The 137,494-nt window shown below is 36.7% G+C and overlaps 3 protein-coding genes, 1 long non-coding RNA gene and 3 pseudogenes across 6 annotated transcripts; 5 read left to right on the top strand and 2 right to left on the bottom strand.

The window, feature by feature from the left end:
• The first annotated feature begins 524 nt into the window (after nucleotides 1-524).
• LOC113063109 (sodium-dependent multivitamin transporter-like) lies at nucleotides 525-8,675 on the top strand (annotated as a pseudogene).
• Nucleotides 8,676-11,179: 2,504 nt separating this feature from the next.
• Nucleotides 11,180-14,899, bottom strand: LOC113063108 (epoxide hydrolase 1-like). 2 transcript variants are annotated; one of them, XM_026233283.1, is made up of 10 exons: nucleotides 14,825-14,895; nucleotides 14,379-14,453; nucleotides 13,962-14,164; nucleotides 13,688-13,868; nucleotides 13,359-13,577; nucleotides 13,107-13,236; nucleotides 12,546-12,760; nucleotides 12,352-12,460; nucleotides 12,151-12,273; nucleotides 11,180-11,795 (listed from the first exon to the last, which is right to left on the bottom strand). In XM_026233283.1, the coding sequence occupies exons 3-10, from the start codon at nucleotides 14,151-14,153 to the stop codon at nucleotides 11,585-11,587; spliced, it is 1,380 nt and encodes a 459-aa protein (XP_026089068.1). In that variant the 5' UTR covers nucleotides 14,154-14,164; nucleotides 14,379-14,453; nucleotides 14,825-14,895; the 3' UTR covers nucleotides 11,180-11,584. The 2 variants fall into 2 exon arrangements, with proteins under 2 accessions (XP_026089068.1, XP_026089069.1); XM_026233284.1 differs by lacking the exon at nucleotides 14,379-14,453 and having other exon boundaries at nucleotides 14,825-14,899.
• Nucleotides 14,900-17,210: 2,311 nt separating this feature from the next.
• On the bottom strand, nucleotides 17,211-18,326 carry LOC113063107 (signal recognition particle 9 kDa protein-like). The gene is made up of 3 exons (XM_026233282.1): nucleotides 18,142-18,326; nucleotides 17,832-17,900; nucleotides 17,211-17,753 (listed from the first exon to the last, which is right to left on the bottom strand). The coding sequence occupies exons 1-3, from the start codon at nucleotides 18,211-18,213 to the stop codon at nucleotides 17,634-17,636; spliced, it is 261 nt and encodes an 86-aa protein (XP_026089067.1). The 5' UTR covers nucleotides 18,214-18,326; the 3' UTR covers nucleotides 17,211-17,633.
• A 32,063-nt stretch (nucleotides 18,327-50,389) lies between these two features.
• LOC113063106 (protein enabled homolog) lies at nucleotides 50,390-107,219 on the top strand (annotated as a pseudogene).
• Nucleotides 107,220-108,427: 1,208 nt separating this feature from the next.
• Nucleotides 108,428-118,742, top strand: LOC113063105 (lamin-B receptor-like). Its single transcript, XM_026233281.1, has 14 exons — nucleotides 108,428-108,566; nucleotides 112,012-112,186; nucleotides 112,483-112,665; nucleotides 112,861-112,938; nucleotides 113,577-113,757; nucleotides 113,982-114,178; nucleotides 115,568-115,622; nucleotides 115,788-115,982; nucleotides 116,295-116,398; nucleotides 116,610-116,735; nucleotides 116,825-116,993; nucleotides 117,128-117,208; nucleotides 117,290-117,412; nucleotides 117,490-118,742. Exons 2-14 carry the CDS (start codon nucleotides 112,022-112,024, stop codon nucleotides 117,648-117,650), a joined length of 1,818 nt encoding a protein of 605 aa, XP_026089066.1. The 5' UTR covers nucleotides 108,428-108,566; nucleotides 112,012-112,021; the 3' UTR covers nucleotides 117,651-118,742.
• Nucleotides 118,743-119,879: 1,137 nt separating this feature from the next.
• On the top strand, nucleotides 119,880-125,242 carry LOC113062744 (uncharacterized). 2 transcript variants are annotated; one of them, XR_003278581.1, is made up of 4 exons: nucleotides 119,880-120,075; nucleotides 120,261-120,397; nucleotides 123,408-124,016; nucleotides 124,871-125,242. It is a non-coding gene; the product is annotated as an uncharacterized LOC113062744 (long non-coding RNA). The 2 variants fall into 2 exon arrangements; XR_003278580.1 differs by lacking the exons at nucleotides 123,408-124,016; nucleotides 124,871-125,242 and adding an exon at nucleotides 122,201-122,447.
• Nucleotides 125,243-135,423: 10,181 nt separating this feature from the next.
• LOC113062688 (DNA replication licensing factor MCM3-like) overlaps nucleotides 135,424-137,494 on the top strand; it is a 9,062-nt pseudogene continuing 6,991 nt past the window's right edge.

Here is a 137,494-nt window from a genome sequence, read left to right as displayed (position 1 = left end):
AACTTTGCTGTTTGGGTTGGTAAGATCTTTTTAGTTTTTTTTTGTTCAGTGCATTCTTGCAATCTGTAAGGCAATCTAATGACCCCAGTTTTATCAATGTTCAAGTTCACTGCTCACGTTTACATAGAACCAAGTCTCTGCTCCACATTATTTATTTATTTTTGATAACCAATTACACGCGTATGGACGTCACCGTATGGAAGATCAAATTTGTTGCTACTTTGGTTTGATTGTGAGTCTTAAGTTATTTTATTTTTAGGTGTATAATAGTGCTAAATTTTGATTTAAAATATATGGACTTTTTGAGTTGTTTTGCACATATTGCACAATGCATTAGTGTATATGTTTCCTTACTGCTAGTTTTGAATCTTTTATTTTAATCTGTAAATTCTAACAATCAGAAATTATAATTAAGATATTCAGTTTGCATTTTTGCCTAATCAGTCTTTTAATTTTTTTTTTCATAGCACGTCACCTGCAGTCTTTCATGATTCACTCCACTGAGCCTTCACTTACCCTCACTGATAATCCAGGGGTCACATCACTCTGTGTGCTCCTCCCCATACCTCACGGCATTATGGGGGACGTAGTCCTAATGCACTTCAGCACAGTGGATTATGTGATTTTCGTCGTGCTGCTAGTAGCCTCTGCAGGAATCGGCCTTTACTATGCCTTCTCAGGGGGGTTGTCAGAGGACAACACAGGAGTTCCTGCTGGCTGACCGCAGCATGCGCTGCCTTCCAGTGTCCCTTTCGCTGTTGGCCACCTTTCAATCAGCAGTGGCCATCCTGGGTGCCCCATCTGAGATTTACACACATGGCACGCAGTACTGGTTCCTGGGTTGCTCCTATTTCCTTGGCCTGCTCATCCCTGCGCACATTTTCATACCTGTTTCTATCGGCTCCACCTCAGCAGCACATATCAGGTAGCACTTTAGAAATTTACTGTACAGGTGCATCTCAATAAATTACAGGGTTGTGGAAAAGGTCATTTCAGTAATTCAACTCAAATTGTGAAACTGGTGTATTAAATAAATTCAGTGCACACAGACAGAACTAGTTTAAAGTCTTTGGTTCTTTTAATTGTGATGATTTTGGCTCACATTTAACAAAAACCTATCAATTCACTCTCAACAAATTATGGAAAGAACATGGATATTAATTCTAAAAGAGTGGGAACCTTGTAAATGTCCCACATGGTATCATATTTATTTATTGAAAGTGCATTCTTTTTCCTCTTCCATAGTACTTGGAGCTTCGTTTTAGTAAAAGTGTTCGGATATGTGGCACTGTGACCTTCATCTTTCAGATGGTGAGTTGTGTTTAGCACCTGAATGTGTGCAATTGGATATTAAAACCAGTAGGAGTATAATCTAGTAATTAATATGAATTTTGTCTTTTACTCCTGTTTTGTTAGGCACAAAGACTGTTGTCAGTATAAAACCTGAACTTTCACTTAAAAACTTATTCTGACCTCCCCACTAACATGGACAATATTTTACTCAGTGTTGTTGATCTAAGTGCAATGATTCTCAGAACTATCAGTTACTTAGACAGGGGGAGTTTCAAAGAAAAAAGTTATTATGTGATAAAACAATCTAGTGTGGTTTCAGAAAAGTATTACAGCTGTTTCATTTGTCATATTCATATTTTTATTTAGGTGATCTATATGGGAGTTGTTCTGTATGCTCCAGCACTTGCACTTAATGCAGGTAATTAAGACTAGGCTACTGATGCATAACAAGACATGCATGTTGATGTATATCAGATCAGTAGTTTTTTTGTTTAGTTTTTTTTATGCTTTTCCTCTTGTAAATGTTTATTTGAATTTGTTTGTGATCACAGTAACCGGGTTTGACCTTTGGGGGGCTGTGCTGGCCATGGGATTGGTGTGCACGTTTTATACAGCTTTGGTAAGTTGGAGACATGCCTCAGTTTACACAAGCAGAAAAGAAAATTTATACTTTTCAGTTTGTAAAGGGAAAGGAATACTTTTAATCAGCAGGGATGCATTCAAATGATCATAAGGGTCAGAAAAGACATTTATGATGTTACAAAGATTTAATTTTAAGTTAATGTTATTTTTGAAATTTCTATTGATCATACATATATATATATATTATAGAATAATATAGAAACAAAATCATCATTAACATTAAAATATTAAGCAGCAGGCCTGTTTTCATGCTGATAATAATAAGAAATGTTTCTTGAGAACCAAATCAGTATATTAGAATGATTCCTGATGGATCATAATGAGTAATGAATGGAAAATTCGGCTTTATATAAATTACATTTTAAAATGTATAAAAAGTATAAAACAGTTATTCTAAATTGTAATACTATTTCACAACACTTTTTTTGATCAAATGAATGTAGCCTTGGTGTAGCCTTAGTTCTTCTTTTCTCTTTATCTCCAGGGTGGTCTGAAAGCGGTGATCTGGACAGATGTGTTCCAGACAATCGTGATGTTTGCGGGGCAGCTGGCAGTGATTATAGTGGGTACCCATCAGGCAGGTGGCATCGCTGAAGTATGGAAGAAAGCACAAAACGGCAGCCGTATCTCAGGCCTTGAGTGAGTGATGCGATTTTATATCATTTTGTTTCATTTATGTGTAAACTGTTCCATTACGATTATCTAACAAACACAGTTCCACTGTAACTGAAGCTCACATTCTTTGTTTTGTGGTCCCCATGGCAGCCTGAACCCTGACCCTTTGGAGAGGCACACATTCTGGACTCTGGGAGTCGGGGGGGTTTTCCTCATGCTAGCCCTGTATGGAGTGAATCAGGCTCAGGTCCAGAGATACCTTTGCTCCCGCACAGAAAAAGAGGCCATCATGTAAGAAAGAAGTTGTTTTATGCAACATTTTTACGCTTTCTGCTGTGTTACTTAACAAAATTGGTGTTTTTTGTTCTCCAGGTCCTGTTATGCAGTATTCCCATGCCAGCAGATTGTGCTCTCAATGGGCTGTTTAATGGGTTTGGTTATGTACGCCCGATATGGGGAGGAGAGCCCACTGGACAAGGGCTACGTCAAAAGTAACGACCAGGTCAGATACAAAAAACATTATTTTTTTGATAGAAATTAATACTTTAAATGAGCAATGATGTATTAGATTGATTAAAAGTGACATGAAGACACTGTTTCAAATGTTTCTTTTTGGCTTTTGTGTTGCATCACTGAATAATGAAAAAATTTATCATGGTTTCCTCAAAAATATTAAACTGTTTTCAACATTGATAATAATCAGAAATGTTTTTTGAGCACCAAATCGGCATATTAGAATGAATTCTGGAGGATCATGTGACATGACCATGCTGGAAATTCAACTTTGCTTCACAGGAATAAGTTATATTTTAAAATATATGAAAATATAAAAATTGTAGTAATATTTTACAATATTTTCAATGCAATGATTAAAAACCAGATATATATGATATGATTGTTTATTTTTATGCAACAGCCTATCGTTTTGAAAATCATTACATTTTGTTTTCTTGATAAGGTGTTATGGCCTTTATCATTATCTTCTGTACGTGTTAATCATTTCTTGTTATCGTTTGATCTCAAGGTCATCACACCATCGCTGAATTGATGTTAATTTGGCAGTTATTATGGGGAAGTCATGTTCCACCTTTCTCTCCTTCTGCAGATGGTGCTGTACTTTGTAATGGATGTGTTGCAAGATCTTCCTGGTTTGCCGGGACTTTTTGTTGCCTGCCTGTTCAGTGGCGCTCTTAGGTATTAACAAGATTTTGTGATGACAGCATATGTATGTATGTATGTATATATTTAGCTGTTAATTTTGATTTTTCTTTAAACGGGGTCCAATTTATTTTACAGCACTATCTCATCTGCCTTCAACTCCCTGGCAACAGTTACCATGGAGGACCTGATCAAACCTCACGTGTCACCCATGACAGAGGCGCGTGCCACCTTGTTATCGAAAATGTTGGGTAGGCTATTTTTCAATAACTGCCTGAAAGGCAGAGCTTATTATTTCATATATTAGTTTCTTTACGAGTTGTCCATTGGGATCATGGGGTAATAATTTTTTGTCATTATATTCCCCCACAGCACTTGGCTATGGTCTTGTGTGTCTGGCTATGGCATACATTGCCTCTTTAATGGGTTCTGTGCTGCAGGTGAGGACCATGATTATCTAATATGGAAATAAAAATAATAAAGTAAATGCAGACAAATTTGAGATGTAATTTAGTATGATGTATTCCTACAGTTAACAATAAACTATATTTATGTATATTTTCCTTAATGTTTAACATCTTTAGGCAGCACTCAGTATATTTGGGATGGTGGGGGACCTCTTCTTGGTCTTTTCTGTCTCGGGATGTTTTTCCCTTGGGCCAATTCCACTGTAAGTCAAACAAAGCATCCACATCTATACAAAACTGTTGAAAGGATTGGGGTCATATTTTTGGTTTGTTTCATAAGTCTCTTACAGTATGCTCACCAAGGCTGTGTTTAGTGGAACAAAATACAGTAAATATTAGAAATACTTACTTGTCTATTTTCATCTAATATATTTAAAAATGTAATTTATTCCTGTGATGGCAGAGCTGAATTCTCAGCAGTCATTATTTAAGTCTTCAGTGTCACATCTATTTTTATTTTATTTTTTATGTCTTGTCACTAATGCGTCCATTGGACTTTGGTAGATATTTTCTTGGTTTGATTTAATTTAATGGACTGGGTGTGTTTTCAGGGTGCTCTTGTTGGGCTGTTATCGGGGCTGGTCATGGCTTTCTGGATCGGTATCGGAAGCTTTCTTTCACGAATGTCTGCATCTGCACCACCTTTGATAAATGCCACCATCATACCTGATGTAGGAAACATGACCACAGCTATCATGACGACGCTCATCACATCTAAACCCAGGTACCCAGGTGCATATTTTTAAGATAGTAGAAATACCTGTTCTAAAATGCTTGATTACTTCAGACAAAGCAGAAATCCATTTGTTTAGCTTCTGTGACCAGTTGCATAAACTTCTTAGATCCTACAAATTAGTCATAACCATAAGGAAGTTGCATAAAAACAATGATTGGTCTAATTTGAGACTGAAAAGTAAGACAGTTCATAAAGGCTTTTCAACATGATAGATATATCACAGACTAAACTGGCCCATTTATTCTGTCGTCTTGTATTTTCAGGCCTTCTGGAGTTCAGGCTCTGTACTCTTTATCATACATGTGGTACAGTGCTCATAATTCTGCCACAGTTGTGGTGGTTGGACTACTGGTCAGCTTTCTCACGGGTAAAGTGTGTTTCCAAACCGATCAAACACTCTACGTTTAAAGTTTTGTTTGGATGCTGATAAAGCTACCTTTGTGAATATGGCTCATTTGTAGTTTAATCTGTGAAATGTTAAGATAAGAGTTTACTGCCCAAGTTAGATTGCACAAGGAAATCATCTTAGTTTTCCGGGAGATGTTTTCAAATTGCAGATCGCAAAGGGGCGCTAGCAGGTCTGAAAAAAGAAAAAAGATAAGTTGTTTTGGAAGAATAAAACTAAAATGCCATTCAAATAAATTGTTACTCATATATTATTGGGTAGATGCACTGTTAAACTAATATGAAGTAAATATATTCAAAATAATGTTTACATTTATTTTTGTTTTAATACAATGACATATAGAAGATAATCATGTAAAAGTGAATTGATCCACATAAAAATATATTATATATTTTAGTAACCGCTTTATATAAGGGCACCTTAAATCACTCAAAAGTTTGAAAATCCTTGGTGTATGTTATACAATGACATTTATTAGCAGTTTTGTTTTAGTATTATTAATATACTATTATAGTATGTATTATTTAAAAGGTTTTACTTTTTATTTAAAAACTAAAAATGTATCTAATATTTATAGTTACTATATATTCAGTTATTTAAATTGCCAGATGCTCATTTTAATAGTTTTAGAATTTACAATGTACAATAACAACATTGATTGTTAGTCTGCAACAATTTTTATCATAATAATTTTTTTCTGCTTTGTGTTCACTCAGGGCCTTCGAAGGAGAAAGATTTAAACCCAGGCACGATTTACCCTGTGCTTGGCAATTTGCTGTTCTTTCTGCCCCAACGCTACAAGGAGAAACTGTGCTGTGTTACCCCACTGGATGACAAGGTAACTCACTTAAATGCTCAGCTGAGCGTCACTTACGAATCAAAACCAAGTTTCAAATACAGCATTCTTCTATTTTGAATGGTTATGTACGTCTGTGTCTATGCTATAGTCTAAAGTCATGGACCAACAGCCTTACCAGATGGCCCAGAAAGAGAGCAATGGCATTGCTGGCACTAAAGAGGAAGACCAGCTCAGGGAAGAGGAAGGAGAACAGAAATCCGCCCAGCCTACTTGCAACCTGGCCCATACGTTGCAGGAAACAGCCTTGTGAAATGTCCCATACAGCGACAGTCCTAAAGGGTCTTAGTTTCCTACAGGACGTCGGTTATGATGCCAAAACAGCGTGCAAATTCACAATCTCACTGTTTTCCCCTCTTGAATTTGGTAAGAATCTTAAGTGCAGAAGTTTTATTGTGAGCCCTTTGCAATATTAGTACGCTGTGCCCTCAACTGCCAGTGATCTCGTTTATATGTGGTACCTTTTGATGTCAGTGGTCTGTCATAAAAATTAGATTACGTTTAGATCTTGAATGATTTGAGATGTATTGAGCGATACAAGTGATCACCTAAACTTAGTTTACATGTCCTAAACTGAATGTCAAGAATACTTGGTTGAATATTGCTGGTTCTTGATATACATACACCCACACATCAAAAAAATCATCCTGAACGTCAGGTTTATGGATGGTTTATCAGCAGAAAGTACTACATTTGCACAAATCTATAGTCGTTTAATGTCAGTGCCATTCGAGTTTTGGGGTTTTTCTCTCCCAGAGATTTAGTTTCGTCCAAAGTTCACTACATTTGCCTTTCCATTCTGTTGGCCTTGAAAGCACTACGGTCCATGTGTTTGTTCCCTAAACTGAGTTAAAAGTTTACAGTGAATGAAGAATTGCTAATACTGCAAATGTCAGTGTAGTAAACTTTTAGCTTGACATTCATGAAAGACCATTCGACTTGAAGAAGTCTCATGTTGCGATAGATACAGTGAATCTAATGCATGCTGAATCTCTAGTTCCCTCATTGAAGCCCATTGTTTGTGACAAGTGCCTCCTCATATGAATGTAGTTTTGTGACTGGATCATTGCTTTAGTTTGCCGTTTCTTCGCCTAGCCCAAATGCCCAAATGGTCCTGACCTTGATAGTATCTGGAAGTATCTAGAAGTATCTGGATACCTCACTATTGAATTCCCATGATGCTTTGCATTGTGAGAGCCTGGCTAATTATAATTTAGCATCTCAGAAAAAGTTTTAAATTTGCCTGTATTAAAGATTATTTTGGTATGGATGATTATTTACCAAATGGTCATGTTAGAAATGTTCTTGTAGACAAGTTCTAAGAATAGCCTAATCAAATATTTGATCTTAGATATAGAAGTAAAGATATGTGTTATTGTATCAAGACTAACCGCACAGAATTGAAACTTTAGTGTGTTACTGACCATAATTCTCAGTGTTAGCATATGGATTGATTTGGTTGCACTTGTTTTCTTGTGATTTGATATGTTTTTTTGATGTTGTAATGGGATTTTCTGTGCTTTGCTGTCTAGTCTAATTTCATACCTCAGTCTAAGCCAAACCATTTGTAGTTGCTGTAGGATTCCTAGGTCCTTGTATTGTGCCTATGACTGGAATGAAAGCTTTCTCTGAACCTGTCACAATCTCACAATCACAGGCAGTCAGTTATATTTTCAGGTTATGAACTCATACAGTTCAACAGTCTCTCATCCATCATCCATTTTTTTTTTTTTCGTTTGTTATTGTGGGTGTATCATCTTGGTCTGGTGACAGGTTTCAGTTTAACATTTGTCTCGAATGAATCATCCTATGTGGAATCATGTTTGTCCCATGTGCAAACATAAGTCATCGGTTCACACAGAGTGCATTTTTATATTCCACTGTGGTGTGTTTTTAAAATTATTTTCCAAAGTTAACGCACTGTTGCGCCACATCTCATTGATTTTTCAGCGTCCCACTCATGAGTGATGCATTTGCACAATTTAAAAATAATTTAAAATAGAAGCTTTATTTTAAATGCAAGAATCACAACTTTTATCGCCGTGCCACGTGTTCACTACTCATTCAGATCGATTTTGTAATGCTCTTTTTGTTTTTAAGCCACATTTTTTCCATCTGCACTTCTTTAGAATATCACGCAATGCACACTATAATTTTAGGACACTACTTCATGTTAAACAAGGTTTTTAAATGGATCTCGATGCACAATTACACATCCCACGTAAATTTCCCCAAGGGTTTTACGTTTAGTTGAGTGATGACCACTCTACATTTCATAGTAGCTTCACGCCTATATTGACAGCAATGAATTATGACATAAATCTTTAGCCTATCCAATGGTACCTAACAGTATTCGATTCAAAACTAGACAGGGAATAGTATTTGCTGTGAAATGACTGCAGTGGAGGAGATATGAGTTTAAAGAGGTCATATGATGCAATTTCAAGTTTTCCTTTCTCTTTGGAGTGTTAGGAGCTCTTGGTGCATAAAGAAGATCTGTAAAGTTGCAAAGATTTAAGTCTCAAATCCAAAGAGATTAGTACAGACAAAAAAAGTTTGGACCCACCTTCTCATTCAAAGAGTTTTCTTTATTTTCATGACTATGAAAATTGTAGATTCACAGTGAAGGCATCAAAACTATGAATTAACACATGTGGAATTATATATGGAATTATATACATAACAAAAAAGTGTGAAACAACTGAAAATAAGTCATATTCTAGGTTTTTCAAAGTAGCCACCTTTTACTTTGATTACTGCTTTGTACATTCTTCATACCTCAGTCTAAGCCAAACCATTTGTAGTTGCTGTAGGATTCCTAGGTCCTTGTATTGTGCCTATGACTGGAATGAAAGCTTTCTCTGAACCTGTCACAATCTCACAATCACAGGCAGTCAGTTATATTTTCTGGTTATGAACTCATACAGTTCAACAGTCTCTCATCCATAATCCATTTTTTTTTTTTGTTCGTTTGTTATTGTGGGTGTATCATCTTGGTCTGGTGACAGGTTTCAGTTTAACATTTGTCTCGAATGAATCTAACTATGTGGAATCATGTTTGTCCCATGTGCAAACATAAGTCATCGGTTCACACAGAGTGCATTTTTATATTCCACTGTGGTGTGTTTTTAAAATTATTTTCCAAAGTTAACAAAGAGTTAGTCAAAGAGTTTTCTTTATTTTCATGACTATGAAAATTGTAGATTCACACTGAAGGCATCAAAACTATGAATTAACACATGTGGAATTATATATGGAATTATATACATAACAAAAAAGTGTGAAACAACTGAAAATAAGTCATATTCTAGGTTTTTCAAAGTAGCCACCTTTTACTTTGATTACTGCTTTGCACACTCTTGGCATTCTCTTGATGAGCTTCAAGAGGTGGTCACCTGAAATGGTCTTCCAACAGTCTTGAAGGAGTTCCTTAGCACTTGTTGGCCCTTTTGCCTTCTGTCTGTGGTCCAGCTTACCCCTAAACCATCTGGATTGGGTTCAGGTCCGGTGACTGTGGGAGGCCATGTCATCACTCTCCTTCTTGGTCAAATAGCCCTTGATGCCTTCAGTGTGAATCTACAATTTTCATAGTCATGAAAATAAAGAAAACTCTTTGTGTCCAAACTTTTGGTCTGTACTGTATATCTATTTAGCCTACAAAAAAAATCTTATGCATTGCAATCCTTTAATTTTTAATATTTGGCATGTTTGTGTGCTGCTGTGCATCCCTGTGTTTAATAAGCAGCGTGTACGCTCTTTAAATAACAAAGAAAAAACATTGTCTATTTTCAGCTCCTTAAAAAAAAGCATTGTGCCTGAACACACCTCAGCAACATCATATGACCTCTTTAATGCTTCTTTAACATGCAGTGACTCTTTTTTTTTATTCATCCAGTTCAATCTATTAGAATGATGTTTACATTCAGGTATGAAAATAAGAAATGGTCTGAATATTAGTAACATTCCAATCAGAGGGTCCAACACTGATAATCTCTTTATTTTAAAATGTAAACATAGCTTGATTTCTCATCTGTCACTATATTCACTGTGTAAAATTTTTTTTTTTTACATTATTAGTGTCATGATGTACGTGTCAGACTGCATATAGACCTGCCATATGTCATACCTGAAATTACTTGAACTATGTGTGCAAAATGCTTTAAAACCCTCATTTTTTTATAGTACAGAGCATTTGCATTTATAGACTCCACTGATCATTTCATTTTGTCCTAAGAATGTCTTAATTCAGAAAGCATTTCCCCTGTGAGCAGTCAAAGGAGGAATAAATCACATGCACATTTTAAAACTGCCTACAACAAAACAAACTGTTAAGGCACAGGCAGGGATCGACCTATTATAAACTATGCTGTCCTACAATCTAAAACTGTGTAACCCTAAGAGAATTAACCTTGGGGGCCCATGTGGGGTGGGGGGAGGTTGGGGGACTATGTGAACTGTACTGTGAGAATAGTTTTTTATGACATTTTTTAAATACTCATTTTATATGATAAGCGCAACTCTCATAAGTGCAAAATAAATATTTCGATACATGATATTTATGTTTATATAAATATTATGAGAATATTTATTTTTTAATAGAAGTTTACCTATATTTTATTTTCCCAATTATGCATTCCAGAAAGCCATAAGCAATGGAGTCTGACCAGCTTCATTCCTTTGGTCGTGCCTTCACTTCTCTTTGTCTCTTTATTTGATTGGTCATGAAAGTTCTTGCCGAGAACTTTCCATTATGTGAAAAAGAGGCAAGTTGCATTGGCCAGCTATAGCGATGATACCTTTTATTTATGTAGATGAATGCAGAACAGAGGAATAGAAATACTTAGCCACTCTAGTGGGCATTACTTTGAATCACGAAAACTCATTTTTTCCTCTTGATGAAATGTTTGTAACGAAAGAGTGGTATACAATTTGTCTTGATAACAATAAAAATATCTTCCCGACTGTCTTTTGTCATTTGTCATTGCCACATATTATCATTCAATAACTACTTAAAAAAAGTGCTTTATTAAAGGATTGACTATCATTTCATACAGTTTAACACCAGCATTAAATTGGTTCCAGTGGTCCCATTCAAAAATGGTCAGAACACTTCAGCAACTCAGTGAAAAAAATCAATGAAATATGAAAAAAGCAAGCTCCTGTCATTATGTAATAATTTAAAATTACAATTAATCAAAGGCACATAGTACAAATAAAATATTGTGTTAATATATTCCTAGGATTAAACCATGCTATTACCCAAAAATTAATATAATAAATTTGTTTATAATAGTTTTAGCCATTGGTTGTGCTCCAAGGGTTGTTTTTTTACATCATGGTCATCTCTGTTTAGATGTATTCACAGATAGTTCCCTTAGCCCATGAAAATGAATAAAAGGACAGAGAACTTTTTATTTCTTCTTGCTCTTTTCCACAATCTTGACAAAGTTCTGAACATCCTCTGCCAGTAACTGCGGCTCCTCCATAGCAGCAAAATGCCCCCCGCGAGCCATCTGTGTGTAAGTCTTGAGCTTATAATATTTCTGTTCCACCCATGATTTAGGGGAGTGCTTCAGCTCATTGGGGAAACAGGCCACACCTGTTGGAACGTAAACTGGAAGCCTATTGGATAAAAAGAGACACTGCATACTAATGTTGCGATTCTGCATTGTAATTTGGGGTCAGTAAGATTTTTGTTTTTTTTTACTTTTTACTCCAGAAGTTAATGCATTTAATTGTTTTGCACTGCATTTAATTTACAATAATAAAATGTTTCCAATTTATTTTTTATCAAATAAATGCATCCGTAGGGAGTCAATAAAAAATGCCAATCTCAGACAGTATTGCACACATTTACACATAGCCCAAATTTTTAAGCCCAAATATCTCTAAATACTTGAGGGAACACAATATTGATAAGTACTGAACAGAAATTACAGCTTCCTGTAATCTAAATCAAAGCCTGCAGTTCTCTTACTTTGCATGGAGCTGATTCATGCCTTTGCTGAAGTTCTCCTTGTAGAAACGCATGGAGGATATAATGGACCTAGAGGTCCAGTAGATCATCACATTCGTCAGAAGATCATCAAGAGAAAACTTCCTGTTGGGAAATCACTATTTAACTGAAAACATACTTCAGCAATCTATAAGAAAGCTGAAATCAAATATGATCGACTACCTCTCCAGTCCACCATCATCAAGGTTCTTGAATTCAGGATCAGTCCAGGTTGAAAATTTCTCCAAAATGTAGGCAGCCAAACCAACGGGAGAGTCGTTCAATGCACGGCCTGTGCAATACAGTTAAGCTTCAAATCAAAGTCTGTTGTCTATTTAAAGATGCACACATTCTAAATATTTTAATAGGTCTCTCACCTGCAGTGTCAGGTTTAGTGGCCTGTATGTGCATGTATCCAGTCTCCCTTATTGAGTCTACTACAAGCTTTTCCATGATGGGGAAAAGTTGTTTCACATCATACTCGGTGAAGCCAAATAGTTTGGGAAATCGGCGACCAAAAAGTAAGGACATTATCATGAGAAGGGCTCCTTTTCCTGGAGGAGCGAAGTTAACGTGGAGGCCTTTCACAGCACTGAGGAAAACAAAGATGAACAACAAAAATCCTTCAGATCTTTTAATTACTTTTAATTCACATCGTCTTATCTGACTTTAATTTACTTCCATCTGAGGATTTCAATGTGATGAAATACTAGAATAAAGTGGTTCTCAACAAGGGGGCCCCAGTAACTCTTAAAATTATTTAAATAGTTATATAGTTAGAATTAATTTTATTTTGTAGAAAAGCTACAATGCCATTTTGCTCCAAATTGAATGCATCTAATATTGTAATTACTTCCCGACTTATAAACATGAACTTCCCAGGGGGATTTAAATGTTTTGGATAACGTGGGGTCGAGAAGCACTACTGTTATACATACTTGGGCTCCAGCTGGGCCATATTAGTGGTAATAAGTGAGCCCCAGTCTCCTCCCTGAACATAGTACTGGTCGAAACCAAGCCTCTTCATCAGTTTATTGAATATGTGTGCTGCACATAGACCGTCAAAACCTGTGCAAAATACAGGTTTTGATAATTTTTTTAAATGCAAAAAAAGGAAAATATTTAATCGACTATTCCACATTAGTTTTAAACAATAAAATATCTGTTAGGCTGGGTTGTTTGCCCTTTACCTTTTTTATGTGGGGCCTCTGAAAAACCATAACCAGGTATTGAGGGACAAATGATTTCGAAGGTAATGTCATCAGGACTGGATGGCTCCGTAAGCAGGGGGATGATGCCATAAAACTCATAGAAGGAGCCTGGCCATCCATGTACCATCATCAGAGGCACAGCACGGGTTCCCTCAGCCAGCCTCTTTGGTTTCACGTGAACATAGTGAATATCAATACCTTTATTTAGAGAGAGAACAACACAAAATTAATATGTGATGCAATGCTAAATAGCTCCAAAACATCAAAGCATTTGCCTTTACTACGGCTGTGTACCAGTCTTGACTCACCTTCGATTTTGGTTTTGAAATGAGGGTATTTGTTTAGTTTATCCACTTGTTTCCTCCAGCTGAAATCATTCCTCCAATAAGACACAACCTTCTCAAGGTATTTGGAGTTGAAGCCATAGTTAAACTGACTGTCTTCAAGAGAAGGAAAGGAGCGTGTCTGATCTAGCCTGAGGTTTAGATCCTAAGGATTATAAAGGAGATTTTGCTACAGACAAAACACACACCAAAATGTATTTCCAGTGAAACCTTATTCTGATGATGACATCAGGATTACCTCAATCTCTCCAGAAGTTGTCTCAACTTTGAAAGGGCGGATACTGTCATCCTCGGGTTCTTGGGGACAAGCTCCCACACCCCACCACCCATCTTGTGCTTCCAGGACAATCTTTGATTTCTTCTGGAATATCACAGCTACCAGAGCTACCACCGCTCCAAGTCCCAACGCCAGTGCCAACTCTGTGTACATGGTTTAGGGCCCTAGAATGTAACAACTTACATTTTTATCTACGTGGAGTAAACTGGAGTCTTGCGCAAGGTGGAAATTATGATAGTTAGCAACCTTTTATACAACCACTAAGCAACATGCTTTTAATGCATGCATGCATGCAGGAAAATGGAGCAAAGGTTTGTTGCACAACACTCCCAGCACTGAGTGTATGACAAAGCTCTTTTCCCAACACACACTACATACCCTGTAAACAGGAATGTCAGGATGTTCTTTTACAGATATATCATAACATCATCTGGCACATTAACGTTACTTTTCCTGCACACAAAAATGACATAAACAGTTTTTAAAATATTTAATCTAACAGGCTAAATCCTTTAAGTGGAGAGACAAATAATAAAAGACTAATAAGGAACTTTTTTTTTTTAAGGGGAAAAAAAAACCATTTATGAGCCACCAAGTAGCTAAAATAACATGCACAGAAGTTCATTCTTAATTGTATTTACCTTAATAAACTTATTATTGAACGTGGATGCTGCAAAACCAGTGATTTGATAATAATAATTACACATGTACAGATCGTGCTATAGCAACACTCTAACTGACTGATATGTTGTTGCTTCGGATTAATATTAATTAACAAACTATGTTAATTTTGCTAAAATTATTAAAAACGCCAAAACACTCACCTCTCAGCCTCAAACGTCACACCCGCTGACCGTTGGCTAAACGTCTTCTGTGGGTTCTTCTTCTTCTGTGTTTTTTTATTTGCAAACGAAGTACATTACCGCCATCTGAAGAACTGAATTGTGAACTCATTGGGATATAACCACTGATCTAATATATACATAGATCAGTGGCTATAACATTTCAGTCTACTCTTTGTGTGTGTGTAAACCCTTTCCTTCCATTATTAAATCCTGTTTACAAGCTGAGTTTCTTGGAGGATAATCATGACAGCCTTATGTATTACGTGCCAGGCAGACTCAATATTTTTTTAAGCTCAATCCATTATTCAATGCCTCTGTAGTTCTTTCCTTTTTTCAGATTATTTCCAATATATCAGGAGTATGTTTTACACCTTTCACTTCACCACAATGTATACATAATCCTGTCTGGTTTTTTTCCTATTAATCTTAAGCAACTATTTAACCTTGTGTGCCCTATCCTCAGTCTTTTGAAAATAGTTTCCTCCTGCCTCCTCATGTTACTGTACTTTTTAACAATCACTTCTTTCTGAATGCTACATAAAATGTCTTCCTTTCTCCTCCTGATCCCATGTATCCTGCCACATTTTATTAATATTGTCTTTAATGATAACTTTAATTTCTGATTTACTGAATGTTGTTTTTATATCTAGCTATATTTTCTGTCTTCAGGGCTTCTTTTGCCAATTTATCCACCTTTTAATTTCCATCAATATGCTACCAACATATTGATGGAACTCCTTAGTTAAACTGTGTGTAACCTTTTTGTTGAGTTAGTCTAAAAATTTGTTGATTTATTTAATCGAAAATATCTTTAGACACGGAATCTGAGCATATGACTCTCTTATGTGACCTGGGCCGTTTCCCAAAAGCTTCGTTAGCCTAAAAAGTTCATTAAAAATTACGGTCTGTTTCCCAAAAGCATCGTAACTTAAAGGGTAAGTTCACCCAATAATGCAAATCATGTCATTAGTAACTCACCCTCATGTCGTTCCAAACCAGTGAGAACTCCGTTTATCTTCGGAACACAGTTTAAGATATTTTAGATTTAGTCCGAGAGCTCTCAGTCCCTCCATTGAAACTGTGTGTACGGTACACTGTCCATGTCCAGAAAGGTAAGAAAAACATCATCAAAGTAGTCCATGTGTAGTGATATTGTTCACGAACGAATCATTTGATGTAAATGGATCTTTTTGAACCAGTTCACCGAATCAAACTGAATCATTTGAAACGGTTCGCATAAGCATTAATCCACAAATGACTTAAGCTGTTAACTTTTTTAATGTGTCTGACAATCCCTCTGAGTTCAAACAAACCAATATCCCGGAGTAAATCATTTACTCAAACAGTACACCGACTGAACTGCTGTGAAGAGAGAACTGAAGATGGACACCGTTTACATGCTTTTTAGTGAAAAATATATATTATGTCTTTTCCACAGATAAACAAAAGACCACTCATATTCTCCAACCTGATCTATCCCTTTCTGCATTCTTGACTCCAGTATACTAATGTTACGACCCATCACCCACAATGCTCCATCATCAGCATATAAAGGTTTACTCATTCTCTGCTCAACTCCGAAAAACACATCATCAATCATTAAACCATAAAGGGCTACATACACTCCCCTGAGGTGTACCGTTTTTTATTGAGTGTTTGATAATTCCACTCCTATTCAAACCTCAATATTTCTGTTTTAAAAAGTCTCTAATCCAATTGATCATTTTACCACCTATTCCCAATTTAGTTTAATGAAAAGCCCCTCCTTCCATAACATGTCAAAAAACTCACTATTTACTTGCACTTTGCGTATTTCATTCTCCAAGCAAATAATAGGATCCATGGTTGTTCATTCTTTACGAAAGCCGCTTTGATACTGGGAGAAAAGTACTCTTTTTTTTCATATACTAATCTTTTAGTTATCATTTCCTCCATGAGTCTATGTTTTAACATTTACCACAGAGCCTGTACCTCCTCACATGATTTTTGTTCTCCTGAGGAACCCAAGTTTCTATTTTAAACATGACCAGTAGTTTAAAGGGGATAAACTACTGGTAGGTCATCCTAAGCAGTTAGGCCAGATTTCCTGTAAACAATAAATTGCATCGATTAACCAAAAGAGAAGTTTAAATAATTCAAAAACGGCATTACAATTTTGAGAACTTGGAGTAGTTTTAATTTTAATAAAACTGACACCCTCCAGTCCACAGCTGTTCGCTCACCTTATAAAAATAGTTTTTTAGACCGAAGTGTATTGTCAAATATTGAAATAAACAGAATTATTGATAACAATTGCTTTTCAAATGATCTTTAAAGAAACTCATTATTTGTTAGTACACAGTAATGCTTGCAGAGTAAAATAAAATATGAAGAAAAAAAAACAATTTATTTAGGTTCATTGTACATCATGCATAGATAAACTTCAGGACTGGGATTTTATTCTAATCTATAAAATTAAGAAGGTCCTGCTTCAAACTGTAGTCTCTTGATGTTGTAGCAGTTAAAACATACTATTTCCAAATGTTAAATAATAGGCAGACCAAATGAAAACAGCTGTTTGATCATTATGACATAGTCCAACCTCCAAACAGGAACACAGAAATCAGCCTCTTGTAGGATGTTCTCACTGCTTGCTCTCCAAACGAGCAAAATCTTGAACATTCTCAGTAAACAGTCAATAAACATCAACCAAACTTCATCTCCATCCTCCTGCAGATCCATGTCTCTTCACTGCCAGTAGGACTGAGAAACAAACAACTGTCCAATCCCAACAGGTCCTTCGATATGTTCAGTCCGTCTCCATGGCCCCACTGTGGGACTCTTTGGAGACCATTAATCTCATCAGTTTCCCATGCAGTTTCTCGATCTTCTTTACATCTTGGGCTTGGTCGGTTTTGTACTGCAGACACTGAAAGAAAACAGTCAAAATCACATGACCTACACAAGACCACAAACAAAACTATATTTGCAGGAGCTTAAAACTTACCACAGCATCATCTGTGACTTTCAGACAGAGATTTCCATCACAGTGTCGATATTTCAGAACCACTCTGACCTGAATAAACAATATTAACAGTTACGTACATTTATAGTACACGTACAGCCTTTCTCTGCCTGACAGTTGATTTAGACGCATATATACTTAACATTACATATATTTTACGCACAGACCACATATCAAATTTACTCTAAATCACATTTACACAACTGTAATAAGTTGCTTTTGACTGTAAAACGTGAACATGAGCTGTGCTTGTAGCCAGTAGCCTCAAACTAAGAGGTTGTTTATCGGTTACCTTCATTGGATCCGTCAGGTAAAGCTTTTCTGCAGCTCGCGCAAACTCTTCCCACGTCTGATAATAAGGCATGATGTAATCAACCTTAAATAAAGGGTATCTTATTAAATAATTTAGCGTCGTATTAAAATACAGCTGGTTCAAGCAAAACCCAGGTGGCAGAAAATATGGCCACCTTCAGTCGTAGAAAACCCCACTCTGATTGGTCGGCAGCTGAACGGGCAAATAGAAACCATGCACACTGATGGGTGCACACTACGTAGTGTACGTGTCGGATTTGAAGATCGTGATTGGTTCATTCAGCAGAAAGACGGGCGGAGCTTAATGGCTGCGTTGTCACATGGTACTTGTTTAATTTCGCGGCGCTGGTCAGGGTGGATCAATCATAGTATTTGTGATGACTGTATTTAAAATCATTTTTATAGTAATTGCTAAATTGGAGTTCAGTAGTTATGTTAGTTACATGTCCCTTAGAATAACAGATAAACTATTACACGTGCTAGTTTCAAATGCATACGACTCAAAACGTCCTGTAAATTAAATGCGGCTCAGAAAATGATTCTCGGGGGATTTTGACCACCCATGCATGCGCCCTCTGCTGGTACACAACTTTGTGTCTCTGTCCTGTCCTATCCAAATAATAGCTACAAACTTTCCCGTAAACGGCCAATGAGCGACTGCTAAACTGACGTGTCATTTAAAAGAGTCCTAGAGGAATACTGTATAAATAATATTGTATAATATTTATGTAGTAGTAGTTGTATTGCAAAGCATTACGTAAGAAATTTTTTAATGGTGGTTAATGCTTTCTTTTTTATAACATGCTTGAAACGACACGTGCGTTCAAAGAGATGTTTATTGTAGCCTACTTAGAATGCATAAATTAAACACTGTATTAACGACTAAATATGGTCTAAATAGCAATGACATGACTGTGATACAGTTGTGGGACGGATAAAACTATACAGGGGTCCTGAGACTAAAGCACAAGAATGTTTTGTTCAAATATGTGCACAAACTGTATAATGAGTGCACCAGCAGATGGCAGTATACACTTTTTTAAAGTTGAATTTTACACAATTTTGAAATTGTATTACAAATAATATCCCTTTCATTTTGCCTTCAGTCATATACCCATGCTACATATACAGTGGGTAAAGAAAAGAACCAGGCACTTTTAAAATAGTCACATTTTGTTGCTTTGCAGCCTGAAATGAAGAATTAATTAATTCAGCTGTATTTACTCAGTGCAACTTATATCATCCAAGTGAAAGATATAACACCAACATGTCAGAAAAAAAACCCAACCCGGAATCAATGTGTTGGATAGAGGATCACCCACTTTTTTGTTGAACCACATTTTGCTTTAAATACAGCCTTTAGTCTGTTGGAAATGTCTCTAACTCTGCGCATTGCAATATTTGCCCTCTCTTCTTTGCAGAACTGCTCAAGTTCAGTTTAATTTGATGGTGACTGTTTGTGGACTGCCGTCTTTAAGTCATTCCACAGATATTCAATGAGGTTTAGGTCTGGGCTTCGACTTGGCCACGCAAGGACATTCAACTTTTTCTCCTTCAACCACTTGTGTGGTCAGTTTTGCTGTGTGCTTTGGGCCAATGTCATATTGGAAAGTAAACCGTCTTCCCATTGAGAACTTTCTGGCAGAATGAAGCATATTTTCCTCAATAATTTGATGGTATTTTGCTCCGTCCACTTTTACATTTTATTCTGACCAGTTCAATTCAATTCAATTCAATTCAATTCAAGTTTATCTGTATAGTGCTTTTTACAATACAAATCATTACAAAGCAACTTTACAGAAAATTAAGTTTCTACAATATGTAGTAGTAGCTTATAAGTGGTGACTGTCAGTTTGTGTGCATATGACAGGATTTTTCAGAAAAATTAATACAAGACGTAGTCAACCAGACGATGAACATTATTAACAGCAATTATTATATGATGCAGTCACACTTGCAGCAATATTTGTTAATTCTGTATGTTGTCATCATCTGAGATCGGATTTGATCAGATGCAACTGCAGACACAATTGAAGAGATGCATTATTCGAATGCTTGGCGAAAGATGTGTTTTTAATCTAGATTTAAACCGAGAGAGTGTGTCTGAACCCTGAACATTATCAGGAAGACTATTCCAGAGTTTGGGAGTCAAATGTGATGATAAACTGTAACGGATACGGAACTTAATAGGTAGCCAGTGCAGAGACTGTAAAATTGGGGTAATATGATGATATTTTCTTGAACTGGTTAGGACTCTAGCCGTTGCATTTTGGACTACCTGTAGCTTGTTTATTGAAGATGCAGGACAACCACCTAGAAGTGCATTACAATAGTCCAGTCTAGAGGTCATGAATGCATGAACTAGCTTTTCTGCATCAGAAAGAGGTAACATGTTTTGTAGCTTGGCAGTGTTTCAAAGATGGAAGAATGCAGTTTTTGTAAAATGGGAAATAGGGTTTTCAAAAGACAAGTTGCTGTCTAATATAACACCCAGATTTTTGACTGTAGAGGAAGTAACACTACATCCGTCTAGTTGGAAAATGAAATCTACAACATTCTGTGTACTGTTTTTTGGTCGAATAATTTATATGTCTGTCTTATCCGAATTTAATAGGAGAAAATTATTGGTCATCCAATCTTTTACTTTTTTAACACACTCTGTTAGCTTAGATAATTAAGAAGTTTCATCTGGTCTCGATGAGATATATAGCTGAGTATCATCAGCATAACAGTGGAAACTAATCCCTTATTTTCGAATAATATTACCAAGGGGCAACATGTATATTGAAAATAGAAGAGGACCTAGGACGGATCCTTGTGGCACTCCATATTTTACTGGTGATAAAGGAGATGACTCCCCATTTAAATAAACAAAATGGTAGCGATCGGACAGGTAGGATCTAAACCATCTTAGATCCTGCCCTTGAATACCTGTATAGTTTTGTAATCTATCTATGAGTATATCATGATCTATGGTGTCGAATGCAGCACTAAGATCAAGTAAAACTAGCAATGAGATGCAGCCTTGATGTGATGCAAGAAGCAAGTCATTCGTAATTTTAGCAAGTGCAGTTTCTGTGCTATGGTGGCACCTGAAACCTGATTGAAATTCTTCATACAGATCTTTTTTTTTTTTTTTTGCAGGATGGAGCTCAATTGAGCAGACACAACTTTTTCTAAAATTTTAGACATAAATGGAACCCTTAAAAATAAAATTGTAACCCTCACAGACAAGCCACATTTGAGGAGAATTTGTGATATTGTTGTCTCATGCACACAATGACCATTCTTTGTCATAAATTACTTCAACTCTTGGTCACCTCTCTGGCACTTTCATCCAGTTTGGAGTAATGTCCTGATCCAGGGAGGGCCTGTGTTGTACCAAATACTTTCCACTTCTTAATAATTGACTTCTCTTTGCTTTTAGGCATTGATAAAACCTTAGATTTTTTTTTTTTTTTTTTAAGCCGGCTTGTGCTTTTCCACCACATTATTTTGGAGATCTTTTGACAGTGCCTTGCCACCCATAACTGATTGTTTGTTTCAGTTGCACTATCAATTGAAATGCTCCAGGAAAGCTCTTTTCATGCTGAGCTTATCAAAATGACCACTGATGATTACAGTTGAAAGCCACTGAGTCTTCTAACATTTTTTTTAATTTTTTTTTTATTTTCACTTGGATGTTATTATGAGTAAATACAACTGGATTAAAAAAAAATTGGTGTCCTTCTTTCATTTCAGGCTGCAAAGCCTTCAAACTGAGCTTATTTTAAAGGGGGTGATTCTTTTCTATACCCACTATATAAATAAATAAAGTTCATATTTATCCATATATATCCATATAAATACCACAGTTCAGAATCAGAGATGCATGAGTGACAATGATAGTTGATCTAGCTAACTGAGATGTGGGGGTTTAACCCTGCTCAAGTCACACGGTTCGAACACCATTGGTTCTTTTTATGAACATGTGACTGCAGATCATAGTCAGATGACATACGCTTGTCAAGCATCTTAACATGGTGATAAAGCTTGAATGAATATTATCAAATGCGCTATCAAATATAGTCTTTGATTATTATTATTATGTATTATTTTTGCTGGAAAAACTATGCATTGGTATTTATAATAATAAATAGTCAATAATACCACTGCTGACTGCTAATTTGCATAATTGTAGGGCTGGTAAGTGATAAAAAATTGTAATCTAATTAATTACATAATGTGGTGATTAATTAATTGAATTAATCGCACATCAAATTTGTAGAAATTACTTCCAAAAGATAATTTAAAGTCATTGTTTGTAAAGCATCAAACAAGCATTACAAAAAGTAGGTTCAGCAAAAATTATTTTGTTTGATAAAACTGATTACATACAGCCTTTGGACCATGTGAGTAAATTATGACCGAATTAACATTTTTGGTGAACTATAACTTTAATTAATTATTTTGTTAATTACTATTACTATGAAAATATGAAATTATTTCTTTAATGAAATGATACTCTAAATAATAAACTAAAACTGCCAGTAGATGGTGGTAAATGTCTTAATGATTAAGTCATGAGTCATTTATTCATTAATTTGATTCTTTCAAATAGCTGATTCATTCAGGAGTGAAGTAAATGGTTCTTTATGAATGGTTCATTGAATCATTAGGCTTGTTGGACTTGAAGCGGATTATCACCATCAGACCGATCTGTGTGTGACATCAAAGAACTGCAAGATCTTAGAGAGCAGACTCTTGAGCTTTTGAATTGTTCTCGCTGTACTTTAATGTCATACACCGATCGGTCTGTGCAGCCACGTCAAAGCAAACACGACTATGGGCAGTGGTTCAACGCGCCAAATGGTTCACCAAATTAGTTTAAAACGTAGATTAAGAAATGAAATGCCGTTGTGGGTTGCTCAGAGAAGAACAGTTCTGCTTTGTCTTTATCTTCTTGGTTGGCCAAACTGAGCAAAACAGACAACATTGTGTCTAAAATAACACAATATAGTAATTTCTTAATAAACTGTTGTATAAGATGATTGTTAGCCTACATTTGTATTATTGTGATATTGCACTTAGCCTACTTCTTGTGTGATATTTCTTAACTATGTGATGTAAATAAGAAACACAATCTCAAACGGGCGTTTTGCCCCATATCTTGAATGTTAGGGCCATTTTCTAGGCTCCATCAAGCAGTTAAGTTGTTGCCCTGCCCCATATTAGTCATCAATCGACTGTATGAAATGGCAGATGATCCACATAGGTCTGGGGCGGGGCAAGTGCGTCAAATGCGTTAATAATTTTAACGTGTTACTGTTCTCCATAATTAATTAAAATTAATTATTAAATTAATTATTAAATTAATTAAATTACAAGCCCTAGTAAATGTATTCATTAATTTCCGTTTAACTTATCAATAATTTGTGTGTTATACAAATATTACAAATCTGTCTAAGATTGTATGTGCCGTCTAAATACCATAGACAGTAAAAGAAAAATACTAAATACTAACGAACTACCATATGGGGCGTGGCCTGTACGTCTCTTGCGTGTTGACGTATCCAAGTAAAGCGCTGCGTCGCTGCTGTGGCTGTAGAAGGGGATTCCAGCGGCACGTTGCTACTATTAGAAGATCAGGCGCTTGCAAGACCAAACAGAAAATTGCGTTCTCACTTACATTTTTTGTGTGCTGCAGCATCCACATAAGCGGTGCAATGCGGTAGATCATGTAGACCAATTTTTTTTTTTGTTATTTACTTTCATTTTTATTATTATTATTATTTTATTTTTACTTTGCGGGATACAAACTCTGGTCCTGCGGCTTTCCATTCATATCTTTTGTAATCAAGTGCTTACTTTGTCAACTCTGAAATTATATAACAACGAACATACAGCGTGGAAATCACCATGAGGTAAGAAAAAAAATCTAGTTTGATCTCAACCCACAGGTATTTAAGATTGATATATATATGTATATATATATATATATATAGAGAGAGAGAGAGAGAGAGAGAGAGAAAGAAAGAAAGAGCTGAACATTTTGTACGCGTTCTATTTGCGCACTGCCTATAAATAATTCATAAACAAACAGTTGTTTTAAATGCATTCCATTTATGATATAGATTGTCCTCGCATTAGTCTTGGAATTGATAGTATTGTTAAAATGAACAGCTAAATTGGTCAGTTAGTAAAATCAGGTTGAGCTCTGCTCATACTTGGATTTTTCTTCATATGGGATGTGAGAAAAAGAGATGCATAGGCTATGCATATACACATGTGCATTTCTGTTTGAACAATCATGGAAATAGGCAGTTGTTGCAATGCAGCAATACACTAAAACTCGAGAGATGTTTAGAATGCACCATATAAGTTTAGCTCAGTTTGTGTCAAAACTTTGACACTTCTGTTTATGTTATAAAGACAATGAGCATAACAGTTCTTTAATACACTGGGTTCATGTTATATGATGATGGCAGTTCTACATTGTGTTGTAGGTGAGTTTCAAGTGTCTGGTGATCTTATGAGAGCATGTGTTAAAATGTTCAAACCTTGCTTTGGTTATCAGAATAATTAAGTATTTCCTCCCACACTCCCACTGAAGACACATGAAGGAAGAGCGAGCTGTTGGCAGCCTTCAGCAAAAATGAGCTGCCCTAAAAGCAGACGTGTATGATGTGACATAACCTTCCCCTTAGGTTTAGATTAATCTCTTCTGTATTATCTGGCCTGTCTTCCCACAAACTGTGGTGTTGCATAGTAAATCACCTCTTGTGGAGGGTGATTGAGCGGAGGCTAATGTTCAGATTTGCTAGCAATAACAGGTGTGGTTTGTGAATTTTAGACCCAGGGTGTTCCCTTTTACTCATCACGAGCAAGTTGGGAAGTGTCCAGCCTTTAACTGTGTGACACGACCATAGGTTTATTATGTGTCTGCAACCTCTCTGAGAATCAAGTCGATTGCTCGACTTGGATTTTGTTTTCTAACAGTTTTTTTTTCCTGCTATACCAGTCAAAAATGTGTACACACTTGACTACATTTGTTTCTTGTGATCTTAAAAAATGCTTCATTTCTTTACGAATAATGAGTAGTGTGTCTGAACTTGTGACTGGTGTGAATATGAGGTTAGTAACTTAATAAACTTACTTAAGATTTCCAAAATTCCAGGAAGGCCAGGTCAGTAACACTGTTCTCCGGTTCATAGATCATGAAAGTAACTTTCAAGTTGCAGATAGCCTGGCTGAATGGACTTGAATAATGTGGGTCATGTGTTTTCACCTGAACTTTTATTCTTGAGCACTTTTGTATCTTTTCAGACTGTTTAAGCGAATTTAAATCTGGCTGCTCTGAGCTTTTGGCCCAATCAAGGCTTTGTAGAGGGGAAAGTGTCTGTGTAAATTCATCAGTATGCTCTTGCTGTATCTATCTGCCATTAGAAAGGACTCAAGCCCCCTCACAATATTCATGCCTAATCAGAACAGAATAATACCGTATGTGAGCACAGTTATATTGAAGGGGCCATTTAAACTTTTCTCTTCCTTTTCTTCTTATGTAATTACTCTCTTTGGTAGAGATAGGGGTGGGGGCAGATGAGATAGACACACTATCTCTCTATTGCACCCTGTCACCCATTATATTTTCCATTTCATCTCTCATTTAGATACAGAGCTCTCTGTGAAGGTTCTTTATCCTTGACGTCAGTGACTCATTCTGTTGCACTCCTCGCTTACCACAGGCCCCACTTTGTTTCCAGAGGAATTTAGATAAAGCAAAAGCAATCAAGAATGCATTTAATCATAGTGGATTACTGCTGATTTGTACTTTTGTTTAAAGCAAATTCATAATGTCAATGAATATCTATGCCTGGATTGTACCAAAACAGGTTTGGACTGACATTATTTTGCTACTTGTAAGTTGTAGCTAATGGACTGAATTTCGTTAAATGCAGTGTTGTACTGTGTGATTCCTAATACACAGTGACAGAAAGAATGTATTGCATTATAACATACTTGCTTAGATTACATTTTGTAAAGCAACAAAAAGTTTTTTCCCCATTATTATTCAGGTAACATGTAACCGCATTTGCAAGCAATGTAAATAATTCATGACTGTATAATTATCCCTAACACTCATTGTTAATCAATGAGAAATTGAAGCACAACTTTTAGCTCACAGTCACCTTGAATCTTCAGTTATTTTCAAGGGCTGTTGTAGTTGAAGCTTGAATTTGGGTAGACAGATGAGCATTGAATCAGGTGGTGTAGGATAATTGTCTTCAGTTGACCGGCATTTTAGGAACAAGATTTTGGATCTAGCTTAGATCTGTTGAAAAAATGATCACACCTGCTATCATGGCTCTCTGCAGTTTGGATTTTAATGAATGGATTTAGTGGCAAGCATCGAGTAGAGTGATTCTGATTACCTATTATGCCCACACTGTTTCCCAGATGCTTTATGGCCACTTAGCTTTCCAGAGTGGGCTTGTCATGAATGGGTTTGATAGTGTCTTAGATACATTTGAATAAGGCCTTATTGTCAGGTAGCAGAGCACAGCACTTTTTCTTCTCTAAAGCATGTTTCATATTGCAAATGCAGTTAGTTCATACGTGAAGTGAAAAAAAATTCTGGGTTTTTATATTGGGTTTAACTTAGGGGTGCACGATAAATATTGGCCGATAATTAATGTGCATCTTGTCAGTAAAGCCGGTTATTTGATAATGAACATGGATTTGCGCAGCTTGCCGTTTAACGACGGCTCTGTGTAGTAACAGCTGCTCTATGTGAAATCACGCACCTGATGGAATTTACCGCTGATTAGAAAACCTTCTTTACTGATGAGATGTGTATTAATTATAGGCCGATATTTATCATGCACCCCTAATATATGGATAATTTGACTTGGCAGTTGAGAATCATTACAAACTTAAAAAAATAAAACCTTAAAAAAATATATAAAACCGTCTGATTTGTTGAAATATTGCAAAACCTTATAGACTTTGTCAATGAATAATAATAAAAAAATAATTAATTGACTTGTAAATGAGTCACTGATTTACAGTACTGTGCAAAAGTCTTATGCCACTAGTATTTTCACCAACAAAAATGGATTTACGTCAGTTATTTCTATGTTTTGCTGTAGTGTGTGTGGTAAATATCGGTTTACATTTCCAAACATTACTTTTAGCATTAAATGTAGTCTGACAACAGCTTAATAAGCGCGTCAAAAATAATGCCATAAATAGATTTGATTAATTTACTTCTATTAACTTAACTAAATTAAATCAACATTTGGTGTGACCACACTATGCGTTAAGAAAACTTTTGTCCTAGGTGCACTTGCGCAAGTGTTTTGGAGACATTGCCACAGTTCTTCTGGATTTAGTCTCTCTCCGTTTGTTCTGTTTCTTCATATTATTCCAGACAGACTGATGATGATGAGATCAGATCTCTGTGTGGAGCACTGGCTGTTTTCAGAGAGCTTGTGCAAACAAAAATCTCACTGGATTATTACAATTAATGGCAAAAATAATGTTTGGAAATGTAAACTGCTATTTACTACTGACACACTACAGCAAAACATAGAAATAACTGACTTAAAACCATTTTTTGTTGGTGAAAATACTAGTGGCCTAAGACTTTTGCCCAGTACTGTATTTGCGTCATTGTTTCTTCATGATGGCCTAAATTGCAGTACATTGTTCTTAGGTTTATGAATTCTCAAAGTGTTTTCTGCTAAGTTTGAAAGCACATAGCATGGTAAAAATAAGCTCAGCAACGAAACTCTTCTTGCACACTGCTGGTGTGGTCATTGTGAACTACAGTACCTATTATTGTGGGAACCAAAATAAATATGTGCTGCTTCTGCGTGTGGCATGTACCCATCCTAAGTTCCTCTTCAATGTGAACCTGGCTGACTCTGCACCGTGTGGGTCTCTGAGTGTTGAGAGGTAGCAGGAACTATCTATCTCCCATATGCTTAGTTTTACTTTGTTTCCTTACTTTGTTATCTTTGTTTTGCATTCTGTAGTGCTCACAGTGAGCACCTGTTCATTGTCCATGTAAGCAGAGACCATTGAGCTATTATTTTGGGTTTTTCATTGGAAACCATGTTAATTTTGTTGACTAATAAAAACAAGACAAAAATGTTAGGGAGGGATGATTTGGGAAGAGATCCAATCAGAATGAATCTCCTGCATGATTGGGAGGTTTAGATGCACACATTTGAACAAACTGATCTATCAGACGGTACATAAGCTAGCATAATCGTGCTGCACTTCTCATAAAACGTTCAAAAATGTCAACATCTGAGTGGATACACATGAATCTTGCACACCGAAAAGCGCTTCTCAGGCTGTGCACGATTACGGAATTCTAAATCCAAACTAAATCCAAATTTGTTGTCAAAATTAACACTGATTGGAAAAAGGCTTTACTTTTTGCCCATAGCTTTTTGTCCACAGCGCAAAAGCCTGCCCATGAAAATGATTTTCTTATAGTGCCTTAGATGCCTTCATCTTAATCAATGCTTGTCATCAATTGATTAAGAATGATTTTCTCTTCTGTCTACTTCAAAGATGTTATCTACGGATCTCGGAAGGCTAATAGTGATGCATCTTTGGACTGAAAGAGACAATGTCTTTTTTTCTAAAGGAAATACATAATCTAACATTCCCCTTTACCTAGCTGCATATGCTTCGTCAATCATGATGTGTTCTCTCAATGAGGACTGGTCACGAATGTGCATTTTTTTTGTTCTTGGTACCCTTTCTTTTCTAAATTAACAATATAAGTTAGGTCTAATGGAATATTAAGTCAGTCTCATTTTAGTACATTGTTTTTGTATTATACATTTCAATTGACATTGTATTTTCCTATTAAATTTCTAAAAATCCCACTTTGGAAAACTACTTATGGGAACACATGACCAGTGCTTGTGACTCAGGAACATGGGAGTAGATGGCAATGTTCGGTTTTGCACACGCCAAGTGCAGTTAGATAGATTAACAAGAAAATAGCAGCATGTTGGGGAGGCATAACTTGTTAGTTAGATTTGCTTATTCGTGATCCTTTTCTCCAAACATAATGCAGTATGCATTGATGCCTTGGGGTCCATCTGTACTTCCTATGAAAGGAACAATGCTACAGTTTTCCACCTCTTGATGGTTATATTGCAATCATTCAGCATCCATTAACCAACAGCTCTGGTTGGAAAATTATGTTTGGCCTCTTGAGTTTTTTGCCTTCAGGCAATGAAATGATGTGTGAAAATGGAACTAAAAAATGTACTCAACCCTCAATCATTATGAAGTTCACACCTTCACTTAACTGTACCCTAGGAAAACATGGACAGACTTTAAGTAGCAGTACCTGCATCTAGCACAGACTGTTTGCACTCAACTAACTCAACTCATTCCATTTAAGAATCTCTGAGCCAGTTTTAAGGCCTTTTCACTTCAAACAGATACAGCATCTGAATTAAAGATGAGATGTTTTTTGTGTGTGGGTGCATTCGGTTTAGAAATCTGGCCAGCATCCCTTGGTCTTGTTTTCAAGATGGCATGCTACACAGCACGACAGCAAGTGATGGATTCCTTACTGTCGTCCTTTCTACCCCCGTCCCTCTGTGTTTGTGAAGCTGTTCCTGTACCTGGAACCACTGTTCGGCAGGCCCTCTCCCTTAAGGCTGCTGTCTCTATAAAAGGACACTTTTTCGATATGAAGTTTGGGTTTGTAAGAAGCTTAAGGGGCAGCGTGTGGTGGTTGCATTTCACCATGCGGAGGAGGACATGGATAATTACTCCAATGTGTACGTAGAGTGTTAAAACAGCTGTGAATGTTATCACAACACAGAATTCTGATGAGTTTGCACAGTTGTACAGCAATCTCAAAGAAGACTTGGATAAGGACTCATCTTTATCAGCAAATATAATCCTTGCTTTGGCACCCATTAAGTTTTTCAAAATCCCTCAGAACATGGTTGTGGAATTTGACAGTCAGATGTTTCTTAATACTCCCCATCGTCCATGGCAAAACAAATAACTGAAACTGACGTTACGTTCACGTCTCGTGTCACACCATAAGCTCACATCCTCATTTCCTACAAATGTTATGGACTTCATCAATTATTGGTTGTGATGAAAATAACCTTAAAGTAAAATAACTGTGGCAATGTTGCAGTGTTTGCCTTGTGTTGCTTACCCGATTTTACTACAAGCATGTTTTCTTGAAAATGGAAAATGTAAACAGTTAGTTACCACACAACATCTAACTAGGATGCTTTGGCAGCAATGAATTTGTTGATGCACTGTGTAATAATATTAACAAAAGCATCCAAAGCTTCTCAGTTGATTAGAAGCTTTGAAGGTTGAGAGGCAATTGATCTGCATTCCTTCGCCAGTCCCCCGATACCCTACATAATGTAGTACACTGCTATTGTGAATAAAACATCTCCCTTTTATGTGTGCTACAATAGAGCTCAACCCTGAAGCTGGAGTGTTGGACACTGGCTGTAAAACCTTCTCTGGCTTTTGTGGCTGTTTAACAAAACATTCCTGAGCCTGGTGTTGAGGAGCCAACAAACTGAACCTCTGGATTCTAAAGAGTGTTTATCAAAAAAAAAAAAAAAAAAACCTGCTTGAGAGTTTGGCCAAATTTGGCGATGAGATACTGTTATATCCCACTTTGGCAGAAATTGTCTACTTGAATAAGCACAAGAGTCCTCTTTCTTTATAGTCAACTCTAATACTTGCTTTTTTCCATGCACTTTTTTCTTTCATAGTTTCATAATTGTGAGCTTGTCTCATGTTAAGTCTTTCTTTAATCCTCCTTTGTGCTCTTTTTATCAATATCGGATTGAATGTAAAGGATACGCCTGCATTCCCTATTTAATGTCACCGCTGAGAAGCTTCTTGTGATCTTTCAGTCTGTATGCCATACAGCGGCTCCATGTCATCCCTTGTGCTGCGTAAAAGATCTGTGATCACAGCCCTAATCCAGCTGCATGATTGAACCCTGCAGCCCATCTGCCTTCTGCCCACCTCAAGCTGTGCCATTCACAGCACACAAGCCAAGAGAAATCCCTGAAACAAAAAAACAGCATCACCAATGTCCTAAATGGAATCATTGTGCTAATGGCACTGACTGCTTATGAAAGCAATGAATCAAATATCGTTTTTCAGTGAAAGTTGGATCTTCTTCAAGGTGCCTCAAGTTCAGAAGTGATGCCATGAGATTTTTTGGGGTAAATTATTTTTGGAATTATTATCTTTATTATTGGTGTTTCTCAATATTTATCTTATCACTGTGACATTGTTAAAGTGTTGAGTAGAAGGTTTGACCTTTATGGTGTGAGATCTCTTTTTCCATGATATTTAGACCTTTATCTGTAGGAATGACTTGTTTTTGCTGTACTCCAGAACTGTATTTTGAGATTTTGTCCATTTCGTCACTTTTCTGCAAAGTTTCTCTTGCAAGGAAGGACATAGTGTATTAAAGGCAGGGTAGGTGATTTGGATTAAAAAAAACATTTGTTATGCTGGTTGTATCTCTCTTCACATCCCGATAGCAATCAATAAGTTAAGTGGTCTAAATGTATTAATATGTGTTTATATCATCTGTGGAAAGCGTAGGACCATAAAATATTAAATGTGTATCATTCTTGTCAATGAATCGTTTTATCTAAGTTTCAACAGAATGAGTTGAACTTTTGTTGCTCTGTCTGAGGAGTAGCTTCAATGTTGATTTTTAACAGTCAGTGTGAAGAATTTCTGCATGCATTAGTTCTCTACATTAATAAACACACATCATTCACCATGAGGCTGACCAGTGGGCAAAAACAAGCACATGTCAGCCCTGGGCTTAAAGACTCTTATTGCAACAGATGTTGTGAATGAGAAAAGGAAGACTTTTTACGTCTTCTCTGTGGTTCAATAAAGCATCTTTTTTCTAATGCAGAATTTCACAAACTCTCCCTTTTCAAACCCCTTTTACCCCTATCAGTCTATAGTTGGGGATCTCACAGTGTGCATGTACTGAACAGGTGGTCTCTATGTTGACCCATCTGTCCGAGAGAGAGCAGCTGTCCTGCAAACGTTGTCTTTATTACCCCTGAGTGTTTTTCTTCTAGATGTTTTCCTGTAGTCTGTGGGTTTGGGTGTTTGCTGAGGTTAGTGGGACATACTCTCCACCTGCATTATCTACTATTTATCTAGACTAATGGGTGGTGTTGGCGCAGTGGATAAGACACATGCCTTTGGTGTGAGAGACCAGGGTTCGAATCTACTGTGAGACACCAATGTGTCCCTGAGCAAGACACTTAACCCCTAGTTGCTCCAGAGGCATGCGACCTCTGACATGTATAGCAATTGTAAGTTGCTTTGGATAAAAAGCGTCAGCTAAATGAATAAATGTAAATGTAAATCTTCAGGGTGCACCCCTTCCTTTTCTAGGTGCACCATTCTGAGGATAAAAAGAGAAAGGGCAGCTTGCTATATATTTTATAAATTAGGTGAATCTTAAATTAAAAAAATTTAATTGAGTTTTTTTTCCACAATATCCTGCAATTCCATTACCATAATGCAAAAAGAAATAAAATAATAATAATAAATACGACAAATACATTTTTATCTACTCATACTACAAAAATATTTGAAAATAATTCTACTCTATTATTCACTACTGTTAACTATAATAATTCATTAGTATTTGTAATTTATGCAGATTAGTATTAGTAATAATAGGAATTAACCAAAATTGGGGTGCAAAATACAAGTCATTTTTTGAATGCCTTTTTAGTAGCGGCAATTTTTGTAGTATATATATATATATATATATATATATATATATGAAAGCTTTAACAGTCCTTAAAAAAAGCCTAATTTTCTCAAATTTAATAATCTCCTTAATGGTTCACCAACATTGACATTGAAGGTTGTAAAACAGCTGAACATACTTCAGCTGTCTTTTTTCTGTCTGTCTTTGTGTCAATCCCAAACACATTCGCACCAGTGGGTGAAACAGGTGAGTCTCAGTCAGCATCAGACAGCCGGGCCTTCCCTTTCATTAGGCCATCAACAGCAGAACCTTCTCACACCTGTTAGCCCTCCCAGAGAGGGTTAATAAAGACTAACAAGAGTCATGGACAGATGCATAGCATGATCCAGAGTATTTACCAGTACATGCTAGTTGTTATTTGTCAGACATCCAGTATTCTGTCTTCACGATGCATTTGCTTTCACTTGATCAGATTTCCACTGGTTCAGTTAAGATAGTCATTACAACTACCGTCACACATCTACATGTGCTGCTGGTCCTCTGGGCTGTTTAGAGGACAGTGCAGTTTCCCTTCTTCTGTTGGCCAGTGGCGGCACATTAAAAATTTGTAGTTTCATTGTGGCATCCAGTCTGACTGTGTTGTGCTGTCAGAATATTAACTTCTCTATTCCTTCTTCTCTTCACCCCCTGTCCTCCCACCGCCCATGTGCTGAAAGAGCCTCTGGAGCGTTTTCGTGGCACGTGGCCAGCCCTGGAGTGAATATGTGAAGAATTTATCTGCTTCTCTCTCTCTTTTCTCATTTGATCAATGTTCTCTCCGCTTTCCGCGAGGGAATACAGTGCTCAGCGCAGAGCGAAGGAAGAGCGCTAGACCCACAGCTAATCAGCTCATAATTAATAGAAAGAAATTAGGGTTTAAGATGAATGAGATGGTGATAGGGTTCCTCACGTGGTCTTGACACGTTCCGCTAATCAAAAGTGCTGTTTTTTTTTTCCATGTTCTTTTGGTTTCTTTTATGATTTTAAAATACTAATAACAATACTAATAATAATACAGGTTGTTATTCATTTATGCAACAATATATATTATAAAACAAAGCAATATGTATTTTTATTAAAAATCTTAAGAAATGTAAAATCCAGTTTTTTTTTTTTTTTTTTTTTTTTTTTGAATGCTCTGAAGTGATTAGTGGAGATTAATTAAATTTCTTTGTTGGTCTATAGTTAGGTTGGATAATCTAGGGCACTGAGAGATAAAGTTAACATCAGTGTTTCTGTCTTGAAGGGAACAGATTTCTATTTCCAGTCACACATGTAACAATAAAACCCTCTGAGAAACCTGTAAAGGAGTGAGATGGTGTGATTTTGAACTCGATTACTATTGAAATCAATTACACACTCCATACGGTCAGAGAGAAAAAGGCAAATGGTTCCACTGAGGAATTGTTCATTTCAGATGGTTTGAAAATGCTCCGGCTGCAGTCTTGCTGAAAAACCCCCCGAGCAGACTCTTTGGCGGACGTGAGAGTCTGGGATGACTTTTAGAGCCATGCTGCACACAGCGTGATTAACTACAGCTTGCCCGTTAAAGCCGTAGAGCTGTTGAATGACTGGATACACTATTTTTTTTTTTCTTCTGAAACTCTACATAGAACACTATGATGTAACTTCATAATGCTTCATTTATGAAGATACATTTCCTCATATTACTGAATATTCATTAAATAAATACCAGAGGATGAATGGATCAATTGCAATATTAATATAAATTGTAAAGATAAGTCTTTAGACTTATCATATATATATATTTTTTTTTACTATCATCCCTATGTACCAGACATGGACAATTGACCTGTATGTAGCACTAAACCGAGGGAGACTATTAGGTCTTGAGTGAATACTGTTTTCAGCTGTCCCAGGATGGCAGCGTGTGCTAGCATAGGACCAGGCTGGAGTCACATGGCCGTGTCTCGTAATTAATGTCCTGCAGCCAGTTGGGATTTAATTAAGACAACTGCTGCCAGATCAGTTAGCATTATTGTCAAATGTGCCTTGGATCACACTCTGTCTTGTTTTAGTATGATCTGAATGATATTTGTTTGCCCTCTTGAGTGGGATCTGGATACACACATCAACAAAGAGTCTATATTCTACACATTTGTAGCTGCTTATTTTTTATCTGAAGTCACTTGTAAAGTTAGTCAAGGTTTCTTGCACCACAAGCAGTTTTGTGTAAGCTTTGTGTAAGCTTTCTGACAATTAAACTGTTGTTCATTGCAGTTTTGGGGATCACTAGACTTCCAAAACATTCCTCACGCACAACTTTTGAAAGCTGGTGTAGTACGTATACGATTTCTGTTATGACCGGCTAAACTCAGTATTCTGATGTTGTTCACACTCTTTAATCATAACTGAATCAAGTCTACATGTCAAGTTTGTTATTTTTTCTCTCAGTTTGTTGGATTCTGTGTGGTTGAAGTGTCCTGTGCTGCTTTTGTACTCCGCATCAGTTTTTGCGCCCCATGACTGATAGCCTGAAGAGATGGAAAGTATGCAGTGAATTTTTTTTTTTTTTCTTTTTTTCCTCCACTTTGGAGTAGCCTCAGTTGATGAGCTCAACAATCCATATCACTTAAAGTTCCAGCTCTGAGTGGAATGTAGAGAACCACATGCATCCAGATCTCTGACTGCAGAGTTATTCTCTGAGTGAAAAATGGAGAGCAGGGGGTTAACTTAAGGCAGCTTAAAAGGGAGCATGACTCATCACACACTGATTGCCATGTTTGGCACCCGGAGCAGCTCGCTCTCACCTCCATGTGGACTTGATTACCTCAGTGAAAACGGGAGAGAAAGATTCAAACACATCCCTGGACTCGGAGGGGTATTAATGAGAACATTATTTCAGGACAGGTTGCTTCAGAGTTTATTTTTAGGGAGATGACCGCTCTGATTTTGTTATAGTTGTGACTTAAACATGCAAAAAAAAAAAAAGAAACGATCAAGATTTTTTTTTATTGTTATTATTTATTAAAGTTTTCTGTTTTGATTTTGAAAAGGTACTTTCAAGTTAATTAGAAAAGCAGGTAGGTAGTTGGTTTTATCTGTTAGATATTTATTTAGATTAATGTATTTTATCATAATAAATTAGGTACATAACACATAAGCTAGATACAGTCAACACTATGGTACAGTGCTATGCCATACCATTAACATGATTACAGAATTCAGTTGCACATGCCAGATGCACTTTTGTGTTATGGCTCATTATCATACATCAGGCAATCTACTGCTTAGTCTCATTATATTTTATTTATTTACACAAGTGATACTGTTTACAACCGTTTGTAATCGATTGCAAAATCTGTTTTTGCTAAATTCTCAAACTATAAACTACCTCTCAGTATGTTTACTGGTCAGTGACTACTCATGTACACCATTTAGTTCAAACCAACAGTGAAGTTTGCTGTCTGTATTGGTTTCATGTGTGTTTAAAAGGAGTATTCATGTTGGATGATGATTATGTGTTAGAAAGTAGGATAAATGATTCCCATCTCATGGATATCAGTGTGTATTCCTCTGTATTTTTATATAATAATGTTTCAAGGAGTTCTAATCCTGGAGACCTGTAAAGTGCCAAAGAATCCACTGCACACAGTCAGTGCAATGTATAAGTTTTATGGTCCAGAACAATCAATATTCTAATGTGTACTTGATCAATGGATCTGGTTTCCTGAGTTTACCGAATAACTATATCTCCCCGAAGCTCAACCCAGTAGGCTCTTGGTCTTTGTTACAGAGACACCTAATTTAACATTTGATTGTTATGAATAATCTTCAGAAGAATCCACAAAATAAACAAGAAGATTCTGAGTGACCTCAGAATGACCTATAAATATTGTTTTAAAATAAAAAAAATAAAGCGGCACAAACATAAGAGGGGATCGTAGTTGCAGTGTTTCTTTAAACGGCACAAACAAGCACAAATCTAGCACAAACGAAAGACACTGGTTTGGTGCGATTTAAATGAGGTGGGGTGGAGAGTGGCGTCACTGAATTATATTTATTATTTCTAAAGGAGGGGATATAGATAGAATGTAAACGTTTAAGCACAAACAAACGACACAGTTTAAATGCAATTTAGACCAAATGGGGCGGAGAGTGACGTCACAGCTCCAGAATTAAAATTGCTATATCTGCGAAGGGAAAATAGATAGACTGTTTGTTTTAACGGCACAAATGAATGACACCGGCTTGGAGCGATTTGACTGACATGCGGTGAAGAGTGACATAACGCAACCAAAAAAATTATGTTCAATATCTCAACAACAAAACCAGGACAAACTTTAATTTTTACAGAACAAACGAATGGCATAGTTTTGGAGATTATTTCCTTTTATGGGGTGCCAACTTCACGGAGGTCTATTACTGGGATGAAAAATTACTTGGACCTTGATTTAGGATTTTGTCATACGTCCACTCTTACCATCTGTTATTGACCCAGCTGTTAGGCCTCATCTTTTTCCATGACTTTTCTCTCCTCTGTCCGAACATTTCCTACATGATATTAAAAGATTTAAGGATTATGGGCTTAGCGTCACTGAAGCGCTAAATCCTGCTTTTGCCAGTTGAAATCTGTTAGTAAGCTGAGTGACAGAGCACCGAGAGCGACCTGGGTTTTTTTAGTTGACCAGGTCAAGAGCAGAGGCTTCTCGGCAAAAGAAAAACATATGATTTTGTTTCCATGTCATAAGGCTATCCTGTTGATCCAGATATTCTTTGCTTGATTTCAAAATAAGTTAATTCATTAGGTATCATGAACTAACAATGAACTTTTCAGCATTTATGTGTACACAATAATGTTTATTTTTAAATACCCAAATGTTTGTTGTTAAAGAGATTGTTCACTCTAAAATGAAAATTGTCTCACCTTTTTTGCTCACCCTTGTGTCATTCCAAATTGGAATTAATTACTTTTTTCTTTAGAGCAAAAGAAGATATTCTGAGATCATTAGTAACCAAAACTGTTGGGTTAAAAAAATTTATCTAATTAATTTGAGGCTTTGTAATTAATTAATCGCATTTTAATCGCAGATAAATATTTGACCTGAGAACAGTGAGAAGTAATTTTTTTTCACATGGATTTATAGTATACCATTGAATAATGACTGAATACATAAGCTTAAGCAACAAAATATTGTTTATTTTTGTTCAACCAAGTCTAGCAGACCAGTGCATTTTTGCCATGAAGTGTAGCAATAGCATATTCAGAAACAATTTAGAAATAGTACTGTTCAGAAATTCAGGAAGCCTACTGGTGCTGGAACCTTCTGTAAAGTGTTTTTTTTAAGTAAAACACAATACTGTCAATTACATTCAGAACATTGGAAACACCGACTATTAGAAAACATCTCTCTGTTGCTTCAGAGGTCATAACATACTAAGCCCAACTCTCAATAACCTTGGCCAAAACAATAAAGAGTTCAACATAAACTGTTGCACCAACAAAATAATACATAGTTCAACATAAAGTGTAAAGTCCACGCTAGCTGCTATATGTGTTGCGTTGAGGTGATACTTGAGGCTCGATGTGCTGCTGCGGTGATATGCGAACGCTAGTTGGTGCTTCAGTATAATCGGCCCGCCGAAACGCATCCAGTGAGAAACGTTCCGCGGTGCAAAAATAAGTTATTAAAAATGCGGGAATTTTTTTTTCTGTAATTAATTAATCTTAGTTAACGCGTTAAAGTCCCGGCCCTAGTTAAAAGTGTTAATTATGCAAAATAGGACATGTACGCAAGATGAAAAATGCTGTAAAAGTATTGTTCAGTATTTCATAATGATGCATGAACCAATGATATCAAATTAAACCTTATTGTAACTGTAAGAAATTATTTGATTATCTAATGCATAAGGAAAATATCTCTGATCATGATGTAAGTTTGTTAACAGAGAATGTTTTATTTTCCATTAGAATATTGACCGGATTCCATGTAACAGCAGCTCTCTGTGCTTTATGATACAGAAAGGAAAGTGCATGTGAAAGCGGTGTCCATCGTTGTATAGAGTTCAGAATCCTGATGGCCAGAGGCTGCTGTAGTATTTCCTGAGAAACTGAGTGTAGAGATGAATAGTCAGCACTTTGTCAACAACTAGACACAAGTTTGGCAGCTGATACAAGAAGGCCACAGTCTAACGTGTATGTTTCTGCTCAGCAGATGAAAATTACACACTATTTGTTTTCTATCTGGGACCAAATTGTTTATGTTCAAAAATAGTGCACTGATATGTTTTATTTATTTATTTTCATACAAAGCTGCGCCAGTAAAACCTAGTGGTGTCACCATTGGTTGTTTGCTTGTCACATTATTCAGAGCAACGGTTACACTTGGTGAGACATGTTTGGCAACATTTACAAGCACAAAGACAAAAACTGCATTTTACAAATGGTCTTTACTTTCACGTTGTTGTAGCAACACCCTGTCACTAACAAACAACTTCTTGCCACAGAGGGTTTTATTTGAGAATTCAGATCAAACTTTGCCAGACTGCATGCTTGAATCATTGTTTTGCTCCTCAGTTCCTCAATAATGACATACAGGCCCTTGCTGTGGTTGGGTATGGGATTTCTCCCAAGCTTTACTTGCTATGTGAAAAGCCACAAAAATCTCTCAACTCTTCCAAACCAGAGGTGGAGAAACTAACTTTGGCTTCTGACTTTAAATGTTTCGACCAAATCCCAGATAGTCTGAGAAAAGACTATTTGTTTCCTTTCAAGTCTATCAGTCCCATCTCTTCAGATGGATGGACGGGGCCAAGTCACCATGGAGTCCGCTTTTTCAGGGATCTTTTTAATAGTGGCCCTCTGTTTGGATCCCAACTCATTCAGACTTGTAGTTTGGTTTCAGTGGCCTGTGCGTTCTCTTTCGAGGATTGGATTTCACCACAGAGCTCCTCTCCATGGTTACTTTAGAAAAGCCTCCACAGGCTGAAGGACTAACCCTTTGCCTGCCATTTACATCACTACCACATATACTGAAGTTATTTACTTAACGGTTGTGGGCATATTTAGCCTCTTGTTTATTAATTGATAATGTCTTTTAAATTCCCACTCAGTTCCCGAATTTGAATTGAGGTAGAATATAAGAAGCAGAATTGTAAAAACTTACTGGAAAAAAACGATATATATGAAAAATGCCAAATATTGACCGATATATCGGTCGATATATATATTGGTCGACCACGAGGGACCGATAAATAGAAAGGACAGATGGAACAATAGATTGGACAGAACATTAGATAGCTACGAATGGATGGAATGACCGATAAATGGAACAGACGAACAGAATGATAGAATGAACAAACAAAAGACAGACTGACAGAAATTGTATTTAATCAATTAATCTTTCTGGACCAGTGTGGAAGAATATTTATTTCCCTGAATGTATTACATTGTATTACATTCCAGCGAATTCCTTTTTCTGTCAGTCCAGTTGAACTTCCTGTGCAGAGTGGCCATTTAAACTCAAATTCAATCTTATTAGGGAGCCAATTCTTAATTCGTCATTCATGCTTGTTCGACTTAGTATATCAACCCATCTGAGTTTGCTTTAATAGACCTTAAATTAACTTTTCATGCTCTACCGGTCCAATTGGGAACAAATGAGAGACATGGGCCAAAAGAGAAAAAAAAAAAAACATCAGTGAGCTCATGCCACTCTTCAATCAGCAGGTTTATTTTGGGAAGGCATTTGAGGAGGCATTCTTTAGGGGACTGCCCAGCTTGCCTGATTTAGCCCTGAGGGAGGGGTCCTAACGGCGAAGCTTGTCCCAGCCTCGTCTCTGAGTCCCACAGACCTGTCAGCTACGAGGACACCTCAGACTCAGAGGAATCTTTGGAGGAGAACAGGAGTAGACAGGAGTAGGAAGACTCCTTGCGGGTGGAGGTTCGGAACACGCAGAAATGACACGTGACGTGTAAGTCTCCAAGAAAGTGGTCGATTGAGGCCCTCAAGATCTAGTGGACATGTAGAGCATTTATTTTAAATGAATTCTGGATATATCTGTAACATGATCATATGGAATAGTAAACATGCTTGATGTATTTACTGATAACTAATCTTGGTGTTCTCTGAAGTCTGGGTAAAAATAGATACTGTACCCTCTGGCTTGTGCTGCTTAGGTTATAACTTGAGGTAAAAGTGACTTGAGGTTATCGCAACAGCAAGTCAGTATTAGACTCAACCACCTTATGTTAAAGTTAGGATGAATGGAGGGACCAGCCTAATTATTCTGAGCCCAGAGATGGGTGTGGAGCACCAAAATAGAGAACATTTATCAATTTGTTCCAAAGTTACAGTAGCTTATACAGTATGGACAATATAATACTTGGATCAATGACATGACACTATAAATAAATTAGATATCATTAATTAACAATTATTATTATTCTTTATCATCATCATCACCCTTTTATTAGTAATTTTTATTTATTAATCTGATTTTCAGTAGTGGAATCTTTTATAGTTGGCCAAATGAAAGTCATTATGGTGTAATAAGGCACATTATATTTTTATAGTACAGATCTTTCTTGCTGGTAATGTGTTTGTCCTTACATGTGCAATGAATCAATGAATTCTAATAGTCTTGGTGGCGTAGTTTCTCCCCACACAGCCAGCTGGGTTTTGATGTTTTTGCTGAACTGTACTCCTGTGTTCAGCAATAAATTAGCAACTCACCAGCATGTGCATGTGCCCTTAACAGATGGGGAGTGATGTGGCGTTTTTTTTTTCTTTCTTTCTTTTCCTCAGTGACTATGTAAATTTGCTCAGCTGTGTAGTCAGAGACAGGTTTTTCTGTATACAGCTCGAAAGAGTATTCAGGATCACAGTATTGTGTGATTTGGAGGTTTTTCCTTGGCACTGTTGCCTTTTTGTCACTTGGGTTACTAAGCCACTTTTTTCTGTAAAGCTGTTTTGAAGTATAATGTGCATTGTGAAAAGCACTTTGCAAATACAACTTGTTTTCAACTTGATATTTGACAGTCATCTCTGTCAAAGTGGTTTCTCACAGGTATTGCATTTACAAGTGTTTAAAATCGCCCTGATGCTTTTGTTTGGTGTGTAATGTAGCTGCAAAAATAATTTTAATTTTTCCCTTCCACATTTTTGTTTAAGCTTCCATAGTACTTTGATTTCCTTGTTTTACCTATAGACCATCTATTGTGTGCTTAAATGTTTTGAAATTGTGTGCTATCTTTGGTAGTTTATTTCTTGGCCTTGTGATATTATATAATAGGATTCAGCTGCATTTATTTATATATGCTAACAAGGATCTAAATATAAAATCAGTTGGTTTACGGTTTAACACACTGATGCAGCAGGCATCTGGCATATGCAGTCATTATAGTTTGCAGAGCTGATTGAAGTGATTGTTGAATAAGTCACCTGGACCCGCCGTATGTGTTTGTTTGGGAGATTGATGCTCCGAATGCGTCTGTGTGTCTGTGCTGCAGTAAATCATTAGCAATTCCATGTCTGTCCTCCATGGTCTAATCCAGTCTCTTTCTACCCCTCAGCATAGCTGGCATCCCAGTGCAGTCGTCTGTAAGCTTAAAATCTCAACTCGTGACCTCTTGCTATTTAAGGGATAGGTCATGAAATTTTCATTTTTGGGTTTAAGTCGCAAATACTGTGTCTCTGTACACAAAACCCTAGTGTTTAGGGAAGAACGAGTGAATTTGTTCAGTGCCGCAGTACTTCCCTCCATTTGTTATTCTGAGGAGGATGTGTGGTACTGATCTGGGGATTTTTCTGTCTGTCTGCTTCTGAGAGTGCAGAGAAAACAGGAGCCCTGTGGCCTTCTGCTGTTCTTTTTGCACATTTGAAGGGCACAGTATTTATTCATTCCTCCTCTTTTTTTGAAACGAAAGTGAAAATTAAGAACTGGTTATTTAGGGCTCTATGAAATCAGTTGTATTTTTTTTGGATTCCGTTTTTTTCTGTTTTAATTTTTCTCAATTCCTTTTTAATGGTTAAATTAAATTGTGTTAATCAATAAGCATGTAAATTAATTAACCAATTAATAGAGGTCGACCGATATTGGATTTTGCCGATATCGATAGCTAGGTTGGACCACACTGGCCGATACCGATTAATTAACCGATAGTTTTTAAAATGGATACTGAAAAAAAATAATAATAAAAACTTAATGTGCTTTATTTACAAAAAGAAGTGGTAGTAATAATAATAATAATAATAATAATAATAATAATAGTAATGTTGAAATTACCACACTCTAATAGGGCCCAATGAAATCTGTTTGAAATTTGATTTTTTTTTTTCTAAATTCCATTTTATTTATTTCAAAATTCTGTTTTTTCCATTTTAATTTTTCTCCACTCTTTTTAATAATTAAATTAAAGTTTATTGATCATAAAGTAAGTCTAATTAAATAAAATCATGAAACTTACACATTTTAAAATCAGTTATAAAAGTCTAACAAAAATTACATGATTAGGGCCCTAGGAAATGTTTTATTTTTTTCTCACCATATTTTTTTTATTGTCACCAAATTCTGTTTTAGCATGTCTAATTATATGAATGCATAAAATTAGGGCCGGGACTCGATTAAAAAAATTAATCTAATTAATTAGAGGCATTGTAATTAATTAATCGAAATTAAGCGCATTTTAATCGCATGTAAATATTTGACCTGAGAACAGTGAGAAATAAACAATTTTTTCACATGGATTTATATTATACCATTGAATAATGACTGAATACATAAGCTTAAGCAACAAAATATTGTTTATTTTTGTTCAACCAAGTCTAGCAGACCAGTTCAATTTTTGCCATTAAGTGTAGCAATAGCATATTTAGAAACGATTTAGAAATGGGACATTTCAGAAATGCAGGTAGCTTATAGGTGCTGGAACCTTCTGTAAAGAGTTTTTTAAGTAAAACACAATACTGTCAATTACATTCAGAACATTGGAAACCATGACTATTAGAAAACCTCTCTCTGTTGCTTCAGAGGTCATAACATACTAAGTCCAACTCTCAATAACCTTGGCCAAAACAATAAAGAGTTCAACATAAACTGCCAGTTGCACCAACAAAATAATACATAGTTCAACATAAAGTGTAAAGTTCACGCTAGCTGCTATATGTTTTTCGTTGAGGTGATACTTGAGACTCGATGTGCTGCTGCGGTGATATGCGAACGCTAGTTTGTGCTCCAGTATAATCAGTCCGCCGAAACTCATCCAGTGAGAAACGTTCCACAGTGCAAAAATAAGTTATTAAAAATGCGGGAATTTTTTTCTGTGATTAATTAATCTCAATTAACGCGTTAAAGTCACGGCCCTACATAAAATAAATTAATTTCTTTCTTTTTTTCTTAAAGAAGCTAAATGATTTTCCCCCTCAAATTCTGTGTGTATTTACATTTTTATCGTTATCAAATCAAGGCATGAAACATAAATTTTATTTGTCTTTTTAATAGGGCTTGGGCGTCGTGACGTCATTACTTGGCGTGGCCACCACGTTGACAGCCTCCTTTACTGCTACTCGGGCTACTGCGCAATGTTTAGACATTCTCCCTCTCATCCGTGTGTCTTAATTTGATTAATTAAAAATCTATTTCAACCATGGTAAACCGTTGCTGTATTGTGGGGTGTAAATAGCGCAACATATAATCGCCATGGGGAAAACAAAATGAGAATGGATTAACTTTACACCGCTTTCCTGCTTGGAGGCGTGACGGAGACCATAACATCTGAATATTAATTTATAGCTTAAGTCAACATTGAAAATAAGGGAAATGTCTTGGGTTACTCATCCAAAATACAGGAAATTTCAACATTCATTTTTGTTGCTATCCCTCTGCTGACATAAAAAAAAATTCGAACTACAAAACTGCTGCATTAACTAACGTTAAGCGATTTGTGAAGCTAGGTCTAACGTGACTTTAGTTACAGATTGGTGTGAAATCGTGCTCTCACAACAACCACGCTATCTTAAAAAGCCCAACATCATGCTAAGGTTGCTTTCAAGTAAGCAAAACGATGCTTTGAAAACCGCTGTTTCGCTGGAAGGGCAAGGAGTAGCAACAGGACAACAGCACAGAGACTTGACAGGTCCGATCGAAGAGCTAACGGGATATTTTACAGGAAAATACCCATCCATTTGTGAACTGTACATGAGACTTCAATGACTTGTAGCTTCAGAATTATTCTGAAGTGTAGGCGCTCACAAAACAAACAAGGTAGCCGAAGATATCTATTATGCAAAAGTGTGGCAGCAAGTCTCCGTCGGTACTCCACTATTTGTTGGGAATTTCATATGGATCTAAACCGTTAATAGTGCCGATTTAGCGTATCCCTATAAATCCCACAACCTTTTCACGATTTTACCATCTTTTCTCTTTCTCCTAACTCTGCTTCTTCTCATTCGACTTGATGTATGTTTACATTTGCGAGGCTGCCAGCAGGACCGCCATGTCCCAGAATGCAACGCGGCGCCCAAGCCCTATTACTTAAAATTAAGCAAACTTTTTTTTGCAAACAAGGGGGTCTACTATTAAAATTAAAACATGGAAGAAATGTTGTGTGATTATTCCTTAAAAAATAATGTTTGTTTCGTAGTAGTAGTAGTAGTAGTAGTAGTAGTAGTAGTAGTAGTAGTAGTAGTAGGCTATGTACATTCTACTGAACAATAGACTTCAAAACTGGACTTTTATTTTGATGGGTTTCAAAATAAATGAATACCTTTACAATTCTGTGCATGTTATATGATGCTTTTGCTCAAATAAAATGGTCTTATGCTCACGAAGTGACTCTCAGAGCAGTTCTGAAGATGTTGTTCATGTGTTTTCATCCTCATTTAGTGAGACGGCAGACGCTGAAATCATCGCGAATGTCACACGTGCTTCTGTGTATGTAATAAAGGAAACAGCACTTCTGCGCCATTCATTAACACAGACACGCTTAACATGCAGGATTCTTATTTAAATAGACTTTTCCGGCTTAATATGTACAGATATTAGTCCATATCGCGATTTGATGTAAGTGCAATGACCTCCTTTTGATTAATTAATTAAAAATTTGACAAATTCCATGACATTGCGTGTTAAACTTTAAATTCCGTTTTTATGACTGGATTCCGCGATTCCGTCTGCGTTTTCTGCATCGCGGAAATCATAGGGCCCTAGTTATTATATAGAACCAGTTCTACTTAAAATTGCTGAAATTGAAATCAGATTTGTTAAAAACATCATGATCCTTTTCTTTAGTGAAAGTATGCACAACGTAATGATGAATCAGTATGACATCTTGACTTTTTATCAAGCTGTTTAGTAGTGATCATATATGGTAATCTGTTGGTGAGCTCTTAACCTTTAGTAAGCTTTTCCCTATAAGTGTTGGTGTGAGAGCTCTGCTGTCAGCACTATTCTGAGCTCCGTTTAGTCTAAGGCTGGATGAGTCCTATCCTCACTACTTGAGATGATTCATGGCCTTTCTACTGCTAGGGGGAAATACTGTTGAATTGACTTCATAGGAATTCAAGTTATAACTCAAATTCAAAAAAAGTATTGTGTAAAGCAATCATCAAAACCATGAATAAGCTGCAAGATTAAATGAATGCTTCATGCCTATTGTAGCATTGCGTAAAGATTTTTTCATGTGACATTGAGATGGTTTGAGTGCTCTTTGATGTCCTGCTTGGAGCCAGACCCTAGCAGTCAGTCAGTCTGTCTATCTCTGCTGTCACATGTATTAGAATATAGCTGCATCCTGGCAGGTTGTTGCTAGGGGCAGGATAGAGTGCTTGCATATGTTTAGGCATTCACATGGTTTTGCATTTCAGATTTGAGCAGCTAAAGATTTGGATCACCGTTAAAAAAGTAGTTTGCACAGTTTTAAAAATGTATTGATTCTAATATTTATTTTTAATTACTACATTAATACCCAGTGCATTTTTTATATTTGTTATATTAGATTTTTTAAATACATTTTTACTCTGTCCAGATTTCCAATGGTTTTATTATTATTAATTAACTAATAATTTCTATATTTTTTTTATTGCCACAGTATGAATTGCTATAAAACTATTGATTTGGTCCCGTTTTTCGCGTTTTTTTTTTGAAGCTTTGATTGTGTTTACAGTGTGCAATATAACATGTGTTCATGTTTCGCGTGTAAAAAAACACAGTATTTTTTACAAAATTCACTGTATGTCATCTGTATGCCATTATTATATTATAAACCAACACACTATTATTTTGGAGCCTTATTTTATGTGTCCATCTTTAAGTAATAAAGAGAACTTATGGCACTTTTCCACTCCATGGTATGACTCGTCTCGGCACGGCTCGGCTAGCGTTTCCACTCCAGTTTCGTATTGCTTTAGAGTAGGCGGAATTATTCATGTCTCTGTGGGGCCGAGAGCCATGGGAATGGAGCGAGGCTGGTGGAGTCAATGAGAATGAGCGACACCTGCCCCACTCACCGGTATCGAGTCCCGCGGAGGAGCTCCGGAAGGATAAAAGGAGGAACGACATTGAAGGATGAGGGAGGACCAGGCCTGGGTTTTATTTTGTGTTTTGGTTTGTGCGAGGGGCTGTTGCGCTGTTTATTTATTTTTTATTAAAGTTTCATTTAAATGTCCATCGGTTCCTGCCTCCTCCTTTCCGACTCACAAACGTTTTTAACTTTGTTACAATATCATTATAGTTGTGCCACCTCTACTGCCACGACGCCTGAAAAACGTTTTTATTCCACATTGCCCCATTAAGCTCTCACTGGATCCACTGGTCGGCTAGCAATGAGAGGAACTTCTGTAATTCCTCAACAGAGACAACAAAACCATTTTTTGTTGTTAAAACAGGGCGCACTCGTTAAAAACGGTTGCGTTCGATCCTTTGCTGACTGTGCTGATTTAAATCTAGCAGTTCTGTTGTGTTTGTGTCACAAGTTCAGTGATGCAGGTAGTGAAGATTATCTATGTGCTTATCTGATTAACCACTGTGACTTTCTATGGAGAAAAGAGGACACTCATATAGTGTCAAAGTATTTTTCGGAAAGGGATAAGCCCAGACTTGGTTCTATGACTGTTTTCGCCACCGCCTGCAAATGCATAAAGCTTGAAGCGGCAGTGCCAGGCCTCCTGCAGACATGAGGTTTATAAGCAGAGGTGTTGCATGCATCCTCCCATGCACCATGTGTTCCACCAATGCCGGGCTCAAGGTTTCACACTCTCAGCCTGACCTGACTACACCACCCACTCGCGGGAACCTGGTGCTTCCAGGTGGCTCTCTCAGTGCCTGACAAATCTGGGATGTGGCACGCCAATTGCTGTCTACGTGAGACTCCAAAGGTCTACGTTAGCTGTTGTAATTGATAGCATGTTGGCCTACTGCTCTCAGAGCCAAAGTAGCTAATTGATTCCTGCATAATTGCGCTTCTCTCTAAACGTGAGAGTCTGTTGTGAGTATGCTTGACGTGCACGTTTGCTTGAGTGAATTACATTCATTGGTCTGAAAATGTTGAAATGCAATGCCATCAATGAAATGCAAAATGAGAGTGAGCATTACCTGCTTTCAAGAACTGCTTTCATGGTATTGAGGCAGTATACAGCATATAATAATTTTGTATTGTATATACAAAATATACTCTATATGTGGTTGAGCAGTTGGGAAGTAAAGATATAACAGTCCTCCTTACGTGTAAATGTCATTTGGTTGAATTGTTTAATTTGTTAGTATTTATATAATTATTTATTAACATTATAATATTTTAACACAGATGCAAATATTGTAGTATATAGTACTAATTTAATAATAGTCATACTACTACTACTACTACTACTACTACTACTACTACAACAACTACTATTACTATCATTAATAATAGTAATACATACAAAAGTAACTTTAATACAAATTATTAGAATACTTATAATTGGTATTGGCTGCTGAAAGCTATATATATTGACAGCCCTGCTGAGAAGCACCAAAGTCACATCACTTAATCTTGCTGTCCACTCGTCCCGTCAGTGATGATTGATTTGGGTGGGTCCTTGACCGGCTCTGTCCTGGCGTCAGCGCCTGAGTGATTAATTGCAGAGTTTACAGGCTGGACACTTGGAGTGTGACCGTGCATTATGATCAGGCATCTGTGCAGTCAGCCCAACCCTCAAAAATGACCAGGCCCTTATTCTACACCTTGCCCGTCACTCACACCCATCTGTTCCTGTGGAGACAGGCCAGACAATCGCAAACCACAGGTCTGTGCCATACACCAAACCACATGATCTCAGAGTGCATCTGTCACGTTTCACAAGTTTTATTTTACTGTTCAGGAATTCTGCAATAAAATATGTTTATCATTTTAATTGATTTGACTTCATTGCTCATTTTATGGCCTTGAGCAGCTGAAACTAAGTTGTAGTCAATGTTCTGGTCAAATCATTCCCTAGTTTTTAAAGGTCCGCTACCTCACAAAAATTGTTTAAATTTAAAGTCATAATATATAAATGTTTGGTAGCATGGTACATTTTTTGTAATGATACTGTCTTTCTCTACTGAGTGTCTAAAGCCCCAAAACAAGATCCATTCAAGTCATGGGACTTCTTTCTAACTACACAAGCTCAGTTTTGGGTGTTGTCTAACAAAAGTAAAAATAAAACGTATTTCATGGCGCTGTAAATTAAAAGGCTGCTTTATTATTTAGCACTTAATTAGTAGTTATTTAGTAGTTATTCGTGAGGCCTAACAATGTGCAGTACATTTCCTAGAATGAAATATTGTGATTGGTATTGAAATGAAATAACATAATATTTTCAGGCATATCATCCAGCCCTAGGCACTTAGAAAATAATCTTACGTGTTCAAAGATAACTCAGTATTACAACTTAGCCTACTTTAGAATTAGAATTCGAACACATCTGGTTTAATTGCACAACATCTGAAGGTAACTCCAGTGCCTCCTTCAGTACTGATGTCTGTTGCCATCCAAGCGCTCACATTTTACATAAGTACTTAAAGTACGTTTGTGACCTTAGAGGTCACATAAGGTGTTTTCTTCTTTTGGATTGGCTCCAATCTATTCTCAATCATTAAATATTTAGCTTATCATCCTATTGAAATGGAGCAGCACAGAATTAAGAGAGGAGGGTGGGGGGTAGGAAAGACCAGAACGAGGGGGAGAGAGAGAGAAAGAGAGAGAGAGAGGCAAGGCGAGAAAAAGCCTGCTCAGTTGAGCAGTATTAACACAGCGTAGCAATTTCATCTTCCCAAACGTGATCTCCTTTAACAACTGTGAGCGCTCAAATGCTTGTTGCCAGGTTACCATCCAGCACTGTGAAAAACGGGATTGTGTATGCAAGCAGCATGGAGAAGCATCGCTGACTTGCGCCCGTCTCAAAATAATGAATCACCAATGTATTCAGGATAGGAGGAACGCGATGAATATGCGAGTGTGATCGGGATCGAATCCGCAGCGTCGGAGCCGGGGGAAGCCATGCAGCTCCAGTCTGCAGCACAATGCAAGGTGTCCGGCTTCATACTGAATGAAAGATGCACCCTGTCTTCAAAAATGGAAGTCCACCGGTATGTACGCACACAGGCTTCATGGATTTATTTTCCTGATACGAGCAACTGTTGCATCCTTCAATATATTGTTGAAATGCATTGTTTAGGTTCTCGTCGGTTTCATTTCTGCTTCATCGTTGGTTGTTTGGGTTTGTGGGGTTTAATAAAGCAATGCTCTGTTGCAATTATGGAGAATGTGAGCTGCTTTAGGAAGTTTGGTGGAAAATGTTTTCGGTAAGATTAGCTCTAATAGCTCCCTGTGGAATGGATGGGAGATTCACAAATTGGCCTATAAAACCGGTGGCAGGCTACCAACATTTGTGCTCTGCAAAATCACTCATCAAACATTGATGGCTAGTTTATCCCATAACACAAATATTGCCCTACAGACCGTATTAAAGTTTGTTTTTGTCCTCGTTTTACTGATAAGGGTTCTCAGCCAAATTAAATTGGGTTTCTCTCTTCCAATAAGTGCTTAAAAGTCTTTGGAGGAAAGGTGTTTCTCTATTTAGCTGCTATGAATGGTGTGTTTAATAGACCATGCTGCCATTCACTGTCATGTCTAACAAGTATCACTTATGATGTTCTCAAGGGGGAACCTCCATACATGCAAAAGGATTGGTGTGAGAAGTCACTGTGTTCTTCGGGTGTGAATAGCAGCTCAGTCGGGGGAAAACATGTCACTGTCAACACTCAACTGGTACTTTGTTAAAATTGAATTGCCTTATGTATTATGTAAACACCAGAATGACCTGAGGCTCTCCGAAAACCAGGTTTGTACTGTGGTGAGGTGTTGGTGGTAGTTTTCTCTAGAATGAAAAGATTCTTTGAAATTCGTTGTTTAGCAGATGTTGATGTTTTGCATTACTGTGCTGAGTAACACCTGCCATGCCGATCCGGTTTTGAGTCAGGGCTGCTCATTCTTAAGATTTTTTTTTTTGTGGTTAACACTATTGCTTTGGAAACATTCGCTCCACTTTAAATGCATGCAAAACATGTATGTTTTTAGTTTCTGTATATGTATTTTTAGACATTTATATAGTTATGATAATTTTTTTAAATAGTAATAACTATTTTAAACATATTTAAATACATTTCTGAAATGTATATACTTAATATGCACACATTATTATTATTATTATTATTATTATTATTATTATTATTATTATTTGCATTTAAAGCGAAGTGTTGCCAAAAAAAAGTTATCTAGCATTCCCAACTCAGTAGTAAAAAAGTATTTAAATATTAAATAACACGATATTTTTACGAGGTGGGAATGCAAATGTTTGTGTTGGCAACACTTCAGTCTACTTTAAATGCAATCAAAAAGACAAGTGTGTGTGTGTTTATATATTTAAATAGAATATTATTGTGCACTTTCTATTCATATCTAGAAAGGATGGAACATGGTTTCAGAGGGCAATGTTAGTTGGCATATACCTGCCCTTAACTTTAAAATCATAAATGCAACACATTAATGACAACATCTGTTCATAACATTAACATTAACACATTAGTGGACCAGTGTCCACCACACCAAAAGCAAGCCGCTTTAATTCAGTGGTTTAATGACAGGGGTTTTGTGTGGTTGAAGTTGTGGTTTCCAAGATGCTGTCTAAGGTCACAGTAATTATTGTCAGCTTGAGTTAAAATTTTAATTGGAAACCTATTTAGAGTAAAAATGTATTATGATTAAAAAAATTCTAATATTTCTTAGACTTTGTAAAGCCATCCATCTGGCTTTACTACACAACCATGAACATCTTGAATGTCCTACATGTCAAACTGTGTGGATTATACCCGACACACTGCTTAGATAAAGATGACAGATGGCATCTGTCAAAGTGAAAATGTATTTAGGATAGCAGTATTTTGCTGATGTTCTTTAGTGGCCAGTCAAACAAGGATGCCTGAAGGAAAAAGGAATAGATTTGTGCTAGAGTAGATATTGGGTAGAACAGCCCTTTCTTTGAAGAGTTTCGGTGTCAGGTCAACATTCTCTGACTTAAAACGTGTCTACCTTTTTGATTGTTGAAAAGTGCTTGAGTATGTTTACATGTACAACAATAATTTTATATTAACAAGATTAAGACCATAGTCTGATTAAGAATCTCCAATGTAAACAGATTTTTGATTACCTTAGGGGCTGTTCACATGTCGCGCCTAAAATGCGTGGAAACGCTAGCAGCGCCGCTTTCTCCTTCTTTCCAAAACACTCGGTAGCTTGCGCTCCCGCTGTGTCTGCTGTTGCTAAGTAACCATGACCTGCGCCATGATGATGCGGAAGTTTCAGCAAAGGATAAATTGATGTCCAGCACTGATATTCGCTTACAGTAGCTCTGCTAAATTTACACTACATTTACTTAAAAATGGCTATCCCTCTATCTTGGCTGAGCTTTCAGTGTTATAGAAAGGATGATTGGTTCTTGTCACATGACCTGTGGTGCGCTTGCAGCATTCTGAGAAGTTGAGATGTTTTTAAAATAATAATAATAATTATAATTCTTTACATTTATATAGCATTTTTCTGGGCACTCAAAGTGCTTTACATAGGGTAAATCGCTTCAATAACCACCAGTGTGGAGCATCTACCTGGATATATTGCACCAGATCGCCCACCACATAAGCTCATTGGTGGAGAGGAGACAGAGTGATGAAGCAAATCCATCTATGGAGATGGTTAGGAAGCCATGATGGTCAGAGGCCAATGGGCAAATTTGGCTAGAATGCCAGGGTTACACCTCTACACTACGTAGGGGATTTTTTGTACTGGGATTTTTAATGACCACAAAAACCTCGGTTTAAATTCTCATCCGAAAAACTGGTGTGGAACCTTAATCACACTAATACTGTCCTGTAGGATTTTTCACCGCATTTTCTGACGGGATACACACTAACAAAAGAGCATGGATTCAATGGATTCGTTTGGACTACCGCATTGTTATCCGTGGTATGTGATGTCGCAAAGCGGACCATTGGAATATCATAAGAATAAATCCTGCTTATGGAAATTTGAATGTGATGCACATTATACTGAGGACAGCTTCCACAACATGAGGGAGTACAGTGCTGGTTTCGCCAAAAAGCTTTTTGCTGAAAGATGGAGCAGTTCCCACTTTTTCGGGACAATCTGCTGTATCTGCATCACAGCCTGTAAATATGCTGCTTTGTTGTTGTGGGTGTTATTTATGTTTTAAATTATAAGTTGTATGCCGTTTCTGCGATGTAATCTAACCCTTGCACTTATGTGTACATAGTAAATGAAGTTGTTTTTTAGCAGTTGTTGACATCGTATCTAAAACATGATTTAGCACAAAAAATAGGGCTGCACGATTAATCGCATGTGATTGTCATGTGTGTCTCGTTAGTAAAGCCGGTTCTGTGATTAGCGCTGACAAGCTACGCAATATCGCGTTCATAATCTCATGCAATTCATCTGCTATTATGAACTAGATATTGAGTAGCGAACTACGGCTCTGTCTGAAAGCAGGTGATGGACATTTACCACTAATCACAGAACCCCCCCCCCCCCCCAAAAAAGCTATGTCTTGCAATATACTCTGTCTTGCAATATCTGTGTGAGTAAAGGTTCTGCACAATTATCTTGTTCAGCATTCTCGGATCTGAATCAGGCTCAAATTGATGTGCTAATATTGATGCCATGCTTAACTATACTGGAGCAGACGGAACTTGCTACTGTGGCAAGGGTTGGGGAAATACCAAAACACTGTCTAAGATGTTCGCCAATCACAATGCACTGGGACCGCTAACCAATCATAACACATTTAGTTTTTTGGAAGGCGGGCCTTTATCAAACCTGGAACTAATCAAGCCGTTTTTGCCAGGCTGGGGAGAAAGGGTATTGTAAAAATGTTAATTATGTGAAAAAATTGCGTTTTTCGAATCACCAAGCATGAGAGCGTTTTGTAGTACATCTCCAAAACTAAATCAAGACTTTTTAAAAAAGCATAATAGGACCCCTTTAACTGCTCTTGAAGCTTTCTTAAAATTAAAAATGAAACACCCTAAACTGTATATGATACCATTGATACGTAAAATTCTGGAGAGAACGTCAGATGGTGTTGCATGGGAACGTTGAAAGGAATATTCTAAAAGCAACTCGTGTAAACAATTTAATCATAATATTGTCTTTAGCTTACTTAGATTACAGATGTCCATGCAAACATACTCAATGTCTCTTGGAGTGGAGGAAATGTCACAATTTAGTGATGCTTGTAAAACAGGATGACGTATAACCTAACAACATTTCCAATTAGAATTTATTACAGATAATCACTATATTCTCAGTACAAATCTGACCTAGAAGACCGTCTCAGAGAGTGTGCGAGTGCTTTGTGTTAAAATAGCTTGAAAATAGTTTAAATTGAGACTTAAAATTTTGAACTATCTGAAACATGCCCTAGTCTTGTATTGAGTCATGCAGCTTGCTTGCAGAGCAAACTCAACGTGGATATCATGGATGTGAGGCTATTTGTACATTTTGAGAGAGTGGGAGAAGACGAGGTATCACTCAATCCCAATCAATCGCACTGAGAAATTCCGTATCACACAAAGTTTTCAAATGACTGATCCTGTTCTGATAATCTGTTTGAATTCAACCAGCTTTAGTGCATAAATATTTGCGGGAATTTCCTGCTTTATAATCATGAAATCTGTGGGAATGTGTAGAATTACGCACAATGTTCATAATCCTGCAGTGAAACACGGCAAATAAGTGAGAGCTCAGTCTGAGTGGCTGCAAAAGTGAACTTGACTATGCTAGTCATGAAGATATAACTTTGTGGACTCATTCTTTCCATAACGACATGCTGAAACATGGCATATTCTTTACAGTCATGTTCTCTTGGTAATTTTATGAAACATTTATGACAGATTTGTTCTGCACATGTTGCCCTTAATGGTACCTTCCTTTTCAAAGTGATTAAAGCTACTCAAAACCATCGTGGTCATATATATATATATATATATATATATATATATATATATATATATATATATATATATATATATATATATATATATATATATATATATATAAAATAAATATAGAAATATATATATAATAAATATAGAAATATTTGGCACATTTTTGTATCTGCTGGTGCTGACTTTTATTTTTCATCTTACATAATGCTCATTTTGTGTCCGTAGTCAAGGATCTGTGAATTAAAACGGTATTAGCACTCTGCTCGCATTGGTTTCTGTCCCTTTTAAGTGTGTTCTTGTCCCCTTGCCAGTGGCTTAAAAGCAGACTCTTCTCACAAATAGCTGCCCATGCAGAGGATGTCACCAGAGCTGTTTATACAGTGATGATGTCTCCCATTGTCCTGCAAAGCATGGCATGAATGAATCTACACTGGCATCCACCGAAATGGGTGTTCTGCGTGACTCATGGTTTGTGAGTGGAGTGTATTTTTAAGCCAGTTTTTGCAGTTTTTGTGGAGGAGGTGAGGTGTTGGCAGCTCAGGGACTCTCCATCTCGACGGTGGAAGGAAGCAGTTGCTGTCGTTAGCTGTAAAGGATCATAGTAAGGATGCCAAGGTGAACGGTGAACACCGGGTTGAGAGTATTTATATCCATTTTGCATTTTTGGGATAGTCTCGGGATAGACCCGTTTACTGTATTTAGTGCTGATCATGCGCTCAGAGCTTGTGTTATGCAGCAAAACAAAAGGCAAAGCGAAAAAGAAGCCTGAATGGCTCTGTTATTTTTTTCCCCTTTCTCATACAGAGCTACACATAAAACCCAGCCATTCACACAGCGTTACTTAGGTGATGGCTTTAATTCCTCAGTCTATAAAAAGACCAACAGAAAAAAAAAACCTAATGAGAGATTGTGACTTATGAGGATGTCTCTTTCGACATTAGTGCATGATCACTACAAAGTCTGAAATCTTTTGAATTTGCACGAATATTGTATCACAGATAGTTCTGTGGAATACATAATGAAATATCCTCCTCAAAATGGAGGAAATGAAATGCACAGGAAAACGGATACAAGTGCTGAATCAGTTGACATGACACTTCATATAGTGAGATCGACATCCTGCCCTTCCAAACGCCTCCTAAACAGTCATACAGGAAGAATAATATTCAGAATTTCTCAGCTAGCCTGACTACTCCGCAATAGTGTTTGCTTATTTTTCTCATTAAAGGAATCTGGCTCAGCTATAAAGTAAAATTCTGTCATCAATTATTACATAATTGTTGTTTTAAACCCATGCAACTCAATGACAGTTTTGAAGAATATTCATGCAGTGTTTTTCTATACACTTCACACTGCCAAAAAAATCACCATGAAGGTGGCAGATGACTATTTCAAAAACAGGTTATCTCCTCTCAAGAGATGTTCTAGAACTCTAATTCAGGTATACATCAAATACAGGTTGACCAGTAATTCGAGAACGAGTCATGAACGTTATCGGTTTCGGCTCGGTGTTCATCTTCAGTTCTCTCTTCACACTTTTGGACCAAAATGTATTTTCGATGCTTCAAAATATTCTAACTGACCCTCTGATGTCACATGGACTACTTCTTACCTTTCTGGACATGGACAGTATACCGTACACACAGTTTCAATGGAGGGACTGAGAGCTCTCAGACTTAATCTAAAATATCTTAAACTGTGTTTCAAAGATAAACGGAGGTTACTAAAAACATAATTTGGCTATTTGGGCGAACTAACCCTTTAACTGTGCTTTTTGGTGCCTTTATGTATACAGTATTGTTCAAAATTGTGTGAAATGGGACATTGGATGCAAAATTTACTTTTACATTGTGTTTACATGCACTGTAAACCCTGATAAGTTCACAGAACTCAAAAAATATTTTGAAAAAAATTTAATTCCAGTTGCCTTAAATTATCTCAGTTATCTTAAATAATTATATTTCTGAACTTATAATTAGGGAGTAATTCACTCATAATTTTATCTATTTTTCAACTCCTATAATGTGGGAAATACACTCAAAATTAGGCTTTTGCTGTCCATCCTCAGTCTAACCACAGGCTCTACTCTTCACCACAACGGTAACACTACAAATCCAACATAACATAAACCTTTGTAAAATCTAATATAACACAACATTTATGTATTAACTTATGTCCCTCTATGTTAATCTTGTGTAAAAACACACAAAATAACACTTAATTTCTAAATGTATTTTCCTTGTTTTCTGATGCAGAGCATGCTGGGAACTAGAAAACACAATCATTTTAAGTTCACCTCACTACAACAAATTTTTGAGTTAACAGAACTTATTTAAATTAAGTCCAATGAACTTTCGTTATTATTTGAGTGCAATTAACTAATTTCATTTGATTAATTTCACTGTTCGGTTTTACAGTGTATAAATGTGACCCAGCAGTGTTTGGACACAACCACCCTACAATGATAAAAATCCATTCACTCCTTTTTTCTTTTTCTTTTTTTTAAACCTCCCAAAAACCTAATCGGTCTCAATTATCAAGCCGTTTTGATTATTTGAGCAGTATGATGTCATACTGCTCAGGCTCTGACTGACTGTCCGGTGACTGCCACTGACTGACTGTCCAGTATTAGCATATTTCCACCCTCAGCCAGTTGTACATTGTTTGCGATTTCAACAGCTGTGGCAACAGTAGTGTCTTGTGAGCAGTGCAGGTGTGTTGTAGTTTAATGTAAATGTGAACAAAAGTCTAAATTTTCTCCTGAAATCAGAGACACTCTTTTTATGGTACTGAATGCACAAAAAAAAAAGCGAGAGAGGGATGAGGTTAGCAGTAGCTGATTATCATTTAAAGATACATGCACCGAAATGGGTCGCTGTGAACAGAGCTGTTTTTGAATAAATGACATTTTAAAATGCATTAAAATTGAATAATAATAATAATTTTTCACAAATTTAGTTTTACTGTATTTTTCATCAAATAAATGCAGCCTTGAAGTTGATATGCATAAGAGAATTCTTTCAGAAACACTTAAAAAATCTTAACAACCCCAACGTTTTGAATGGTAGTGTATGGTATATATCTTTGTATATGTATGTATTTTTTGGTCACATCTTGCCAGGTTCATCGTGATCTCATTTTGTAGACTGTTCAGGGATTCAGTTATTTGTCACTGTATGCTAATTTCACCTTGTGGCTGTGAGACAGTATACATCTCACAGTGGGAGTCGGAGCCTATTTCGAGCTCCCTGCAACGCCTACACCATGCCGTGGACCCTCGAGCTCCCTGTGAGCAGTCAGCCTGAGCCATCTCTGTTACAGGAGTAGGGTTTAAAATAGCGCCTGTCTGCTCTTTCTCACGCACCTGTGGCTAGCTGAGTAGGTAACGCGCAGCAGAAGTGTTATTTTAGGAGTCTGTGGCTCTCTTAGGGATTTGTAGAACCGTCCAAATGGAGACATTTAGTTTTTATGCTTTGTTGTCATTGATAATTTAGGCCATTTTCCTATTAAAGCTGAAGTCTGTCACCCCCCCCCCCCCAGTGTTGAAGTTATTTTCTTTTTTATTAATTTCTGATTCACTAAAAAGAATCAGTTTGAAAGAGTCCTTTATTTGTGAATCTAACTACTTGCCCAGGTCCAGTGAGTACTTCATACCATAGATTGTATTAAATGGGCTTTTTTATTACAGGGTATGGGGCTTTCTCAGTTGTCCCCCCACCCCAATGATGGTCCAGCATTTCTCTTGCATTTCTAGTCTCACTCAAACACCATGAAAATACCTTTGTTACTCACTGAATTGACTCATTGACCCAAATGAATGTGCTCTTCACTAACTTGGCAAACATGATTTCAAAGAAGGCTAAATTGTATCCCTTGTTTGTGGGCTTTTGCAGCATTGTCTATGTAAGTTTAGAGGGCACATTTCCCAGCAATTCAACCTTGAAGATGTACCGCATGATCTATGATGCTTTGTCCTTTAAGATCTTTATCAGTTTTCCTTCATTGTGTGAAACACAATGTAGGATTATGTAGTGATACTGTAATATTAAGGTGGCAAACATGACTAAGACTTTGCCTCTCTTTTTTATTTGCTTTGCACAAGATCGCAACAGTACCTCAGAAATCCCTTGGCCTCTAAGCAGGATTGCTGTAGATCTCTGGATCTGAGGCCAGTGGGTCCGCTTGACTTGTGAGGAAGTTTGATTTCTTGTGTTTGTTAGAGTGTCAGTGGATTTTTGATATGGCTTAGAGATGGCAGCTTGTTGAGTTATAATGTTAGACCATTTGAGCCGTGTAAACAAACGAAGTGTTAAAGTGTGAACATGGCGCAGTTGGCCTTCGTGACATGCATGATTTATGTCAAACCTTCTGGGCTAGTTCATTATATGCCAACACAAATGTTAAGATCCATGTATAATTCACAAGCATCCTATTATATTGAATGTTAATGCATAAGTTAAATTTCCCTAAATGGATGATAAAAAAGAAAAAAAAAGTACAGACCAAAAGTTTGGACACACCTTCTCATTCAAAGAGTTTGCTTTATTTTCATGACTATGAAACTTGTAGATTCACACTGAAGGATTCAAAACTATGAATTAACACATGTGGAATTATATACATAACAAAAAAGTGTGAAACAACTGAAAATATGTCATATCCTAGGTTCTTCGAAGGAGCCACCTTTTGCTTTGATTACTGCTTTGCACACTCTTGGCTTTCTCTTGATGAGCTTCACCTGAAATGGTCTTCCAACAGTCTTTCTGTAAACCTTTCTTAGTGCTGAAGCAAATTGAAATCATTTGGATGGAGACCGTGAAGGTTTGTAAAAACTTAACGGCTGAATAAAAAACAATAATAAAATTATGATATTCACAATGTTGCGTAATTTATTTTGGCAGCAGCATCCTTGGCCTGTTGTCAGCATGCAGAAATGGCATCCATGTTTATATATGCAGTGCCATTATCACACATGCTGCAACAAGCATCCCTTCATCTTAACTTGTGTAGTTTATTTGTGAATGAGTGTGTTACATGGCCAGAGACAATGGAGCTGTCATCGAGGATGTTACTTTGAGCTGTGGAGAAGGTTGATGATTATTTCTCCTGATGTTGTGGGCGCTGGGTTGCATAATCAGATCTTAGTTTACCATGCTCTTCCCCAGAGCATTTTGCAGGCAGCGGTTGCTCCCGCGTCTCTGCAGCCTCAGCACGAAGCTCTCTGATGTCATTTTTTAGCTATTGAGATGTTAAAATGATGAGGGAATGAAAATGTTTCCTGATTGCATTGCTACAGTGCTTTGGATGTTTTTTTTGTTTTTTTTTTTTAATCAGAGGAGTTTATGATCACACTTTGTCAAATTTACAGTCAAATTAATTTGTTTAAACATTAACCAAACAGTTTTTTTGAGTCATCTTTGATCCAAATGTCAAACACTTGACATGCAACAGAGATTCAGTCAAGTATTTGCCAATTAACACTAATATAATGATTAATTACAATTGTTCACTTAATCTTTGAAGAAAGACAAATAATAAAAGGTTTGAAAAAGATTAAATGTTTTGTACTTGACGCAATTGATAATCTCTCTCTCTCACACACACACACACACACACACACACGCTTAAACTGCTTTATTATTTGCATCCAATTCCAGCAAAGCTTTTTATGAGCTTTTTATTTTAACATGTTCCCTAAATAGCTGTCATAATTTGGGTATGCACATTATTCCATTATTATGAAAGGAAGTTTTCCTTTCATGATCACTTGTGCTAATCTCCCTCTGTCCTTGGAATTTATTTGCACCTCTGGATTAGGGCTGGGCGATATATCTAACGATATGATCATGCACATTTAGTCAGTTAATCTGGTTCCGTGATTAGCATTAAATCACCATCACCTGCTTTCAAATGGAGCAGCATTTAATTGACAGAGCCGTAGATCATTGACAAGCTATGCAATATAATGTTCATTATCGAAGGCGATTCATCTGCGATAATGAACGCGATATTGCGTAGCTTGTCAGGGATCTACGGCTCGGTCTATTAAATGCCGCTCCATTTGAAAGCAGGTGAAAAGGTTCTGCTTCTATTTATTTATTTATTTTTATGTTGTGTGTGTGTGTGTGTGTGTGTGTGTGTGTGTGTGTGTGTGTGTGTGTGTATATATATATATATATATATATATATATATATATATATATATATATATATATATATATATATATATATATATATATATATATATATATATATATATATATATATATATATATATATATTAGGGCCGGGACTTTAACGCGTTAATTGAGATTAATTAATTACTCAAAAAATAACGTGTTAACTAAGATTAATTAATTACAGAAAAAAAAATCCCGCATTTTTAATAACTTATTTTTGCACCGCGGAACGTTTCTCACTGGATGAGTTTCGGCGGGACCGATTATACTGGAACACCAACTAGCGTTCGCATATCACCGCAGCACACATCGAGTCTCAAGTATCACCTCAATGAAAAACACATAGCAGCTAGCGTGGACTTTACATTTTATGTTGAACTATGTATTATTTTGTTGGTGCAACAGTTTATGTTGAACTCTTTATTGTTTTGGCCAAGGTTTGTATACTTAGTATGTTATGGCCTCTGAAGCAACAGATAGATGTTTTCTAATAGTCATGGTTTCCAATGTTCAGAATGTAATTGACAGTATTGTGTTTTACTTGAAAAAAAAAACACTTTACAGAAGGTTCCAGCACCTATAAGCTACCTGAATTTCTGAAATGTACTATTTCTAAATTGTTTCTAAATATGCTATTGCTACACTTCATGGCAAAAATTGCACTGGTCTGCTAGACTTGGTTGAACAAAAATAAACAATATTTTGTTGCTTAAGCTTATGTATTCAGTCAATATTCAATGGTATACTATAAATCCATGTGAAAAAAAATTACTTCTCACTGTTCTCAGGTCAAATATTTATCTGCGATTAAAATGCGATTTAATTTCGATTAATTAATTACAAAGCCTCTAATTAATTAGATTAATTTTTTTAATCGAGTCCCGGCCCTAATATATATATATATAATATGGAGAGAGAGAGAGAGTTATTTTTTTGGATAATTTGTTTTGATTTTGTTTAGTAATTGTTTAAAACGTTGTTCTTTTTGTTTCTTTGCAAAAACTGTTTGGGGATTTCAGTATTTCCTATTTGAGTCATAGATTTGTTGAAAGAATGGGGTTTTTGTTTTGGATGTGTCATGGCTCTCTCCCCTTGGCCAGTTGTCCTGTGTAAACCATTAGCTCTCTGACTGTTTGCCATCTATTACTCTGTAATATGACAGAGAGCACCGGAGAGCCCTCTCGGCTCACTCCTGCACCCCTGTTTATTAATTAAAGTGCAGGGACTGGTCTCTGCAGACAATCCTGTTAGATTAGCCTTTATCTGCCGGGCCCGTGATCCCCTCAATTCATCTCAGTTCTCAGATTGATTTCAGGGGAAAGGAAAACAAAACACTGGACAGTTTGTCAATGTATATATTCTGAAGTGCTTTGTCATGATTGTTAATTTTACCTGATTAACTAAATGCTGTTAGCCGTGTTGCATCTGATCTTGAAGTCTTTCTTTTTTTTTGTATGTGAATATTAAGTTGCATCATTTTTTTGTGAGAATTTATATTAGTGTAAATCAAATAGTAAGGACATCAGAGTATTGGTGCTAGTTTTACAGTGTGTCAACCAAGAACTGTTGTTATCTGATGCAAAGAAACCAAGCAACTAACAAAATGCAGCTGGTCATAAACAATCTAGCAATTTAGACATGTTTTCCGTTGCGCAAACAAAGAAGGGACACAGATTCATTACAAATGGGAACAGATTTATTGAATGATATACTGCCATAATAATATTTGTCAGTGTTTCTAAAGGAGGGAGATATGCACAGCCAGAAATATTTTTTCACAAGGTCGGAGCACTTTTTCCACTCTCTCTCGCCTTTTCACGTCTGCGTTAAAAGTGTTGCTTCCATGTGATCACATGACATGAAGTAAGTGCGTGTTAGCAGCACCTTTTAGTGGCTCGCAGTGGGAAGTTGGAAGTCATTGTAAATTATTTAGTGTTAAATGCAAGGAAGAGTTGCTCTATAGTGCAAAGTGAGCAGAGAGACCGGGGAGATTGATTTCCAGTGTTTACATTTAATGGGTGACTGCTTAATGAAAGCGTGACCTATAAAGGTGTACTGCATTTGAGAGCCAGTCCAGGATCACATGACAGATGGTTACTTCTCTATGCTTTAAAGCTTTCTGTGATTGAAAGAAGAGTTGTCTACTACAATGATTTACTTGCAAAGTCTTCTCATTGAATAAAAGGCACTGATTTCCATATTTATTGCCTTATTTATTTTAGACCAGAGAGAGCTGGAGGACATCAAATTATAATTTTTTTAATTACTTTATTGAATTTTATTGAATGAGTGCTTTAACCATTGTGACTATTCAAGGCAGATTTGTTTTGCACCATCCAATCATTCATATGTCTCTCTCTTCTTCCTTTTCAGTGAGCAGAGTATCTGTCAGGCGCGGGCTGCTGTCATGGTATATGATGACACCAATAAGAAGTGGGTTCCGGCTGGTGGATCCACAGGCTTTAGTCGAGTCCACATCTATCATCACACTGGCAACAACGCCTTCAGAGTAGTGGGCCGTAAAATTCAGGACCACCAGGTAAGCGAAAGGGGAGCTGTAGTTGGAAACTTTTAATTAGCATGATGGATGGACAAACAAATTCTTTAATTAAGTTTCCATGCTGGTCATTTGAAAAGAGGTCGATATTTGTACTTAGTATTACACTCCAAAAAATAAATTCATGTCACCTATTACCTATTAGAAAGTTCCAAACATTGTTTTTAAAGTTCTTTTGAAATAATAATATTGATCATGACATTAATGTAATATTGTGTATAATATAAACAAATTTCCTGCATTAATTAATTAGCTAAAAACATTTGTAGTAACTTAAATTAAATTATGCTTCTTTGACCATATGAGGAATGACTGTGCTAACACTATAATATCTTCACTGACAAGTAAAATGTACTTTATTAACTTCACATGCTTAATAATTACAATTTTTGCAGTTTTTTTTATGCAGTTTTTTTTTTTTTTTTGCATTATGTTGTGTTTGCTGTTAATTTGAAATGACATAGATAAGACTTCTTTTCTTCTAGCTTTTTGGAACCTCTCACTTTTTTTGAGTAATCACTTGAAAATTGTTTATGCTACAAATTGAGTTCATCGTACTCAATGTAGTGTATTTAAACACAATTTCATTAGAAGTTGCATAACTCAAATATTTATGCAAACTGTGGCATTATTTAAAAAACATTTTTAAAAGTGTTTTTTTCTTTTGTTAGCTCAATTATTTCTGAATTAATTTATACTAAATCATTTTATTTTAAATCACTTTTAAGCTTTTAGGAAGCAGTATGGATCTTCTGCTTTTTATTGTAGTTTTTAAAAAGGATAGCTTCTAAAAAAAAAAAACAGTAAGGTATGTAATATTATAGTGAATATTGTCACAGATATGGGCTGTTGTGATAACGTCTTTTAGAATCTAGTCTGATATGAGTGTTGTAAAGGCAGTCCACATCCAGTGGGTTTAACTGAAGGCAGTCTGCTTGGCCTCGTCGGCTTCTCCTGCAGAGAGTGCTTTGATGACCCATGACACAGAACATGGGAGGTTTGAGAGGCTCACAGATCAGCACAGCGTGCTTTAAAGAGAATAACATCTCATGAGAAATGCTAATGCATTGTGGGGTATCAAGAAATGGTTCACACACAAAAAGAATTGTCATCATATACTCAGCATGACAATGGTCTAACCATTATGAAATTCTTTCTTTTGTGAATCTAAATGTGGAATGATAAAGAAACTACTGACTACTGTCAATGTTAAAGCCATTTGTCTTGAAGTGCCATTTGCGGAGATTATAATTGTTACCCTGGTCCCATTTGAATGCTATTAACATTATCTTAAATGAAACATCTACTTTAGAGATTCTGCCAAATGTGCATGCACACACGTGAGAGCTATGCGCAGCTTCAGCAACCTTTCCTCATATTTTTGTGTGTATTTTGTGAACTCCCATATGTGGTGGGAGAGACTTAATTAACTGCCCCTAAACTGTAAAACAGGAGCCTCCTTTTAATGTTGAAGGCTTCATGATGCATTTTGTGTATGCCAACAATTTGGCAAGTAATTATATTATGAATAGATACATGAATATGAAGTCTGGTGGAATGAATAGAATAACTTTTCCATGACAGGTGTATTGATGTGACCGATTTCTGATCAAAGGCATTCAAAATTGTAGTTTAAAAGTGAAAGCAGTTTTTTTTAATTAATTTTTTGCTTACATAGCAAATATAGACTTCTACTGATCATGCATTTCTTTGCATTGTTTTTTACCATGCCACTGATGCTGTCAATACAGCTTAACTTGTATACTTGCATGCTTATGAAACTATTTTTTTTATATGTTTTGTACTTTTGATTATGCTTTAATTTTTAAGCTTCGTACAGTTGCTGCTGTTCCGTCCTTGCGAAGTCTGTATTATATTTCCTGATCATCATCAAGGACTTATTTGTATGCTGTATCCTGATATAACCAAGTCCATTGTATCCATGTTAATAGGCAGCCAATCAATCTCTCTGTGAAGGTTACTCAGTCAAGGCTGTGCTGGAGTCGAATGTTCAGTGTTCAGCTGAATTGACACTGTGTTGAGACACCTTTTTAAAATTAAGAGTGTCCAGCACTTGTAGCCATTTCATTTCATTTTAAGGGTGTAAATGCTGTTTCTAGGATCATTAAAAGGTGTTTTTTAATATTTCTATCCCACCAAAAACGTTAAGGACATGCATGTCATTTGTATTTAAGAAGTAATTTCACGGGGAGTGTTTAAGAAACCTATTTGAAAAGAGTTTTTGCTTTTCTGTTCAGAGGCATAGAAACTCACTTTTGTGTGCTAAATTTAGAATGTTTCACGTCACGTAATTCACTTCAGGCTGTATATTGCACATGTATTTAATTAGCGTCTGGCCTGCTTCTTTTTTTATCTGTTCATTTCCTGTGAAGAAATGAACCGTTAAAGAAACCGTTCTGTCTTCCATTGTTTAGGTGAGGACATTTTTCTACACATTTAGTGAAGTGCATGGTAATGTGCACTTAAAGGTAACCTTTATTCAGCACTGACCGTGGTTGTTGCGTCCTGCTGCACAAATGGCAGAATTCTGAGGGGGTGGTGACACTGTACATGACTCATTGTGATTTGATGGTTTTCTGTGTTTTGTGGAAAGCCTATTTCTGCTTCTAAAGCACCTAGGCCTTTTTAGTCATGGTTATGTTAATAATTCACAACCGGCACAGTCATCACTGTGATATCTGAAGATGGGGCATATCAGATTACTTCAGGAAACTTACTGGCATTTGTTGACGAGCCATTCACGGCGGTTTAATATCGGAAATGAGAAAAGAATTAGAGCTGCACAGAAAATGTCAACACACCTTTTACGTTTGACCTGCCAGGATAGCCTTGTCATCTATATATAACTGAATAATGTCTTTAGATCTATTCTTGCAAGGGAGCCAGTAATTGTAAATTAATAGACACACATTTACAAGAACAACACTCTATAAAAAGCTGTTCCAGTAATGAATGCTTGTGATATATTCTGTTTAAGTGGTTGGAGTGGAGGAAAAAATATATATGTTTCCTGTATATATTCAAATTAATATGAAGAAAAAATTGCGCCTAACATATATGTACAGTATAGGTGATTTAAAAATTTTACTGTATTTAGCAGAAGTTGCCACCACTTAAGGCCTGTACGGCTAAAACACTGGAAACTAGTCGAGAAAAGTTCTTATACAGGGCCATGCCCCAGTCTTAATTCTTGCTGCTGAATCTCATTAATGTGTTGAGAAAACTGAGAAGGTTTCTCCACTTGTAAGTTGTGACAGGATGGCTGACAGTTCAGATCTCCTTTTATAAAGCTTGCTAATTAGTTGCACTTCTCATGGTAATTACATTGATGTCAATGGATGAGAGAATGAAATGACTGGGAAAACAGCCAGTTTACACAGAAGCTATAGAGAAAGAGTCACCTTGTTGAGGACATGATATTTGGAGAGTTTAGGGAGCCAGTCAAGTGTTTTCATAGGAGATTACCACATTAACAGAGTAGTAAGATTGCTGTGACACCTGTCTGGTGCTGGGATGGCTTTAGAAAACTTTGTGCAAGTTCTGAAGAAATGCATTTACTTTATCTGCAAGAATAGAGGTGCTGCTAGTAGCATTTTCAGTTTCTAGTTCGTCCTTGTGAATCTTTAAGGGAGCAAGTCTTTGTCTCTGAAATGCAGCAGTATCTGTCATCTTTTAGTAATGCAGATGTTTCTCCTTTGTGTGGAGAGGTTGTTTAGTAAGAAATTTTTTACTTTAAACTTTTGAAGCCTTGAGTTTTATCGGTTAGGTCTCATGAGGAAAAACGTGGTTGTGCATATGTTTTTGCAAAAAGTGGAATATGTTGCCCATACTAAACATGGGTTTTATTTTCTTCAGCACAGATGAGGCTTCTTTTAATGCTTCACATGGAAGCTGCAGCAATTTGTATATGCAATGTCACATTGTTCCCCCGAGACCGTTGTAGAGTTTTATGGACTACTCCGTGTTGTCTTGAATGGGGACATGTAGTGCTTTACAGCCTTTTGTAAAATATATGATTTTCAAGTATTGATTTGAATATTAATATGCTGTTCTTATCTGTCAACAGGTGGTAATAAACTGTGCCATTCCCAAGGGGCTGAAATACAACCAGGCCACACTAACGTTTCACCAGTGGCGAGATGCAAGGCAGGTGTACGGCCTTAACTTTGGCAGCAAAGAGGATGCCAATGTATTTGCCAGTGCCATGATGCACGCCCTGGAGGTGCTGAACTCTCAGGATGCAGGTGGGAATGCTGTTTTCACACCAGCGTGCAGAGCTTAATGACGTGTGAACTGGGTTCTGTGTTTCAGCACTTTTACATGGCACTCCAATAGTGATAGTCAGGATACTTCTAAAGAATCATATGAAGCATCATTTTGGAACTCTTGTAATATAATAATAATAATTATTATTATTATTATTAATAATAATAATAATAATAATAATAATAATAATAATGATAATAATCGTTATTATTATTGTTGTTGTTATAATAATGAATCTTGGTTGAATCATGTTCAGATAAATAATTAAAAATAAAAATACAACTGCAACATTATTATAATTTTTATTGTCAATATATTTGTTTAGATTAGATTTTTTTCATCAAATAAATAATGTATTAAAGTAAATAAAATAATAATAATTATTATTGTAGTAGTAGTATTTTGGTGTCATATTACTGTTATTAATGATCATATTAGCTATCATATTACTATTCCCACCACTTGAAAAGTTCCAGGATGTGCATCAGTGATTTTGCACCGCAGTAACAACAGCCCATAAGTCCTGGTAAAAATACTGCAATGCACATGGCTTATTGCTTTACTGTAAGATCGCTGATGCTGCACATTGCAAAATCTACACTTTGTGTTTTTATTCTGTGTCAGACATGATTTAAATGTATTAAAAACCGTCTAATTAGTAAATGGTACTTCACTGGTGAGCTCTGCAGAACCTGACTGAGTTCTGTTCTCTGCCCAGTTAGTGAGGTCACACTTGGAGCCAGACTCAGCCTGTTGTGCTCAACGAATTGTACTTTAGCAAACGGGGCCTGCTCACAGGGGTTTTGTTTTTGTTATTCATGTTGTTTATGAGAGTGAGAGTCTGGGTTACCTCTGATTGGGTTTAGGAGGAGGTGCCTCGGCTTGTGTATAACAGTCTGCATGAAATCCATTTGTCTGCAGTGGTTGCGTGTGCTTGTGTGCGCTGACACGTCGCTTTCGGCCTTTTTTCCTCTGCTGTCTGAGACTCTTGCACGGTCACAGCGGGGGGTCATTCCCCACACTGAGCTCAGTGTTCTCAGCGTGTCAGGGGCAGTTCATTGCTGAGCTTGTTTTCTCTATTAGAAACAGATGATACTTTGTTTTGTGGACCGGACTCTGCTTGTCTCTTTGAGATATGGCTGATCCCAGAGTACTGAACTGTTGCATATTGATCTGTTCTCTCTTCTACAGTGTATCACAATAGTAAGGTCATTCTGTTAACCCCACAATGTGTGTTTGAGGCAAGGAAGATTTTGAAAGGATTGTTTGTATCAATTGCAACAAGTTGGAATCTATTCAGTTAGGCTTTCTTTATAGGAAAATAGTGTTTCAGTGATGTATAGAATAAATATGAATGTCACAATTTGATTTTTGACTTTTTTTATTCTATTTCAGCTTTATTTCAGTTAATAAATTCTTTTTTTTCGTCTTTTTGTATCTCAGAAGGAAGAGAAGGCATTTTGTGAAATAATCTTTATTCAAGCAATGCAGACATTGTGACTGTTGCTGTTTTCCATGACCTTCAGTTCTTTGTCTCACTAATCTAACTATGGAAAGGTATCTAGTCACTGCTCTGGGCTCCCGTTATCTCCACAGGAGGCTTCAGACTCTGTGGCCTTATTACTGTCTATTAATTACCTGATAGCACGGCAGTTAATTATGCAAAGCCATGTTAATTATGCATACTTTGCTGATGTGTGGATAGCTTTGCAGTCCAAGTCTTCTGACTGTTGCCATCCAAAAAGCATTGAATGAATGATGTGAAATGCTGTTTACTGTGAGATTGTCATTTTAGTCTCACTCTCAGACACACACACTTTTTTCAATTAATTAATGAATTAATTTGAATGGCTTCATTCATGATTTAAATGAGTAGATCACTAAAATTGAACCTGTTTTTTCAATGATACATGTGAGCAAGGTGTCAATATAGGACAGCGTGTCTTGTTATTATGTTTTCTAGGGTTAAAAGTGTGAAATGCTGTGTGAGACAAAATGCTACAGTTGAAAAAGTCATTTTCAAAAAAGCAGCTTGTAGGTGCCTGTAGGTACCTGGCATGGAGACAGTAATTTTGGGGAGTGGCCTGCTGCTTAGAGAAATTCGCTGTACCGGATAAATCCGTCTCTTTCTCTGTTTTTTAGACGACTTGAAAGGGGGCCTGTTTCAAGTTAGGCGATGGAGTAGACCAAACTAAACAGAGAGGGAAGGCAAAACACTCATCCAAACAAATGCTTCATTAAATTGGTGGTATTGCGGGCTTTGGTTGCAATACTCTTATCGCATATGTTGCACTTTGCTGACTCGGCATCCACTTTTATAAAGTGTAGCCACAATTTAGACTTCTTTGGCATTGTAAAACGGAAACGTTTTGAGAAAAAACAACTACACTTGTGTTGTGTGACTGCGAGTATCTTCATAAATCCTCCCTGTCACGTCACGTGGTGGTGGACGGCCAATCACAGCGAATGTAGGTCCTTACATGCACGTATGCTAAAAGCTCACACAGAAACAGCTGCTTGGCAAAAATAAAAATTGGAACCAAAATTTGGCCCCGAAAGATTAAAAAAAATTTTGATACTCATAGTATCAAAGTTTTTCGTTCGATACCATAAAGGCATCGAAATTCGGTACCCAGCCCTAGTCCAGGGGAACCAAAAGTCCTTTTTTTACAAACCCCTAGAATATATCTGCTAATTTAAGCTGGGTGTAATTTGCAACCGTCACATGCCAGGGTGATGTTACCCTGATGCTGGAGCCATGGACAGTGTGAGATTTGGTGAGTTTTTATATAAATGCTGTTGCCAGCATGACTGAGAATCTCTGTTGCAGGGCAGACAGCCCTTGAGCTCTTGGCAACATTGACTATATATACAAGGAGGTGTGATGGATGTGCTGATGGATGTATTGGTGAGGTAATGTATGAACAAGTTTGTCACTGAAAAATCAAACCGTCCAAACCAGACAATCTGCCTGTGGAGTTTATATGAGAAATGTGACATTTTATCTTTCCCACGGTTAATTGGAGTTTAACTACTGTAAACTTTATGCTTTCTTCACTTTTATTTAGTTTATCTCCCACCTTGACGTGACCGCTAGGAATGTGTGAACAAAAGCGTGATTGCTTACTGGCACAGACAGCCATGTGTTTGTGGTTGAGGACCAGGATCTGAAGTTTGTTGTAGTGCTGATGGGATGGCAGCAGTTGGGTGATTTAGTTGCTGTTGGTTAAGCTCCTTCAATACCCTGGCTTAGCTGAAGCTGTGTGATTTTTCACGCTGTGAAATCTCAGTGGGGAAAAAGACCTTGTCTTGTACCGAAATAATTACCCTGGCAGTGTAGACTGTTATTGAAATCTTCTTTCTCAGTTGAGATGGACAGATGTTAATACTTCGGTTGTTAATTATGTTCATGTTATGACTGTTCATCTTGTTTGTCTAAAAAAAAAAAAAAAAAAAAAACTCACCGTCTTGGCGAAACACATTTTTAAATAGGCGTTGTCTTTATAAATGAACCACAGATTTGAGTTTTAACCAACTACATTCTTGCCTGAAATACTTTTAAAACTACATTTCATGACAGAATAACAGCAATATTTTGAAAATGATTCAAATAAATGGTGGCTGAAATCACAATGCTGCGTGAACTCAACCAATCAGCATGTTTAGCTCCCAGGTCCCGCCCCCGAAAGTTCCGGAACTTTGAAAAAGTACTACCTCTCCAGCAGCGACTTTCTGAGGGGCATTTTTTTACCCAGAACTTTTAGTTCCTGGTTCCTGTGGTGGAAACACACCGAGTACCAGCCCAAAGTCCTTAGTTCCTGGGTAAAGTTCCTGCGGTGGAAACGCAGCTTAAAGTTGCGGCAGGGAACTTTTGACGTTCTAGCTGTTAATAAACAGAACTGCTTGCGTCTTGCGGAAGAACATCGTAGCCGGAACTACTTCTCTCTGTTTATGTTTATGACGAATCACAAAGGTACTGGGTTACTCTGCCGCGGTATCCCCGAAGCAATCTAAAATAGTCCGAATATAAACACTTATTATAGGTGCACACTAGTGATTCAGGACAAGCCAAAAACACGGTTTGGAAAATGGATTCATGGTGTACTCGCTTATTATATACATTTTTCTACATTTTGAACACGAACAAAGTTACAGACCGCAGCTCTGATTGGTTGTTTCTTAACGGGAGTGATGTATTCCCTGCAAATGGCAATAGGAGCACTGGGAGGAGCCAGAGGAGCTTGATTTTTTTTCACAGATTATCTGTCTCATATTCTACTGTCAGGACATAATGACAGGTTTAATAAATGTGTAAAAAATATTTTTTTTTTACAAAAGTTCCCTACAGCACCTTTAACGGAGCAATTGCACAAGGGTTAGTTTTAATCTAACCAAACATTACAGGTGTGAATGCACCCATAAGATTATGTTTAACATAATTACCTGCATTTTAATTTCATCTTTAAGACCAATGTCACGACAAAATACTTATTCAAGTTTCTGTTTAATTTGGTTTCATAGCTTTGCTTCCATGTGAATTTATCAGGTTTAAGGTTGTTTAGACAAGATTACTTAATATAAATAATAACAGGATGACCCCGGGTCCTTAAGTCTTAAAATGTCTTAAATTCAATCATTGAATTTATAAACATTGGACAGACTGAAGTTTTTTCCCCGCTGTAGTTAGTGCGTCAACAGATTAATAAACAATTGTAAGAATTTTACATGAAAGATGACTCATGCATTTAAAAAGGTAAAGGTAAAGGTAAATAACATCCTGGGGTAAATATTGAAAATGCTGATTTAAGTATGTAAAAGCTGATAGAACGCTGATGAAAATTTTGCTTCAGAATAATTCATTTACACCACCAAAAATCTCTTGTGATGCTGTGCTTTTGTGGGGATGTTTTGTATGATTTCACATAGGTGGTATTAAAAAATTCTCAAGTCTTCAATTTAACTTATGTATGTAGACACCCAGTATAATACTAAATATAAGATAAAGGATGCAAGTAAGATGTTTTTTCAAATTGATACCCGGTCTTCCACATCCTTTTGCCTAAAATGGAGAAGAAAAAAAAATCTGATCTTTAAAAGTCCAGATACCTTAGCCGCCACATGGCTCATGTGTCCTGACCTTTATGTCATCACTTTCTGAGATTGAAAGATGGACTAACAGTCCTGGTATATGCTTAAAAAAATTATTTCTCAGAAACTTTACTTGGCAACTGTTATAACTAACACGACTGATCATAGAGCACTAATTTTAGGTATCTGTCACTAGCTTCCGTGTAACATCCTGCCTGGACCAGTAGCCTGCAACATGTAAGAAGGTCATGAGTTAAGGTTTCTGTGCCACCCTTCAGTGTATAAATATGTCTCGTGATGACTTGTTGACAATCGTGACATATGGGGGATTGCATGAGCTCATCCATGTCAGAACAAAGCAGGCTTTTCACCCCGTCCTACCGAAGACCCCCAGCAACCTGCTATGTCTGTGTCTAGAGGTCTAAATGAAGGACACCCTGCTTTGAGACTTCACAGGTTGTCAGGACAGGTATTTATTTTTTGAGACATGGTCCTTCTGAGAGGAAATAGAAAGACAGAACATTCCTGAGCCAAAAAGAGTTTGTTTTTCTGGTCACAGAGCCTAAATATGGCTTGAAAGCGGTGGGCTTGAACTCGTGTCTGGTATGTGTTTGTTTTCTGACTAGTGACACCACATGACCACCAAAATTGCTCCAACAGCCAAGGTGGGAGAGATGACGTTGGCAGCCCAGAACACTTTTTATCGATGAGATCATTCTCTTGCCCCAGACTCTTTATAGTCCTCGTTGCAGAAGGTTTCTCCTCTCCAGCTTTCTAAATAGTTGCAGAGCTTGGCTTGTCACTTCTTGGGGTCTTCCAGGACTCAGATTGGCATTTTTGCTTTGGAATTAGCTTCTTTTTTTGGGTTCTGTTCTTAGTTATACAGTTTCATTCTCCATTTTTTCTTTTTTGTGAATGGGAATCTGACTCTGGTTTACAACGGTAGAACTCAGTATCTCTGCCCCAGCTCTCCCAGAGGGACTTGGTCCGTGTTCAGAGCGTCAGAGCAGAAAGGCAGACCTGCAGGCACCTGTCCATCATGCCAGCCCCCAGAGTGTACCGCTTCCCGCAGAAGATCAGCCGCACTGAGATCATCTTGAGGAGTGAGTTTGATGGGAAGGGATGGGGCTTATAACCATGAGACACCTAGCAGGGGCTGTTAGGTACTCTGGGATATTACATCTCTATTTCCAGGACTGAATTTTCTCTTTCTGGTTCAAAGAAACTGTAATGAGCTTTAAAAATCTGACCTTTGTAAAAAAAAAAAAAAAAAAAAAATCTGGATCAGTAGTTGATATGCCCGTGCCTGGTTGTCAGATTCTGTCCTAAAAAAACATCATCTGTCTGAGCAGCAATGAAATGAAAGCATGTAATAAGATTTTTGTTTACTATGAAGATGGTTTGTATAGTTAATAGGCTTTAATAGCCTTTTTTTTTTACGACCCAAACAAGTAAAAAAAAAAAAAAAAAAAAAAAAAAAACAAAGAAAAAGCTTTTACATCCCAAGCAGCAAGTCAAAACAGCAGTGGCTCAGCCAATAGAATTAGTTTGGGGGCGGGATTAAAGGGCTTGACAGTGTGAGCATTTCACTCCTATTTAAAACTTAAAATGTGTTTAGGAGCATGAGGGGATAATAATAATAATAATAATAATAAAAGGCTTCTACAGGCTTGCGATTTCAGAGCAGTTTGTATTCAGTGAATACTGTGCAATAGATTGCTTATGATCTAATGTTGATGAATTATGACAATGTTTGCCTTGTGGTGTTTGTATTGTAATATGTTGTAGATGGTTGTAAGAGTACATTACATATCGTTCTCATCTTTTTGAACGCACAGCTGGCAGTAGTAAAGCGTAAACACTTCAAAATAAGAGTCCCAGTCCATTTTAGGCTTGTTAATAGTTACATTTGTTTGTTGTTGTTGCTTTTTTTTTATCTGGTTATTATTGGCATTTTGGTTATAGTAAACCGTATCTGTTTGATGTAATCGTGTGTAGCTTCTGTCTTGGCTGCCTGTTACAGGAAGAAAATACTTAACACATGTTATTCAGTGTGTAGATTTGATCAGTATTGGGACAATAATCTGTTTATTCCAGTTTTTTCAGTTTAGTAGCGCATGTGCTCTTTTGGATTATCTATTTGGCTGACCTGATTTTGTCCGGAAACCTACTGAAACACGGTCATTATTTTTGCAGTTTCTTTTGTTGCCACTAGTACCGCAGAAAAACTTCACCTTCAAACACGTCACTTTGTAAGTTCCCTCCAACCAAGTATAACAAACTCAATTCTGGATTTGAATCTGATGAACATCAAGCCAAAATACTGGTCAAGGTATGTTAATTGTGACGGCTGACAGATTTTGTTTAATCATTCCAATTAACCACTTCACATTCCTTGCCAAGTTTATCACGAGAAGTCATTAAATGTCTGAAACAAGAGCTGCTCTTTTCCTTCTATGAAATGTGTGCATGTTTTAGCTCTGTCAGTCTGTTCACTACTTTTGCAGCCATTCTCAATCTAGTTTATCCTGTAGTTTGTTTTTTACTCGATTTGAGTTGTCTTTCCAAGATAATACCATTTCCCAATGTCATTTCAGCTTTCTGTCAGAAGTGTAAGTGACATGCTTGCGATGGTCTACACAATGTAATGGATCTATTTTGCTAATAGCCTCTAAAGACGTCCGTTATTTCAACAAAAGCTGCATTTTATGTAGAGATGTTCCGATACCCTTTTTCTCTTCCCGATACCGATTCCGATACCTGGGCTCAGGGTATCGGCCGATACCGAGTACTGATCCGATACCTGGGTGTATATCTGTATATACAGCTGTATATACTACTAGCCCTGTGTAAATTGCTAGAATTTTTTTATGGTGTGCTTCAGACAGATCCCTCAATAAAACATGAACAAATACATGGTGAACTACTGTATTTATTACAGTATTTTTATTATCTAACATGAATTTGACAGTATTATTTATTTTCTTATGCAAAAAAGAACTTCAAATGCAGCCAAAAATCTAACACCGCAAACTAAAAAAGGTATTTAAGTTTTACAATATAACTGTATAAAAAAACTGCAACAAATAAGTCTAGGAATATAAAAAAAGATCTATTAATCAGATAATCTCTTTACAACAAAACAAGTAAAAAACAAGCAACCATCTAGGCATAATTATTATTATTATAGAGACGTATTATTATTACTGTAGGCTACAACAGTAGCTTTATATATTGTCAATTTACTCATGTAAACCAAACATTTATTTTAATGGGCTGCCATGAAGATCTTTGAGTGTCTGTGTTTATGATATGACAGTATTCTCAAATGAAACGGTAAATTCTCATGAAGTGACGGTTTATGCGTTCGTGTCCTCATGACACACAGCAGAGACTACAAAACAGCGAGCTCTCGCGCATCTGTGCCAGTCACCCACAGAGATGTAGATTTTGCGGGAGTAATATTTAAATAGTATTTTGCAGTTTAATATTCACAGACACTAGTATATATTCGGCTACTGTCTGGAGCCCTGCGTTTTGACTTACACGGAAGCGACTGAACGCAGTTGCCGGTACTGAATATACTCGAGAGTCTGTAACTACCGGTACTACAGAGACATACTGCTAACCACTGATCTATAATATAGAAGCGGCTTCACTGTCTTTTGGCAGTTTAGAATGTGATGAGTGATCCAGTCATATATAGATCAGGGCTAGGGTGACCACCTGGCTATTGCTCTGTTGCAGGTCAGCAGACCTGATTTTGCGGGACAATGCGGGACACGAGGCAGAGAAATTACTATTATTATACTAGGTGAATAAATATTGATTTTTTTTATTAGATATCTCTTTTTGCAGTGATGTTAACATGTTTTAAATTGCTAAAAGGGTTTATAAAAATGTTAATGACGGTGCTGACCGGCGCTGTGAACGTCACTAATAATATTTAATAGTAATATCAGTAAAATAAATATCAACATAAATAGCACGTTAACAGCACGTTAACAGAACGTGTGTATTCAATCCAAATAATTAAGTGAAAATAATAATCCAATCGCTACAAAGCACATTTCCAAATAAGCATATAAATTCCATTAGGAAAGACTAGAAAGATTAAATGCGTTCTTACCAGATTCAGTGCATCTTGAATTTATATTTTTTGTCTGATCTGGCAGCTTAGAGTAGGGCCTTCTCATTCATTATGTGTCATTAGAACTCCTGGCAGGTGTAGCTGTAGTTCACTTTCACCAGGAGTGGGGTTTTTTTTTTCTCGGTGTTTATTTTCCTGCTCTGGCTAGCCGCTAGAACCAATAATAACGGCTGCGCTGCGCATGTTCAGTACGTGTTTTCTTATTAACATTTTTTTTATTGTAGAAATGTAATTTAAAGGACGATTAAATAAAATGACGAAGACGAAATTAAAATGCGGGACACTGCTTATGACTTGCGGGACGCGGGACAAAGCTTCAAATTTCGGGACTGTCCCGCAAAATGCGGGACAGGTGGTCACCCTAATCAGGGCTGCTAACGCGTTTTCATTTCTTCTTCGCTGCTCTAAACAGGGGTTGCTTGTGGCAACACAGCACAACTTCCTGTGTTTTCAATGCATTTTGAGCAGCGAAGAAGAACCGTGCAGCGGTTAGGCAAAGCTTGCGGTCATAACTAGGTCTTTTTTAAGAAAATGGTATCGGATCGGTATATGGGTTCATGTACTCGCCGATGCCGATGCCAGAATTTGTTGTGGTATCGGAGATATTTCCGATACTAGTATCGGAATCGGAACAACTCTAATTTTATGGTTCGACAAGATGTCTTTAGCTAAAAACAGTCTTGCCAGCTTATTTCAGAAGTGCTAAAAAAGATTGTTTACACTCTGCACCTGTTCAGTGGTCAGATTTTCTTTCATTTGGAGTACAGATGGCAGGACTGTTTCCAAGCAGAACCTCTTTTATTAGGCAACATTGCATCAAAAAGCCTCCCTCCAATGGTTATGCTTCTCATTCCTGCCACTGCAGTCGTTTAGCCGCCCCAGAGCTGAAGTGGGATCAGGTGATGCTATTTAGGATCTCTGGGGTAATGCAGAACACAGAAAACATCAACACCTTGTACACGAGGCAGCTGATCTAGGGCCAGTAGAATTACTAGTTGATTTATTTTTTTATTTCATATTTAGCAATATTTATTAATTATTTTCTATTTTTATTTATTATAAATACATTTATGTGTTATTTATTTATTTTACATTTTTATTTATTTTTACTTTGGAGGTTATCAAATCTGTATGGACTCAACGGATTGTGTAACTAGATGGACAAACTATTTTGAGAAAGTTGTAATACGTAGAACACAGGAACTTCTGCTATTTTTAGGTCCCAGTCCCATTTCTTGCTAGACTTTCTGTCTCTGACTTGGAGCCCTAAGTAATGAGACTCATCAAAACTATGATGCTATAGATTTTCATTATATCCTAATCCTTGGATGTCCGTGAACACAGACCAATATTTCTCTTGACTCCTTCAACTTTCTACCTCTGGGACAGAAATCCTGATTCTGTATGCAGTGACACACAGCATTTCTTTTGACTCATATATGCATGCTTTAATAACGTCCCATTTAACCGTTTCACAGACTTGCTCACAATCCAATCAGAATCTGTGTAAAGCTAGAGAACTAATCATTTGCTTCCTCATCTTCAAATTATGCAGTACTTGACTGTAATTTTCCCATTTGCGGAACCACAACTGTGGAATTAATTGGAAGGCTTGTGTCTGTCTGTGTTGTGGGACACACATGAGTGATAAGGGGATTTGTGTGTTGTATTTACAAGGTGATGATGCAGTGTGTTAGCTGATGTTTCCTTTTCCCAAATGTTGTTATAAAACATCAAGGGGAAAAACGGTTTTTCATGACCAGGTGGTGTCTCAATCTTGGACTGATTTTGAAGGCTTTGGGGCATAATTAATGGTGCCTGCTATGGGAAAGCATCCCAGTTACTATTGCTCAAATGTAGATCTAGGAATTTGAACAATCACTTAAATGTTGCTCCAGTTTTGCTAAACAAGTTAGATTTTGTCCAGATCAACTATGACTGGACATTTGTTGATCGCCTGCTTTGTGTTTCGGTTACTTACAGTGTTGCACCTGGTAAGGCCATTTAATGGATTAATGTGGCTGTTTTATGTGGCTATTTGTATTGTTTAAATGATCAACACAAATGTGAAAATTTGGTTATAATTTACTCAGCCTCGTCTCATTCCAAATCTGTGTGACTTTATTTCAGAAGATATTTTTATTATTACAATATTATATATATATTTTTTATCCTAAACGTCAAGCCAGTTTTACACTCATTGACTTTCATTGTATGGACCAAAGTCTTAAAAATATTAGCTTTTGTTGTTCCACAGAAGTGTGTGTTTATATACATATATTTATATACTTTTTTTGTATGGAAAGGTTTGAAACTACTACACAATAACAACCAAACATTTCTTGGCAGTACTATTTCAAATATTTTGTTAGAAAAAGAGATTCAATATTATTTTATGTAGTAGTATATATTGTCTCATATAGTATAATATATTTCTGTTGTATGTACATATAGTAGGTAAACTGTCCAACACTGACAACGTTTCAGAATGAAGCAGAATTTATTTTTCTTCCCTTGAACTCATGCTTTTTTTTTGTATTTCACATGGTGTGAATTTTGATGGAGTGAAAGATGATTCAGCTCTGTGAAATGAAAGCTGTCCGGTGTATTCATGGCTATTAGTTGTTGGTGACATCATCCGATAACTTGATTTCAAGCCCATTACTTGGTCCTGTGGCCAAGACGAGCTTTGTTTCTCCATATCAGTGGTTAGTGAGACTTCCTTGATCCTCCCTGAAGAAAATATATTTGTACCAATTTTTCTGAAGCGGATCTCTACAATTCACCCTTCATAGTAGCTCGCCAGATTTCAGAGTCTCAGCTGTATCTCGCAGTCTCTGTCCCGAAAGGGTTAAACCCGTGAAAACATCCATGTTTTTCTCCACCCACCTGCCCGTAATAGTTGTGATGCGATTGTAACATTGACCGCTTTACCCTTCGCCCATCCAGGCATATGAATAATTGATCAGGTCCGGAAAGTGCAATAAGTGGACCACATCCTGCTCGGTGAACGTTGTGAGAGAGCGTCTAACGTCTAACTGCCAGCCTATTGGTCTGGTCTTGTCTTACCACAGCAGTGTTTGCTTGAGAGTAGCCACAACAACATGCTGCTTTCTCTGAGATCTCACGGAGTCGCTGATGGCAGTTTGGGAGCTAACGCGAACGGCTCTAACGCACTTGTTACAAGTGCACCTAAAGACCAGGATGGACTTCTGCAGTACATCTGCTGTCAGAAGAGACTCGGTGGTTCTCTCCTCCTCTCATGTAGGTGCTATTCTGACTCTTTATTTTTCTGTTTGCTCTTAAACTGAGCTGATAGTTGAGTGTGATCTCTAGTTTCACTATCGGATTTTATTTTATGTAATGTAAATTAATGTAATGTAATTTTACATTTTCTAATTAATATATAAGCAGTATTATTCATTTTTGTGTAAATTAATCTAGCTAAGGTGGTGCAAGTGCACTAAGAAACAAATTATGCATCTAATAATTAATTAAATAATTAAATTATTATTATTATTATTATTATTATTAATCAGGAATACATATTAAACTTAACACTAAACTGTGTTTCTAATGACTTTTATTATTTGTATTTTATTTTTTATACGTTCTTATATTATGATTTATTATTATTTAATTTTTTTTTTTTTTTCTGGAATAAGAAGTCAGTTGTAGGTTATGCTATCTGTGTCTGATCTAATGGCAGTACATTACCAAACTGGTTTGAAGGAGGATCTGTCCATATTAAAGCTGACACTGAGTGCCTTTTAAAGGGCTGTTCTGATTGGCCGGGATAAAAGTGGCAAGTATACTTGCCTTTGTGTCAGTTTCAAATTGCACTCAAAAATCTTCATAATGTTGCCATAATAACAAATCAAGTTAATATTTGCACAACTTGACCTTGCTCTCTGAAGAGGCTATATCCGCTGACTCATTAGATATCATCTAAACAGCTTTGATAATTTGTGATTAGCTCATCACATTTTAAGAGTAATGTTTGTTTCTGTTTCGAGGCAGGAAGAGAAACTGCTTATATAACGGGGCCTTTTACATGCACATTAAGGCTAGCGTAGGTGTATGTTCTGTGTTAAAGACAAGGAACATTTGAGAAGGGAATTTGTAGGGTGGGTTACACAAACATGGACCATTGCGAATGGTTGCCTTTCTTAAAGTTGGGCACAGAATTGTAATGTTAGATTAGATTTGACACATGAGTTGATTACTGCTTGGCTTGTCCAGATGGCTGAGCTCTAATGTCATATTTTTGCATGGAGTCTTGTGCTGCAGGGAGAATTCTGTGAGAATCCAATTAATGTGTTCTGCAAGCCATTTGTCTCTGGTTAAGGCTGAGTTTAGCTTTGCTACTTGGTGCGCTTTGCATGCCATGATCTACTTTGCTCCCAACATTCATGTTGATGTAAAAACAATGTTACTTTAGTATTATCCCAAGACAGATGTTGTTTTATGTTTTGTTACATTTTGTGTTTTATTTAGTTTTACCTTTTATATGTTAAATGTAATATATTTTTCAAATATAATTTTTAGTTTTGTTTTAGATTTTGTGTTGTGCTTTGTGAAAGGTTATGTTTTGCTATTTTAGCTTGCTTAGATTTTATTATTGTGGCATAATCCATTTCAGAAAAATCCATTGGAAACATTAACTATGGGCCTTACCTCCAGACTCTGTAAACAGACCTCTCTCACCTGCACAATGCTGCATTGATTGATTAGTAAAGCATGTCACGGCAGAGACTTGTCCTGTGTTCATGCTAAGCTTTCGTTAAAACCTCTACCTTTCTTTGCTGTCATATCCAGCCTGGCAAAATCAGCAAAGCCTCTATACCCACACTGTGCTGTAAAATAAGACGATATCAAGGCTTGCTTTTCAAGCTGCATGATATATTTCCAGCATGAGGTCATCTGTCAGCCTTCCTTCCATTTTATATTTTTCTATATAATTCATTTTTATTTTAAATGTATTTTCAATTTTTGGTATATATTTTTTCACAGTTATGCAAATGCTTCCATTTCTAACAAAGTCCTGCCCTTCAGACAAGAATGATATAAAGTTAGGTTTGGTTTAGATAAAGTTAACTCTAAAAGATAACTCTAAAACCTCAACTTGTATTACTCTTTTGGGGTTTGTCCATTGCACTTTACATTATTGATCAGATTTCAAAGTCTTTAGTGCTTTCCAAGGTTTAAATTTTTCTCTCTCTTTTTTTTTTTTTTCACAGGCCCCCCGATGCCAAGACAGACCCCTCAGGTGCAGAATGGCCCATCACCAGATGAGCTGGAGGTGCAGAAAAGGTAAAAACCAAAGTTACAGACACTGACTGCAGTAAACTGTGCAAAGAGGGATTGATGTGTTGTAGTAGCTTTAATCAGCTAGTAAACAAAAAGCCTAGAACAGTGATATTTACTCAAAATTATTTCTTTAGGTGTAAAATTAGTTTTAATGGGAAAAATGACTTCGTAAATCAGTCTTATCCACGAAACACCTTCGACCCCATGGAAGAATATGAACCTGGTGAACTCTCACATTGCAGAATTTAAACGCAGATAGTGCAGCAATGTAATGTTAATGTCTGCTGGACTAAGTTCAGTTAAATCACCACTTAGAAGCCTGAATTCGCCTTTTCATGAGCGTGTTTTTATGAAGATATCTGTAGACTTCAAACAAAAAAAGAGGTTGTTACTCAGCCTGCTCTTATTAATGAAAAGCTTTTCTGCAACGAGTTCCCTAAGGAAGCAACAGTCAAGTTTGAGGCTGCTTGACTGGAATATAAATGTTCAAAGCTCACTGCCTTCTTGTCAGAGTCGTCTTTCTGCTTTTTGCTTTAATAATACAATACCATTGATGCAACTATTGCATCTTTGTTTTTTGGCTTTCAAAGAGGTGGTGCTATTTTGTGAATATAGTCAGTTTAAGTGCCGTTTAAGCATGACATGTATATATGTATGTGTGTATGTATGTATGTGTGTATGTATGTATGTGTGTATGTATATATATATATAATATTTTTGTAAAATGTCATGCTTAACAACAGCACTTAAAATTATCTATATACTATAGATAAAATTATATTTAATTCTTAGAAGTATTTATCTAGTATTATTTAAATTATATTAAATTATATATAATTTCTAAGTATAATCTTTTTTATTTGTTTTTAAACTCAAAAATACTGTTTTGATTTATTTTTAATTAATGTGTGTGTTTGTGATAACATCAGCAGAAAAATCATTACAAAGAAGCAGAAAAAGTATGAAAACAATCCTTCTGCCCAATTTCATTCAACATAAGAATAGAGACATTTGTTATGTTAAAATAAATAAAAAAAACCTGTCTATTTTGAAGTTGTGTTGTCCTTAATGACTCAATGAAAGTTATTAGCCTTTTCCTTGATGGAGAGTAGAGACATATCTACAGATCTGCCACATGAGTGTTTCTTCATTAGTGGTGCATCATTCCATGAGACGAACCCGAGGGAGTCTGGTGCGCTCTGTAAAATACTGAATATGATCTCAGTCTTTTGATGGTGACTCAGCAGTGGTCAAGTCCTACTTGTCTACTACAGAAGAAATGTCAAATCTTCACAGGCTTTATCTGCAGAGCCCCTGCTGCCTGTTAAACATTAACCATTGGTGTATTCCCTCCGTGCTGTGAGCCAGGGGAGAGCGGCGTTGGACAACGCTGCACGTCCTGCATAACATACATTATTTGGCTGGCTTTTCACTCCAGACAGACATGCTACAAAGGGTGCACGGCTTAAGTACACTGCAGACACGATACTGATTTATAATCATGTGCATGTCATATCAAGGCAGTGTTTTGTGGGTTGTTAAAATAGTGTGGGGAAGATAGTTTTTGTATTGTTGAGCTTGATAGCTTTGGCCTTCCCTTCTGGCTATTTTTCAGAAATGTTGCGTTACAGAATATTGAGGATGTAGAAGGAGTTGGGTACTGTAAAAAGAAATGATGGGACCCACCCAGTTTTAGTATTATTTGTAAAAATCTTTTCAATATTTTGAATTAACTTATAAAAGTTTGTTAGCTATTTATTCAGTTTATATTTTAATGTTATTAACAATTTTGTTTAAATTTTTTTGCTATTGTCCATTTTATTATAATTTAATTGACTTTATATGTTTTTTTTTTTTCATTTATGCATTTAGCAGATTTTTTTATCCAAAGCAACTTAGTGCATTCAGGCCAAAAATTATTATTATTTTTTTTTCCTAACATGTTTTCCCCTGGGAATTGAACCCACAACCTTTTTTTGCGGTGCTAACGCAATGCTCTACCACTGAGCCACAGGAACACTTTTCAACCTAATTTCAATTAATCAAGAAAATTTTGTTAACAATAACACTTTATCCACCTCAATTAAATGAATATCTATGCAGCTAATGCACAACTCTATTCAGTTTAGTTTCAATTGGATATATATAATTGTCCATTTTGCTTGTATATAATAAAAACTCTTAATTATTTTGGTTACACCTTTATTTTACAGTATGATCACTTACCAGTGTTTACAGTGTACTTACCTAAGTAAGTACTGGATAATATAAAGTAACTACATGGGTTAGGTTTAGGGGTAGTTTCAGGGTTAGTATAGTTATTTCCCAGTTATTGTAATTACTATAACAAGTATATAGTATGTACATGCAAAACAGGACTGTAAAATAAAGTGTCTTTTTGAACTAATCATTAAAGATCCAACTCATAAAAGTCATTACATTTAGGAATCAGACACCACTGGTTGTATATTGTTTTTAATTCACTCAAAAGAAACATGAAGGTTTAGGTTAGTGGTAATTATTTTTGGGTGAACTATCCCTTTAAGGAAGTTGAAAAAGCCATTCATACATTCTAACATCTTGTGTTCATCAGTCAGGTGTTGTAGTGTACATATATAGTGGAAATGTTCCTTATAAGGATATTTTCCCCTGTCTGATGAAGATCAGCCAGAAAGAAAAGGGCTCATATTCTCCGAAAGAATGTCATTGAGTGCGTGTAATAGAATTGGCCCGCCCGGCCAGCCGCAGCGTGCTGACCCACAGCCATATTTAGCTATTGCAGTCAATGGAACAGAAAGCATGCTTGGTGTCTGATGTCATCTCGTGATGCAAGCCTGATACAATGCTGCTGAGAAGGAAAGCAGAAGAAAGGAATGAGAGGCAGGTTTCTCACAGTCAGTATATGAACAGCCATCAGGGCATCTGCATACTGTCAGAAGATAAATTAGTCATCCTATCAGACAGGCCACAGGACTCTGGTGGCATGAGTAAGATTTGTCAAAGGGTTTTAGAGGTCACTTAAAAATAAGGGTCCCATGGTTACAAGGTGCTTAGAGGAATTTTAGACAAATTTCTCTTTATCTTAATAGCATATATAGGTATAACCAGTGCAGACAACTTTAAAATGACAAATTATTTCGAAAAAATTGATGTTGCATAGTATCCTAACAATTATATTGATGCAATGACTGAAGAGTGCAGTTTTGAACTTAAATTAGAGACTACAGTAGGATTTGTCATTCTGTTCTCTGTGTTTTCACATCTAAATTCTTTAAGTATGAGTCAGTGTCCATTTGTTTGCTTGTGCAAAAGAACCACTAAGTCTGAGGCTTAGAATGTTTCGGGATTCTATGCTTTTTGTCTTTTAATTTTCTGGAGTGTTTTAGCGCACACATGCTTTGAATTAGAGACTTGAGCATTTCTGTAAAGCTCATGATGAAATGATTCCTCAGAAATGATCTTGTGAGGAATTTATACCCCTTTAGGTCTGAACTGCATGCCATTGCCTGTATTGAGACATGCTATATTTGTGTTACTTTCATGCTGGGGAAAATAAATATTCGGCTATGTCTCTCATCACCAGGGCACCAAGGATTACGGTTTCCGGGGGATTACTTGTATAAAAGTATACTTTTTAGCTTTCATTTATTTCTACAGGTTGTTCCAACTCCAGCAGGACCGCAGTGTCACGTGGGTCGACTCTTTAATCAAATACTAACAGTTTATTTTTTGGCTCACAAAGACATGAAGTGGTATGAGAGGATAAAAATAGACAGTGGGACGCTGATGCAGGTTTGCTGATCTGCCAGCTTTCAGCACATCTGTCAGGTGGAGACACAAAAGAACATTTCCCACAACTATACCGAGCTAGCAGGCCGAGAAAAGAGCCACCACCTCATTAGCAGACTTATGGCTTCATTTACAGATGATTGTCATAATCATAGCCACTTCTTCAGACTTCAGAACAATAATGCACCCAGATCACATCGGCAGCCACGTCCAGATGTCTGTCATCTCTTCATGAATGACCCTTCAGTAACAGAAAGCTCACTTCCTGCTTTCTGAGCTCTTTGGGGATGTGCTGCTCTACTCTCTCTTTTTAAAGATGTTCTTCCTTCTGTGTAAGGGGGAATCAGTGAGCTGGGCCCAAATCTGTTGAAATTTTGGATGAAGCCTTGCAATAGACACCATATGGCTTAGCTTGGACACAGCTGATGTTAACCAAATTGCCGGGCCTTTCCAGGAGAGAAGGGAGTTGCACGTGCCAAAAAGACTTCAATATGGTGCACATTCTGCTCACTTTTTCACAACGGTCTGTCTTTTTTTATTAGTCAGTGTTGGCTTTTTTTCTCCATATAATTATATTTCAGTTTTTCAAGCAGTGCAGTAATTTGCCCGGTTTTTAATATTTATTGACTACTCGTGATTTTCTTCTATACCACTAATCTTCCATCAGCATTTTGGTGTCTTCAAGTTGGAAATGATATACATAACTTAATATACATTACTTCTTGAGTTAGAAGTAAATGAGTTTTAATTAGAGCTGTTTGTTGACCAGTAAAATATATTAAGTAGTTGAATTTACTTAAAACAATTCTAAGAAAGATATTAAAGTGTTTTCATAGATTGTAAGTGTATAATACACACACACACACACACACATATATAATACTTTATATTCAAAATAGGTGACAAAATCTGCTAGTGCAGTAGAACAAAACACACTTGAAAAGATACATTCTCTGAAGACAGGTAAGATTAGAATGAATATATATATATATACATATACATACATACATACACACAACCCACACACACACACATATATATATATACATATATATATATACATATATATACATATATACATGTGTGTATATATATATATATATATATGTATGTATGTATACATATGTATATGTATATATGTATATATGTGTATATATATATATATATATATATAAAATGTTTGTTTCGTATTGAAAAAAAAATTCTGTATCTTATTTTCCATTAATATTATTATTTTTTTAAATGTATTATTACCATTTTTTTGTCATCCAATGAAGTCATACTGCCTTTAGAATCTGTTGTAGTAAGTTGGAAGACATTCTGAATCAGGCTGTGAACCGCCTACACTCTCTTCGCTACTGTTTCCTTGGTAACTGATGTCAGGAACAGAGACGCCAATAAATGGATCTGCTGCATGTTTATCATCTTTTAAACCCTTATTGCTTGTTGGAGAATGGGGTGTTTGAGGGAGGGACAGTAAGCTAATTTTGCATTGCTTGTAGTTTTTCCATTGCCCTAAACTAATGCAGATTCCAAACTGATATTGTTTTTGATCAAAGGTCTGCCATTTGAACATTGCTTTATAATTTTCATATAGAGTTCTTGACTTGCTGACTCATTGCTGTGGCTTGTTTAACTTCTTGACAGAATATTGGATGGCCTTTTGACAAGTATCTCTAGTTCTGTTCCAAAATATGAGAACAACTCCTGCCATGCTTCACTGTGATTGCAGTGGAACAAACCCGTATTTTAAGTGACTACGAGTTTTGTTGAAAAGAGTTATTACATAAATGCATTGGAATGTTGAAGAACTAGAGCGCTTGCTTACCTGACAGGGTCAGAAAGAGCAGATACATATGAAAATAAAAAAGACCTACTAAAGTAAGCTCTTAGTGTAGCAGCCCAGGTTGCTGAACCCTTCAACCCCGTATTTTGGCCCCTTCCAGTCTCTCTTCTGAGAGAGCAGGGCCCGCTTCTAATTTGAAGTGTTTGTGTTGCTCGTTATTTCAGAATGTTGTGATCTCCTATGCCAGGGAATGTGTATGTGTCCGATAGGATTACGCACAAATAAAGCTCTCAACCTAAATGGTGCAAACTGCACTTGAGAACAGGTCTGGGGTGTCATTCTTATTTTAAGAAACAAGGAGCGCACACATTTGATCCCCTACATCCTTTTTCCTGTTGGTCAAATGCCAGTTTGGTTTAAAGTGATGTTTGTTCTACGTTTATTTTCAGCAGCTTCTGAAAACAAGAAGCCCTTGATATTATTATGACCTCTCCACCCCTGTAGGATCACTGGGATTGCACATAAATTGCATCATGAAAAGTTAACCTCGCCTAACCTGTATGTGTCATGGAAATTAAATATAGGCCTCTCATATCAAATATCCATTTGACCCCATTTCTTTTCAGCGCCCATCTCTATAGGATGCTTGCACTAAAACCCTATCCAGGGATGACTTATGGATGGCTCCGGTATGGCTGCCATGGTCTTTTGGGGTAGTATATTATCACAGATATAAACAAGGCTTCCTCTGCTCTTTAATTACATCTCTGAGAGCTTGGCTCGGGCTCAGCAGGGATTTTGGGGGAAGTGGGACACGCTCTCAGCAATCCATGCCTTAACAGCATTTCATAATGGAGTGGCTCAGAATACATCCTCTGGGAAGCCAGGTTCAGGAACAACTCTGAAACAAGGCTACTAAATTAAGCAGATATAGAGAACTCGGGCAGTAGACCAAGCATATGGAAGCTCCTTTCGGAAGATCTTCATAGTAGCCCTTGTCGATTCACTGATAGCTCTATGGTTGTATTCCCTCTCGACTAAACCCAGTTGCATTTGTTGTATCCATTTCAGATGTTCAAGAATCGACCCTTGTTAAGACACCTTACTTAGTTTCATATTAAATGGAAAAAATGATGTGAAATGTGAAAAAAAATATGTGTCCGCCATATTTTCTTACTTGCATGCCCCCAACTCAGAAACAGGGTAAAGTACATTGTGTCGTCATTTTAAGTGCCTAGACTGTCTTTCACTATATTTTTGGATATTTTCTGTAAATTTCAGTAGAAAAGAGTCTGATAATAAGGCAGATGACAATAGTTGCGTAGGAGTGGTTTGTAATGTTTTAAGGCAACTGATGAAGCAAATATTGTTCAGCGTTTAATCAAATGTACATATGCAAATGCAGAATTATATTTAATGAAAAGTAGAATATTTGTTACAGATCTTGTTTTGGATGGGGTTATAAATGTGAATGGCCCAGTAGTTGAGAATCTTTGTAGCTTTGGTCTGAGATTTGAAGTCGATTGAATGTCAGAACTGATGAGACGGCAGGAGTGACTCGGTTCAGGTGTGACTGCATCTGTTGGAGCCTTAGGCATAAACTTGCTATTCTAAAGGGGTCTGAGATTGAGGTGTGGTTTTCCCATCTTGTTCTCTTCTTTGGAAACTTGTGGAGGCATGATGTCACCGCACCTATGCTGGTATTTGTCATGGTGATGATGACACTCTGTTGAGTGGAAGGTGTGTCTGGCAAGGTCCCAGGAAATGACATCATGAATGCCCATTCAAAAAGACGTGTGGGAGATCATTAGCCAGATGGAAAAACAGGATCATCAGTTTTAATGCAAACCTTGATGATGTGTTGTTTATCATCTATCCAGTTTCCCATGACAGCTGTCTGATTTCACAAGCTATTTCACAAAGTTAAAAAATGAAAATTGTCTCATAATTTACTCCACAGCTTTTCCTCTTGCCATTAGAAATGCCCTTATACTGTTATAGCATGTTTGAGACAACATGATTGTGATTTAATGACAGTTTTTTTTTTTTTTGGTATATGTTTCTTTGAAGTAAATTGATGTAAAAGCACAACATGTTAGGGACGGCCTGGAAGATGATGACTCTTCATATTGTTATGAATGCTCTCCAATTTGTCCAGGCCCTAGTCTTCGAGATAGGTCCATCTGTCCTCCTTCAGCACCAGAGCTGCGAACAGCCCGTTTTTCTTCATTTACTGTCCCTGATGTCCACAGTCCAAATGTCTCTGGCTCTCTAATGTAATTAGACACTGGAATTCTGGGCATGGGGATGTGCTGGATGCTGATTAAGCACAAGAGGACTGACAAGCAAATCTTTCATAAAGCCTTACTTAGCAGAACGTTTGCAGGCGAGCTGGTCCGGATGCTGAAGTTGGCACTTCTTCTCACACCTCTTGTTACCCATTTGAGTGTGCTTCCCTCTAGTGTATGATATGATGTACTGCGCTGCTCGTATTTCAGTGTTCATTTGTCTCAGTATCTGGAAGAAAGCAAGGCATTTTTATTTGTCATCTATAAAAGCCTTTCTTATTGAATATGTCCCAAAGGCCCTTTAAGGCCATCTTGTTAATTCCCCCAACAGCCCGTTTTTTTTAAATGGGCAGAGACCATATTATTGTTTTTAATATATTAATTTTTTTTTTATTCCTGTGTTGACAGCTGAATTGTCAGCATCCATTACTCCAGTATTCAGTGTCACATGATCCTTCAGAAATCAGTCTAATATATATATATATATATATATATATATATATATATATATATATATATATATATATATATATATATATATATATATATATATATAAAATTACTGATCGAGACCTGGAATTGTACATTGTACCAAAACTGCTGAATCAAAATAAGAATCTGATATTGTAGTAGCGTGGCAAAATTGTTAAAGGTAATTGTAAAGCTGTAGGTTCACTATGCACTCACTCATTCCTTCTACTCTCATGTGTCCTCAGGCAGCTGCAGGAGCTCCAGCGTCAGAAGGAGCAAGAGAGGGAACGACTGGAGCGAGAGCGGCTAGAGCGGGAACAGCAGGAACGAGAGATGCTGGAACGGGAACTTCAGGAACGGGAGCGTCTGGAGAGGGAACGTAACGAGCAGGAACGTCTGGAGCGCCTTGAGCGTGAGCGTCAAGAGCAGGAGCAGCTCGAGCGAGAACGCCAGGAACGGGAGCGCACAGAGCGGGAGCTGATGGAGAGAGAGCGTGCCGAGAGAGAGAAGCAAGAAAGAGAGAACCAAGAGCAGCTGGACAGAGAGCAGATGGACTGGGAGAGAGGGAGACGCATCTCCAACGCTGGTGAGTATCTGTATTTTCTCTTTTTAACGTCCTTTGATGGATAGAATTGACAGATAAGAGGTAGACAAGACGGGCTGGAGTCAAAAAATGAGTGAGGTTTTAACACACACTAACAATACAAGTGGCTTTTCTTCTGTTGTACAGTACGCTTAGCATGCAAATGCCTGTGAAATGCTGTTAGTGTCAATTAGAATTCATTTCTTACAGTGTTACAGTTAGTATGTCCATGAAATGTCATTTAAATAACTTTTTTCCTTTAAGTTCACACTGCGTTCGGACTGGGGATGCACTGATATTACAATTCCATGCCAATAATAACTAATAACCAATAAACAAAGGTTTAAAAATCTGTACTATTTTGTCTAAAAAAAAAATCGCCACATTCACAATTTTTTTTAAATAAAATCTGTGCTGTTCTTGTCAATGTTAAATCAGTGTTGCAATAAACAACAATATAATATACAATATGAAATATGGATAGATATTAATTTGGGAATCTGATAAAGAAAAAAGTTTATTTGAATAATAAAGTAAGTTCTTTATTATAAAATAGCAGTGTTTTTGAAGGGTTAAATATTTTGTAATCTAGACTTGTCCCTCTAAGATTTAAACATAAAATGTGAAACAAGTGACCAAAAGTTAATATCCAATAATGTAAATCACAGATAAAAATTAAATGAATAAATTCCACTGATATCCGATGTTGTGCATCTCTGGTTTGGACGTTTCCTTTTGTTCTTCTTGCTGTAAAACATTTTTAGTATGTATTTGGCCTCTAGTTCTACATAAGGGTATTGTTTATATGAAAGAAGGGTCAGTACCTCCTTGCATCTTAATATATCAATAGGCGATCTTCTCCTGACGTGTCCATCTGTCCGTATGTTGGAAGAGTCTGAATCAACAGCTTGAAAGATGACGAAACACAAGGAGAGCTGCACACACTAGCCATATTTCCCTCATGCTGTCCTGTGTACAGGATTATGGGTTAACCTGCCAGAACTCGAGAATTTAGGTGACAGCAGAGAGAGACTATGGATCCCCTCAAATGGGGGGCTTTAAAACATGCACAAATGAATTGTTCACAAAAAGACCAGAAACTTTCAATAAGATAATATATATTTATATATACATATAAAAAGGGTCTGTATTGAGTTAATCACATCACATTGCATACATTTCTCAGAAGCATGTGAAAAAATAGGCCCTTTTCTTCTGGGTGTTGGGGGCAGGGATGTTTATTCCACAGATGATGCGTGAGAGGTCTGGCCTCAGGCTTTGATAGATGGAATTGTAATTTCAAGTGATAAACGTTTGAGTGGTTAAGTATAGTGCATGTGTGGTTTTTGTATCAGATAATCTGTGTTATTTGGAGGTGATGCAATAGTTTGCATAAAGCAAGATGCATTTTTCCATAGCAGTGTCAGCTGCTCAGGGATGTGTTGAATCTAGATTACTACTAACACAACCGGTCGTGTTACACTGACACACTGGCAATCAGATTTGTGAAGGAGACGTCATTGTTCAGAAAACTGAAGCTTTATTCACTGGCAGTGAATTGTAAATTGTGACTGTCTTTCTGCCTTGTATTCGATTAGAACAGTGATATTCTTTTTACATACTTCCAAATGCTCTCAAGGAGGGTAAGAATAACATTTCCTGATCACAAATGTCTGAATGCTTCAGTGTTGTTTTTGTTCGCTTTCTTTCTAGACAGAACGTTGAACAGCTTGTCTGCAGTTCATGTGTTTCTCACTGCAGTATTGATTCGCTGGTGCTTTTAATGTTTTATTCTGAGTGTTGAATTGACACCAGATTGAGTTCTCTGTCTGGAATGAAATCTTTCTGTATGGCAGTTGTATTTTTAGTGGATCTTGTCTTGGCTCAGTGACTTTTCTGAGTCATGTCTTGAGAGAATTCTGCTTTTTGGTTAGAATTATCCAATAAATACCTTGACATTTTGCTGAATGGATGCAACAAATTTTATATCATTAGTTGGCGCACTAGTAGAGATGCATAATTATAAGTACTTGGTATTGGTGTAAATGGGAAATTATTGCCAAAACTATTTTCTAACCATTGACTTTTACTTTAAAGTCGTATACAGTTATGTTCATGCTAAATTAATAAACTCATTAGTATTAAAAGCAGTATGTGAGGATCCCTAGTTGATTTAATAAAGTTAGATTAGTCTCTCTGGAGCACAGCCGATAGGTCTTGCCATGTGACCGCTTGTGCTCTAGGAGTGGAAGAATTTCATTAAGTCACTTTGGTGAACATACTGCGCTACATCATGGGTCATGTGGCCTGCTTGTTAAAGCTAATAGTGTGGAAAGGCAGAGGAGGCAAGAAGAAAGCAGGGCGAAGATACAGGTTACATATTAATTATTTGTTACATTATAATTTTAAATAAAGGATAAAGAGAAATCAGCTGTACTTAAGTCATGAAGCCAGCGTGAATAATGGGAAAGTGTTAATAAAGAGATGACCTGAATGTAGGGCATGATAATTTGTGTTTGCCTGTGTGTTGACGTGTATTTTGAAGAGTGCTAAGGGGGGCGTGGTGGGCTTCACGCAGCAGGAGGGCAGCTGTGTCTGCAGGCTGCTTATGAGAATCACTAGAGCAGAAAGATTTGGACAACATATGGCAGGCAGTGACTCTTACAGTGCAATCTCACCATAAACCAAAACAAGAATTTACTTGCACTTAATAAATAAGGTAAAAAGTGTTACCTTGCCCTAGCAAATAGAGAAACAGGGCTCCCGTTACATATATACTGCATAAAATTGTGTCGCACTCTAAGCCTGGCTTTCAGTTACATCTGTGATAATTTCATAAAAAAATTATATTTCATATACGATTGCAAAGAAGTGGAAGATTTCCGATAAATTACAGAAAACATTTAAGAAATTGTCCCCTTGAAACACTAATTTCAAATAAATGCTGTTCTTTTGAACTTCTATTCATCAGAGAATTAATAAAAAAAGGTTTTCGGTAAAATATTAGGCAGTTTTCAACATTGATAATAATAAGAAATGTTTATTGAGCAAAAAAATCAATCATATTAGAATGAATTTGAAAGGATCATGTGACTGCTGAAAATTCAGCTTTGACATCACAGCAATAAATGACTTACTAAAGTTTATAGACCAACTTTGTCGGCTTGAGATAGCCTAGGTTGAATGTTTGAAGTAGTTTAAAAAGCTTGACATTTTAATAGTAAAAAATTACATTTTAAAATTGAATATTATTTTAAAATGTAATATATTTTAATTATTTTTGCTGTTTTTTTTTTTTGATCAAATAAATGCAGCATAAGAGACTTCTTTGAGAAACAACAAGAACAACAAAAAATCTTACTGACCACAAACTTTTGAATGGTGATATATATTTGTTTTTTGTTTTGTTTATCACTTTTTTTGTGCATAATATACGTTTTTACACAGCTCGTGACTCACCAATGATGTTGTTTCAGCGGGAATGTGTGATTATTGGGTTAAATTTGATATTCAGATTAATGAAATATTTGACTATAGAAAGCACAAAAAAGTGTAGGTTTTCATTAGCATATTCTTGGCAGGCAGAGTGTGGATGACTAGCCTTTAGCAGTTGTGTGACAAAGCTAGGACACTAACCTCATGTGACACATGCATCCAGGATGTACAGTAACCCTTCAGTGCTCTCTCCTGAAAGTACTACATGCTAAACTAGATGTTTGTGTAACATTTTGCCCACATGCATTGGAGTTGATCAGTCTTTTCCAGTTCATGAAGTTGTCAACAGCTAACCGATTGTACTAATTCCAGTGTGTTCCCCATTCATAGACAGAAATAAGTACATATGATGGTCTTGTAGGTCTCTGCTGGTTTTCTTGCTTCATTTGCCCCCTTTCTCTCTTCTGTCTCCTCCCCCTTTCTCTCTTTGTCTTGTGTTCTTTCCCTTTGCACGGTTGCCGCTTCCTCCCGTCCTGTCCCATCCTGTCCTGTCCTCTGGTTGTGTGCAGCATTTGAAAGCACCCTCTACACTCCTCCACCTCCAGAATACAAGACCACCTCCTCCTCACCCGTGTCTCCTTCCACACCCAGCTACCCACCACCAATGCCATCGCCCTCCACAGCCACTCCTCCGACCCCGCCCCTGCGCCACTCGGCCTCCCGATTCGCCACGTCGCTTGGTTCCGCCTTCCACCCGGTCCTGCCTCATTACGCCACCGTACCTCGCAGACAGCCTGCCCCGCCCACACCACCACCCCCTGCTCCACCTCCAGTTCCAGTTCCAGCCTCCAAATCCGCAGTCTGGATGGCAAACAACTTCACGCCCCTACCGCCCTCACCTCCGGTCATGATCAGCAGCCCCCCGGGCAAGGCCAAGGGTCCTCGCCCGATGATTATGATCCCGGCCCCTAGTCCGCTCTCCCAGAAACCCCCCTCGCCCATCTCGGCGCCCAATGGGCCACCCACCACACTTCACTTCCACGTCTCATCACCGGTGTCGAGTCAGCCGTTTTCTTTGCCGCCAACGCCGCCCCCTCCGCCGCCACTCTATTCCCCCTCGCCCACCTTGTCCATCACTCCCCTTGTGTCTTATCCCTCACCCCAGCCTGCTGTTCTCCCTTCTCCTTCCACAGCCTTCCCTGCCTCTGCTGAGCACTCTGTAAACTCTGGGTTGGGAGACTCCTGCTCCTCTGCTCCAGAGCTGCCCACTCAGCCTGCTGACTTCCCCTGCCAGCCGGGTAAGGCCTCTTCTGTGTCGCTCAGCCTCCACTAACCTGCTAATCGGGGTTCGAAGAGGTTGGCTTCCATGTTGAGCTGGGTTACTTTTTTGGCTGCAATTGGCGATTCGCTTTTTGGCTCAATACGAAAAGTCCTTAGGAAATGTTTGGCTTTTTGTCTTGTCTTTTGGGTTCATCGGTTTAATGGATGCTCGTTTGTGTGGCCCGTGATTGTGTAAAATAGCATGGCATGAAAACACATCTCTCTTATGAAACTTGGATTTGAGTCTCGTGGACTGCAAAGTTGCGATATCATTGCTTTAGTTCTCGTCAGTGTTTTTCTGCCGTTTATCACAACCATCTCATTCTGATTACTGGTTTATGGTAAAGAAGTTCTAGATGTTAACATGTACAAGTGAACTGTCATTGCACAGTAAGCTTTACATGATCAATAACTGGATGCCCCACATCCTGTTTGGTTATTCTTCACATTCACACATTTGTTTCATGAAACATCCTTATTTTAAAAAGAAATGAAATGAATGAAAATAACATTGATTACACTTTTATCCTTGAATGCTTGTTTTGTTCCCTACTGCATACAGTAAATGGAGCATTTCATGTGAGGTCAGGTCAATACAGCAATGAAGAAATAAAATCAGCTCTGAGTTATTTATAGAAGAGGTTTTAGACTTCACACCTCATATGCATGATGCAGCTTGACGCTGAGCTAAATTCTACACACTAATATGCTTAACGTGAGTGTGTTTGACAGGCATGCCTGTCATATAGACTTGAAAAAACTTCAGCTGTTTATATCAAAACAGCCAAATGTGAAAACTAGTTAAACGGATTTGTTCCTGAAATGTAAAGATTTTTACATGCAATATCAGCTTTAAGTTACAATGATTAAATAGAATGAAACCATTACCCCAATTATATATCTGAATTTTGTTAAATTGATGTATAGATTTGTTTAATATTATGATAAATCATCAGTTTCTTCATTGTGGAAGTTGGTTTAATGATCATCAGCTATTGACAAGTGTTTAGTATGTTCACGTCATGTATTAATGTCATCTGTCTTCGTTCACTATTACGTGTAAGCTTTGTTTGTTGTTTTTGTTATTTGTTTGTTTTATTTTAATTATTATTATCGATGGATTTTATTACACTACGGTGCACAAATTTTATTTTTAAAGAAATTAGTAATTTTGTTCAGCAAGGATGAAATTTTTAATGTTACAGAAGATTTCGGTTTCAAATAAATGCTGTTCCTTTGACCTTTCTATTCAGTATCTTGCTGACCTCAAACTTTTGAACATTATATTATATTATATTATACTGAGATCCTCATTCTGATTTTGATGATCTATTTCACAAACTAAAACAGCCCTGGATTTAGATCATAGCAAGTTATAAAGACATGTTATAATGGTCTTGTTCTTTGTCTATTCATCACTGCAGATTCATCACAGGGGATACCAGCCCCTCCACCCCCACCACCACTCCCTCCCAGCTCCACTGTGACTCCTACCACTGCTGGACCTCCACCACCCCCTGGTCCCCCTCCTCCTCCCCACCACCTCTGCCCCCCACACTCACCCCAACAGGTCCTCCCCCTCCCCCTGGCCCACCGCCTCCACTCTCAGGCCAGGCTCCTCCACCAGCTCCACCCCCAGCCCCGCCTTTGCCCTCGGGTCTGTTTACCCCCTCGCCCACCACAGAGGAGAACAAGGGTCTGTCTGGGCTCGCAGCCGCCCTTGCTGGAGCCAAGCTAAAGAAAGTGCCAAGGGTAAGGGTTCAAGGACTGTAAAGCTCCCATTTGCATTAAATTTCACCTGAAGCATGTTAGCACATTTCACAGGGTCAGAAATTAACAAATTTCCACCAAAATGAACAGAAATGCCACCCCAAACTCAAGATAAGGGAGCAAAAAATGCCCCTGGACAATTAAACTATATCTATTATGGCTGTCACAATTACAGTGAAATGTCAAAATTAATGAATAGCATTAAATTTAGATCTGCTCATGTTTCATCACATTGCTTTGGTAACAACATAGTATTCTGATTGCTTGAGGTGATTGGTTAAATTTAAGTATTTGTCATTTAATAAGGTAATTATAAAAACTGCCCTTGGAAGGTAAAATAAATAAATTAAAAAAAAAAAAATTGTCCAAGTAAATAAATTCCAGAGGACAAATATTGTTCCTTTATTGAAAAGTTATTTCTGACCCTGCACTGCACCCTAAAGCTGGAAACAACAATTTTATTTTTTCTGAAACATCATCAAAAATGCTAAACATGTTCAGTAACAAATCCCACGTGTTACTGTAGAGTGATGAGCCCCAGGCAGGATCTGCGGTGAGTTCTGGTGGTCCCAAGCCAGAGGCATCCCGTGGAAATGGTCTTTTACCTGGAGGAGGAGGAGGTCTGATGGAGGAGATGAGCGCCCTGCTGGCCAGGAGGTGAACTATCTGCTTTTTCTGTATCCAATGCCAGAATGATTGCAGTGATAGAAACAGGGCTTAGTTTTCAAACAATTATTAGTCTCAGAACTTACTAATAAAAAGTTCTGTTTTTAGGATTAATTATCAGAATGTTGTATAATATCAGACCTGCCAACCTGTATGCATTTTTGCATAGCGGGCACGTGTTTTGACCTCAAAGCACACTGATTTGTCACTCTAAACTATTCAAAAACCTGGTTAGGCTTCTGTGCACGAGCCGTACTCAAATCAAGCGACAGCAGAAGAAGAAGAGTTTGGCCAATCAGAGTGCTGGGTTCATTCCCCAAATATCTAGCAGGGAGGATTGACAAATGCTTAAGGGCTATCATTAAATTGTCAGCAAGACAACATCCTGCTCGATCACCCTTCCACTCCTGCCGTCTGACTCATTTAAGCGAGGACATTACAGTAGTCATTACTTGTTTTTTTTCTGTTTTGCTTTTAAATAATTTCAGTTAAGATTTTATTTCTCTCCAAACTGGGCCTGTTTGTGTGTGTCCATGTGTTTACACGTTTAGATGGGAAAACGTCTCTCTGCTTATAACAAGCTTTCGAAAAAGCAACAAGGCTTAATGACTAATGACATAATGAGAAGCATTTCTAAACCTGCTGTCCAACAAAAGAGAACATTCTACCATGTTTTTACTCCACAACATCAGATGTCTTTGTCCATATTAGGGATTACTTCTGTGATGCATGTATGGATTTTCAGCACAAGGGCCCCTCAGGCTACCAGCATGAATGAAACAGACGTTACATATGTTTATAGGCCAATCCATAAAATTAATACTTCTCTCAAAAGAAATCTGTAGACATGATAATCCTTGTTTTTCTACAGTGTACAGAAGTGTACTGGAGTTTTTTTTTTTTTTTTTCTAAATTAAATTTTAAAGCCATTAGAACTGAACTGAACTAAACCGAGGTATGTATTGATCCGTGGGCTAACTGTAATGTTGCAAACTATGCAGACCTGCTAACCTTAACATTTCAATCATGCAATTTGCACATTGTGCAATTACGATTTTGACATCAGTTACCAGGGACTAAGCTTCAGTTAATAATGTAACTAGGAATCTAGGAATATATGCATCTCCATAAACCCAATGTCCCGTCTCGTCAAACTGGTTGCAAAAATGGTTCCAAGGTTGGCAGGGCTGTAATATCCAGTATTGTAATGAAATGTAAGATCCTACCATTGATTTGATACAGGAGAAGAATTGCTGAGAAGGGATCATCGCCAGAGCCTGAGCAGAAAGCTGTGAGTTAGTTTCATTCAGCTGTTTCCGGTCTCTCTCTAAATATGTGCATATAGACTGCTTCATTGTATTGATATGATCATACCTTCATCTGACTGATTTTCAAATTGATTAAGTTTTTATTTTTCTGTCAGGATGACACTGAGGCTACCATAACTCCAAAAGTGTCAGCCTGTAGCACTCCAGGTAAGCGAGAGAAACTATGCTAAAAACAAGCGATTAAAATGCAGCTAACCTTCTAATAATGCTCCATAAGAATCATTGGGTTAGTCGTATGAATTGGGTAACTATTAAAAGGAGGTGAAAACATTTCCTATACCTTTTTTTGTTGTTCAGTGAAAGTCTGGTACTTTGGTGCAGATTTAACTGCTGGTTATGAGGCTAAAACTAATGCAACTGTTGTTTTTTTTTTCACTTGCAATAGGTCAAAATAATGTTCTTCAATGTACAGTCTGGGCCTTGAAGCATAACCATAGCTTTTTTGTGAAATAAGAGACTGCAATTATCCCAACATTTTACATTAATTACATGAATTATTTTTTTTACAGATATGCCCAGAAAGCCTTGGGAGAGGACAAACACCATGAATGGTAGCAAATCACCAGTCATCGGAAGGTAATAATTTGCATGTCGTTTTGATGGGTTGAATCAGTGTGTGAATTACACCTCCACCAATTCATAATACCCTTTGAAGGAAATGTCCAGCTTTTGGGATCTAAGTCTTCAACAGGTCCTGCTTTTCTCAAAGCTAATTTGAATTATTGTTGCTTCGACTGCTTTGTATCACATGCTTGCAGGCCGGGGCCCCTCACAATCGCATGTGAGAATGCAGGCAGTCGGGTCCCGCGCTCCACATCACTAAAGCACAGTGCTGTTGCTTCTCATCAGATCTGTGTCTACCAGAGCTGTCCAGCATTTTTTTGAAGGATTTGCTTATTCCTTTTGCTTTAGTATATTATATCCTTTCATGCATTTGCAAGGGCAGTTATACAAATGGTTGAAGCACTTTTCAGTAGGGCTACACTGGAATTGAAATTTCTCCTTTCACCTGAGTTGGAACCAGTGCATTCAGAAGATTACTATGAGTATGCATAGTTCAGATCCACGCTGTTGACCTCTGACCTGGTTAGTCTCTTTACTCTCACAGACGGGACACACCATGGAGAAATCAGATGGGTACTGACAAGTACTATGATTCCTTAAACAGGTATAAGAGGCTAGTTTGAGAACTCTTTCTAGAATTTGTTTGCTGAGAGTGCTCTCTAAATAGGATGAGGGTTGGTGCAATGATTGTCTACGGTTATTCTTTTTTTTTTCTTGTCCATAAACAAAGATTTTGCTGTTGCCAACAGTATAACCACCATGAAATGGCATAAATAAAAAACGTTATGCTTTTCAAAACTGTTGCTTCTTTTATAATAAAGATGCATATTTAATAAATGGGTGTTTCCTCAACTTTGAAAACCTTTGATTCTGTGGACTTTTTGAAAAATGTAAATTGCACCAGATCTGAGGCCCAGTGGTAATTTGTGTAAATGTATACAATACTGTTCAAAAGTTTTCATTTTATAGAAGTTAATCCCTTGACTCAGCAAGGCTGCCTTCAAATTAACTTACAGTACAGACTTTTTTATTTTCTTTCTTTCTTTAGTTTTTTAACAAATGCTGTTATTTTGAACTTTCTATTCATCAACAAATCCTTAAAATATATCACATTTTACACAAAAATATTAGACAGCACAATTGTTTACAACACTGATAATGAAAAATGTTTCTTGAACATCAAATCAGTGTGTTTGAATGATATCTGAAGGTTTATGTGACAGTTATGTGAAGTAATGGATGGTGCAAATTACTTGTTAAATTATGTCTGAAAAAAAAATGCTATTTTAAATTCTAAAAATGTTTCACAATATTACAGGTTACTGTTTTTTTGCTCAAATAAATGCAGCCTTGGTGAGCAGCATAGGATACTTTTTTTAAAAACATTTAAAACACTTGCTGACCCCAGCTTTTGAATGGTGGTCTATATAAATCATTTCCACACAATATAAATGTTGTAAATAATTTATAATCGTTTCACTCATATGGATTATCATAGTTCTTCAAATGTAATAATGCAAGATGAAAAGTGAAAGTCTAGGTTTTGGATAAGAGTAACACAAAATCTATACATAAGGCATTTGAAAAAGTATAAAATTAAGACAGTTTAAATATGATCTTCATGGAACAACAAAAAGAGAGCGTACAAATGTACTTCTAATTTAGTTTATTCTGCCAAAGAAGGCAGTTATCCTTTCACTCCAAATGCAAAAAGCTTTGATACAAAGACTTCAGGCGAAACATTCTTGTATTTTTACACATAACTTTTGCTGTAAGCTGTGTCTATGTTCTCATCCGCTTGACTTCTGCTTCCTTTCTGCACAACGCAACCCACTCTTCAGCATTCATTTCTTTTGGGAGAGATAAAGCGTCATATCCCTCACTTCCCATGTCCCACCCTATGGTGATTATTGTGTTGGCAATAGTATCCTGTCTGAATCAGCCACAGACACGCATGAGAGTGATATGGCAGCTGCATTGTGTGTCTTGAAGTGTGGATGGTGTCTCAAACGGTGGTTTTTGGTTTGCTGTGCTTTGAAATGTTTTTCTTTTGGGTCTGCAAAAGTGTTGGTTTCGATGAATGTGCCCGCTCCTCTCAAGGAAATACAATTCTTATGGTGTTCATGTACATTTCACCCAGTTCTGCATATATATCTGGATGTGTGTATTTCCTTTGCAGTACAAGGTTTCCAACTACCAGAAATCTTAAAATGCCCTGCATTCTCCTCCCTCATCTTGAAATGATTCCTTGTTAATGCTGTGCATATCACCAATTGTGATTGAATAGTGTAGATTTGCACAGCATCTGAAATGACGGTTAAAGCGTGTTTCTAAACTTCTGTCTTGCATCTTGCCTCTACAATGTTCATTTCTGTGACTAAAATAGCATTGCTTCACGCAAATTCTTTTCTCTTTAGACCAAGGTCTACACCAACTCCTACCGGATCCATAAGTGCCAATGGGGTGCCAACAGAAGCTCTCGACTATGACAGATTGAAACAGGTACTTCTCAAAATTTGAGAAGAACTGAAACTCATTTAAACTTTTAGCCCTTCAGGGTTTGATAAGAGGGGCTGTACACTTCCTCAATAGGTTGGCAAAGTGTTACCAAAGCTAGTGGCACAATTACTCATTTTTCCTCATTTGAAAAAACCTGCTTGATATTACAGCACTTCCTAAAAAACGGAGGGAGAAATACTGGTTGACAGTGTACAGTTATGCTTTTGTGGGCGTGTACATTTATAGACCTCTCTACAAAGGCAATACCTCCCTTCTGTATGAATGAGCATGTTAGATATGAAAGGCATATGTAAGAGTCTTACTTATCTATAAGAACACTGTTACTCAAGTCACTCAGCTCTGTCTGCTTTGTTCAGAGAATGTTTTTAGTGTCGAAGAGCTACTTACAGTATATCAGCAGTAATTGTGACTGAGTGTTGTTATTACATGCATCTACTTACCTGGTGATCTTTTCATTTAACGGTCAAGGCCAACTGCATTTAAGATAACAGCTTCTATTAAGAACTCGTAGCATAGTTTTTTTTTCTTGCCACAGTATCATGGTAGCTCATTTCTCTTCTCAAGTTCATATATTCTTATTGAATATGTAATCTTACTGACATGAAAACAGTTCAGTGACATGCACATGCAACTTAAGTTGCTTGGCTCCTTTTGATTTGTGGAGTATTTTAAATAATATTCTAGTCTAATTACACATGTATTGCTTTGCTTTTTAGGACATTCTAGAGGAGATGAGGAAAGAACTATCGAAGCTTAAAGAAGAACTTATTGATGGTAACATGTTTTTGCATTGTATTGGCATTATATATGATGCACATTTTGCATTTTAAATCAATAGGAACATGAAAATACTTGACACTAAAAGTCAATGGTTTGGACACATTTGACTGAATTTGTTTTTTATGATCCTGAAAACATTTTTGATCTAAAAGCTTATGCTTGAATTCTTGATGATGTTTATAATAAAAAAAAAAGAAATACTTAATTTATTTCGCTAATATCCAAAGTGGTGGCTAATAATAATGAATTATTACAAATATTAATAATTTATTATGTGTTTTCCATTTTTATTTATTTTAAACAAATAAAAGTGTCTTTACAAGCCTTTAATTACAAATAAATTAGTTTGAATGGGCAATAACAAGTGACAAGTGTTCAGCATACAAAGGATGCATAATATTTAATATTTTAAATATGAGATTAATTTGTTTTTGGTCAGTGCATGATTCCCATATCATCTTTTTGTATTCTTTTATAGTTTTAATATCTCCACTATTATATTAGAATATATTAAACCATTATAATGAACGAGTATGTGTCTAAACCTTTTACTGTTAGTGTGCTGCTAGAGGACTGTTTCTAATTCTTCTGTTGATTTTGTGTTTTCAGCAATCAGGGAGGAGTTGGGCAAGTCAAACTCTGCGTAGGAGGATGAGATGCACCTGTATTTTTTTTATCCACAATCTGTCACTTCAGAGGTCAGCTTCAGTTTAAGACACTATCTCAAAAGCAATGAAAATGGAGAATTACAGTTTTAACCAGTGGTGATCACAATAACCATGATAATTCGGAGGATCTACGATGAAGTTTTGAGCATCAAAAATGGGGCATAAGAGGCGTAACGGTGAGAGGATAACCAGATGCCTCAAAGCAACGCCATACACCAAAAGCCCCGTCTTGAAGGGGGTCAAGACACAGTCTTAAGGAAGTGACTGTCAGTATGCAATGGATGACTCTTTACTGTGGAAAGAAAAAAGACACTGAATTACATACTGTATTAACCATCGAAGAGTGAAATTGTAAAACAAGCAGATGACATTCATTTTACTGCACATTGTTTAGCAAAGGGCAGGCTTTGTTTATGAATTTAAAAAGGTGGTGGTGGTGAAGTTACATTAAGTTGGCCTTGTATAAAGCAAAACCTTGAATCTGGCCAACCAAATGACTATGGTCTATTGCTGCAGGACTCTAAAGCTTGTCTTCCTACTATTTTAACCAGAATATATACATTAAAATGACAACAAAATAAACATTATACCTGCAAGTCATTCAGTCAACCTGTTCTAATGTACGCCATGACCACATCAGGTAGCTTACTTGCTCTTTTGGATGGTTTTCGTTATTATTCTCTTTTCAAAAGTGAATGCTCGACAGGCTGTCTCCAATTAATCACTGTTATCTGTATACCTTCATCTTGTGTGTTCGCTAAGTGTTCAGAAAGATCACGAAGGACAATGCCTTTCTACTGTATGTCATTGTAGCTCTCTACCAAAATCCTCTCAGCCAATCGAAGTTAAGGTTGACGTCAGCGTCAGCTCAGACCATATCTGTAGATAGTGCTAACCAGAAATACTATGAACTTTTTATTCACCGTAGGCTCTTTTCGTATTTCTTTTTCGATTTCAGTGCATGTCTTCTTATGATTGGTAAGGGAAAAATGGTTGCCACGAAAAATAATTGAATTTTCCGTTCATAAGCAATAAGTGTAGCATTGTTACGCAAATTTCTCTCTCTCTGTCCTTTAATCATCCACTCTGCCCTCAAACTGTGGTTGAATTATATTTTCCATACACGTTCTCAAAATGCAGTTTGCAATGGACAGCTCTTTATAGCCATAATACATTTGCAGCGGTTTGACATTTTACTAATTTTACCTTACTTTGGGATTCAAAGATGCGAAAGATCATGTATGGCTACTTTATTCATTTTGCATGGGGTGTTTACCAACGAAAAAAAGTCAGGAATATCTTATCGAGGGCCTAGACACACATAACATCATCTTGAATGGTTTTGGGATTTTTTTTTTTTTTTTCTGCAAGCATTTATCGTTTATCCTCTTTCTGCACACTGGAAAGCACTTGGCTCTTGTTTTTTTAAGAGGGGCTTTATCTTCCAAACACGATTTTGTTAGGGAACTATATTGGGAAGTATGCCTTTTAAGACCCGAAATCTTTTGAACAAACATGAAGTGTGATTTATAGGCTGTGCGAATTTTGAGGAGAATAACTGAGAACATGAATTTGTGACGTTCTTTCTGAACAGGTTTTTCCCTCTGTTATCCATTTCCTCCCGCTATGCTCACTCATCAATCCTTTCATTTCTTTTCACTTCCAAACCATCACTCAAAATGATCTCTCAAGGAATCAGAAAGTTTGTATAGAGTGTTTACAGCATTGATTGCACTTTAAAAACCCGTAGAAGTTCAAATGATTCTATTGCCGACAAGACTGCCGTCATTTTGTGATCGGCACTATCACCAAAGCTAAACGGTAATCTATAGAACGTCACAATCTCCTGATCCACCTTTGTTTTGACAATAAATAACTATTGTTGATTGGTCTTTGTTAAGCAGGTAAAATGTATTGATCAGGGTTGATTCATTCCTGGATAAACCTGTTTGTGATCTTCATGGTTCGTGCCTTGTTCGGAAATTGCATTTGATGTGTCAAAAATTTAAATGCGTATATATAGAGAGTATTAATTTAGGGCCCTCCATAACTTTATTCATTTGCTTTGCATTTTGCTTTAGTGACACTTTTACGATCTTTGTTTAAAATAAATTTCTGTTCTATCGTTCATGTTGTACCATACTGTTTTCATGTTAATTAAAAGTTTCTTACATGCTAACAATGTTTTGTTTGAGCCAATTAAATAAAAATTGCAATACATTGCTGTTTGCATTTATTTCAGCATTTAAATGTGCAAATGACTTAAAACTGATTACTTGAGAACTCACGTATGATTACCAAACTGTGTTTTGCTTTTAAAGTAACATAATCTGGATGGTTCTAATCACTATATTAATGCATTTTTATTCATATCTACTCAGTCCTGAGTATTTGACTTTGGAAATGACAAATGTACACCTTGTTCAGCATGTCATCACTCCTCTGTAACAAATGCTGCTACTTTTCTGTATGCTGCTGCATGGTTCAACTGTGGCAAACCGGAAGAACGCAGGACTGATCTAACACTGAAACTAAATATGAGCATTACACAAACAGCTACTGAACACTACTCTTCTTAAACAATCCTACTGGGTTGAGAAGCAGCTACTAGAGTATGAGCAGTTCAAGCATCAAGATGCACAGTTCTTGACACCTCCAGGATTTAGCATGTAAGGCATTGCTAGCATTCAGCTGAGGTCAAATGCAGCAGTGCAACTTTGCAAAAACGGAAACAGAGTTGAACTACATCTACTGTGCACCTACTCTTCAGCATACACAAACCTGGTTTGTGATGAAAAAGTTTGATTGGTTGACATTGCAAATATTGTTTTATATATATATATATATATATATATATATATATATATATATATATATATATATATACTTATTATTATAAATAGGATTGCTATTAAACATCAAATATATAAATCTATACAATTTACTAATAAATCAACATTTCAAGAAACCTGTGGTTAAGAGTATATTTCTGAACCGCAATCAGTCTGTAAAAATTATAGACCGTAAAAATGAATCCAGAAAAATAAAAAAATAAAAACGTTTGGTTCCAGTGATGAGTTTATGTATTTTAAAAACATTAACTTTACCCTTCACTGCACACTTCTTATAAAATACACAAGTTATAAACGGTTAATTAAAAATCATGTTGACCCTTTCTATGCTCCGATCCATTATTAACCAACTATAATTGCCCTTTTCAAAAAACTTTTCGCGTTTCGAAGCACATCGGCTGTCTATCCACTCTTTCCTCATATCGCACTGACTGACCCTCCATTTTGTAAAAACCCGATGTTAGGGCTCAAATGCCTCGCCTCCAATCAACGTTCACGTAAACCCCACCGCCGTCCAATCAGAAAATTCAAAAATTTAAAAACGGGATATCCTAGCCAATCAGAGAGCTTCCCGCCCTCAAGGACTCTGGTAGGTTGAGCGGTCACAGAGGGAGGAACGAATTCAGAGCGGGGACCAGTGTTTTAAAACAATTTTCTTTATTTTATGAAGTCCTGCGGATAAACTTTGGATTTTTAAGATATTAAGATAGCCTGAAGGTAAGAAATCATAATCAGTTCACTTTGCATGTTTGTTTTTGTATGAGAATGGCTTTATTGTGACTGCGTAGTTAACGGTACAGAACTAACGTTAGATCAGCGTTCAGCCCGTCCGCAACTCAGCGTTTATGAAGTAACGTTAATTTATTGCTTTTAACGGTCTCTAGTTCTATCTGTAATATAATATTTTGTAGAAACACGTCAAAATCTTTATTAAACTTTAACTGTTTAGCGTTGTTTTGGTATTCGACTTGAATTAATAACCCGATTTCCAGCCGGCTCTTTATACAGGAAACTTGGGCTCGGCGCGCGTTTATTGTTCGCTAACAGCTCCACTGTTTTACCTGACGAATTCCGCATTCGTTTTTTTTGTGTTAATGTAATCATCTACATCGGACCTTTCGGTTTCATTGTCTTGTATGTGCACTCTTGCGCAAAATAGTCACGTTTAATAGTTACTTGACTCTGTGGTTTGGCAGAACGTTTGTGTTTAATACACTGACTATTCATTCATTCTAACTGTTGATTTCTGCATCCGTTGTTTATGAAGTTATGAACTGATTTACTGCTGCTGTTTACGAGTCTCTCGCATGCGGACTGACAATGGTTTGAATACATGACGTTTTCCCTCCATGCCTGTCATTTTATTTTTTATTTTTTGCTGCGTTAAAGGAACAGCATGTGAATCTGCTTTGGGTGACTTTGCATCACATGGAAGTAACGTTAACCTTACAATGAGTCACCATAACAGTTTACTTTATCACATTTTTATTAAATATTCCAGAGTTTATATTCAGTCCGCCATAGCGAAGTTATTCTGTTTCGCTGACTTGTTAATTTAAAATCACTTAATGTGGTCAGTGTTTGAAATACTGATGTTTTAAAAAGTAAAACCAGACTATCTGTCGTGAGTTTGAATAGATGTTCGTAGTGATAGTAAAGCGCGCGTGTCGTCGTGTGCCCCCTCAGATGCACAACAAAAGCACTCGACTCCGCCCACGCACAATCACTCAGTTTAAATCTTTTGCTCGATAGTTTCAGTTCATCTCTCTTGAAACACATAGGATCTCAGCAGTGCATCTCAGTATTGTGTGTGTGTGTGTCTGTGATCTGGTTCAGGAATGTGTTTCATTGGATTATGTGGTTTTAGGGTAGAAGACTTGTTTTTATGAGCAGTACTTAACATATGGTTTTAATATGAACATGTGGGTGTTTCCTATAATGGAGAGTGTGTGAGCAGAAGTGCTGGGGGTGGCAGGTCTTTACAACAGAATTAATTTGAAATTATTCTTAAACATTATTATTATTATTATTATTATTATTATTATTATTATTTATCAGTATCAAGCATTACTGTATTTCATTGGATGAAAAGTTACAGATTTTGTTGAAATGTCTAAAAAGTGATATCCAGAAACATTTGTATTATTTTGACACTAAAACCCACTTGTTTTAATGAATGTCTGTAAAAAGCTGAGTAATTATTCAAACAATACAGTTGATAAGTAATTAGATTGATGGATAGATGGTCTCATCGGCCAGAAGTTGTTGATACCAGTGATAGTAGAATCCCTCTCATACAGGCAGGCCATTGAGAGCTCAACAATAGTGCTGAATACATTTTGGGTGGGTAATTCAGACCCATCAGCACTCCCGAGGTAGCAGCTGACATCATCACTTCACTGTCATCAGGCCATGTGCAGCTACCCTCGTGTTTCCCTCATGGGTTCAACATTGAACGTGTTCTTATCTTTAAGATAGATTTCCGGTTTTGTTTTGAAGGGTCAAGCAACTGTTCATGTGCATTAAGTATAAAGGTGAAGTGTGTGTTGTTCCATGTAAAAATACTTATATTTCAGCGTAATATGAAGAGACAACTGTAAGTTATTCATAGGTTAATTGACCCAAAAAGTATAAACAATGGCACTACCAAATCTCTGTTGGAGCATCTCAGGTTCCCAACATGAGGTTTGTAGTTTGTCTTTGTTTTTTTAGTGGAAGACCTACTTTTTGTCTTGGTAAAACCTGTCTGAGTGCTTGAACCAGTTGTAAAAATGGTGATGCGAAATTTTTTTTTTTTCTAGATGCAATCAGTTATTTACATAATAAAATAAATGATTCAGCATTATAATTCCCCCCAATCTGGACTGTTACTGATGTTCACTCTTTTACACAACTCCGTTCTGTGCTCTGTGACTGGAAAGAGGCAGAAGTGATTTGCTGTATGTAACAAAACATTTATCATTTTGCAGTATGTTTATAAATGGTAATTTTTTCCCCCAAATCATAATAAATGTCATCTTTCACATCAAATTTTTGAACTACAAACAAGCATGAAAAGTGTTAAAAAAATTACAAACATATCGTAAATATGCGAGACCCATGGACAGGTAAAGAAAGGAGTTTGGTAAATAATCAATATCTAACCCGTTGAAAAATTATTTAATGTTATCCACATTATATTTCATCTGCAGCAACACTATGAACTTTATAATGATACATTTGGTCAATAACTTTTAAAGTCGTCATCTCAGAGCTGAGATCTTGGCATGATAAACCCTTAAATGGCCGGTCAATGTGTATCTTTATTTCTCTCCAATATGGTAGGAAATTAAATTAAATGAAATCTGGATAATGCTAACTTTGACAAGATGATTTACAGTGCAGTTTAAATTGTGACAGGATGCATGTAACTAAGCGACAGAGCGTCCATTAAAGACACAGTTATATGTCTAAGTAGTATGTCCCAAAGCTTGCTTACTGTTCTATTCAAAAGTATGTGCCTCTTCCTCACAAAATGAGTACATAATTTAAGGGCATAAATTAAGTAGGTGAATTGGGACGCAGCAACGGTCTATGAATGGATTTCTGAATTTGACTCAGTTTGTTGGATTCATTCAGTAAAACACCACTGTGTTGTTCAGAGACACACAACAGTTTTGGCACGACATAAAAACATCTGAATGCAATAAAATCAGAATCATTTTGTTCGCCAGGTTTCAATAGTTGTTGTTGTTTTAATCAGTCTCTCTGTCTTTCAGGCAAATAAAATTCTCTCTCACTTGCCCCTTTAAAAAGTCTACTTGTCCCAGCCAAGCATTAATCGAGCCCTGTTCCCTCACGGGTTACTTTGGCACCCAGCTTATTACAAACTGCAAACTTTGTGTCTTCTTCAATCACAGTGAAGAACTTCCATGCAGAAGACATGTTTACATGCAGATGTGAGTGTATGTGTGATGTCAAATAGACCAGCTTGAAATCGGTGGACTGGCCGGCCGTTCACCAGTCCAGGCCACTCATGCAGAAAATCGGCTAATTCCGGTCCCTGGCGGTCGATCGGTCCATCTCTAGAACTCAGTCATATCATTGTACTTTTAGTGGGGAGAAAACCTGTTGAATTGGTTGTAATTCAGGTATCTTTTATCTTGTGTTAATTATTTTGTAGGAAAACGAGGATGCCGACTGCAAGGTTTCAGATTGGAGATACGGTAATGGGCCGCTGGCCTGGCAGTAACCTTTATTATGAGGTCAAGGTGCTGAGTTATGACAACAAGACTCTGCTCTACACCGTCATCTACAAAGATGGTACTGAACTGGAGCTGAAGGAATCTGACATCACGGTATGAATGAATTGAGAATAATTCAAAGAGCATCATCTGCTTCACTGGAAGAAAGATCACCTGACTGTCTGTACAAATGATTTCACATGATCAGTGACACACATTTACGTATTTGATCAGTGACCTAGAAATTGTGCAGAATATTTGTATTAGTTTATGTCATAGTATTTCTTCAAATGTTTCAAAATCCTAAAAATCCTGTAAACTCACAGGTTTTAAAACCAGTTATATAGATATTTAATTGAACAACAGTATTAACTTGCAGTTTCTTGTGGATATTGTTTTCTTTGTTGCAGAGCCTGACAGTATTTAAGCAAGGTGGACGCTCTCGGTCCAGATCCCGCTCTCGCTCACCGGGACGCCCGCGTCGCAGTCGTTCCCGTTCTCCAGCTAGGACACCCCGCCGATCTTCCTCTCGAACCACAGATGTGCGCAAGGAAAAACTCAAAGAAGTGCTGGAGGTCCGCCTCACCCCGGTGGTAAGGAGACTTGTTTGCTAGGACAGAACAAACACAAACGCTCTACATTTAGGTCTTTCTCTCTTGTATTTGTTGATTACAAGTATAGGAGTTGAATCTAATTTAAAGCAGTTAACTCAACCATTTTAATGCTGTTATCTCATTTACTTTCCTCCTGGGTTCACCTCACATGTCCTTGACTATCATCTGTTTCAGCCGCTGACACACGAGAACAATAGCAACAGCAGACATGAGAAGAAAGAGGAAAATAATACAGCTTCCGCTGTCACTGAGGTATGAATACATCATGGATTCATGTTTCATTAATGTCTTAATCACTAGCAACAATAGAACCTCCTTAATGTTTCCTGTCAGATATGTTAGAAATTGCTCTAGTGAAGGCTGGAATGTCATGATGCATGCATGTTGTGCCTCTCATGTGTGACAGGATCCCATTTAGTTGTGCACACAAAGCTAAAGCTGACTGTGGGCTTGGTTTAATCACATCCTCATACTTTTCAGCATGTTTCTCCTCATGGGACAATTGAATGGACTTTACAAAGCATGACCAGACTGCTTTAGCCTTACACTAGCATGACTGTGAAATCCTAATGATTCTTTTCTTGACTCATGGCAAGATTGATTGCCACTGAAACTTTGTGATTAAGCATGATACAACATATAAAAACACTTTTTTTTTTTTTTTTGTATTCATAAAAAAAAACAAAAAAAATCAATGTAACATGATCCTTCAGAAATCATCCTAATATTTGGTGTTCAAGAAACATTTCTTGTTCTAAATGTTGAAAGAAGCTGTGTTTTTTGTTTATTGAAATATTTTGTAAAATAAATGTCTTTACTGTGACTTTTGACAAATTCAATGAATAAAGTGTTCATATTTAGTGTGCTCTCTTATTGTAATGTTCTAACAGGAGAAGACGGAGACTGAATCTGAGAATCAGGCTGGTGGGCGCTACAATCTACGTCACAGGAAGGACCAGGGTGATGGCAAGACAGTTGAGTTGGAGCAAAAGACAGAGACGGCGGTATTATCGCAAACTAAACCACCCACTGCCATCAAAACAACTGATCTGGAGTTCGGAGGAAGAGTTGGTGAGTCTCTGCAATTTAATGTGACTTTGTACTGTATTCACAGCACAGAACATTAACGTGAATAATTTTGCTACAAATAAATTGTAAAAAAAAAAAAATGCACAATTGTAAGTCTGCAGGAAAATTATTGTCAGAAATTGATTATTTCTGTGCATTTCAATCTGAATAGCTTTCTCCATGATATTTATTGGAATGAAATGCTTCTATTTCCCCTTGTCTTTCAGGTGTGTTCTTCCTGATGTTTCTGTTGCCTGTGGCTGTGTTGGCATTGCTCATTCTCTGTGGGCAGAAGGATGCTAGTCTCCAGAGCTTCCCTCTTGAGCTCCCTGCCCTTCAGTCTCTCTGGGACTGGCAGGTTTTTGGCATCGTCCTGCTCTGGCTTCTCTTCCAGGCTGTTCTCTCCCTGCTCCCTTTCGGAAAGGTACTGTCCACCAATCACATGACTCCCTGTGACCCAGGATTAGGCACATGACTACATAACTCTATGGCTCTTATTTCTGCTTTGCCTGTTAGTTGTAGTAAAGCAGGCTAGATTAGATTAGTCACTGTTGGTGGCATGATGATATAGAGCCTTGCTGGAAAATATCTGGTTTAGTTTTCCAGCCTCTTAAGGGTAATTAAGATAGGATCTGAAAATTGTAGTGTGTTTCCATGAGTTGAAATAGATTATGATGGTTGGTGATGGGTTTTTGTTAAACGTTTGCCAAAATCATCACAATTAAAAGAACCAAAGACTTAGGCTGCATTTACACTGCAGGTCTTGATGCCCAAATCCGATTTTCTGACTATATCCGATTTTTTTTGACGACCTGCTTACATCATCTTTTAAAAGTGTCCCGTATCCGATTTTTGCATTTACACTATACACTGCTGAAACTACCAAACGTAGACGTTCTGACCCGGAAAAATAATTAAAACTACGATTATATTTATTTTTCTACGATATATATTGCGATATGAAATCTAATCAAATTTTTTTATTTCTGTAACAACCCTGCATTTTTGCTCCATCTCTTCGCCCCAAAGACTGAAAAGACATGAAACCTTGGCATTGCTCCACTGTGTGTATCCTTCGTCCTCCATCACGCCTATAATATGTCATGTGATCTCAGTTGGCGGTGTCCACCTGAGTTGAAGTCACTTTTTAATGACGTACGGCTCGCATTTACCGATTTGCATTTATCCGATTTGTCTACTTACATGGCACACGCAAATGCACGTATCCGATTCATATCCGATTTATTACCACATATGAATGAGGCCTGAATCCGATCTGAGAACATCAGAATCCATGCGGTTTTTTCCTGCTTACACGTACACCGGTCACATCCGATCTGTGCCACATGAGAGCAAATAATCGGATTCCAGTTTCACAGTTTTGAGTTGAATTACTGAAATAAATGAACTTTTCCATGACAGTCTAATTTATTGAGATGCACCTGTATTTTGAATTAGTTTTTGTTATTTTCATTTTAGATTTGTAATTGTATGTGCCTTTGTCATTTTTAGTTTATATTTAGCTTTATATAGCTTTCTATTTAGCCTTGTTTTTATTTAAGTTATTTTAGTACTTCATGAGTATATAGTAAGTATGTTATAATAATTAGTTCTTATTTACTTAGTATTAAATTTGAGTTAATTGCCAATGCAATCTTTATAAGAATTGTTTGTAAATCAAGTTTTGTCGCCATTTTTTTTTTTTTTTTTTTTTTTTTTTTTAAGCTTTGAGTTAACAAAATTAGTAGTTTTAGTTAATAAGAACAGTGGTTAATGTTCACATATAAATCATTCATCTCTCTCCACTCTACAGCTCGTTGAAGGAATGCCTCTCAAGAATGGGAAAACTTTGAAATACAGGATTAACGGTTAGTCTTCAAAATGTTGATGCATTTTATGTTGTCATTTCTAATGTCATAATCTAAATGACTCCTGCTTAAAAAGAGGCATTTTTACGTTCGGTTTTTAAAATGTTACTGCTCAGGTATTTGTGAGTGAACTGTTTAGTGATCTCTGATTGTGTTCTGCATCAGGTGTCTATGCACTTCTCCTCACGGCTGTGGCAGTAGGTGTGGCCGTGTATCAGGAAGTGGATCTCAGCTACATCCATGCGCACTTCCTGCAGTTCTACACCTCGGCTCTGCTCATTGTAACTCTTCTTAGCGTCTACCTTTTTGTCCGCTCTCGCTGGGCGTCTCAAGATGAGCTCGCTCCTGGAGGCAACTCTGGTATGATGCTTGGTGACAAATCAGGCTGCATTGACTGTATTCTCAATTTAGCTCTGGATATTTTTATTTCAATGGCTTTTAAAGTGACTAATCCCCATTAGTGACTACCATTTATACGATTATCCAGACAGAGTTCTCATATAGTTCAAAGTACTTTTTGCAGTTCTAGTTGGAATAGAGCAATCACAGTTGTTTATAATTACTTAAGCCTTCTGACAAATCATTTTATAAAGATTGCAAGGGAGATTTTCCATGTATGTTGGGTTGAGTTAATAGATTTAAAAGACTCTACTTGTTCTTTTATTCCTTTAGGCTACGTTATCTATGACTTCTTCATGGGCAGAGAATTAAATCCCCGCATCAAGAACTTCGATATCAAGTTCTTCTGTGAAATGCGTCCAGGCCTGTTGGGTTGGGTGAGTTTTTTTTTTTTTTTTTTTTTTTTACTGTTTTTAATTTTCTCTTGTGATGGTTTATTTTGGTTAGAATAATGTTCTAATTGCTCCCTCTTGTGGTCGAATGTATAGTCAAATTTGCAATTTGCAGGATGGAGTCAGTAACACTCATGTGATTCCTTAGTGTGCTAGGTTAGTTTTGAAGAAACATACTCATTGCTTGTTTCCATAGGTATTGATTAACTTTGCAATGTTGCAAGCTGAAATGAAGCACCAGAATTTAGAGAATCCCTCTCCAGCGATGCTCCTGGTCAACATCTTCCAGCTCCTGTGGGTGGTTGATGGCTTTTGGCATGAGGTACAACAACAGCAGTTTTACAAATCAAACAGTTATTTCTTAATGCAGTGTGGAAACCCTAAACTGATATCAAAATCACTGTATTTCAGGAGAAACTTCTGACCATGATGGATATAGTGTATGATGGCTTCGGATTTATGTTGACATTCGGAGATCTGGCTTTTGTTCCCTTCACATTCACCTGTCAAGCGTACTATCTAGTCAGCCATCCCAGTGAACTCTCTGTATTCTGGATCATTACTCTCATCACCATGAATGGTCAGCTTCTGCCATGTTTTTTTTAATCAACTACACTAGAAAGATGCTAATATAACTTTTACAGAACACAATATCAATATGCTCTGATTTTAAACGTCTTAAAGTCGTTTTAAAGTCTTTAACTTCTCTCACAGGAGTTGGATACTATATTTTCCGGAAAGCCAACTCTCAAAAGTTCGTCTTCAGAAAAAACCCTTCTGACCCGGCAGTGTCTCGTGAGTGTTTTGAAACCCATTTACCAAACAGACATAAAATGTTAAAGTTGTAGCTTTAAATTGTCTTTTAAATCTTATCAGACCTGAAAACCATTCCTACTGCAACTGGAAAGAGTCTTATTGTGTCTGGCCTCTGGGGGTGGCTCCGTCATCCTAATTACCTGGGTGACATCTTCATGGGTTTGGCTTGGTCTCTGCCGTGCGGTAAGTGTTTGACTTCATTTCAGTTCTCCTTTCAGATGGAGTGAAATCTTGCATTTGATTCCTGATCTTTCCTGTAGGATTCAACCATTTGATCCCGTACTTCTACCTGATCTACTTGATCACTCTACTGGTGCACCGTAATGCACGGGATGACCGTCAGTGCAGAAAAAAGTATGGCTCTGCGTGGGAAGAGTACTGCAAAGCTGTCCCGTACCGCATCTTCCCAGGGATATACTAAGGACTCCCAGACTCAGTCTGTTTACAGACACTCGGGGCAAATAAAACTTTCCTCAGGAAGACCTGGTTAAACATCAGACATGGGAATGAGTTGTTAGCAGCTTGGCAGCTTTTTTTAAATCTTTGACCTTTTTGAAATTGAACATCACATTTATACCAAATTTTCTGCCTTGTAACAAAACGTTTACAGATAGTGGATACTGCCCCCTTTTTTATTTAGAGTTTGTTCTCTTAAAGATGTATATTGTTGTACAGATGTTTTTTTTTTAATAACTCCGAAGACTTTTTGCAGGATCCGTAACTTTTAATCTCATCTACACATTTTAAGATCTGCTTGGCTATTTACTATTGGCTTTTTGTAATGACAATTTGTGGAATGTGTTTGTATATTGTGTATGATGGGATTTTTTTTATTTTTATATATGTATAGTAAGAAAATATGTAATGTTCTTTCTCAGGACCAGCAATTTGTGAAAAAAAACAAAACTAAACACAAAACGATATTTTCTTAATTTCTGTACATATTTAATATACATTTTTAGGTCTGGTTCACATTTTAGGCATTATGCACTGTTGAACAACTTTCTTTTATCCAAAGTTCACAAAATTTGGCTTTGCTACCTCAGATTTTTCCAATTGAAAACAATGTAAAAATTAGTTTTGTTTTTAGTCAGTTATTGGAAACTAGTTTTCAGGCTCTATGTGAAGTATTTTACAAAATCATAATTGTGTGTTGTGAACAGAAACTTTGAGCTATGAACTTCAATCTTGTAAAAGGTAGCATCACTTTACCTTTTCATTAAGGTTTTAATTTAAAACGTCAGTGCTCAACTGTGAATGTAATGTAAGGCTTTTCTTAACTTCTCTTTTAATCACTTGTGGGCATAACATTTGTCCTAATGAGAGTTTGAAGTAAGTATTTATAGCTAAGATGAGCTTTTACTTTATCGCAGTGAATAGAAGCATTGTACAATGTTATTATTTATCTGGTTAAATGAGTGTTCACTTTTGTTAAATTTTGTTATCTGATGAGTAATTTCTGTAAAAATCCAATGTTGAAGTACCCATTATTAATTAAACTACTCTAGACAAACCGTCTGCCACATCTTGCCACAAAATGAAATGTACCAATTATATATATATATATATATATATATATATATATTGTTGTTGGTTTTTTTTTTTTTTTTTTTTGGTAGATATTTAAAGTTGCATTCATTTTGACTGTTGAGCCTAAATTCCTAAAGCTTATACACCTGAAAACTTTTTGGGCAATGTTGCCGCCAACGGGCAACCTGATGGGATGGGGCCGACTAATGATCTAAAGTATCCAGAAAGACATTTGTTATCCACTCTCAATGTGAAAGTGCCCAAGCTATATTGCTCAACAAAAAAAAGCTGCCCCGTGTATCATCAGCCTAAGTCAATTGTTTACCATCCTCTTTTTCTTCCATTACATTATCCCTTTTTCCCGTCAATAATTCCACTCTCTGCTTCACTCAGGTGATTTGTAATAGATCAATGTATCATCAAAACAAGAAAAGAAGCTTGTCATAAACTATAAAATTTTCCATTCCACTTCCATAAATGTAGACCATTTATAAAGGCTTCAAATTTATATTTTGGCAGGATGCAATATTACATAATAATAAAAAAGTAACACAATTCTGTAAGAATTACATAATTTTGAATGACACAGTAAATACAACAGAAGTCATGTATCTTTTTATAATTTCATCATTTTAGATCCCATCCCTGCAGAAAACTATAGCATATTAATGCAAGTCAAAAGTCAAGGATTAGGCCTGTACATCCGAGACACAATTCTTTTGGGACATACTATTCGTATAGGATTTTTATGTTTTATTTCATGTGGGTAATTTTTTGTATTTATTTATATTTTGCTTGCTTCGTGCCACAGCACAGTCGTTTAGTAGCCCTCTGGATCAATTCCTTAAGTGGGTAATTTGTTGATTAAGTAGATTCGTTTAGTTCGCTCAATGGATCATTCGTTTTAATGAACCGATTCACAAGAGTCATTTGTTCGTGAATCGAGCCATATCCAGGTGCAGTAATGCGTGGAGCACGCGAGGAGCGCAGGTGCTGAAAAGCAGCGCCTGAAAACGGCGACCGACGTACGTCATGTGATTAATATGTAAATAGACATCAAAGTGAATAGAGTTCAACGAACTTTTTTTTTTTTAATCGTATTAAGCATTCCAACCCTATCTCCGTTAGTGCTTCATTTCTGCTAACCAAGTTTGAAATTGGTCGGATTACGCGCTTTAATTTCTAATATATATCATATTTAAAAAGCTAGTTTGGGCGGGAAATATCGTAGTTTAATCAGGTCACGTGTTCCATTATTGTTCCCAGTCGATTGCAAAGTACAGTACCGTAAGATCAGAAAGTTCGAGGTTTGAAGTGTGAGTAAACATTGATTTGTCTCATTTTTATTCTCTTACTTGGGGCCTGTCCCCAAACTGGAGTCTAGCGGATGCGTGATAGATCAGAGTCCTCAGTGATCATTCTTATGCATAGCTACATTCTAGCACTAGATGTCAGCAATGTGTTGTACAATTGATCTAAGGTTTTCTCTGTGAAAGGTCAGCTGGCATAAGGATGTTTATTTTGGGCTCCTGGGGTGAAGGATCTAGTGTCAAATTATCACTTCTCCCATCAAGAGAAATGACAAAGTGACTGATGCATGAAACCATTTCATTCCTTGGCCAGTGCGCAACAGATGAAGTAAGTTACCCATGAATGTGCACATTAGAAAGCTAATTGGTTTTAGTGTCGTGCTAAATAGTTCTTTATTAGAGATAGCATCTGTTAGCCTGGATCTGTGTGAAGTGCTTCTCACTTTTCAACTAGATTTTCCTTCTTTCCTGTGACAATTTCTTAGCAAATTTTTAACATAAAATTTCTGTGACTGTATAAGTACCCATTTGATTTAAGTAAAATGTTGTTGATTAATGTGAGATTGAGTTAAAAAAAAATTGCTCAGTTGTGTTTCATAGTTGCATATGGAGAGGATACAAACTCCAAGCTGAGTGAATGTATCATAACTCACCAAGGACTGATATAAAGGTTTTTCCTCAGAGCAAGATGGGTATTTTTAATAGAGCTCAAGCATTGGAAGCAGACATAAATCTGAGACCGTATGTGACCTCTAGTAATATGAGGATTTGTCTTCAGACTTTGTGTTCTTTTCTGCAGCCTGCTGCGGTTGATTGAGACAATTTGCAATTTATTACAGCACTGGAAATTATAGGAATTTGTCCAGCTTTGGTACTCTTTGGCATCGCTGACAGAGCGTGAGAACGGAGCTGTAGTGCATTGAGAAATGCATTCGAGATGCAGTTTAATTTTGTAGCAACACATCCATCTGATTGGGGGTGGGAGGGAGTTCACTGATGTTGAAAGTAGTGTCCATGTACAGCTATTTCACAAACCCAATGAAAGCGAACATGAAATGCACTTAAAACTTTGAATTATCTAGCTGTTTTTGTTTGTTTACTTGATACAAAGCTAATAATGGTTAAAGAACAAATGCGGCATTAACACATTCCTATTAATCAGAAACACACAGATGTTTTTTTTTAGAAGCTCTGACTGCTCCTCTTTTTGGGTGGCGAGAGGTGGTGCATCGGTTTTTCTCAGTTTGGAGCTGGAGCAATTATAATTATGCTGCTCCAGATGGCTTGCATATTGTGTTACTGTTGGAAAGAGCTTTCATCTTTATCGTGCAATAAAATCATCTCGGTGAGCAGACACGTCAAACTTAAAGACACAGCCATAATAACATCTCTAGAGGTCTGTGCATTTCCTGCAGCCAGACCTCTTCTTTCAAAGTGTTAAACGCGAGTGACACTGATGATGCTCGCGAGAAACTGAGAAACTGTGACTCGTGCTTACTGTTAATCCTGGCGGACAATGCCAAGAAAAGCCCAAGGGGGAAGATGTATGAGGTCCTTGTCCTTATCAGCTCAGCAGGCTCTCAGAGGGCAGAGCGGCTGTGGCGCCTCCGACGATCACTTGTGCTCAGCGACCCCCCTATTATCATGTGTGCTCACTGATATAACAGTGACATCAATCTGCCGTGAACCAGACCTTACCTGTGCCATGTTAAACAATCAAAGCCGTGCATAAGGTGCCCTGTGAATTCACACACCCACGCAAAAACACATGCCCACATATTTCTCTCCAGGGATGCTGGAGTTCATCTGGCAGGGAACCTGTCATGATCTGTGCATGTCATTTTTCTCACCAACGTGCTGTTCTGGGAGGTTTTACAGAGCTTCCACGTTTTTGCTAAACATTTCAGCTCATTTCAGACTTCATCTGAGCACAGACCTACTACAGCCTTAAGACATTCAAGTCCTATTAAGCATTTGGTCACAAGGTAAGTCTGCATGAGCAATTTGCATCTAATACAAACATGATGTCCGTTTTGAAGCAATATGTGGGTTTCTTTTTGCAGTAATACTCCTAATGCTCTTTTCAGTAGGATTATTACGTAATTAAATCACTGGCTTTTTGTGTTTTCAGGGATATGAAGCTGGTTGCAGGGTTAGCTGTGCTGTGGCTGTGGATTGCAGAGGCCGTGGAAAACTGCCTCAGTGCTTGTAAATGCAGCCAGAAATGACTGACGTCAGTTCTCAAAAGGAGGGGCTTGACTGCATCCCTAAACTCCATCTGGACACATGGATCTTTAAAATTGCTAAGGAGATACTGCTGAGATAACTTTTTTTGGGAAGACATGGTCGTAATACTAACCCTCATAATGAAATATAAAGGAACGAGAAAATAAATATAATAAATGAAACACTTAATAAATCAAGGATCTTTGTGTAGCTATATTCCACTGCCTAATATTATATTTTATATTTTTCTGACTACAAAACTTTGAACAGTAGTGTACATTAGTGTACATAAAATTAAACCTGCACCGGGCTGCTGCGGCTAGCTGGAATATTTGATAAGTTTATGGTTTTTTTACCTTTCTGGTCAAAAGGTCAGGAAACCAGATAAAACCATATAAACAATCTATAAAATAAATAAAAATAAGTCCTTCACTGTTAGTCTGTAAGTTATTATTCCTGTCCCAGTGCTTAGACACAAACCTCTCACTTGGGTTAAAACTTATGTAGTAATTTGTGAGGTATATTTCAGTAAAGAATGGACAGTTTAAAGAGTGTTACTCTCTTGAGTGAATAAGTAGTTTTTATATCTTCTGAAGAAAATGTGGATGATAGTCACCACAGTGATGCTAGGTTGTTATGGATTTTTGCAAGGCATTGCAAAGGTTTTTGAATTAGTTATTACAGCATTAATAGGGTGCACTTTGTGGTTGCTAAGGAGTTGCTAGGGTATTTTGAGTGGCTGCTAGGTGCTTGCCTCAAAACTGCTTCAACATACCCTCAAGTCTCTTTGATATTCTGCTCTCTAGAAATGGCTCTGCTTCCTCATTCAAATCAATGTAAATCAGCTGCAGAATTGGAGATAATGTCTGTACAGAGTGCACTGGTGCAGTCCACTTTTTCAGCTTCCAAAAGTATTTTTACCATAGGTTTCTCCCATAGCTTATTAATTAAAAACCAATTCCCCAATGGAGAAAAGGAATGGGATTTTTACTTCTGGAACTCAACTGTTGCACTCTATTGTTTGTTTAAATTCCTTACCCAAGGCATATGTTTACTCCAACACCACTAATTAAACCCTCCTCTTTCGCTTCCTTTTGTTTCTTATTTTCAAGGTGAAAATTTACTGCAGGACCTCCCAGCCAGCATCCTGAGCTCTGTCCCAAAAATCGAGAGTGTAAACTTGAGCGGAACTCAATCAAATCAATACACCCTCAAGCAAATGCTGGTGCCCAGCTACTGATGGTTCTGAATCTGCAAGGAAACCAATGTACCATCTCCCAGAAAAGGGCTTCAAAGATCTCCTAAACATAGTCATTGGCATGAAGAACCTCTGCTCTCCCACCAAATGCATTCAAGCCTCTGATTGCCCTCGAAGTCCTGGATCTAGCCTTGAACCACATACAAAGCATCTCACCCAAAGCTTTTGTCGGACTTGAAGCACTGCTTTTTCTCATTTTGGAAAACAAGAAGCTGAAGAATATCCAAGCTGGGACCTTTGCACCCCAATTGGTCTTGAAATACTGGTGCTAGACAACAGTTTTCTCTTCACACTTACCACAGCCACACGAGAAGTTATTTCCAACCTGCAGGAGCTCTATGTGAGAAAGAATGAAATTGAGAGTCTGTCAGCTGACTTCTTCTGCCAAATACCTAAACTGTCTCACATAGACTTGAAAATCGACTACATGCCATTGATGGAAATGTGCTAGCCAACATGCAAGGTAAGAAGTAGTACTCTTAAAAACAACTAGTATGTTGGTTGCCTGGATGACTATTTAGTTATCGGTTCTAATGAAACTGAATGTTATTAGGCTGGTTTGAGGTCCCTCGTCAAAATTGGCCAGTAATTCCCTTCGATTTGGCCCACCATGTCATATCACAAAAAAAAAACAAACGCAAAAATATATTTTTTTTATTTCTGTTTGTTTTAACATTTTTTTATTTGAAATGTAAGGAATGCTTTTCTTTATGTTAATTTGAATAATACGGAGCCCCGCACTTGACATGCAGGAAAAAATATTAGGCTAAATCATGTGATTTACATAATTACTATTGCGTTCCCTCGATTTCCTATTGCGTTCCCTCGATTTGCTAAATCGTGCGCACGATTTAGCAAATCAAGCAACGAATTAGGAAATTGTGCGCTCAATTTATAAATCGAGTGAACGAAATAGTAAATCGAGGGAGCACAATAGTAATCGTGTGCAATTTTTAGTACATTGAGGGAACGAATTAGTAAATCGTGCGCACAATTTATTTATTTTTTCTTTCATGTCGTGTGCGGGGCTCCGTAGAATAATATAGTTGGATATAAAGCAACATTTAATTTTTGCCCATTGTCCTCAAACAAGTTTGATTTTTGGTCCTCAACAGTAAACATTTTTAATAATTTTGAGCTAGATGGAATGCAGTGTAACTGAATTTTTTTGTAACTGAAACATCATCTTAAAAATGCAACTAATTAATTATATAAAATAAAAATAAATGGAAAAACCTAGATAACATAATTACCATAATTGCTAGCAGAAAAGAGCTGTTAAATGTAACATGTTATGGACATCTCTGATTGATTCAGGTTTAAAAGAAGTGTTTCTGCATGACAACCCATGGAAATGTGACTGCAGTATAGGGCTAATCACTCTCCTCCACGAAGACTTCAGTGCACTAGCCCAGAAGAGTTTCGTAGTAGACCCTTCCACCAGCTGAAATATGATGAACTTCCCTGCAGGGCCTAGATAATCCTCACGTCTGATATCATATCACAAACACCCTCTAAAAGTTGGGAACATGGGTATAATAACAGCATGATACTTTCTGCAACTAAATGATGATGCTTCATATAACTCCAAACACAATGACTTTGACAGGTTAATGATAGAGCTGCTGTTCTGCGGATAGTCATAATTTTCACCCACGTCAGTCGACTATTTTAAGGCCACCTGGAGAGCAGTACATCCTACAAACTATGCAGAAAGTGTGCGTTTTTGTAATATATTATTAATAATAATATGTTTACACATTCAGCTTAATATTACAAAAGATCATCTTGAATGTTTGTTTTATATTCTATGCATTATTTATCCAAAGTGTTTTTTTTTTATTGTCCTTGAGCATCTGCGTCGAAGACACTGTCAAAATATATTCCCTCTAAATAATGTTAGTAGGTGAGTAAATAAAAAATACTATATCATACAGCAGTTCCAATGTCATTAAACCCATTCTTAAAATGATTTAGTCTATTTGATGTATACAGTATATACAAAATAAACACATCTTGAAACTGCAAATTATTTTTTGTTAGATGCAGGGAAGCTTAAAGGAAATAAAGATTAGAAAATCCCTCTGCTCAGAGACTGGCTGCAAACTTCCAGCACCTGAGACTGCATTCCTCATCGGATTGTTACAGCTGAATAAGCTTCCTTTGAAATCATCATTCTGTCTCTAAATTGCACCCAGGGCGCTGAGGCTGCAGTCCCACATACAGGAGTGGGATCTTTTAAGATGCTGGGAAGGTGTTATTAAAGCAGGCTGCTAAAATGTATGCTTTGGTATTTTACATATTAAAGTAAAAAAAGGTACATATTATGTATGTGTATATGTATATATGTGTGTGTATGTAATATAATGACATGTCATAATATACTATGAAAACACTCATCAAGAGTATACAATGTTTCACATTCGGAGGACTGTAGATATCTACTCTCTAACTTTTACAAACAAAACCAAATTACTGGTGCATTGTGCTTTTGTGCATAACAAGATACTCCTTTAACACCTAATTTCCCCCAGCATTGCCATGGCAACCGTAGCTTATAGTAGGGAGCTCCTGCGGATGCTTTACCCCCCACTGCATCACCTCCTCAACCAGCTGTTACCAACTCAGTGTCCTCCAACCGCCTCACTTTCACTGGAAGATTTACAGTACAATGACAAATTGGCATGATTCTGGCATCAAATAACCATATTTAAAGCAGCTTACATTAATTATAGCTATGGCACCCCTCCCCCACTTCACTTCATTAGTTAGAATTCCATGGATGATGGAGATAAATTGTTTGTGCTTTCTGTTTTAGTGCAGAGTTTTGTAGTATTGATGGGGTTTGTAAATTGACATTGTGGCCATGCACACAATTGAGATAATTTATCACATTGCATGGTTGTTACATACTTTTTAACCCCTAAAAGGAAAGATGGATCTGTTCTTCTTTTCTTTAGTACTGTATGACTTAGCTAATATATACCAAAAATTGTATACGCTCAAAACATTAGACTGTACAAGGTTTGCTAAACCTGATAAATGGATGGGTTTCTTTGGTGTTTAACCTTTTTCTTTTTCATTTGAATATGATTAAGAAACAAATTTTAGCTCTGAGTTAGAAGCATGCAATTTCAAAGGTACATCTTTTTAAGAATGAAAGGCGACACTTTCTTGCTGCATTTTCTGTATAAATTTAGGCAAAAATGCATTGGTTGCAAAAATTGTCTTTAATCTCGAGTCTTATTTTATGAAACATCCCTAGCATGAACTGCTATCACCATGTTTCACCATAGATACGGTATTAGCCAGGTGTTGAGCCATTTTAGTTAGTGTTTTCCATTCAGGCTGAAGAGTTTATTTATTTCAACAGACAAGAGAATCTTTTCCAGCAGGATCTTAGTATATTAACTGCCATTTGCCAAACTCCACTTTGGTTGTTTTGTGTCTTTATTTAAGAGCGAATTCCAGTTTAACATAATGATTAATGAAACCATATGCTGAGATAGTTTTCCTCCCGGTAGGTCCAGCAGGAGCTCTAACTGCCTATAGAGTGTCTAATTGAGTTCTAGGTCACCTTGTCTACATTAGAAAACATACAGCCATTAGAAAAGTAATTTTCAAAAAGATGTTTTCTTTCATTCTGTGTTCCTTAAATCTGTAATTAACATAGAAGCTTAACATAAAAGTATAAAACTGCCCACATTATGTACAATATGTAAAAATATAGAACTATAATATCTATGCCCAGGCAAGACTTTAGATATAAAGTTAAGAAGCCTCCTATTAAGAATATTAGCATATGTCTACAATTGGACTATTTTCTGGTTAACCTTCTGTGTTTTGCCCACTAGTGAAATTTGTACTAGTATAAGACAACATATAATGATTGATATTATTTCACATTTAGTATGAATTAAATTGTGTTTTTACCTCTGCAAATTGTTTAAAGGAGGGTTTTTTAATCTGTAATTTACTCACCCTTATGTCATTGCAAACCTGTATTAATTTCTTAGGTAAGAAGATATTTTGAGAAGTGTCTCTTTTTTTCTCCTGTACGATGGAAAGCAATGAACATCAAAAATATTAAAAATATATTTTCAAATAGAAAAAAAAGAGACTGGTTTGGAACGACATGAGGGGGAGTAAATGATGACAATTTTCTATTTTTGGTGAACTATAACATTAAGACCAAAGGTGCATCCCAAATCATACTTGTGCACTATTCTATGACATATAAATAAGGGTAAGGGTATTGAAATTAATAATTGATATTAATAATTGAGTTCGGCTCTTTCCAAGATCACCAGAATACCCCAGATACCTTCGACTGAGTATAATTTTACAGAACAGTTCCTGCACACTTTCCATTTTTTTGGCTTGATACGGTCAAGGAACTAATGCAAGCAAGACTGAAACCACATACTCCGGCACTGGGCATACATGTACCCTTTAAAGATGGTAACCAAATCACAGATAGGATCACAGATACCACATTTCTTTAACCAATGGAGGACAGAAAGCTTTCTGTTAGCTGAGGACAACACAAGGTCTACCTGACAATCCTGTTTCAGATCACTCTTAATAATGATCCCCAAAACTTTAATACAGTCACAAATTTCCAAGGTGTTCTGATCAGTGATGAATAAAGGCTTCACCAGTTCCCATGCTAGTGACATGCAAGACCTTGCATTTCTTTGGGTTGAGTTTCATTTTATGCTTCCCTGCCTAAACATTAAGATCGTTCAATGTCTTGAGGAGTCTACCTCTGGGCAATTTTCATGACATCCACGTATTTCCAATGGCCTGTTACATCCTGAAGAGAACTGTTAATCAGAGCTAAAATTTTATAGGCCCAATTATAGTTCCTTGTGCAATGCCTAATGAGGGATATTCTCAATCAGAAAGACATCCATGATATCTCACCCTCTGGTGTCGGTTGGTCATGAAGCTACAAAGCCATGGAATAAGGCTGTCTCACTCCAAGATAGAGAAGGCATTGCTATCGCAAGGTCAAGAGCATTGAATGCCTTGGCAAAATCTGTTGTAATAGATGTACACACTGAGCCCGAAGCATCACTAACCTATACAAAGTCCATTAGATTAACTAGATTAAGAGTTGTAGAATAATTCTGTCAACTGCCAAACTGCATGGGATCTAAGTTTGAGGAAATATCATTCAGAATCCATTGGTCAGCAAATTTCTCACAAATATTTGAAAGATGAGATGTTAAGGAGATTGGTCTCAATTCCTGAATTTTCGAAGGGCAAGATTTTGGTATGTGTACAATAGTATCCTCGGTAACCTCTTTGGTCTTGGACTGAAAATGATCCCTTTTAATATAAAAAAAGTAACTATTTCAAGGCAAAGCTGTTAATGTTTTAGCAAAATCAATAATTGGGTTTCACAGCAATATCTCTTTAAATGAATGCAGTGCAGCTCATACAAACCACTGTTTCCAAATATTGCTCCGTTTGACATTCGGATGGCTGACATCTCTTTGAAGGAACAGTTCAGGGTTGAGAGTGACTATATTAGCAGCTATATTAAATGGAGACACTTGACTCATGACTCACTGACTTAAGCCTTACACTGCCTTTACAAAATACTGAATCACTAACAGGCCTTGACGGCTTTAGCAGATCTTCAGCTGAGGTTTTCTTATCTGTTCCCAACTTTGTAGCTTGGCAAATGTTATATGATAGAGGTGTTATGTTAATTTTATCCAAGTCTTGCTGAAACTACAAACTGTGTGGTTGTCAGGTGTTCTGAACATTTTTTTAGGCTCTTCGTTTAGTCTGAATTAGCATTAGATTGACTGGTAGTCCTAAAGAGTCTATATGCAAATGGAAATTTTGTCATCATTTACTCCCCCTAATGAATGTCTGTTTTTTTTTCAGCATAATGAAAGTGAATGAGGACTGGGATTGTCTCCAAAATGACAAAAAGCACCACAAAATAATCAAGGCACAATGTCCAGTTTGTCCAGGTTTTACAGGGAATTTGTTGATCCAATTCACAAAACCATTTTAATTAGTTTATTCATGAATTGGTCTGATCTTGGGGGTGCTCTGGGTTTAGGGCAAATTCCAAGCTTGGAGCCCTCACCTCGGATAGCATGCCAAATACTCATAACCTTTACTCTATTTATTATATGTAAGTATGAACTCATGAAACTTTATTGCAGTATTTTATCTCCAGTATATGTATTTTTTAAACAAAATCAATGTATGCATCATGGAAAGAAAAAAACTAAAAACTAAAAGCAGTCTTTTGTTCTATAAAACTGAGGTGAAGTATATCTGTAAAACAGAGATATGGTTACACATGTTGCTCTGCTGTTATATGCAAGGTGGCAGGTGTGTTTGCCTGTCAGTCACAGGTAATGAAAGCATGCACTTAAACAGAAATTTAATTTCACACAGGGGCATAAACTGATTGGAAAATGTCTCCTTACATTAATTGTTATCCTGTCTTTCCTTCATCATCTACTTTCTACCTCCAGCTCTTCTCTATTTCTTTCTCTCGTCCGTGAAGGCAGCTACTGTGTGCAGGTTTGAAAATGCTCTTTTTTAATTGTATATGAGGATTACAGAAAACTATTCTCAAACGCCCTCCATTGACTGAGGCAACATCAATAAACCCCATACAGCATGTAAACCAGTCTCCCTGAGCATATACGTACACAGAATAGATTTAAACTCAGTGTGACAGCATGAAGGTGCATATAACAAATGGATAATTAGATTTTTGGTTTGTAATATATATTACAATTCAGTAATATTTCATTACATAACTTTTTTTAATTAAATATTATTTAGTAATAAATAATATATAAAATGGTGTTAATGGGTCATTCGCACAAAGGATAACACATGCCACTAAAATAATGCAGTAAACTTTTACTAAACAGAAACTGTAATACAAAATAATGTACATTACTGATAAGTAAATATACAAGAATAAAATCTATTTAAATAAAATATAATTTGGCCTATACGTGATGTGTCACACAGAGACCTTTTACTGCTTTTTTAAATGTAATTTATATAAAACCTAAAAAAACAAGTCTGACAACATTTTTTTTTTTTGCCTTTCTGCTGTCATATTTGATTACAGTATATTTGTATTTGCTGATTGTTGGTTTTGACAATATGATGTCTTTTGGGGAGAAAGTTTCTGATAGTTTCTGTACAGATATACTTTTTGCAAACTGTCTGTTCCCCAGTGACACTTGTCAGCATACTTTATGACAACTGTGCTGGCTATTCTCCTGCAATGGATGCTTTGGGATTTGCACTCTCTCCAGCATAACGCCAATACTTAAGGAATTCATTTTGTTTCAACAGAATGGCATTCTCACCCTCTGGCATTCAGTATAGCAGTTGCCCAAAATATTAGACCCTGAGTCCATCCAAGATGTAGATGAATTTGTTTGTTCATCAGAACAGATTTGGAGAATTTAGCGTTATATCACCTGCTCACCAATGTATCCTCTGCAGTGAATGGGTGCCGTCAGATTGAGTCCAAACAGTTATAAAAACATCACAATAACAACATGTAATCCATGTTCAGTCATGGATTACTCAATCATGCTTCCTCCAGTCCATCAGTTAACACCTTGAAAAAGTGAAAAGCTGTGTTTGTAAGAATTCTGACGGCACCCATTCACTGCAGAAGATCTATTGATGAGCAAGTATTTAATACTCAATTTGTTCATCTGTTTCAATGAAGAATCAAATTAAATTTTAGTAAATTTTCAGCAAATATTCTTTTTTGGGTTAACTATACCTTCAATCTTCTTTGATTTCTTGTCATATTTATATTTAATTCAACTACTTTAAATAAACGACTTGATGACAATTTGTCTTTTTTATTTAACTTGTCTTTCTAGTGAGTTATTGCTTTCACATTTTAACTAAGTTGTGAGTTGTGAGTTGAAGCTCAATGCTACTTCTGAAAGTATGACTGAGTTTGAGAATCTGATTTGCACATTTTCACAGTGTCAGAAGGACCTTTCAAGTTCTCAGTCACGCTGCCTCCTGCTGCGTCTCCAGATTGTAGACTTCAGATTTTATTTACAAGGAAATGCAGACTCAAATCCCCTAGGTATGTCAGTAATACTGAATTGTGTGCACAACTAGTTGTACTTGCATTCTGTATCAAAACAATCCCTCAATGTGAATGAAATAAACCTCAAACTGGTGAAAAAACTCAGGTCACAGTCCCATATTGTTCGGAGGAGGTAGTGCATGAGAACTTAGTGGAAGTATTTAGGTCTTGTTGGAGCATTAATAAGTCACTGTTGATGGGCTGAATGAGATTGCATCAGAGGCACACTCTGCAATCCTTGACCAGCATGGGCACATATAATTACTCTCCAGCTGGGCCACAGATCCTCATTCTCACCGAGTGCACCAAAGCTTAATTACATAATTAATCCTTCCACACCTCTTCTCTTCTCTTACTCGCCCTAGACTCCCAGAAAATGTCTTCAATTTTCTAGTCCTGAATTAGTGAGATAACTGTATCTTCTGAGATGGCTCCTCTTTAAGATAAATGATATGAATCATAAAAGTGGGTGAGCATTATTCCGATTCATGGGAGTTCATAGCATGCCCTGACAAGAGGCAGAGTTCGTTTTGTAGGTTGTAATAAAATTTAGATGTAATTTTTTATGACAGCTCCCCTCATTATGGGGTAATGGTGCACTTTCCCAAATGTTCCGATCTCAACTACAGTAGTTAGCAGGGCAAAGGTAGCGGAGTGCTTACAGACGAACATTATTGAAGAACATTTCTCAGGATTTGTGTTGTCAGAATCCAGCAATGAATATTAATGACTGTTGTCTCTCTATATTCCATTGCTGATTTATCATAAATACAGTACATACAGATAAACTATTAACAGAAACATTTCTAAAGTAGCTTATTATTATACATTTGTTGTATTATAAAATTGTATATATATTCAATTATTTAATATATTGTTTTGTATTTTGTAATTTATTTATATTACATAATATAGTGTAATAATATTATATAATTAATATAAAATTACATTACATTTAGTCATCAAGCAGATGCTTTTATCCAACAATGGAGGACAATGGAAGCAATTAAAATCAACAAAAGAGCAATGATATATACAAGTGCTATATGAAGTCTCAGCTAGCTTAACGCGGTGCACATAGCAAGGGCGTTTTTAAAATAATATAATAAATAAAAAGAAAACAGATAGAATAGAAAAAGAACAGAGCAAGCTAGTGTTAGAGGTCTTTTTTGCTTTTGTTAATTGTATAATAAATGAAAAGAAAACAGATAGAATACAAAATGATTACTGATTAGAAAGCTAGTTCTTTTGTTTACTTTTTTAAAAAGAATAGAATTAGAATAAAGAGGTTCTAGAGTTAGAGGGTCAAATAAATATGGAAAAGATGTGTTTTTAGCCCATTCTTGAAGATGGCTAAGGACTCAGCTGCTCGGATTGAGTTGGGCAGGTCATTCCACCAGGAGGGAACATTTGATTTAAAAGTCTGTTAAAGTGACTTTGTAATTCTTTGGGATAGCACAATCAAGCGACGTTCACTTGCAGAACGCAAGCTTCTAGAAGCTATATAAGTCCGAAGTAATGCATTTAGTTAAATGGGTGCAGAGCCATTGGTGGTTTTGTAGGCAAACATCAATGCCTTGACTTTTATGCTAGCAGAGCAGCTATTGGTAGCCAGTGTAAATTGATAAACAGAGGTGTGACATGCATTCTTTTCAGCTCATTAAAAATGAATCTTGCAGCTGCATTCTGGATTAATTGTAAAGGTTTGATAGAATTGGCTGGAAAACCTGCCAAGAGAGCATTGCAATAGTCCAGCCTGGACAGAACAAGAGCTTGAACAAGGAGTTGTGCAGCATGTTCTGAAAGAAAGGGCCTGATCTTCTTGATGTTGAATAAAGCAAATCTGCAGGACCGGACAGTTTTTGCAATGTGGTGTGACAAATTCAGCCCATCACCTATCATAACTCCAAGGTTTCTGGCTGTTTTTGAAGGAGTTATGGTTGATGTGCCTAACTGGATGGTGAAATTGTGATGAAATGAGGGGTTTGCTGGAACCACAAGCAGTTATGTCTTGGCAAGTTTGAGTTGAAGGTGATGGTCCATCATCCAGCAAGGAATGTCTGTCAGACAAGCTGAGATGTGAGCAGCTATCGTCGGATCATCAGGATGGAATGATAGGTGAGTGACATCAGCATAGCAGTGGTATGAAAAGCATTGTTTCTGAATGACAGAACCTAATGATGCCATGTAGACAGAGAAGAGAAGTGGTCCAAGAACTGAGCCCTGAGGCACCCCAGTATATGTTGCCTCTTAGAAACATTATGTCTCCAAGATTCTTTGAAGGACCTACCTGATATAATATAATATAATATAATATAATATAATATAATATAATATAATATAATATAATATAATATAATATAATATAATATAATTGTGAGTGCTATCTAGAAGTTTTAAAGCAATCAGAATGTCAAATCAAACTGATGAAGTCTGTAAGATTTAAAATAACTTTAAGGAATAAGCGAAACTAACACCATTTGCATTCTTTTAATTTCCTCAGCAAGATAAACTAACTTGACCTCTTTTATTATAGCAATAAATAATGCCCATTATACAATATGCAGATAGTAATATTTTAACATAGACTTCATGAATAAATTGAGATTAGACCCTCTGACCTTAAATATACATACCTAATGAATGCCATGTACAGTTGCTTTGTATGTTTTGCCGGAGCTAAACACATAATTTCAGCTAAAGTTCAAGTAAACATTACACATTCAGAAAGTATATTAAATTACAAATACACTGAACTGAACTGCTCGGATCATTGTTGCATGAGCAATTTCAATACAAAACAGCCAGTTAGAGTGGCAGAGACGGATAATCTGAAAAGGTCATCAACTCTTTGAAGTAGACCTAATCAGGCTGCTTAAGTGTACCACAGCAGTTGAAAAGGCAAGTGTTGCATCTCTGCAAGTGCTATAAACTCACCAAGGTCTAGGAAGAGCTTCATTACGTTGGTTAATTAGCTACCTACTGTATTATCATACTTCACTGGAAGCTAATTAATGAGGAGGTTAAGTCACATTGGGACCATACTGGTGTGTGCAGCATCCTAATCCCATCATAAAATTCATTTGACAGAATCTGCACTATACAGAGGTGAGATCAGTTAAAAGGCCTGGCTCAGCATGCGTAATACAGACTTGTTTGAGGGAGTTCATTAACCCATGTTTGTTAAAGATTCAACTTTTATTACTCCAAAAATACAAACTAGGACCATCAAGCTATACATTTTTGATCAAATTAATTGCATGAAATACTGATCAATCGATATAAATTGTAATTTTGCATCTCAGTTTGAAATCATTGAATGAAATGACCTTAAAGGACTTATGAATATTATTGTAATATTGTTGCAGTGTTCATCTTGTGCAGAGCTGTGAAGCCTGATATATGAAGTAATTTTTAGATATTAAAAAGCTTATATCATAATATCAGGCTTTTTATGGCACGTACTGTACATTACTGTGAACCTGTAATGTAAATCAATTAGAATTAGATTAGATTATAACAGTATATCAGACTACTTACATAAATACATATAATGCACTCTGTATCTCTATGTCTAATTAAGATGCTATTTAAAAGCTTAGTTCTATGTTCTCTATTTTTGGAGTTTTTATTGTAATGTAATGCAATACAATTATATTTTTTTTTTTCTCAAAAGCCTGATGTATCATTTACTAACAATATGAAATGTATTCTTACATTTACTTTAAAAAAATCTGATTTCACATCAAAAAGACACATGTACGACAACCTGAAGAGGGATGTTTTTAAAATTAAACTAGAAGCCCTTTTGCTTGCTAAAAAAGTATAAACTATCAACGAGATGAAAAAAGGCATAAAGTAAATTGTGTACAGTTTTCCCAACAGCCTTTTAAAAATGTATATTTGGATTCCTTAAATTGATTCAGTAGGCTTTATAGGGCTAGGATCATTGTGTAAGTGGAAGATAATATATAGGTAAAATAATAAAATACACTTAAATTATTCTTTTGGTAAGTATGTTTGAACATAAGTCTGTATATAAAAATATTTTAGATATTAGATTTTGCATGCTTTGCTCATCTGTCTGTTGCCTTATTACTCAAATATTAACTTATCTTGATTGTGTTGAAGATTTAAATAGCAAATTAGAGAAAATGGATTCAACATACTGAAAATGGAACATAAACAACCCCTACAATGTAACACCCTTACAATGAACTCCATTATGAACCCTCTTGATCTGCATCTGTGTTTGAAAGGCTTGAGCTTATTTTTAATGGAAGCCTAAGCAGGCATCTGTAAATCTTCCCACATCAGCAGGCTGCACTTCCTTGCTGTTGTGATTCCAGGTGCCTGAGATCATGCACGCCATGCACTCTGGTTTTTTTTTTTTTTTTTTTTGCCCAGGGAGTTTTCTTTGGGATTAAATGCTTCCTGGAGGGATTGAGTCTGAAAATTTCTTTTATCATCAAAATGCAGGACATTGAAGGGATTATCTTTCTATACTCCTCCTGTCAGTTGTTTTACTTTCCTGTAAGAAACCACGTTGTGGTATTCTCACTGAGAAAATAATGCTCTTAAAGGTGAAAGCGTGTCATTTCTGCATCGTTAATGTCACCAAACACTTTGCCTAAATAGACAGGTTTTGCAAATGCTTTATTTAGAAAGAAAGTCACATTGTGATATTTGACATTTTTTTCTGTTAAATGTTTCATTGTCCCTCCCACACTGTATATTAATATATTAACTAATATATTAAGAAACAATAAATCACGTATATGTACTTAAATAATTCTAAATGATGATTTATTAATGCTGTTCATTCTTCATTGCACTATACTTTTGTGTTGTCTCTGGCTGTTAATATGACGTCACTTCCCATGATTTATGTATCGATGTGAATTACCCAGAACTTTAAGTCATGTTGTTGTTTTTAGTAATGGATGATTCACTTTATGCATGAGAGAGGCTTGGTGTTTTTTTTTTTTTGCTCGTTCAACCAAGTTTTCATGGCTTCTACAGATACACTTTATACACATGAGACCTAACATTAACCCTTGCCATCATATCCACTGGCAGTTCTACATGTTATTTTATCCATACACAAACCAAATGACAAACCTTTGACAGTATGAGTCATGTCAAACGAAAAATTTCTAACATAAGTCACCTTGTTCATACGGCTATCATAAAATAAAGATAAGGCTGTTGAAACTCTATCACAAAAGAAAATAAATTATGATGGAAAAAATTTGACTGAATAAGTTTGCACTATATTTATTTTGCATTTTGTTTGGTTTCAGGTAAGTAACCACATCATGTGAATATATATTCTAGAGCAGGTGTCTCCAAACTTGGTACTGGAGGGCCGGTGTCCTGCAGAGTTTATAGTTACAACTTGCCTGGGCTTGTTGTTACATGTAGTGTTATTACTCTGTAGTTTCTCTGGGCAATAATGAAAATTTTCAGTGGATTGTTTTTTTAATCAAATTAAAAATGTAGGAATGTATTTATTATACATTTATAAAATGTTTTTATTATTATATTATAACTAAAAGTAAAACTTACTAAAACTTACTAAAACTTAAAACTAAAATGAAAATGAAAAATATAAAAATATAAAATAATTCAAACTATTAAATGACACATACACTGAAAAATCAAAAATCCCTTGTTCTTTTTGACTTATTAGAGGTAATTGTACTATAAAATCATCCGGTAAGTTTCAGAACTCAAAACTTTCTCATTAGTCTAAAAACAAATTATTTTGAAGCCAGTGCCAAAATGACAGATTGTGAAATCTGCCACTTTATGATGTAATGGAATGG

The sequence above is a fragment of the Carassius auratus genome, chromosome 45 (assembly GCF_003368295.1).
Source record: "Carassius auratus strain Wakin chromosome 45, ASM336829v1, whole genome shotgun sequence".
In the NCBI taxonomy this organism is placed as follows: domain Eukaryota; kingdom Metazoa; phylum Chordata; class Actinopteri; order Cypriniformes; family Cyprinidae; genus Carassius; species Carassius auratus.
Note: the sequence above shows the minus strand (reverse complement) of the source record. Positions and strands in the feature narration are given on the sequence as shown.

What these genes read in the sequence shown, in the direction of transcription:
- LOC113063108 (XM_026233284.1), bottom strand. Translation starts at nt 14,153, where the DNA reads ATGTACACAGAGTTGGCACTGGCGTTGGGACTTGGAGCGGTGGTAGCT. An exon ending in CAACTTCTGGAGAGATTGAG is followed by an intron (nt 13,869 to 13,961) that starts GTAATCCTGATG and finishes TATAATCCTTAG; the next exon opens with GATCTAAACCTCAGGCTAGA. An exon ending in GATGATGGTGGACTGGAGAG is followed by an intron (nt 12,274 to 12,351) that starts GTAGTCGATCAT and finishes ATTTCCCAACAG; the next exon opens with GAAGTTTTCTCTTGATGATC.
- LOC113063107 (XM_026233282.1), bottom strand. Translation starts at nt 18,213, where the DNA reads ATGCCTTATTATCAGACGTGGGAAGAGTTTGCGCGAGCTGCAGAAAAG. An exon ending in ACCTGACGGATCCAATGAAG is followed by an intron (nt 17,901 to 18,141) that starts GTAACCGATAAA and finishes TTGTTTATTCAG; the next exon opens with GTCAGAGTGGTTCTGAAATA. An exon ending in AAGTCACAGATGATGCTGTG is followed by an intron (nt 17,754 to 17,831) that starts GTAAGTTTTAAG and finishes GTTTTCTTTCAG; the next exon opens with TGTCTGCAGTACAAAACCGA.
- LOC113063105 (XM_026233281.1), top strand. Translation starts at nt 112,022, where the DNA reads ATGCCGACTGCAAGGTTTCAGATTGGAGATACGGTAATGGGCCGCTGG. An exon ending in GTCCAGGCCTGTTGGGTTGG is followed by an intron (nt 116,399 to 116,609) that starts GTGAGTTTTTTT and finishes TTGTTTCCATAG; the next exon opens with GTATTGATTAACTTTGCAAT. An exon ending in TACTCTCATCACCATGAATG is followed by an intron (nt 116,994 to 117,127) that starts GTCAGCTTCTGC and finishes CTTCTCTCACAG; the next exon opens with GAGTTGGATACTATATTTTC.